Source organism: Cynocephalus volans, chromosome 6 (genome assembly GCF_027409185.1).
Source record: "Cynocephalus volans isolate mCynVol1 chromosome 6, mCynVol1.pri, whole genome shotgun sequence".
NCBI lineage: Eukaryota > Metazoa > Chordata > Mammalia > Dermoptera > Cynocephalidae > Cynocephalus > Cynocephalus volans.
The window spans coordinates 50355457-50499635 of NC_084465.1; the positions used below are offsets into that span (position 1 = coordinate 50355457).

The window sequence follows — 144179 nt, forward strand, 5'->3', positions numbered from 1 at the left end:
CTCACCCACATGTAAGTTTCATGAGGACAGTTACAATGTCTCTCTTAGTCACATTGCATGCCTGGCACTCCAGCATGATGGTTCCTCAATAAATATTTGATTAGTAAATTAAGAAAATAATAAACTAACCTGGGTATTTTAATCCAGTTGGTATCCCAAAATCACAAGCGTAAATACCCATAGAACAAGGATGAGATTTTAGGTGCCATAATAGATGTAAATAATCAATCTTATGGGACTTGAGAAAATTTTGTTGAGAAAATTCAGGGAGTTCCATAGCATTGGAGCTTGTACAGGAAAGATAGGCAGATGTCTTAGGTTTGGTTCCCTGGAGATACAGCCTGAATCAATGATAAAAGTGCTTTCAGATGGAAGGTTCAAACCAAGGGAAGAAGAATGAGTAAAAAACAGAAATGAGGCATGAAAAGATGTGAGTTTAGATTTCAAAAATAACTAGTTGAGTTCTACTACTATTTACAGTGTTTTACAGACTTTTATCTGGAAAGAGCATCACTTCCACCCTAACCATAAGAAAAGCCAAGTAAACTAAAAATTCATAATTCTTCTTTAAATCATCAGAGATCTGAGATCACAGGGAAACCAAGTAGCCTAAAATTTAAAAAATATAGGCCCTCCATGGAGAGATGAGATGTGAGCACTGACTCACTTGTGGCAGAATAGAGGAAGAAAAAAAGACAGGTGCCATAAAGCAGGTAAAAACATTCAGCTAAAATTTTTAATAATGTGGTAAAAGCAAACTGTGGCTAGCATGGAGCCACAGACACAAGGGAGCTCCCACTCGCTCACAGGCTCATCTCCATTAATCTCCACTGGATGCTCACAAGAAAGATTGAGGACAGAGTGGGAGAAAGCAAGTGTGGAGGAAGAGGAGTGGCCACCTCTCCTTTGGGAAATGAATGTTGGGAAATTGTGGAAATTTGGAAAGGAGAAAAGCCCTACCTGGACCCTTGTCTTGTATAAAACAAAAGCTTTAAACTTTTGGTGGAACAGCAGCAAACCCTGTCACCATCCAGCCCCTACCCTAAGCAAAAGGAAACACTAGAGGAATTTTGAAGTTGAAAGTAAGCATAGCAACAACAAGCCCTAAATCCAGCTCAATCCTGACGACAGTGACTTAATTTCCCACATTAATAACCTAGCAGAAGAAGCATTTTCAGGCATAAATACTATTTACTCCAATCTCTACTCTTCCGTACATGATGTATAACATTCAATAAAAACTTATGAGAGCTATAATTTTTAAAAATAAGAAAAAACAAGCCACTGTCAAAGACAAGACAATCAACAGAATTAGACTCAGATGATCCAGATGTTTGAGTGAACAGACAGAAAATTTGAAATAACTTTGATTAATGTGTTAAAAAGTCTGTGGAAAAGGTAGAAAACATGCATGAACAGATGGGGAATTTTAATGGAGATAGAAACCATAGAAAAGTGTGAAATAGAAATGCTAGAAATAAAAAATACTGTAGCAGAGATGATAAATGCCTTTGAAGGTTTCATTAGTAGATTTTACGGAGCTGAAGAAAGAATCAGTGAATTTGAATATAGGTCAATAGAAATTCCCCAATTAAACACAAGGAATAAAGACTGTGGGGATGGTATGGAGTAACCAGAACAAAACATATAAACAAATATACATATATATACTGTGGGACAGCATCATGTGGTCTAGTCATATGGTGGAAATGGAAGTCTAGAAGAGAAGGAAGAGAAAGAGGCAGAAGAATTATTTGAAGGCTAATGGCTAAGAATTTTTTTAAAATAATGAAAGATAACAAATTACAGATCTAAGAACTTCAGAAACAAGCAGGAAAACAGGATAAATTAAAAACAAAACACCCATATGCATCACATTCAAACTTCTGAAAACCAAATAAAGAGAAAATTTTGAAGTTAGACCTAGAAAAAAGGCATATTACATAAAGTGGTGGGTGGGGGGAAGATGAGAATTACAGCAGATTTTTTTGTCCAAAGCTGTTCAAACAAGAAGAGAATAGAGTGACAACTTTAAATGCTCTAAAAAATTCATCATCATCCCAGAAGTCTATACTCAGCTAAAATATCTTTCAGAAATGAAGGTGAAAAGAATATTTTTTTTTTCAGACAAACAAAAGCTGAGAGAATTTGTTACTAGCAGACCTGCACTAAAAGAAATTGTAAAGGAAGTTTTTCAGGCAAAAAATAGAAAAAAAAAGTGATACGGTATTAGGCAAAAATTTGGATCTATACAAAGAAATAAAAATTTCTAGAAATGGTTAAATGAAAGTTAATACAAAAGCTTTACTTTTTAGTATAACCATTCTAAAACACGCTTACTATCTAAATATATACTGTTCAATACATTAGCCACTGGCCATGGGTAGCAATTCAAATTAATTAAAAATTTTTAAATTAAAGCTAAAAATTCACTTCATCATTATAATTACCCACATTTTAAGTGCACAACAGCCACATGTGGCCAGTGGATATTGTATTGGACAAAATAGATATATAACATTTTCATCATTACAGAAAGTTTTATTGGATAGCTTTGGTAGAAAATAAAAATAGTTGCAATATATTTGGGTTTTATATCAAATATTAAAAAGTGAAAGGTATGACAACAAAAGTACAAAAGATGGTAATAACACCTAGGTCAAGGGTTCAAATCCCCATAACTGCCAACCACCAATCCCCCCACCCTAAAAAAAGTACAAAAGTTGGGAGTGAGACATTTGAAAGTACATTGTTATAAGGTTCTTACAGTATTGTTGAATCAGTATAATATATTTGAAGGTAACCAGTGATTAATTAAACATATGTATTACAAATCCTAGGCCAAACACCAAAAATACACCTTTAAACACTGCTATAAATAATAAGCCAATAGCAGAGGCAAAATCAAATTTTTAAAAATGCTCAATTAATCCAAAAGCAGGGAGAAAAAGAGAAAAAAGGAGGGAAATATAGATAAAACAAATAGAAAATTAGCAAGAAGATAGATTTGAATCCATTTATACCAATAGTTAAAATAAATATAAATGATCTGAATGCATTAATTAAAAGACAGAAATTGTTAGATTGGAAAATTAAGCAAGATCTAACTATATAGCACCTACAAGAAACTCAATTTAAAATAAAACACAGGTTAAAAGTAAAAGGATGAGAATGTGGATCATCTGGAATTCTCATACCTTGCTAATAGGAATGCAAATAGTACAATCACTTTGGAAAACAGTTTGGCTATTTCTTATGAAGTTAAACATACATTTACCATATGACCCAGCAATCCTACTCCTAGGTTTTTACTGAAATGAAACAAAATACTATGTACACACACATACACACACAAACTGTTCTTGAATGTGTATAGTGACTTTATTCATAACTGCTAAAAACTTGAAGTAAACAAAATATCTTTAAACTGGTGAATGAATAAACTGTGGTACATCCATGCAATGGGTTTCTACTCATCAATAAAAAAGAATGAACTATGGATGCATGCAATGACATGAGTGAATTTCAAGTGTATTATGCTAAGAGAAAAAAAAACACAAAAGCCTACATAGTAAGTTATTTCATTTGTATGACATTCTGGAAAAGGCAAAATCATAAGGAAAGAAATAATATCAATGTTTGCCAGGTTCTTGGGGGAGGGGAAAGAGGTTAATTACAGACAAGCACAGAGGAATTTTGGGAGTAATGGAAATATTCCATATCTTGATTGTGATCATGATGACATGACAGAAAATACTTATCAAAACTCATAGAGCTGTACACTAAAAAGGGTGAATTTGCATTATGCCTCAATAAATCCGAATTTAAAAAGAAATTTGTATTCATCAGGGTTCTCCAGTGAAACAGAACCAATAGGATATATGCAGAGAGAGAAAGATAAAAGGAAATTTATTATGGGAACCGGCTTATGTGATTACAAAGGCTGAGAATTCCTATGTCTGCCTGCTGGAGAACTAGGAAAGCCAGTGGTGTAATTAAGTCTGAGTCCAAAAGACAGAACAAGGTAAGCCAATGGTGTAACTCTCTGCCAAAAGTCGAAGGCCTAAGAATCTAGGGGACCACTGGTGTAAGTCTCAGGACTCGAAGACCCAAGAATCTAGAGGGGTTTTTTTGTTTGTTTGTTTGTTTGTTTGTTTGTTTTGTGACCAGTAAGGGGATCATAACCCTTGGCTTGGTGTCGCCCGCACCACGCTCAGCCAGCGAGTGCACCAGCCATCCCTATATAGGATCCGAATCCGCGGCCTCGGCGCTCCCAGCACCACTGAGCCCCCAGCACCGCACTCTCCCGGGTGAGACATGGGGTCGGCCCAAGAATCTAGAGTTCTGATGTCCAAGGGCAGGAGAAGATGTATATCTCAGCTCCAGAAGAGAGAACAAATTCACCCTTTCTCTGCCTTTTTTTCTACCTGGGCCCTCAATGGATTGGACAATGTCAACCCACATTGGTGAGGGTGGATCTTCTTTACTCAGTCTACTGACTCAAAAACTAATCTCTTCCAGAAAACACTCTCACAAACACATCCAGAGATAATGTCTTATCAACTATCTGGGTATCCTTTAACCCATTCAAGTTGACATATAAAATGAACCATTACAAAAGATAAGGAATTTCCTTAGCTTGTATTCGTTAGAAAATAGAGCCTAATGCAAATGTGAAAATGTTGATATTTTCAGATAAAAAGTTGAAACAAGTGGCAGCCAGCATTAGGAAAAATAGAAGTGAAGAAAAATATAAAGGAAGCTAAAGGGCCATGTTCCATGATGAGCCATAACTATTTATTGTAGGTGAATCTGCTCATCATGTGGCACTTCCCCAGACTTCTGCAAGAATAAATAGTCTCTCAGAGCAGTCCATGGGGAAAAGAAAGGAGAGGAAATGTCTCTGCCTGTCTCCCTGCAGACTCCTGCTTTCCATTGTTTAAGTTTGCCACCACAGGGAATTAGCTCCCTAGGAAGTTACCTTTTCTCACTTCTGAGTTGTCCCCTTCATTAGCTGCTTAGGATGCCAGATACCATGCCCTGCAGTGTGGCATTTCATCCAATTGTGCAAGTGTCATGAGGACCAGAATCTTCAGATAAGAATGCATTCAGCTTGGCTTCATGGTAATCACAAAAGGGGAGAGCTTGGCACTTTCCCATGCATTTGATTTGGGGCCGTAGAGGTGGAACTGGGAAGGTTCAAATGCAGTCTAATGGTATAAGTAGATAGGAACATAAGCCCCATGATGACCCTTTTGTGTGTGTGTGGGGGGGGGTCTGTTTTATCCACTGCTGTGCCTCAACACTGAGAACACTTGACACAAATGAGGAACTCTATTCATTTGATTGATAATTTATTCAATTTGGATGTGGGTGGAATAGCATAAGAAAGAGTGACTGTAGGAGCAAAGACTTGAAGGTGAAAAAGCACAGCTGTGTATGTATTGGAGACAACAATTCAGGCAAAGATTGATCATTGTTCATTTTCTGTGTTTTCTAAATGGATGTCAGAGGAATAGAATTGGATTAGTATGATAGATCATGACACACTATCATTATTGTATGCTTAGCCCTCTTTTAATTAATTAAATTTGAAGTTTTTATTGAGGTATAATCGGCATGCAATAAACTGCACATATTTAAAGCACAGAATTTGATGTTTGAATTTGATAGGCTTGAAATATGTATGCATCCATGAAACCATCACAACAATTAAGATAATTAATATATCCATGGTATTAGGTTCCCAGGGCTGCTGTTATAAAGTACCACAAACTAGGTGGCTTAAAACAACAGAAATTTATTCTCCAACAGTTCTGGTGACTAAATGTCCAAAATTAGGGTGTCAGCAATTTTGATTCCTTCTGAGGCCTTTGAGGAGAATCTGTTCCAGGCCTCTCTCTTCTGGGGAGGGCCTGCAATCTTTGGCATTCCTTTGCTTGATGCATCACTCCAATCTCTACCTCCATCATCACTTGGTGTTCTCCCTGTGTCTGTGTCTTCACATGGCCCCTTCCTGTAAAGACACTGGTAATATTGCAATAGAGCTCATCCTAATGACCTGATCTTTACTTGGTTAAATTTGCAAACACCCTATTTCCAAATAAGGCCACATTCACAGCTACTGGGAGTTAAAACTTCAACATATTTTTTTGAGGGACACAATTCAACCTATAATATCCATCATTACCCAAATTTCCTCATGCTTTTTTATAATCCCTCCTTTCTGACCCACCCCCCATCATAAGACAACCACTATCTACTTTAACTACAGATTAGTTTACATTTTCTAGAATTTTATAAAAATGTATGTATACAATATATACTATATTTTGAGGTGGGGGATCTGGCTTCTTTCATATAGTATTATTATTTGTGAGATTTATTTATGTAGTTGCATATATCCATTCCTTCTTATAGCTGAAAAGTATTTGATTGTATAAATATACCACAATTTGTTTACCTATTCACTTGTTCATAGAATTTGCATTATTTTCAGTTTTCGGCTATTTCAAATAAAGCCACTGTGAATAATAGTGTTCACAACTTTATATGATCACATGTATTCTTTTCTTGTAGGTAAACATCTAGGAGTGGAATGGCCAGGTCATATAATAAGTATCTGCTTAAGTTTCAAAAAACTGCCATATTGTTTTCCAATGTGGTTGTACCATTTTGCATGCGTAATAACAATGAATGAAAGTTGCAGTTGTTCCCTATGCTTGTCAACACTTGGAATAGTCAGTCTTTTTAATTTTAGGCTTTCTAATAGGTGTGCAGTAGTATCTCATTGTGGTTTTAATATGCATTTTTCCAATTACTAAACATGTTGAACATCGTTTCATGCTTAGTTGTAATCAGTATATCTTTTTTTGGTGAAGTGCCTGTTCCAATCTTTAGTCTAGTTCTTAATTTTCAATTTCTACCCCTCCTCCCCCCCACACAAAAAAGCATGCTAAGATGGGGATTGTGCTGCTGAATCTACAATCAACTTTGGGAAAACTGACAAATTTGAACAAAATCGAATCTTCCAACTCACAAACATGGTAAATCTATTATAAAATATATTCTTTAGTTTCTCTAAGTAACATTTTGTAGTTTTAAGTGTTCAGGTCTTACACATCTTTTGTTAAATATATTCCTAAGTACTGTATTTCAAAATTTCGGGATAATATTGAAATAGTATCATTTTAAATTTAAATTCTCAATTGTTTATTGTTAGTATGTACAAACACACACAGTTGAATTTTTTCCATGTTGATGTTGCATCCTGAAACCTTACAAAGCTCACTTATTAGTTCTGGTAGCTTTTTTGTACAATCCTTCAGATTTTCTACATAAATAATCATTTTGTGTGCAAATAAATCCAGTTTACTCTTCCTTTCCAATATGGGTCCATTTAACTGCTTTTTCTTGCTTTATTGCACTGGTTACAACCTCCAAAACAGAGTGGCACAGAAGTGGTAAGAGCAGACACCTTTGCATAGTTCCTGAATGTAGGAGGAAGGCATTAGTCTTTTATCATTAATTATATTAGCTGTAGTATTTTTCATAGATGTCCTTTATCAGGTCAAGAATTCTCTTCTATTCCTAGCCCTAATTGTTTTTAAATAATTCAGCGAAATCCATGAAACCAGTACCCATGGGTAATTTCATCCAGAGGACTGGCTCAACTGCATATATGGTGATGACTTCTGTATTTCCTTCTCCAGGCTCCTTTCTCTCAAGCTCCAGATCTTATTTTTACTGCACTTATTTATCTAGTGCTACAGATTGATTGAATTGTGTTCCTCAAAGTTCATATATTTAAACTTAATTCCCACTGTTGAGGGTGGAAAATCCTATTATGGTAATTGAAAGGTGGGGTCTTGAAGAGGTGATTAGATTGTAGGACCATGCTGTAGTAAATGGATTTATAATGGTGGTCAGGAGTGTGGTTCTGAGGGCTTTAAACGGATAGCACACGAGAGTCTCTCTCTCTGCTCCACCATTTCTGCCATATGAGACCCCTGTGTCACTGTCGCCACCACCAACACCCTCACCAGATGCGTTCCTTGGACCTTGGACTTCCCAGCCTCTGAAACTAAGCAATAAATTTTGTATTCTTACAAATTACCTAGTTCCACGTATTTTGTTATAAGCAACAGAAACAGACTAATACTTTTGGTTATCTTGCAGACACTTCAAATTTAATAGAACAAACTCACTTTGGTCATTTCTTATCCCATAAAGATAAAACTAAATCAATAAAGCTGCTCCTTGTTTTATTTCATTACCAGCAAAACGTAAAATCCCCTACATCAGAAACCTAAATGCTATTCTCTATGATTCCTCCATTCATCTCTTCTAAGTAGCTACTGAGTTCTATGGAATATACTTCTAAATCTGTCTCAGATTTAGCCCCTTGACAGTATGGTATAATGGAAAGATTAAGGGCTTTGGAGTCAACCAAACCTAATTTCAAGTATATACTAACTGTGAGATTTTGGACAAATTACTTAACCTCAGCTGGTTTTTTCATTTGTGAAACAAGAATGTCCCTATTATAATACTGTTAAAGTTTAAATTAGAGTATCTATCACAGTGTGTGCCACATTATATTTAATAAATCCTGTTATTCCCTCTCACCTATTCTCACTGCTTTTGTTTAGTTCATTATCATTTATTGTTTGGAACACTGCAATAGTCTTTTTAACAAGCCAAACTGATTCCACTCTCCATGGCCAATGGGATATTCCTAAAAGTCCAGTCTCATTATTTGCTTCTCTCCCTAAAACTCTTCATTAGTTCCCTGTGGCCTAAATAAAGTCCAGTCCTCTTAGCATAACATACACTTGTCCCCAGCTTAACCTCCTGCCACTAGACATACTCTTAATAACTACTAGGTAGTCCCTGGTATGGGATTGCCCATTCGTCCCTTTTTGTCTTTATATTCTTTTGCTTAGAATTTCCTTCCTGTCACAGGTGAACTCTTATTCATAAGCCTCAGATTCCAAGTTCCCTCCTCTGTGAAACCATACTAAATCTATCCAGGCAGTAAGGCATTTCATCTTTGTTCAACAATTATTTACCTACTGCTTGTTCTGTATGTGCCAGTCCCTATGGTATATGCTGGAAATGCAGCTGTGAAGAAGATATGGTTTCCTGTCTTCATAAAGCATCTACAGAGGGAGACTAACATTTTGTTTAGACAACCATTTAGTTATAATTTCCTTGAATGCTATATTAAGAATGTATAACCCATTCTTCGGGGAGTGGCAAGGGCCAGCATCCCTTAGGAAGAGACACTGAAAGATTTGATGGATGGTCCCATTGCAACCTTTACAATTCTCTGCTAAAGTACCTAGGCAACTGCATTTGAGTTGGTGCTTTAAAAATATGATTTTGACTAGCCATTAGGTTATAAAAGATCATGATTCTCAACAGATCCTTTTCACCATCACAATTATAATATTCTGGTCCATAATCCATGAGCAGATTGAAGTCCACAATTTAAATTTACGTGTAGCAGATGCTACGTGTATCATCATTTACTCCTAGCAATAATCTAGCTATTATTTCTATTTTATAGATAAGTAAGTTAAGGTTCAAAATGAATGGTTCAACGATTCTTCCAAGGTCTCACTGTTCGGAAGTAGTTGAATCAGTGGTCCCAACCCAGGTGTTTCAAGACCCCAAGCCCTTCCCACACATTCATCTACTTCTATATATTTTCATTTCCACAGTCTTCTAGTGTCTGATTTCTAGTAGGTGTTCCATGAATAAATACACATGAAAGCCTGATGCTGAAAGTAGCATAAATTTTACTCATGTGGCTCTCATCCATACATACTAAAACTTTCTCCCCTTGGGAGGGACACTTCCAAATTTGGTTTCAGACTTGCACAAGGAATAGTAACTTCAAGATATGTATTCAACCCCATTACACTCTCTTTTGCACTGGACGCCACTAATTTCCCACGCCCTAGTAAGGAAAAAAAAAAAAACTAAAACCATCTTTTGAGAATACTGGACATCTCAGTCTGCCTTCACTAAGTCCCTGTAAGGGCCTCAGTTCCCGGCTCACCGTCCAGGGCATTCAAGGTTTCTAAACTTGGGGCCTCCAGGCGGGAAAATTGAAGCCGCGGGTTCGCGGGTTATCTGGAGCCCACAAGCTCTTTCCACCTCTTTTCTGTTCGCCCATTCCCGCGGAGTCCTCTCGGCCACTGGGTGGAAAAGACCGCGGCCCGAGAACCCCACTGCCAAACAGCCTGGGTAAAGTCCCAGAGAACACAAGACAAGCGAGAGAGCCGCAACTCGGACAGGGGGAGACTAGAGCGGAAGCGTCGATCCGCGTACGCGCTGACGTCACGCCGCCGCCGGGCCGGGGCGCGCCGGCTCCTCCCTCAGCTCGGCGGGTGCGGCTTCCGGTGGGAGCGCGGGAAGCCAGGTGGAGGTTAGGCTGCCGCTGTTGATACGGAACTGGTACCCGCAGAATGCCTCACCTGGAAAACATGGTGCTTTGTCGCGAGTCCCAAGTGTCCACCTTGCAGTCCTTGTTTGGAGAGGTATTGTGGTTAAACTGTCTTTCAAATCCTGGAGGCAAACATGTCTGTGATCTTGCGACCTGTTCCCGTTTTTTTGTTGTTGTTTTTCGTGTTTGGATTGAGGAGCAATAGACCATCTTTTACGTTGAGATAGCGGGTGTTGTAGGTCGGCCCCATACCTTCACCTAAGTAACATCTGATTAGTCCCTTTAAAAGGAAACTGCACAGAAAGGACAGGCCTACACTACAGGACGTTGGCCCGGGACGTGTTTTCTTACATACGCCACACATTTGAGTTGATGGTAGCCCAAAGTACACGTAGCTGCTAAAAGTTGCTTATTATTTTACCCCAACTGAACAGGATTTTATATAACAGCTGTGTTTTATTAATAAACAGCAGAGTGTTATTTATTCAAATCTAAGTTCACAAGTTTTAGTGAGGTAGTTGGTGTAAGGCAAGTGTAGAGAGGTGGTTGTTTTCAAGGCCGCTGAGAGCCAAAGCATCGCTTCGCTTTGAAAATTCAGCGGTTTTTCCAGAATTGTGAAAGCCATGAAGAAGTCTAGTGTAGATTTCTCTCCTTGACTAGTAGTTCAGATGATACCCTAGAGAAGAGTTTGTTTTCTCTGGATGAACACAGCGAGGCCTTTTCATAGGCAGGTAGCATTCACCAATTCAAAACACTCTATTTTTTATTATTTTCTGGTGGCCTTTTGCTTCAAAACTCATTAATTAGACTTGGAATTAATCAGACTTGGATCTTATCTGTAAGGAGAGTAAATGAAAGCTTAGGGCCATACTCGCATCCCCTCATCTTCTGGTTTGCTTTTTTAAAGTACTTTTCACCCAACTGGAAATGTTGGATTGACAGTCTGAGGTGGCCTGTGAGGTATTAGTGGAAAAGTACCACCCCCCATCTAAAGGGACACATTAGTTAGGGCAATAAGAATTCAACAACTGCATCTTAACTTTTCTTAGTTATTTTGTTATGCATTCCTTCCCTGGAGTTAATAAACCCAGATCATTCCCACCAAAAGTGCTCCTCCCGAAAAAGAATATTGGCAAAATAGGGATGAGTAGTATTGACTTAGTGGTGAATCACAGAAAGGGTTTTGACCTTTGCTGTTACTGCAAATCATGTTTAACAGTATTAACATTACTTTTCTGCAAGGGGCTGTGCATGTGGGAGACAGAAAGAACTATAACAAAGAACTATAAGAAACTGGTTCATCTTTCTGAGAAGATTCATTTATTTGTTCAACAAATAAATATTTACCGTGCACTCACTTTTTCTGTGTAAGGCACTGTGCCAGATCCTGGCTTATTATAGTTTGTGTTAGGGAGGTTTATAGAGGTGAAAGTTTAAGTAACAGTGCAAGAGTTTGATATACTTCTAGATAACAGTAGAAAAGATGTTATAAGTTGGGATATTATTGCACCAAATAATGGATGCAAACAAGTGTGGAAGGATTCCAGAAAAGGAGAGATTTAGTCTAGTTTGGAAAAAACTCCTGAAGCATGGTCTTGAGCTTCTCCTTAAAGATGGAATACAGTGTTTGGATAGCAGAGATGCTCAGCAACATGCATTTAATTCTTGAGACAGAATTTTTGAGCCAGTTAATTTATAAGATTGTTACATATAAAAGGATTAATGTATTAAAATACTACCTTAGTAAAATTTTATTCTTTTTTTTTTTAGCAGTTGGACTCCTTTTGCCATATGTATCTGCCATTTAGAAAGCTTTTTCTTGTATTGGGCTGGCTGGTTAATTCAGTTGTTTAGAGCAAGGTTGTAACACCAGGGTCAAGAGTTCAGAGTCCCTTACCGGCCAGCCACTAAAAAACAAAGTTCATGGAAAGAAGACTTTTTCCTGTATAAATCTGAGTTCCTGATTTGACTCGTAAATGGAAATGTTTAGCTTAGTGACTAGAATGTAATAAATGTTTGTGACATTTGCTGTGGTAGATGATGATCATAGAGACTAAACTTTCTCATGGAGATTGACTCATCCAATTTTCTTGTAATTATTTTTAAAATGTATGTATCCTCACTAGACTATAAACTCCTCTTAAAGAGTATATTGGCTTTTACATAAATTTGTACTTTTCAGTGCATCATGGTTTTCAGCATTTAGTAGGTGTCCAATAAGTATTCATTGAATGAACGAAACATTTATAGTACTGATTAGACCAATAGTGGGGCTTTTGACAGTTTTTGCTTTTCTCTAGGTTGCTGAGAATATGTATTTTTAAATATATGCTGTACAGATTTTATCAGATGTTTTATTGATAAAACATATTTATTGATGAAACGTATACATTTATGCCAGGATCAATGAGTATGCATAATTCAAAAAGTGTTCTATAAGTTTTCCAAAGATTGAAGACTCCTGAAAATTCCTTCTAACTCTGTGATTATATAGGTTTTGGTTCAAAGTATTAAAATGTATAGCGAGGTTGTAGCCTGCAAGGGGATTAGATTCTTTAAAAAGTATTAAGATACAAATGGAGTATGGGCAAAATTATCTTTGAAAAATCCCTTAAATCTCATAAAGTTGAAAATGCAACAATTTGTATATGTACAATAATACCTGTACAATACCTATACAATGTTAAAAAGTATAAATATATAATATATAGTATATAACAAAGTATGCCAAATATGATTTTATAGAAATTTTAAATTTATAACAGAGTAAGTGCTTAGAGTTGAATTCAGGTAAGTTCAAAGTGTGATGATGGTTTTGCTATATGCTCATAGTTAAAGTAATTTGGACTGAATATTTTACTTTGCCATATAAAACTTTCTCATGAGTTGATAAATGTTTATTTTTTATTTTGTATATGCAGAATGATGTTTGTCTTTTCTCTCCTAGAGACATCATTTTAGTTTTCCATCCATTTTTATTTATGGACACACTGCCAGTGGAAAGACCTATGTAACACAAACTTTGTTGAAAACTTTAGAGGTAAGAATAACCCAAAACTCGATGTTAATTGATTTTTTACTCACAGAAGTGGAAGGGATCTAGAAATGGAGAGGATCTAGGAGATTATTTAGTCTAGTTTACCTTCCTCTGAAGTACTATCTTCTACATAAAACATTTCTGACCAACTTTCATTTGAATACCTTCGGTGACTTTAAACTTCAAAAGGCATTATTAGTTAACTTGAACCTTGATATTAGAAAGTTGTTTTTTTAAGTTGAGCCAAATTTCCCTCTCTCTTTCATTGGCTGATAATATTTGGAGAAAAATACACATAACAATAAATTCTTTTAAAAATATTAAAATCTGGTTTTTTCCATTGTTTATTTTGTAATATTGATATTGATAATTCTGAATCTCTGCAAATACAAAACTGAGCATATCACCTTTACCCTGCTCTTCCCATATTACTTATCTCTGTGAATGATCTCACCATTGACACAGTTGTCCAATATTGCTTTCTTAACTCTTTCCTCATCCTCATTCAGTAAATCAAACCAATAAACACGTTCTAGTTATTCTAAATCCTTAAAAGTCATGACTCCATCTGCCTTTAATCATAGCTGTTACTGCTATCTCAGTTTCATTTACTGATGTTTCTTTCATGTATGTCTGCAAGTCTAATTGCAATCCATTCTTCACCCTGCAGCTAGCCTGATGTATAAGACCTTTCATGAGCTGAATTCAGTTTATCTTTCATAATATAATGGTGAAGAGTTTGAGCTGTAGAGTCTGGCAGACTCCTCTGGATTCACCACTTAGTGCTTTTCCTATCTGAAAAGTAGGGCTAGGAGTGGCAACATTTGGAATTGTTATGAGAATGAAATGTTAATACACGAAAAGTGCTTACTATAGTAATTATTATATAGTAAGCACTCAATAAAGGTTAGCTTCTATTTTTTTATGAGTATTGCCACATCCTCTTTCATATCCTAAGCCAGGGTTGGACAAACTTTAAGAAAAAGGCCAGATAGTAAATATTTGGGGTGTGTGGGCCATAAGGTTTCTGTCTCAACTATTTAGCTTTGCTGTAGTGTGAAAGCAGCTGTGGACAATATCTATCTGAATGGGCATGCCTGTGTTTCACAGCGACTAAATATACAAAAATAGGTGGCCAGCTCAGGCTTTGGTTTGCTAACTCTACTCCTACTCATGCTCTGAGGATGCGTGTTTAGTATGGAACACAGAGCTACTTACAGTTCCTATTCTCTTACTTTCAAACCTTGGCACATGCTGCTCCCTCTACTTGGGATGGCTTTCCTGTACTCAATGGCTCTTCCTCTACTACCTTATTACTTGGCTAATTTTTTTTATTTTGCTGCATTTTCTTCTATTTGTTTCCACTCTGGGAAGCCTTTCCTGACTCCCTAAGCTATGTTAGATGCCCTTCTGTTTTGCAACCTCAGCACCCTGTGCTTAAATCTGTCTTAATATTTAGCCCTCTCAGCTGTGATTTTGTGTTTGTGTTTCCCTGGTTTTAGACTGAATTTCTTGAGATTATCCCCAGCACTAAGCACAATGCGTGGCACGTATCAACTTGGGGATTTAAGCCTTTGATCTCAAAGATCAGCTGTGCATTTTAAAAACACAGATGCCTGGGCTGTATGTCAGAGTTCAGAATCTGACTGTACAAGGTCCTGGCCCAGGCATTTGCATTTGAGAACCCCCCATATGAAGTGTGCAGAAAATATACATTGAATAAAAGCATGAAAACCCAATAAGGAAGTTCCATATTTAAGGGCTATATTCAATTTTTAATACATTATAATTTTTGCTGCTACTTAATCAGTGTAATATATGATGATTATCACTACTTCTGGTACAGGTGCACAAACAGGCACTTAGAATACGCTGCCATTAAAGTTCATGGATAGCACAAATGCAGTGAGCAAGACATTATCATAACAGACATTGTGGACTCTTGTATGTAAAAGAATGGACATTAGCAAATACTGGTGAAACTGCCCCAATAAGTATAATGTGGCCTTAATTACAGTGTTACTCTGAGAAAGAAAAGTCTCTTCATTGGGTGAGGTTTATAGAATATAGTTAACTAAAAATTGTTTTAAGCTCCATTATTTGTGCCGGATGCCACAAGTTATCTTCCTTTGGATAGGGGTCAGTACTGCTTTTGTGATTCCATTTTGAAAACAGACTATATTTGTAAGTCTTTCGTTTTCTTTTTACTTCTGGAGTTAACTCATTTTGATAGTTCTTTAAAGAGCTAGTTCTTATAATCTTCATAAGATTACTCTGGTTTCTAACTCTTAAAATTTCTTTTTTGACCTAGGTTGAATTCATCATTAAGCCGATTATCTTAAAATTACAAATATGAAATTCCCACTAAGAATTCTCTAGAGAAAAATACAAATTCGCTTTGAATCCCTTTAGGATTCAAATGGCAAACTCAAAGAAATGGTTGAAGTGGGTTTAATGAAGGGACTTTTTTTTTTTTTTTTTTTTTACAAAGGTTGGGAAAGTTTTAAGGGAATCAGTAAAGAGTGGTGATGCACCAGGGCCTTTAACCCACTAAACCTGAAGGGGCCATAGAAAGGAACTGTTAACTAGAACCCAGCAAGAGCTGTAGCCTTACAAGAGGGGCTGCCCAGGTAGAGCTGTGGCCATTGAGAAAAGACTGTAGCCAGTGCCAAACTGTGGGCCACCAGTGTGTGGTGGTGGGATCAAGGGAATAACTATCCAACTTTTCTCTCCTACTACTCTCCTTCGGTCTCCTACTGGTTCTTTCCATTGGCTTCTCCAGCCAGAGCCAGAAAGGAAGAATTTGGGTGATGCAGTCTGTAGCCATCAGGCCCCTGGGGCACAGGGCAGGTTGGAGAACAGTGGGGAATACTTTAGAATGGCAAATGGAGACTATCCAGCAGAGCCATTGTGGTGTATGTGTGTTTTCTTTTTTATTTACAATTGTTTGATTTTTGTTTTCAGCTCCCACATGTCTTTGTGAATTGTGTTGAATGCTTTACCTTGAGGCTGCTTTTGGAACAGATTTTAAACAAGTTGAATCATCTTAGTTCTTCAGAGAATGGATGTCCTACTGAAATAACCTGTGAAACATTTAATGACTTTGTTCGCTTGTTTAAACAAGTAACCAAAGCTGAAAATCTCAAGAATCAGACTGTTTATATTGTAAGTAATTTGATTATATTATCTCTTATTTGAAAATCGTTTATTAGATCAATATATTTAAACTCTGTTGTGTATAGTGCTCTGTGCAAGGTGCTTTTGGGATGCAAAAACGTGTTAGATGTATTCCTTATCCAAATGGAGCTTCATTTAGTGGAAGAGTTATGATGCATATTCACATATGACTACATGCAGATAAATAACAACCATGAAATGCAAAGTACTGAATTAGGTGCATCTGGTATAGCTTCATGAGGTGAGAGCATTTGAGATAGACCTAAAATAATGATTAGGGTATTACAGAAAGAAATTGAAGAAGAGGAATTTCACATGGGGGGAATTATATAAGCAAAGACATGCAGATGCCAAGTGGAGGCCAGGGAATGCCATATAGTCTAGTTTTGGTGAGTTATAAAGTATGAGGGGAGAGAAACAAGACTAGAAAGGTAGATTGGGGCCAGATCACAGAGAGTCTTGAGAACTATATTAAAGCACTTTATTTCATTTCTTAGGCAGTGAACGGAGGTAGTGAAGATATTAGAGCAACAAATATGCCTTAGGAAGATTACTCTGAAGGCGTAAAGGTGGATTGAAGGGGGATGAAAGACTGAAGGCTAGAAGAATGGTTTTGAGGGTGTTGTGACTATATATGAGAGGAAATTTGGGCCTTTACTAGAGTTGGGGCACAAGATGCAGAAAGAAAAATGAAAGAGACAGCAAAGTCAAACTTGTCAATTGTGTATGGGGTAGATTTTTGGGGAAAGATGAATTATTTAACTTTAGGTTGGCTAAGTTTGAATTGTAGTTGTTACATCAATATGAAAATGACTGGCAGACAGTTGAAAACATGTAATGTGTTTTACATTAGTGAGTTTTTCATGATACTTTAACCTTTTTTATAGAAACATTATCTCTGGAATTAGAATTCAGTTTTAATATAATGCCTAATAACAGCTAAGTTAATAAATTTACTGAAGGGACCAAATCTTATGCATTCTTGCATCTCCTAAAATGTATGAAACATATACATTTCCTTCTACATTTTAGTTTCATTCATTTGTGTATTAAACAAATATTTATTGAAGATTTCCTATATGCCAGGGACACTATTCTAGGTATTGGAGATAGAACAGGGAACAAAATAGTCTCTGCCCACTTGCAGCTTATGGTCCAGATGAGGAAGGTAGATAATAAGTTAATAATATAGTATGTCAGGTGTGATACATTAATGAAGTAGAGTAACAGAGAATTAGGGGTGGGGTGGGGGCAGTAGTTATTTCCTAAATAGGGAAGACTGGGATAATGATGAGCTACAACCCGAAGGATGTGAGGGACAAGCCATGAGGATATCAGTAAAAAGAGTATTCTAGGCGAAGATATTTACATGAGAGTAATGGAAGCAAAGCAAAGGAAACTGCAGCATGCCTTGTATATTCAAGGAATATCTAAGGGGCTATTGTGGCTGGGGTAGTACAAGTAAGGAGAATGATAGTGTTGGGAATCAATTAAGGATTCAAGGGTAGAAGCATGCAAACTAGTGTTATGGGTTGAATTGTTTTCCCCCAAAATTCAAATGTTGAAGTTCTAACCTCCATTATGGTAGAATGTGACCTATTTGGAACATTGCAGTTCTAATTAGTTAAGATGAGGTCATACTGGAGGAGGATGGGCCCCTGATCCAGTATGCTGGTGTCCTCGTAAAAAGAGGAAATTTAAAGACAGACAGACACAGGGAGAATGCCATGTAAGGATTGGAATTATGCTGCCATAAGCCAAGGAACTACCAGAAGCTAGGAGAGAGGCCTGGAACAGATCCTTACCTAGCACCTTAAGAGGAAGCATGGCCCTGCGAACACTTTGATCTCAGACTTCTACCCTCCAGAACTGTGAGATGTTAAATTTCTGTTGTTTATGCCACCCCGTTTATAGCATTTTGTTATGGCAGCCTGTGATACTGTGATATAATAAGAAATGTGTATTTGGTCTTCTTTCCATTTCCTAGTACACAGTTCCTAAAATCCTTGGAATCTTCAAAGTAAGTTTCTTTTTGTGTACTAATGAGTTGACTGGTGGCCCCTGGATAGCCTCAAGATGGAGGTTGGTTACCAGGGGAACCAACCATGTGATTAGCAGGTTGGAACTCTCAGCTCATACCTGACCTCTGGGGAGAGGAGAGAGACGGGATATTGACTTAATCACTAATAGCAATGTTTTGATCAATCATGTCTACACAATGAAGCCTCCATAACAACCCAAAAAGAAAGGGTTTAGAGAGCTTTCAAGTTGCTAATCACTTGGAGGTGCTGGGAGGAGGTTACAACTGGAGAGGGGATGGAAGCTTGGTGCCTCTCCCCCATTCCTTGCCCTATGCATCTCTTCAGTTTGGTGATTCCTGAGTTGTATCCTTTACAATGAACAGGTAAATGTAAGTAAATGTTTTCCTGAGTTTTATGAGCCATTCTAACAAACTATCAAACCTGACAGGGAGTGGTGGGAACCCACTGTTTATAGCCAGTTAGTCAGAAGGGAGGCCTGGACTTGTGATTGGCATCTGAAGTGAGGGCAGTCTGGTGGGACTGAGCCCTTAACTTGTGGGGTCTGACACTTACTCCAGGTAGATAGTGTCAGAATAAAATTGAATTATAGGATTCCCAGTTTATGCCTGCAGAGAATTGGAGGATTGCTTGGCATGGAAAAAATGCACGCATTTTTGGTCAGAAGTTGTCAGAGTGTAAGGAGAAAGATATTTACACTTTAAAAAAAAAAAATTTCTCAGGCAGCCCTAGGAAACTAACACAACTAGTTATGAGGCATTTGTAATAATCTAAGCAAAACATCATGTTGGCTTGGACCAACATGATGGTAGTAGCAGTGGCGGTGGTAAGAAGTGGTCTGGGTATATTTTGAAAGTAGGGTTGACAGAGTTACCTGATAGATTGAGCATGGAGGAGGAAAAAAAGAAAGAAGTCCAGAATGACTAAGAAGTGTTTGGAGCACTTAAAAGGATGGAGTTGTCATTATCTGAGTGGAGAAGACTGAAGCAGGTGGAGTATTACTGTGGAGAAGGAGTGATCAGAAGTTTGTTTTGGAGCATGTTAGGTCCAAGTAGAGAAGTTGAGTTTGCAGTTGCACATATGAGTCTAGAGTTTGAGGTCCAACGTGGGGAAATTATTTTGAAGTTGCAAGCATATAGCTAGTATATAAGCCTGAGACTGGATTAGGTCACCAAGAGAGTCAGTAAGAAAAGAGGCAAGTCCAATGACTGAATCCTGTCGCATTCCAGTGTTGAGAGGATGAGGAAGAACAAACAAGGAGACTGAGAGGACATCAGTGATGTACAAAGAAATCTTGGAGAGTGCAGTGTCCTAAAAGTCTTGCTAGGCTGCCCCTTTCCTGGTATCCTTGGCTAGAGAGAGAGCAGGTTTTTGTTGGGTCTTTTTTGGTCTGCACCTGCTGGTGTTATGTATTGCTGGCGTCTTCAGCTCCATGTCTGGGATATGTGAGGCAAAAAGACAGCCCAGATGATTCACCCTCTGAGGTGAGTTGCTGTTCTTCTGGTCGTAAGGCCCCTAGCTTGTCTGTCATCTCTCACTTTTCAGAGCCTTGTTTGTTTTATATATAATAATCAGTGTTTTTGTTTTACTTCTCAGGAAAAATAGGAAAAAGTACATCTGCTCCATCTTCTTAGAGGCGGAAGTCTAATTTTTTTTTTTTTAATGCGAGTGCATAATGAAGAATATAATGGCTGCTAGTCCAGTTTGCCACGATTATCTTGATTTATACTAAGGTGACCCTAACATTGCTTTTGTACCATCAGTGCAACTATCATCATGGTGAAAAAGGCAAATAATATTTTAGTATTATGAAAATAGTTTGACCTTCCTAACCCCCTGAAACCACCCCAGGGGACCACAGACCACACTTTAAAAACCAGTGATCCAGGAAATAAGTTGGTCATTCATTGAGGTAGGGTAGGATATAAGATCATTGGTGGAGAGGAATTTAGGGAACTAAGTTCAGTGTATCAGCAGGGGGTCATCTCTGCAGATTTTGAAGTATCCATGTAGGAGTTGTATTAAAGAAGTGGTAGTTCAAAGCCATAACCTGTAAATAATGAGGAATGACCATTCCCAGAATATGTGGATGACTCCAACAAGTAAAATTTCAAAGCTGAGTGTTTTTGGGAAGGAGGAAGAATCAATGTTCTAGAAACAGCCATGAGGAGTAAGTAGGGCCCTACTCATTTTTCAGGACCAATGGATCAAAGTAGGTATTCAATAAGTATTTGTTAGTTGACTAAATGTTAAGGGTGGGAAAGTTTGCAAGTGTCTGGTGTAGAACTCTTTTTAGAATAAATCTGCAGAATATTCAGCCATCTAATATATGAATTGATAAACTTTAGTACTTAGGAAATAATGTAGAAAGATGGCCAAGAATGTTCTCTAGTCAGTCAACTAGTTTACAAATTGAGAGTCTGTTAGAATGCCTTAGTGTAAACTATTAAGAAAAATATTTGGATCAGAAGTAGAATTTTTACTTCTCTGAGTATTAGTTATGTGATAATTGCTTTTGAGAAATGATCATTCATTAGGATACCATAAAATAGTTAATTACAGTGGTTAACTATTACTAAATCAGAAGACTGAACTATTAATTCACTGCTTCAGCTTTGCATTTTGCATTAAAATAGGGATGAAAAATGGACCAATTTATTTGAATTAATCTGTGTTCTGGACTAGAGAGTTATTTAAATGGAGATTGATGGAAAAATTTCATAATGAGAATGCATAGTGGAGAAACTAATTTATATCTTTATAGCAGTCAACAATTTTACCTTTATTTTGCTTAAACTAATTAAGAATAAAATACCGTAACTATGACTGTTCTCATACATTGTTTCAAGCTGTTTATTAATTAATTAATAAAACATATACAAAACAATATGGATTATTTGGGGAAACAATATTATATTCCTGCATTTTAATTTTTTTGTAGTTTAAATGACTAATTTGCAATAAGATTTATTAATAAAGTGTAAATGTTTAGGAGAAAAAAACAGGCTTTTGTGGAGAAAGGATGATTTCATTTGTGGGCAGAAAATGTACAAGATGAACCTAGAACATATTGCCATACTAGAAAGCTAGGAAACTATCAGTTACTACTAGGGTCATTTAAAAAAGACACAGAAGCCAATTTAAAGGGGCTCCCACTGGCCAAAGATAGGACAATTTAACCATCAAAAAGAGTAATTCAATGGATGGAAACACATATTAGATAGGTATCTTAAAATCCATAAATTCATAATGATATTAAAATACATAAAAAACACAAAACCCCAACTCATTGGCTATTTTGGGAGTTTAATTTACTAGGGCACTGCAGTAGGCTGGATGATGGCTCCTGAAGATATCAGGTCCTGGTCTCTGGAACCTGTATGTATTACCTTATTCGGAAAAAGTCTTTGCATGTGTAATTAAGTGAAGGATCTTGAGATGGAATTTACCTGCATTAAGTAGGTGGGCCCAAAATGCAATCACAAGTGTCTGTACAGGAGAGAAGCAGAGGAAGATTTAACTATATCTCACACACAGAAGAGAAGGCCAGGTAGGAGAAGCAACGGGAAGTATAGTCAGTGAGAAATTTGAAGATACTGACCTTATAGATTGGGGTGATTCATCCACAACCTAGGGATGCTGGCAGTCACCAGAAACTGGAAGAGGCAAGGAATGGATTCTTCCCTAGAGCTCCTGGAGGGAGTGTGGCCCTGCTGACACCTTGATTTTGTCTTTGGAACTGACTTCGGACTTCTGGCTTCCAGAATCATGGGAGAATAAATTTTAAGTCTGGTTTAAGCCACCAAGTTTGTGGTAGTGTTACAGCAACCACAGGAAACTAATACAGGCACAAAGTCATTATTCTGAAAATTTAATAAATAAAGGGGAAGAATTAAGCATTTATTTTTCTTGTCCTATGTGAACTCCGTTTCTGGGTAGCCAACTCATGGATGAGGGAAAGTTCTTTTTACAAAAATGTCCACCAATAAATGCAGAAAAATGGATAGATTATGATTTTGAATAAATCCCTAATGAAATAATGGATATAGGCAATGTTGATTAGTTGATACAAATATCATTAGGTGAAAGGCTTCTGGGGAACTTTATAATGAATGGATCAAGTTAACAACACCTGAATCATTCATAACATCAAAAAAAATTTAAAAAGAAACAACCAGGTATTATATGCCTGCTGATGTAAGGCAATAAGAAATATTTAGCACTACATGTGAAGTACTCTTGCCCAAAACTTGAACCCCTGATTCTGATCAAACCTCTAGATCTATGTACTGTTTTACAGAAATATCGGGGCTATAAAAACATACTAAATGCCATTACAGAGATGCAATCAGCCAATCCAGAATATGGGAAATTCTGCATGACAGATGGCCTGGTTTCTTTAACACGTAAATAGCAAGGAAATAAAGAAGGATGGAGGGAACTGTTATAATTTAGAAGAGACTTAGAAGACAAATAAACCAAATGCAGTAAGAGGCAATGTGTGGAACTTTTTGGATCTTTAATGTAAACAAGCTAACTATAAGAAGTCATTTGTGGGACAAGTAGGGAAATTTGAATACTAGTTATTAAATGATATTAAGGAATATTGTTAATTTTTTTAAGTATGATAATGATACTGTGATTATGTTTAGAAAAAAGGAGTCCGCATCTTGGAGAGTTGCATACTAACATATTTACGGATGAAATGTTATAATGTCTGAGATTTGTTTTAAAATAATCCAGCAAGATGGTAGAGGGGAAAAGAAGGGAATGGTATAGAAGAAACAATATTGGCCTTATGTTGATGTTTGTTGGGGTTGGGTGAGGTATATGTGAAGGTTCCTGATACTAGTCTGCCTACTTTTTTGTGTGTTTACAATTTCCATAATAAAAGGTAAAAACAAAAGTTAGACTACATATTTTAGATAGTGCTTTTAAAACCTTGATTTTTTTTTTTTAATGGACTAATGATGACCTCTTGAAACCTTTTAAAAACTTTTTTTATTATGGAAATTTCAAAGTCAAGAGAATAGTGTAATGTACCCCAGTGAACCTGTCACCCAATTTCAATAATTATTAACATGTGGCCAAACATGTGTCACATGTACTATTCATAAATGCTTCACTATATATCTCTAAAAGATAAGGACCTGTTTAAAAAACATAATCCCAATAGCAATATAACACTGAACAAAAATATAATCTTTCTTAACATGATCAGTTATCCAGTTTTTTGTTTGTTTGTTTGTTTGTTTTTTCTTCTTTTTGTGACCGGTAAGGGGATCGCAACCCTTGGCTTGGTGTCGTCTGCACCGTGCTCAGCCAGTGAGTGCACCAGCCATCCCTATATAGGATCCGAAACCGTGGCGGGAGCGCCGCTGCGCTCCCAGCGCCGCACTCTCCCGAGTGAGCCACAGGGCCGGCCCAGTTATCCAGTTTTTTAAACAAGGTTTATCATGTAGTTATAAGGTCCAAGCAAGAAAAGTTTTACCTGATGAAATTCAGAATTTTTTTCTGTCTCTCTTTGGTATGAAAGACCTGTAATTTTGGGTACCTGGTAGACATTTGTTTTTTATTACATGGAATAAGAAATGCACATGGTTGTATTTCTTATATACCTAAGAAAATGTCCTGCAGGAACCCTACACCATCATCTTTTTGATAGTATGCTTTTTAACATAGCAATGACTCATTTTCTGTTGAGACATTTGGGTTGAAACGTGTTATAAGTGGTCTTTTTTAATTTATATGTTTAATCTGTTTGAAATGTCTTTCTACAAATGTAAATAGCATTGTAAAAGTTAATTCAGAAGTTACAATTTTTCTTTATAACATGGAAAGTTCAAATTTTTGGATTTAGCAGTATATTATATAAATGTTTTGTAAAAGGCTTTTTTGTAAATTGATTTTAATGCTGCATTTTTTATTTTAAAGGTTCTAGATAAAGCAGAGTATCTAAGAGATATGGAAGCAAATCTTTTGCCTGGGTTTCTTAGATTACAAGAATTGGTAAGTAACATGACATTGGTTTTCCCATACAACTTAATTAGGTTAGATTAGTTTGTGTTGTCACTGTAAAGTAAGGCAAGTCATAACTAAAGCCAAAATGTTTCATTATTTTAGTTATTATTTTAGTTATACTAAGTTTACATTGTCAGAGCTAGGGCTCAGACCCTCCAAACCCACTGTACAGACTGGGTCACCAGACCCCTCACATGCCAGGCTGGATCACCAGACCCTTCACACGCAGGTCTATGCTAGGTAATTGGGAAAGATTCCAGGAGCTGTTGGTAGATGATATGAGCTTGGTCCTCAGCTTCCTCAGTGGCAGGAGCTTACAGGTCCAGTAGCTTACAGGTCCGGTAGCTTACGGGTCCGGCAGTGGCAGTGGCCTTGCAGAGGGTCCCGGGGGCACTAGCAGCAGCAACCTCCAGCAGCAGTAGTGGCCTCCCCATGCCCCCCCCCCCCCCGGGTCATCCTAGGGATGGGAGGTGCCATGGATCAGAGCCACTCATCCTTATTCTTAAGTCCATAACCCAGGACACCTGGGTGCACAATTACACTAGACGATAACCAAGGAACGACCTGAGCACACGTGCCTGTTTACATCAAATGCTCGGCAAGATTCTGAACATCTGAGGGGCCCTGACCATTTTTCCTATATTTTCCCACCAGTCACATTTTTTCATTTTGCTAATCTGATAGGTGAGAATTGATATCTTAGTATAATTTTAATCTGCATTTCTCTATTATAAGTAAAGTTCAGTGTTTTTTTTAATAGTAAAAGCAATTTGTGACTTTAACATTTATTCTTTAATTATTTTAGCTTTTTATTTGTAAGTATGAAGTGACTGCTTTCTATTAAAAGATTTAATTGTTAGTGTAAATGGTGGGGGCTAGACTTTGAATTCTGTACAAAGATTTTAAAATTTTCTTTTCGTTTCAATAATCTAAAAAAAAAATGGTATGGCTATTCTGGATTATCTGGATTCCTATTTTATGGCAATTCAGTGTTAGAACTCGCCTCTGTATTTCAATTTACAACTGTTTTGGCACCAAACAGTATTAATAGTGTTGTAATTGTTATGATCCAATGAGAAAAAAACAAGGATGGACTTAGTGTGCGTATGTGTTAGGTGAAAGCCAAATAATAATATGGAAAAAACAGGGTTTTGTAGCAGTTTGAATAAAGATAATTGGTGCGAGAATTCAGTCTTCACCAATGCCTGTAAGTGCAGGAAGCTCAACTGAAAGAGCGGTGGCTTTTCCCTGTCAGCATCACATTCATGAGAGGAGCAAAGACTCAGTATGAGCAAAGCAGTACCGTTCATCATATTCAGTTAGTACTAATTTAAATCTTATTGGTTTTGTAGTCTGTATTTAATTTATAAATATATTTTGGTTTTATAATTTTATAAGTGCCTTGAGCATAAATATTTTATACGTACCTGTTTTAAGCTCGTATGTACTAAATATTAAGTAACATTATAATCAAAATTAAGAAAATACTCAGAAGTGCTTAGAGCATGCCCCCGTTTTCAAAGTTAAATATGTTACTCAAAAATGAGAAATTGCTAGAAGTTTAGAGAGGCCTTCCAGGTGCCACTGAAATCATAGCGTGCCTAAAGCCCACTCCTAAAGTTAACTTTTAGTAATAGTGGAGGGAGGGCAGGTGTGAAGAGGACAGGAGAGCTGGTGCAGCTACAGGTGGCCTATCCTGGACCTTACCTCATGTAGTCTAGCTTTTCCCAGTTTCATTAACACTTGGCATTTTCTTTCTGAGACTAGGGACCTGTCTTCTTTGAGTAGATATCTCTTCCTTCCTTCCCTTTTATTTGTTTCATTTGTGTTTATGGGTTTTTTTTTTTTGCATACCCACATTTACTGTTTTCGGTTGCTTTGCTCTGGGACCCTGCATCTGGTGGTATCCAGAGTGCATTCCTATCTTCTTGCTCTTCCAGTGTAGATTACCACTCCCCCCCCTTTTTTTTTCTTATGCACAGTAATGGTGATCACGCATCCCTTCACTGTAGTTAGGCCTCTCACCATTTGTTAGTTTTAATTATAGAAACTGTTTGAAGAAAATTAAAAGATTTATAGTAATCTCAACTCTATCAGAAAAGAGAATTGTTATTTTGACATTCCTGAAAACATCCCTTATTTTTAAAAAAGTATTTCATTTAAGAGAAATACAGCAAAAGCATTTCCCGTTTTTTATGGTAAGTATTTACCTGAATAAAAGGAAACTTAAATTATGATAGATATTGTTGTATACTGGAAGTACTTTCAGATGAGTAGACGAGAGCATTACCAAATTGAAATCTTTTTGGACTGATAAATATCCTCTTTTTAACCTCTCAAATATTTTTAACTGATTTTATAAAATGCTTTTTGATAATCATCTTTTAAAGCAAAAGCAATTCAATGCTTTGTAATCAGCATTGTGGTTAGAATGTACTTATTTACCCCTATAGAAATAAATTCAGAGATTCTTAAAAATCAATGAGTTTACAAGGAAAAAAAAAGCATTTGAAAGTCAAAATCTATTTTCTCTCTTTCATGAAGATGCTACATATTATATAAAATTATTAATTTACTGAACTCATCTGTCTTTGTTAGCCAAACGAATGTTTTTCTAAATAATGAAAATTGGTATGTAAGATTAGCATACACAAGTAAGGAATCAATAAATAGTAAATCACCATAAAAGTGTAGTGCAATTATATGTGAGATTGGGTCCTAACAATACTTTTAGACTAAAACAGCTATCATGTCTTCTTTGTCAGCATACAAGATGTCAAAAAGAATATGGGAAAAATTAAAATTTGGGTGGAAAACACAGATGTACATGCAGATAAATTCTAGCTGGCATGCATAGGGCATTTGTGACCACCCTAGATAGATAATAGACATGTTGAGCTTGTTCTCTTAATGTTCTTTTTTGGTATATTAATTGTAATTTCTAACTGTGCTTCAAAAGATACCTGTTTTACTTAACACTGATGTTTTAGATACTAATACTCATATTGATGTTTTTAAATGTACATTCAGCATCAGTTTTATTCAATAATTTGTATAAAAATAACCTTTAAGGAACCTTACATTTTCCTGGTAATATTATGAGGTTGTATAGTATGGCAAATCTGTTTTTCTTCAGCTCCGTATTTTCTTTTCTCTGGGTTGCTGTAGCCATTTTAATGATGAGAAAGTCTAAGTTTTGTCTTTTTTGTTTATTGATTGAAAGCTTATGATTTTTTTTTTGAAAATTCTCATAAAAGGGTTTTGTCTTCATTATTCAACAAATGTGTTTCTTAATTTTTATAAAATGAGTCCTTGTGTGACTGTCCTAGCATTCATGGGTAACTGAAATGTCGATTTACCTATAAGTTTTTATGGAAATTCCAAGTAATTATGTATGAAATTTGCAAATGGATGAGCTCCTTGATTAGGTTTTTTAAATATGGTTTATTAATATGCAAATAATTTTTTATATATTAGAACTTTTCTGGATTTGAAAGATAATCCTAATGGAGTTACTGTTCTGATTAACATTTTCAAATGCAAAATTACTTTTATTTCTCTTTATTTTACAGACTGACAGAAATGTGACTGTTATCTTTCTCAGTGAAATTCTTTGGGAAAAGTTTCGTTCAAATACTGGATGTTTTGAGCCCTTTGTCTTATATTTTCCTGATTATAGCATAGGTAAATTTTAAAACATTGTTTTGGCAATGATATTTAGTAAAATAGTTTTTATTGTTTGAAAGATTAAGCTAGCATGTTCACATTGGAATAGTACTTTGATATCTTAAACTATTAAGTTTGCTGTCATCTCACATACAATGTTGTTTATATTTCTCCATCTACAGAAGTTTTAGTTTGAGGCTGTAAGAGGTTATTCTCATATAATTACCAAGTTTTTGTGGATAAGCTGTGCTCATATATTTATGCTAATTGAGTATTTTCTTGATTTTTTTAGTCGGTATATTAAGATGTATATATATATTGTGATTATAACATTCATGTGAATAAGAATCAGAATAGATTGGCAAAATATTAAAGTTATATTGAAATCTTTATTTACCACATACTTGGATTAAGTACCACGCGGAATGTATCTTTTGACTTTGTGAATCTCATTTTTCATTATTGTAACTGTTATAGTACCGAACTGCTTGCCCTGTGTTTCTTATGTTCTTGGGGGTTGTACTTAATCTTAAATTTCATACATCCTGATGATTTTTGTCTTTGGAAGAAACAATAGCTTTTTCTGTTGCACACAGTTTTGTAGATAATACTGGGCTGTCACCATACAAAGGTGACACTTCTGATTCAAAGATTTTAACTGTGTAACATAAGATGGTTAGCAGGTAGCAAAAAATATAGCATCCCATGACCTCGACCTCATTAACACTATCCCTGTGAACGAATCAGCTGTAAACATTCATTGTTAAGATCAACACATTTTCTGCCTGTTTTCACAAGAACAACAGTCCACAACACCTCCTGCCTTAGCTAATTAATTGAGATTTTTAAAAAGGAACCCAAAATAGATAGTCCTTATTTTCAATAGCTGATCATCCATGAAAATCACAAAATAAAGAGAAAAGGGTAGGAAGAAAATGGATAAATCAAAAGATTTCATTAAAAAAAACTTTGTGCCTATCTTATCACTGTTCATAGTTAAATGTTTTCGTTACCTATTTTAGGTTTAAGCACTGAAAAAACACTTAGAATCTAAGATGATTCTAAAAAATAGTGGTTTTCTACATATTAGTGAGTTGAATTAAAGTATGTAATTGATTGTAGAATATGATTTTAAAAATTTAGAAGTACTAATATAAAGCAGCATAGATAGAGTTTCAGGACAAAAAGTGATATTCCTAAGTTTAGAGAGTTGTAGATTTTCAAAAAGTATGTAACATGGGGCAAAGTTAAATCTGACTATTAAATTTTAGATCCTTTTACATATCAAAGTGTTGTTTTTTTTTTTAAGCCAGAACACTATAATTAGACCAAAAAACTATTCAAAAAGGAAACATTGATTGATAAGCCAAATTATGGTTAGAGTAACTAACTAAGCATGGAACCAGGGGATGATCTTAGTGGTGAATGTTATCCAATTGTAACAACTTGATACCTACGTCATCTTTAGGAATATGGTATCTGATGTTAAGGACACCTCTCTTCTCAGCAGTTATGGCTAGGGGCCTAATTTGGAAGTTTTGTTTTCTGATTGTTACCACATGCAGACTACTTGTCTTTTGGTAATGCATTCTTTTCTTCAAATAGACTATAGTGCACTTATGAGGTCTTTGGTTTAATAAGTATTTCAATCAGGTTAGGTTAAGTTATGCTCTGATAACAAATAATCTGAAAATTTCAGTGACTTATAATTTCCTATTTCACAGCCTATGTGCTATTGTTGTCCTACATTTTACTTCTTCATTTGTTATAAATCCCATATTATTTATTATAAAACCCATAATATTACTATTTTGGCTTTAAAGAAATGAAAAATCAAGAAAGAAAATGTCTTTTATTGTTTATTCTGCTTGGGATTTGTTGAGCTTCTTCGATCTATGAGTAGTATATAGTTTCATCAACTTTGGGAAAAATTTCAGCCATTATTTCTTCAAATATTTTATCTCCCCTTCCCCCCTCCTTTTTTCCCCTTGGGACTGCATTATATGTTTTTTAGATCACTTGATATGGTCCCCCTCAAAGTCTCTATTTATTTAAATTTAAAATTTTATTTTCCCTGTGTTTTATTTAGGTTAGTTTTTGTTTCTGTGTCTTTAAGTTGACTGACCTACAGGTGTCTACTTTGCACTTAATCTCATCCTGTGGAATTTTTTATTACTGATCTCATTATTCTTTTGTTTTCCTTTATATCCTTGTGAACATATTTATACTAGTTGTTTTAATGTTCTTATCTGTGAATTCTATTTCCTCTTTCCTTTTGGATTTGTTTCTATTGATTAATTTTTCTGCATTTTGGGTATCTATTATGTTTCTTCATGTGTCTAGTAACTTTTGGTTTTTTGTTGTGCATTGGACTTTTTCCTGGTAAACATTTATAATTGCTTCGAGATATATTGACCCTTTTGAGGCTGTTTTTAAGCTTTGTTGGAGAGAGATTCTAGAGTAATCTTTATTCCAGGGATAATTTTAGCTCTTGTTTCTGAAACACAACCCTGTATTCAGCATTATCTCTGCATTCTGACTGGTGGCAACATAAACAATTCATAACCCTGTGGGAATTCCCTTGGGAATTGTTTGACTTACAGCTCTCCGATAATTATTTTTTTCCCGGATATTGTTCTTGTTTGACCTTATGAGGTTGTACCCTATGCATACACAGATTGGTATTCAAGTCCTGAGGGGAACCCCTGTGCAGATTTCTGGAGCTCTTTTTCTGCATAGCTCCCTTTCCTCAGGTTCTCACTCGGCCATAGAAATTCTAGGTGCCTTAGCTGCCTCTACTCCAGCCTCTGTCTCCAACTCAGATTAATGGACTCCTTTTGGAACTCTCCTTACACCACAGTCTTAAAATTACCATTAGTTGGAAAGCCTGTCAGATGGTAAGACTCACCTCATTTGTTTACCTTTTCTCAGGTATCACAGTCCTTTACTGCCTGCTGTGCAATGTCTGAAGACAGTTGTTTTCCATATTCTGTCCAGTTTTCAATTGTTTATTACAGGAAAGTATTTCTGGATCCTCTTACTCCCTCACAACTGGAAGCAGAAGTACTTCTCCAAATTAGGAAAGACTCTTCTTTGTGCATTAGACGGTACTTCGATAGTGAACTTCTAAGACACCAGGAGACCAATCAAAGGGCTACTCTTCCATTTAATTTACCACCTGGTGGTGCACTGTTTTCTGTTAGAGATGGGATTTTTTTCATGAGTATGAATAGTCCTAGTCTATTAAAGCTGGCATGACTTGTTTAATGTAGAATTGTACTCTGAAATTTTGTCTGGAGTCTGTAACCAAGCAGGTGGGCTAGTTTTACAGCAATGCAATGAGAGTTCTGATTCTTTTTTTAAGACTTTTATTAGGGCTAAAATGGGCCAGTGGTAATATCTAATCAACTTATTTACAGGATAGTGAGGGTTACCTTTAAGGAGTATCTAGATACATATGTTCATGGGGCGCTCAGGAGTGTAGTCTGAGCTAGAGACTCAAACATTTTCCAGTATTCTCATCCATAAATTTGTAGACCATCTTTTTTGCCTACAAATGTTTATCTATTTATCCATCCCCTCCCATCTTCCCTTCCTCTTTTCTTCCACCCATGCAGTTATTTGGTGGTTTTTATATATAAATATCTTTGTTTCTATGTTTTAAGGTACCTTTTAGAAATTTTCAGTATATCAAGTATTTTCCCATGCGTAGTTTAAAAAAATTTAGTGACCTTATATTTAAAGTAGCTATTAGATAGTAAAAGTACATAGACTTCATAGTGACGTTTTGCCTTTATGTATTTTTTTTCAGTGGTTTTGATATAAAAATACAGATCCAACAATAGTCTCCCATCAAGTATCCCTTGAGGATAATATTTTCAGCGTGAAAGTAGGCCTTGAAAATGGTTTTTTGTCAACTGCTATGTTTAAAATACCCACTTAATATGGCTATTTCTAAACTTCTGTTTATAAATTTGCATTGATAGTCCGTATGTATTGTTTGATCTTACACCTATGACTAACAAATTATCAAGAACAAATGAGCGGTTAAAATCAAGAGCTGATGTCAAATGGCATGGATAAAAATGCTTATTTAATGGGAACCTTAAACAAAAGGTAATTGATGGGATCAGAGCATCCTAGAAGAGCTTTTACCTGTAATAACTGCAAAAGACTTGAACCTTCTGGAACTAGGTTTAAACTACTACTCATATTCAAAGAACTCTTAACTGAGAAGTCTAAGGAGACCATTGCACCAAGAACTCAGAGGATATTCCAGTAAGGAATGAATGAGTAATGGATTCATGTACTATAACTGGAAATTTTGAATAATAGATGGTTGTTTCTCTTTTTTTAAATTTTGCTTCTACAATACAAAATTTATAGCAGGATAAAATATAAGGTTAACACTCTAAAAGTGATATTGTATGAAGAGTTTGAGACATAATAGAAGAGAAATAAGAGATACCAAAGTTGTAGGAAGAAAACATGTTTTATAAAAAGGGAATGACAAAGTAAGGATTAGGATTGAGTGGTGATTATCATAAAAAAATTTAATGGATTCTTTTCATTTTATAAAAAATGAAGAATGTTTTCCGGTTTGGTAGTAGTTTGTGTACTACCCCTCTTTTTTTTTCTAGCTAACTGACTTAATAGGCAGAAAAATAAACTAGAATCCATATTACTTTCCACTTTTATTGATTTTGCCAGTCAGTCTTAAACAGCATTTAGTAATTCTTTTTTAGAACATTAAATTTGTAATTTTTTTAACTTTATTTTCAAAATTTGTATTCTTAATTGTTTCTACTCAGAACACTTCTGACACCAAATGTGTGCATTTTATTTCTCCACGCAACAGCCAGTTTTCTAATTGTCCAGACACAAAATGGTGTCCTGCAATTCAATTCAATTCTGATGCTAACTATAAGGAGTTACTACAGACCACACAGATTAAGGGTTCCATCCCTCCCACAAGACTGTTTTCACTTTAGACACCAGTTGCAAGTCCCAAGTTACCACCTGTACTTCTGAAAACTGGATATAAATTGGGGATTCCCAAGATCCCTCCTCAGGTTAGATAATTTGCCAGAATGGCTGACAGAACTCAGAAATGCGTTTTACTTAGTATCAGTTTATCATAAAGGATATAAAATGTACAAATGAATAACCAGATGAAGATAGACATAGGGTGAAGTCCAGAAGGGTCCCAAGCACAGGAGCTACTGTCTCCTTGCAGTTGGGGTGTGCCACCCTCCTGGCATCTGGATGCTTTCACCAACCTGGAAGTTCTCTGAACCTCATTATTTAGGGGTTTTTATGGAGGTTCTGTTATATGGGCGTGATTGATTAAATCATTGGCCATTGGTGGTGAAGTCAATCTCCAGCCTTTCTCCTCTCCCTGGAGGTTGGGGGATGGGGCATCTAATCACATAGTTGGTTCCTTTGGCAACCAATCTCCATCCTGAAGCTATCTAAGGGCCCACCAAGAGTCATTCAGGTATGGTTGAAAGGAACTTATGAACAGCAGAAGATGCTCCTCTCACCCCTATCAGTCAGGAAATTAAGCTCTGTGCCAGGAACCAGGGATAAAGACCAAATATAAATTTCTTATATCAAAAAATCACATGTCTTTTTTTTTTACTTTCAATTCATCAATGTAGAATGTAGTTGATTTTCTTATCCCTTTACCAATTCCTCTTTCCTCTCTCCCTTTCCTCCCTCATCCCCCATCAACATCATGTCTGTTCCTTGTCTTAACAAGTTCAGGGAAAGACACAACAATCTCAAAATCACATTTCTATTCTTATCTTGTAACAGTTTTATTATTCCTTAGTTATTGTGTGGCCTGGGTATTTATATATTTTTAAACCTTTGTTATAAAATGCTAGAAGATATGATGAGGGTGCTGTGTTAATCATCGTAAGTTCATTTGTGTCCTGTGAACAGGGAACCTTCAAAAGATCCTGTCCCACGATCATCCTCCAGAATATTCAGCTGATTTCTATGCCGCCTACATTAATATTCTTCTTGGAGTTTTCTACACTGTTTGTCGAGATTTGAAAGAGCTCAGACATCTGGTGAGTGAGCATTTTGCTTTAAATAAGTATCTATATCTTTTAATATTTTTCCATGTAGAAATGATGTGAGATAGACCTGAAGCTGAAAATTTATTCTGGAAGATTGGATATGGCCTTTTGAGGCTAATATAGGATAGGTAGATGTCTGTGGGTCAGTGCACACTTTGACCTGGTCAGAAAACTTTTGTTTATTTTTAGTTATGTCTTTTCACTCTTCTTTACGGGTATGGCATTTTTTTTTTTTTTTTTCCTTTTTTTCTTTTTTCTAATTGCAGAAAATGTAGAACTTCATTAAAATCAAAATGAAGAACAACAGAAAAGAGGCTTAAAAACTTAAGCAATTTTATATTGCTTTGTTAATTTTTTCTAACAGGTTTCTTTCAGGTTTTATGTATATAGTGATTGTGGTCTAGAATCTAGGTGGATTTGAGTATGGTCAGAAGCTTTAATTACAGGTCTTTCATTAGTCACTGACCTTGATCTAGTACTCTTTGTAAAAAAGGTGGGTTTTTAAAAAATTTTTTTAAATATTAGAATAGCTGTTTATTTTCCACAGGCAGTTTGGAGAATGATCATGTTTAATTTTTCTTTGACCTTTTTACTTTAATTATGGTGATGTAAAAGGAAGGAGGCAAGAATGTCTTGTTTTCCTTTTAGAAATCTTCACTTGATACTTAAGATCTTATCTCTATGTAACAGAAAATAGTAATATATTTAAGGCTGGAAAACAGTTATTTTCAATGTAACAGAGTCTTGGCTGGCCGGTTGCTCAGTTGGTTAGAGCACAGCCTTGTAACACCAAGGTCAAGGGTTCAGATCCCCATACAGGCCACCTGCAAAAAATAAATACAACTTTAAAAAAAGCAACAAAGTTTGTTAGAGGGAGTCAGTGTGTGTTTCAATGTGTGTTTGAGACAGAACATAGGAAAAGATGGCCCTTGAAAATTGTGTTCATATTTAATATGTCTATGGAAGTTTTAGATTTCAGGCCTCTTCTGATTGACATGTAGATTTCAAGCATCTTCTCTGTTGGAAAAAAAAGAACAAACCACGTTATTCTAGTTTATGCTCATCATTAACATCCTTCCTGGAGCTGAATGCCTTAAGATCCCTGGTACCCAAGGGAAAAGACAACAGAAGGGACTTACAGAGAGGTGAGAGGGTCAGTGAAAGGCACCTGGGTGAGATGGAGACAGGAACAAATATTACTCCTCTGTCTTCCCTAGGAAATAACTTGCAGTTACCACTCCTTAGCACTTGAATTCTGTGGGAATCTGTACTGGCAGCCATTCCAAAGTAGATTATAAAGTACAAGAAGGAAAAATTATTTAGGGAAAATGTTTGTAGGGAAAGAAATTTAAAGGGAGAAAATGTATGTTTAAGGACTAAGTCCTTTGGGTTTCACTGAGGAATGATTTTAATTAGAGTTGGGGTTATAGTTTTTTTTTCTTTTAATATTCATAAACTTGAATTATGGTTTAAGTCTACTACTAGTAATACTAATAAATATATTTAAGCATTGGAGAAAAAAGTAGCATAATGTTCTTGTTTTTTTTCCATATGTCAAACATAGGAGAATAAAGATATTTATTTTCCTTTTTTCTTCTACTGTTTGTTTCAAAGTTTGTAAGTGGCATACTTAAAAGTTTAATAAATTGTCTGAAAAAGACACAAGACGGGAGCACTACTTTGAATGTTTATTTAGATTTATTTTCTCTGATAATCCTTATGATATTCCTGAAAAACAATACTTACAATTTTGAAAAAGTTAAGTTGAAGAGGTTGTTTTTATACTCATATAATACCTTACAGAATAGTTCATTTGCTAAACTTTAGATAGATTTACATGATTTTTTAAATATGTTACACATTAAATTTATGTATTTCAAACATTTTCTCCCCCAAAATATCAGAGTTTCTTAGAAATTACTAAGAGAAAAATAAATTGCTTAGCTAGAGCTTAGTAGTCTTTTAGACTGCAATGCCAAATTTCTAATGCCTGCTTTTTGTTGTTTGTTTTGTTTTATTTGGCCCTGTGTCTAGTGGCAGTGGCTATTAGCTTAGTGACTAAGAAGAGGGTGCCAAAGTAATTGAAGTATAAATGGTAGAATGAGGAGATGACTTAATATTAAAATAGCTCTGCTGCTTACCAGCTGTTTCATGTTGGGTATGACACTTAACTTTCTGGACTTCAGTTTCCTCATTTCTAATGTTGGATCAAGAATACTTACCTCAGATGATTTTTATGAGTATAAATGAGATGATCTGTATTGAAGTGTTTGTAAACAGTATATATAAAGACATGAGGTGATATTATGGATAACACTAATTCATTTGAGTAAATATTCTCCTTTTAAACTACAAATAATTTCTGATCATTGACTTTTTGTGAATTATTTTAAATAATACAACTGCTTTTTATATAGTTAGGACCTAGCAATTCCAAGAGAATAGAAGTTTTAATCTCATTTTGAGTATGGGACTAGGCAGATGGCTCCATGGATGTTTGAAGAGCAGGAGGAGCAAGTACTGGGCAGCAGGATAGCAAAGGGAGCTGGCACAGAGAAGCTGCTCAAAGTACAGATAGACTTCTGCTACCTCACACATAACTCAGCCATCTCCCATGCAGCTGACCAGCCCAAGGTAATCTCTGACTACTTCAGATGGCATCATGACATTCTCAAATCTCAAATTTTTTAACGGATTTTAATGCCTTTTTTTCTTTTGATGAGGAAGAAATTGTCACAGATCTGAAATGGTTGTAAATCTGACTTCCAGCCATCAGTAGGCTCATAAGGAATATACAATAATGTGTTTCTGCACATACTGGCTATTTTATTTACCATATTGTTGTATGATGGGGAAAAATAGTCCCAGAGAACTGAAATGAATAAGATTGTAAACTTTTGTGAATAAAGAATCATGTAGTCTGGCTCCAGAACATGTGCTCATAAGCACTCTACTACACTCTCTCTTAAATAATACCCAGTCTTTATTGAGTACTTACCGTGTGCTGGGCACTATTCAGAGCCCTTTGCCAATATTAACTCAGTTAATTCTTACAACAACCCTATGAAGGAAGGTAATATTACAAATCCTCATTTTACATATGAAGAAACACAAGTTTTGTCATTAACCAGCTGTGTGATCTTGGGGAATTTACTTACCCTTCTGAATTTGAGTTTTCTCATCTGTTAAGTAGATATGATACCTACCTCAAGGGAATTTTGTGAAGGCAGAAAGAGAGAACACTTGTAAAATGCCTCAGACTTGTTGGGGATCAATTAATTTTAGTTCTCTTACTTCCTCTGCTAAGCAAAAGTTCATGGGCTTAAAGGTATATTAAGATCTTACTATCTTCTGGAACTTTAACCAGAACCCAAGTATGGGATCTACTGGTATCTGCTGCAGCTTTCTGTCATATATTAAACTCATATGTTAAAGAAATGTGAAGTTTGAGGGGTGATTTCACAGAACAGCTGTCATTCTGTTGGTTGCCAGATTTGATTCACCAGATAGCAGGTGAGAGGGTGTCCTTCATCAATCTTTTATATCCTCGTACAGTTTGCTTTATGGATGAGCATGTCTTTTCCACAGAGAGAAGAGCTGTTGTTTGGCCAAGGTGACTTAAGGAAGAAGCAGTCTCTAATTAGGGGAAATAATCTAATTAGATTTGTTTTTCTTTTCTTTTTTCTTAATTTTTTGATTAAAGTATAATATACATATAGAAAAGCATATAGTCCATAAGGGTATATATCTGTGAATTATCACAAAATGAAAACTCATGTGTAGATATAATCGAGGTCAAAAAGTGGAAAATTACCAGCATTCCAGGAGCCTACTTCATGCTTTCTCCCAATCTCTACTACTTTTCTCCCCAGAGGTAATCACTATTCTGACTTCTAACATCAAAGAATAGTTTTGGTTGTTTTTGAACTTTATATAAATGGAAACATGCAATATATATTCTTTTTTATCTATCTGCTGTTGCTCAACATTTTATTTGAGATATTCATTCATATTAAATGTGGCTGTGACATATTCTAAGAAGTCACATGGTCTTCATTAGACATGAAATAAGCACAAAGGAGCATTTAAGCCAGCCTTCTCAGGCCTTTATAGGGTGCCTTTATTCATTGCCTTGAATAGTTAAGAATTCTTTTTGTGTCACAACCATATTCAGTGGTACTGATATGTTAATAGTTTGCTCTAATTATCTTATTAGATGCTATACTTACAAGATAATGAAAGTATTAAATGATTTTAAAAATTCATTTTAAAATTTAGAAGCAATTTGTAATTTACAGAAAAATTACAAGTACAGTGAAAAGATGCGCCCCACCCCACCCCCTTTCCCCAAACCATTTGGGAGTTTAGAAACTAAACTAAACTAAAGTTTCTGAATACTTTAGTGTGGGATTCGTATAAAGACGTGCTCCTACATAACCACAGTAAAGCAACCAAAATTAGAAAATTGATTCATTACTACAGTCTGATCCTTGGACCCTATTCAAAATTTGTCAGTTGTTCCAATAATATCTTTTGGGGCAAAAGAATCTAGTTCAGATTTAGGTATTGTATTTAGTTGTCATGTCTCTTGAATTTTCCCTCATCTGGAATAGTTCCTCAGTCTGACTTTCATGACCTTGAGATCTTTGAAGATTACAGCCAGTTTTATAGAATCTCCTTCAATTTGCATTTTTCTAAAGTTTGCTCATGATTAGATTCATGTAATGCATCTGACAGGAATATCACAGAAATGTTCTCTGTTGTTCTCATTGCTCCTATGAGGAGGCACAGGATTTCAATTTATCCCATTATTGTTGATGTTCACTTTGGTCATTTGATTAAGGTGGTATCGTTTTTCCTTTGTAAATTAATATGTATTTGGTGGGGAAGTACTTTGAAACTTTGTAAATATCTCCTTCATCAGAGTTCAACTCAATTTTTTTCATATAAATCTGGATTCAGGATATCTATTTTAAGATAGGGTGATTATCTCACCTAATCTCATGATCCCTTTGAAAGCAGAGTTTTCTCTGGCTCGTCACAGAAGGAGATTTGAAGCATAATTTAACTCATCTATTGTGAAGTATACATAAAGCAAATGTACTTCACAGGGCCTGGTTTTCCAAAGCCTTGCAGTTTCAAATATTGACCTTGCAAAGGACGGGAAATTTTCCCTAGGCTACAGTCTCTGTTGTAAGATAAAGAATTGTAACACAGCAAGGTTGCTGGCTCAGAGACAGACAGGTTACTGATTGATATGTAAAAATACTGGGAAATTGCTGTAAGAAGAGAATGTTTGCTAAAATCAAGCTTTTGTTAGTGGATTGAATTAAATTGCATTATAGAATGTCACCTTACTGAATGTTACCAGCTTCTATTGTTAAACTTGTTAAACTATACTTAGCAAAAACCCCGCCAGTGTTCTCTTCCTGGAACTTCCTGGTCTGGAGAATAAATGCAGGAAGAGAACCCCAATTCGTGGTTAATTTCCCAAATGGAAGGAATGCCTTTATCTTGAGGGTTCCGGGAGATTAACCCCCTTTCGGGGCTTCTCACTGCTCAGAAGAGATGGGCTTTGAGTAATCTTTGGCGGCTCTGTCACCCAGGGGAAAAGGGGTGACAAATCTGTGGGAGGCAAAGCAACAGTCTATAAAATGGGGATAATAGTAATGCCCACACCATAGGAGCCTTTGGAGGGTTAAATGAGTTGATGCATGTTGAGCATTTAGAATAGTAAGATCTGGTACATAGAAAAGCATTGTTGCTTGTTGAAAATTCCTGTAAATTAATGTTATTGCACATGTTCTCTGTTATGATTCTTATTCTTCCATTGTTGAGAAACTAGAAACTAAAAAGGCAAAACAATTCAGAAATTATGTCTACTTAGCTGTGGAATGTTTTTATATTTATACTTCAGTGTGTGTATTAGTTTTCTATTGCTATGTAAGAAATTACCACAAATGTAGAGGCTTAAAACAACACCCATTTATTAGCTCACAGTTCTGTAGGTCAGAAATCCAGGCACTGTGTTGTTGGCTTCTCCACTCAGGGTATGACAAGGCTGAAATCAAAGTTTTGGCTAAAGTGAATTCTTATCATAAGGCTCTGGGGAAGAATCTGCTTCCAAGCTCTTTTGAATTGCTGACAGAATTCAGTTCCTTTTGGCTGTTGGAAGTAGGTCCTGGGGCCTTTCTGGCTGTCCGCTGAGAGTCTCTCTCAGGCCTCCTAAAGGCAGTGGCATTCTTTGTCCTGTGGCCCTCTCCTTCTACAAGCCAGCAAGGGCATGTAGAATCCTTCTTATATACCAAATCTCTGACTACTTCTGTGACCAGTCAGAGAAAACTTTCTGCTTTTAAAGGGCTCATGAGATTAGATCAGACCCCCCCCCCCCCCAATAATCTCTATTTTAACTCTCCCATAAATAGCATAGTCTTTGGGACCTTCATTGCATCTGCAAAATCCCTTTGTAGCAGTACTTAAATTAGTGTTTGATTGAATGACTGGGAGAAGGCGTGTGTATGCCAGAGGCTGAAGTCTTGGGAGCTGTCTTAGATTTCTGCTTACTACAATATACATGTATCAGATTATATTCTAACAAATAATTTCAAATACAGTAATGAAGCCTTGCTGAAAAAGCCACTGAAGAAAAGTTGGAAAGCTTCTTAATTTGCTTGTCTTGCCTTTTGCAACGTACTCAGTATTTAAAATAGATTTTTTTGCCTCTTAAAGTAATGCAAGGCCTTTTGGTTTTTGTTTTCCAAAATAAGAGAAATATTTTGTTGCACCTGAGTTAGGTCTTGATAAGATGACGTTCTTACTGACCTAGAAATAAATTCCCAGAACATCTTGTAGATCCACAATCATAAATTCAGGCAGTGGAGGTCAGTTGGTTAGAACACAGCCTTATGACACCAAGGTCATGGGTTTGAATCCCCATACTGGTCAGCGGCCAAAAAACAAAAAAAAGAGAATTCAGGCAACAGAATCTCTGTGTCCATAGGCAGATTATACTTTGCTTCTGTTTTTTTCAGCTGCCAAATGGGCATAATGAAAGTGCAGTTGTCTGGAATAAATGAAATAACAGGTGGCCATAATTAGCACTTGATCATTATGCTGCTTCTGTTACTGTTATTAGCCCAAGTATTCATTGAACAAATAGTCATTTCATAATAAAGTTATGCCTCTGTCCTCCCCTCACCCTTTTCATTAATGCAACTAGTTAAGAGTAAACTATACACTTAAAAGTTAAGGAATAATGGGGAGATGGGGGAGATGTACAGTGGTAGCAAAAATTTACAATATAAAAAATCATTCAAAAATTATTTCTACTTGGTTTTGGAATAATTTTTGTGCTTTTATTATCAGTCTTTTTTTCTTTTCTGGGTAGTTGGGAGGACAGTTTAAAACAATAGTGTACTTTAATTTAGATTACAGAGAAGTGAGAATTTGCTTATATTTGAAAATTAATGTAGGAGAAATTTGCACGATATTGGAGAGCATATTTGAATGTTAATAGCCAAAGTTGTGAAAAGTATTTTGTATTTGGAAAGATATTTTGTTTGTAAAATTCCACTTGTTGGAAAGGACTGGGCTTCATAGGTTTACTTAAAGGTAGAGAGATTGTATTTGGACAATTTAATGTATTCATTACAGTCTTATAGTTTTGTATATTCAATAACTTATTGTGGAATCACATGGGGAAAATACCAGTTTTTCTCTTACAATAATTTATTACAGTAAACCTGGAAAATAGTCTCTTAAATTTATCTTTATTGCCTTTTATACTGCTATTTATAAATTATTAAACATTTATTTCAATGTTTTGACCATAAAGAAAAGCACTGAATTTTTATTTAGCCAAGTTATTTACCAGTAACTTTTAACATTATGACACTTTAGTGTTATTTATTAACCAGTGCTTAGATCTGAAAATCTAAAACTAAGCTAAGTTGCCTGAAGTAAAAATTTCTTCTTCTCACCCCTCCCCCTGTACACTTAACATTAACAGAATTTGGAACATTTTTCTGCCTTAAACAGTTGCTTTTTATGAAATAGAATAGGAAAAACTAATTCAAGTATTTGGTTCTCAGTTCTCTGTTATCCTCTTAATTTAAGAATATATAGTTACATTATGTACATCTTTTCTCTGGGCTTCATTATTGAATTATTTCAATGTGAAATACTTGGGACCAAATTAATATTGATAAAGAGCAGCAGTATGTCTTTACCACTTTGTTTGAACTATCTAGAATTCTAGTGTTCATTCATGGAAAGCTACTCAGTAGTTATAATTAGCTCGTTTGTGCCTCTTGGACTTTAGAATACATAGAATTTCTAGAGAGATGGTTAAAACATAGATTCCCAGGTATAATCCTTAGAGAGTCTGATTTAGTATGCCTGGGATGGTGCTGGTAACTTGCCTTGGTGACAATCTCAGGTGGTGCTCCAAGTCCAAATACTTTGAGTCAGTCATCTGCTGAACAGGGTGATGGTTAACTTATGAGAATGTTCAGACCTTGGAAAATAACAGTTATTTCTTTGGGCTTGAGGTTTTTTATTACATGTTTTATGATCCAATGTGACATAATTGAGACCTAAAAGTACCAATTATACTTTGTTATGTTATGTTATATCCAGAGGCTAATATATTAGGTAGGATTTAGCCAATCAAAGCATACTTTATATGTTGTTGTGCTACCATTATTGATATTTTTGCTGTTTTATTGTTGTAGTAATAAGCTTTAACTACATTTTACTTAAGCAATTGTGTTTAAATAAAATTGCCTGAATAGCAATAAAAATTTTACTTAAAAAATAAATTTCTAATTTTGGTAAATCAGTCCTTTTTTTCTTCTTTTTTTCTTTATTTACAGGCAGTACTTAATTTTCCTAAATATTGTGAACCTGTGGTTAAAGGAGAAGGTAACTATATAATTTTGCTTATTAATATTCTTTTGAGAAAAATTTTATAAAATCTAAATTATTGAAATTTTCTCCCCTTTGGGGTAGCAAGTGAACGTGATACTCGCAAACTGTGGAGAAATATTGAACCTCATTTGAAGAAAGCCATGCAGACCGTTTATCTTAGGGAAATATCAAGGTAATTTTCTCTCTATTTAGTATGTGGACTGTTTCTGTATTTTTATTTGTGTTGTTTACTAAAGCGTTCATGTTTTCCTTTACCTTCTTTACATCAGGAAAAAAGTTTTGGAACTTTTACAGATTTGGATCATTTCTTATTTTGGGAAGGACAAATAATTTTTTTTATTTTTTTTTTATTTTATTTTTTTAATTTTATTTTGTCGATATACATTGTAGCTGATTATTGCTCCCCATCACCAAAACCTCCCTCCCTTCTTCCTCCCCCCTCCCCCCCAACAATGTCCTTTCTGTTTGCTTATCGTATCAACTTCAAATAATTGTGGTTGTTATATCTTCTTCCCCCCCCCGGTTTGTGTGCGTGTGTGTGTGTGTGTGTGTGTGTGTGAATTTATATATTAATTTTTAGCTCCCTCCAATAAGTGAGAACATGTGGTATTTCTCTTTCTGTGCCTGACTTGTTTCACTTAATATAATTCTCTCAAGGTCCATCCATGTTGTTGCAAATGGCAGTATTTCATTCGTTTTTATAGCTGAGTAGTATTCCATTGTGTAGATGTACCACATTTTCCGTATCCACTCATCTGATGATGGGCATTTGGGCTGGTTCCAACTCTTGGCTATTGTAAAGAGTGCTGCGATGAACATTGGGGAACAGGTATACCTTCGACTTGATGATTTCCATTCCTCTGGGTATATTCCCAACAGTGGGATGGCTGGGTCGTATGGTAGATCTATTTGCAATTGTTTAAGGAACCTCCATACCATTTTCCATAGAGGCTGCACCATTTTGCAGTCCCACCAACAATGTATGAGAGTTCCTTTTTCTCCGCAGCCTCGCCAGCATTTATCGTTCATAGTCTTTTGGATTTTAGCCATCCTAACTGGGGTTAGATGGTATCTCAATGTGGTTTTGATTTGCATTTCCCGGATGCTGAGTGATGTTGAGCATTTTTTCATATGTCTGTTGGCCATTTGGATATCTTCCTTAGAGAAATGCCTACTTAGCTCTTTTGCCCATTTTTTAATTGGGTTGCTTGTTTTCTTCTTGTAAAGTTGTTTGAGTTCCTTATATATTCTGGATATTAATCCTTTGTCAGATGTATATTTTGCAAATATTTTCTCCCACTCTGTTGGTTGTCTTTTAACTCTGTTAATTGTTTCTTTTGCTGTGCAGTAGCTTTTTAGTTTGATATAATCCCATTTGTTTATTTTTCCTTTGGTTGCCCGTGCTTTTGGGGTCGTATTCATGAAGTCTGTGCCCAGTCCTATTTCCTGAAGTGTTTCTCCTATGTTTTCTTTAAGAAGTTTTATTGTCTCAGGGTGTATATTTAAATCCTTAATCCATTTTGAGTTGATTTTAGTATATGGTGAGAGGTATGGATCTAGTTTCATTCTCCTGCATATCGATATCCAGTTATCCCAGCACCACTTGCTGAAGAGGCAGTCCCTTCCCCAGTGAATAGGCTTGGTGCCTTTGTCAAAGATCAGATGGCAGTAAGTGTGTGGGTTGATTTCTGGATTCTCTATTCTATTCCATTGATCAGTGTGTCTGTTTTTATGCCAGTACCATACTGTTTTGGTTATTATAGCTTTGTAGTATAGCTTAAAGTCAGGTAGTGTTATGCCTCCAGCTTTATTTTTTTTGCTGAGCATTGCTTTGGCTATTCGTGGTCTTTTATTGTTCCATATAAATGTCTGAATAGTTTTTTCCATTTCTGAGAAAAATGTCATTGGAATTTTGATGGGGATTGCATTGAATTTGTATATCACTTTGGGTAGTATGGACATTTTCACTATGTTGATTCTTCCAATCCAAGAGCATGGGATATCTTTCCATCTTCTTGTATCCTCTCTAATTTCTCTCAGCAGTGGTTTGTAGTTCTCATTATAGAGATTTTTCACCTCCTTGGTTAACTCAATTCCTAAGTATTTTATTTTTTTGGTGGCTATTGTAAATGGGCAGGCTTTCTTGATTTCTGCTTCTGCATGTTCACTATTGGAGAAAAGAAATGCTACTGATTTTTGTGTGTTGATTTTGTATCCTGCTACTGTGCTGAAATCATTTATCAATTCCAAGAGTTTTTTTGTAGAGGTTTTAGGCTGTTCGATATATAGGATCATGTCATCTGCAAACAGGGACAGTTTGACTTCATCTTTTCCAATCTGGATGCCCTTTATTTCCTTCTCTTCTCTGATTGCTCTGGCTAGTACTTCCAACGCTATGTTGAATAGGAGTGGTGAGAGTGGGCATCCTTGTCTAGTGCCTGTTCTTAAAGGAAAAGCTTTCAGCTTTTCCCCATTCAGGATGATATTGGCAGTGGCTTTGTCATATATGGCTTTAATTATGTTGAGATACTTTCCCTCTATACCTAACTTATAGAGGGTCTTTGTCATGAATGAGTGCTGAACTTTATCAAATGCTTTTTCAGCATCTATAGAGATGATCATATGGTCCTTATGTTTGAGTTTATTAATATGGTGTATCACATTTATTGATTTGCGTATGTTGAACCAACCTTGCATCCCTGGGATGAATCCCACTTGATCGTGATGAATAATTTTTCGTATGTGTTGCTGTATTCTGTTTGCTAGTATTTTAGTGAGGATTTTTGCATCTATATTCATCAAGGATATCGGCCTGTAGTTTTCCTTTTTGGTTATATCTTTACCTGGTTTTGGTATCAGGATGATGTTTGCTTCATAGAATGAGTTTGGGAGATTTGCGTCCGTTTCAATCTTTTGGAATAGTTTGTAAAGAATCGGTGTCAATTCCTCTTTGAATGTTTGGTAAAATTCTGCTGTGAATCCATCTGGTCCTGGGCTTTTCTTTGTTGGGAGCCTTCTGATAACAGCTTCAATCTCCTTTATTGTTATTGGTCTGTTCAAATTTTCTACGTCTTCACGGTTCAGTTTTGGGAGCTTGTGTGTGTCCAGAAATTTATCCATTTCCTCCAGATTTTCAAATTTGTTGGCGTATAGTTGTTTATAGTAGTCTCGAATGATTCCTTGTATTTCAGATGAATCAGTTGTAATATCGCCTTTTTCATTTCTAATTTTTGTTATTTGAGTCTTCTCTCTTCTTTTTTTTGTTAGCCATGCTAATGGTTTGTCAATTTTATTTATCTTTTCAAAAAACCAACTTTTTGATTCGTTGATCTTTTGAATTGTTTTTTGGTTTTCAATTTCATTCAGTTCTGCTCTGATCTTAATGATTTCTTTCCGTCTGCTAACTTTAGGTTTGGATTGTTCTTGTTTTTCTAGTTCTTTAAGGTGAAGTGTTAGGTTGTTCACTTGCCATCTTTCTATTCTTCTGAAGTGAGCATTTAATGCAATAAATTTTCCCCTCAATACTGCTTTTGCAGTATCCCACAGGTTTTGGTATGATGTATCATTGTTTTCATTAGTTTCAATAAACTTTTTGATTTCCTGCTTGATTTCTTCTTGGACCCATATGTCATTAAGTAGAATGCTGTTTAATTTCCATGTGTTTGTATAGTTTCCAGAGTTTTGTTTGTTATTAATTTCTAGTTTTAATCCATTGTGGTCTGAGAAGATACATGGGATAATTCCAATTTTTTTGAATTTATTGAGACTTGATTTGTGACCTAATATGTGATCTATCCTGGAGAATGATCCATGTGCTGATGAGAAGAATGAATATTCTGAGGTTGTTGGGTGGAATGTTCTGTAGATATCTGCCAATTCCAATTGGTCTAGAGTCTTGTTTAGATCTTGTGTTTCTCTACTGATTCTTTGCCTAGATGATCTGTCTAATATTGACAGTGGAGTGTTCAGGTCCCCTGCTATTATGGTATTAGTGTCTATTTCCTTCTTTAGGTCTAATAGAGTTTGTTTTATAAATCTGGCTGCTCCAACATTGGGTGCGTACATATTTATGATTGTTATGTCTTCTTGATGGATCAGTCCTTTTATCATTAAGTAGTGTCCCTCATTGTCTCTTTCTATGGTTTTTAGTTTAAAGTCTATTTTGTCAGATATAAGAATAGCCACTCCAGCTCGTTTTTCTTTTCTGTTTGCATGGTAAATCTTTTTCCATCCTTTCACTCTTAGTCTGTGTGAATCTTTATGGGTGAGGTGGGTCTCTTGTAGGCAGCATATAGTTGGGTCCTGCTTTTTGATCCAGTCAGCCAGTCTGTGTCTTTTAATTGGGGAATTTAAGCCTTTAACATTAAGAGTTGTTATTGAAAGGTGTTGATTTATTCCTAGCATTTTATTGGTTGATTGGTTGTCTTAGGTGTCTTTTGTTCCTTGCTTTCTGATTTACTGTTTGGTTTCTTTGTTTGTTGGTTCCTTAGGTTGTAGATAGTGTTTTTGTTAGCTTGTTTTCTCTTCATGAATGCCATTTTTATTGTACTAGCGAGTTTAGATTTTTCTTAGGTTTTTATGGCAGTGGTAGTTATTTTTCAGGAACCAAACCCAGTACTCCCTTGAGGATTTCTTGTAAGGGTGGTCGTGTGGTAGTGAACTCCTGCAGTTTTTGTTTGTCTGAGAAATATAATATTTGCCCCTCATTTCGGAAGGATAGCCTTGCAGGGTAGAGTATTCTTGGCTGGCAATCTTTGTCTTTTAGTATTTTGAAAATATCATCCCATTCCTTTCTAGCTTTTAGGGTTTGTGATGAAAAGTCTGATGTTAACCTGATTGGGGCTCCCTTATAGGTGATTTGACGCTTCTCTCTTGCAGCTTTTAGGATTCTCTCTTTGTCTCTGAGTTTTGCCAATTTGACTATGACATGTCTTGGAGAAGGCCTTTTTGGGTTGAATACGTTTGGAGATCGTTGAGCTTCCTGGATCTGAAGATCTGTGATTTTTCCTATACCTGGGAAGTTTTCTGCCACTATTTTGTTGAATATGTTTTCAATGGAATCTCCATTTTCCTCCCCTTCTGGAATACCCATGACTCGGATATTTGAGCGCTTGAGGTTGTCTGATATCTCTCTCAGATTTTCTTCCATGTCCTTGATTCTTTTTTCTTTCTTTTTGTCTGCTTGTGTTATTTCAAACAGCCCATCTTCAAGTTCAGAGGTTCTCTCTTCAACTTCGACAAGCCTTCTGGTTAAACTCTCCGTTGTGTTTTTTATTTCGCTGAATAACTTCTTCAGTTCAGCAAGTTCTGCTACATTTTTTTTCAGGACATTGATTTCCTTGTATATTTCCTCTTTCAGATCCTGTATACTTTTCCTCATTTCATCATGATGTCTAGCTGAGTTTTCTTGTATCTCATTCAGTTTCCTTAGAATTATCACTCGAAATTCCTTGTCAGTTATTTCAAGGGCTTCTTGTTCTATAGGATCTAGAGTATGAGATTTATTAACTTTTGGTGGTGTACTTTCTTGATTTTTTGTATTTCTGGTGTCTTTTTTTTGGTGTTTATTCATTGTGGCAGGGGTTTTCACAGTCCACCGGTTTGAGACTAATGACTAACTAGGATGTTGCTGTGGTTGCCAATTTGGTATGGCTCCCTCCGTGACTGCTCAGTTGGCCTCTAGTGTCTTGTGTGTGTGGTTGCCTCGGGTCTTGGGCTTCTCCGGGGATCCACCTTTCTGGTCAGCTAGGACTCTGCTGGGCTGGTGGATCACGTACCACAGGGTGTGTGATCTCTGTTGAGCTTTCACTTTCTGTACAGGACTTCTCCCCGTTCCGTGTGCTCTGGCCCAGGCTGTTAGATCGTGCAGTGGCGACCCCACTGGGTGTGTGGTTTCTGTCGAGTCTCCGCCTCCCTGGCCGCACGTCTCCCCCCTCTGTGCACACTGTGCTGGGCTGGGGTGTGTCTTCTGCACCCCTCGTCTATCAGCTGGGCCTTCAAGACCCTGCTCAGCACCGCCTCGCCCAGGAAGTCTACCAGGTTTCTGCTAGGCACAGACGACCGGTCTCTCTGGGTGCCTTTGTAGCACTGTGTAGATCTTTCTCGGGTCTTGTTCACCTTTTTATCCCCCCAGTATAAACCGAGTCTAGTGCCCGCCTGCAGCCTGCTCTCCGGCAGGTTCAAGCGGACCTGGGAACTCTCCTACCACACTATTCCCAACCAGAAATTCGTTAGGCTTTTTTCCAAACTGGTGGTCGCAGAGATGGTATCTGCCTCCCAGTAACAGGAAGTTTACCAGGGCCGGAGTCCAGGGTGTGGTGGAGTGACAGTCCGCCCGCCCGTACTTCCTAGCCCTCCCAACACTGGTCGGGACGCCCCACACCCCCAGCCCTGCCAGAGAACTGCGGAGGGAGTGGGAGAGGAGGCCGGCCCGCAGGGTCCGGAAAGCCCCGCGCCAGGCCAAGCAAATGGGCTCAGTGATGGCCGAGCAGGGCGGAGCTGCCCGCACCTGGGAAAATGGAGGCAGCACCGGGGCAGTGAGTGGCCTGGTGGTGCAGGCGGGAGCCGCGTGGGCATCCACCCCCGGAACAGAGCTGTGCCAGGGATCACTCACAGTGCTGTGCCAGGTCGGGCGCTCGCTCTGTCTCTGGTTTGTTGCCTTCCGTGTTCTCGGCGCTGCCGCCTCGGGCTGTTCAGTCGCAGCGCCGCTCGGGCGCTCCCAGGAATCTTCTTTAATGCCGGCCTGAAACCTCGAATCCTGAATAGGGCAGCTGGCCACCTTCAGTGCGGCCCCAGCCTCCGGGATCCTGGCTGCATCCACAGCAGCCCTGGCGCCGTGTTCCCTGTTTCAAGACTCGCTTTTGCAGCTAAGAATCAGTTCTTTTCCTGCTCCACACTTCAAAGCTGTTGCCTGTAAATGAGGCAGCCTCTCCTGCCGGGGGCAAAGTGGCGTTGAGCCCCCACGACCGGCCAGCAGCAGCAGTCCTCCCTTAAGAGATGGCCAGAGGAAGGTCCACAAGTTTCCCGGCTGCCTGAGGCCCAGTGGCCACCTTTTCCACCTCAGCTACTCCGCGCCAGCCGCCGCAGCCGCCGCCATCTTGAAAACTCCCTCAGGACAAATAATTTTTAATCATTACGTTATGCAATTTGAAACAAGTTTTGTTTTTTTTAAAGATGGCCGGTAAGGGGATCTTAACCCTTGACTTGGTGTTGTCAGCACCACGCTCTCCGAAGTGAGCTAACTGGCCATCCCTATATAGGGATCTGAACCCGTGGCCTTGATGTTATCAGCACCACACTCTCCCTAGTGAGCCACGGGCTGGCCCTAAAACAAGTCTTTTTTAAAAATCTGAATCGTTACCAGAAAATCAGTATTAGCTTTGTTTTTTATATTTATACTAGATATTTGAATGGTATAATGAAAATGTTGTTATAAAAGAAATTTATGTCATCATAAGTCTACATTGTCTATTATTAGAATTTCATAATAATGAACCTAACTGCTTAGGAGACACAGTGGCACATAGTATTGTAGGAAGAGCATGGTTTTGATTTCCAGCTCAGCCATTTTCTACCTTATGTGATCCTAGCAAGTTATCTAAAACCTCTAGGCTGTGGCTTCCTCCTCTAACAATTGTTAGAAGATTTAAATAACATGTGAAAATGATTTATGAATAATAAAGCACCTTAAAGAAGTTAGGTTAAGCCTGAATTACAAAGCAATATAGGAAATTTTAAAACATTAATGCTATCAGCTTTTCTAACTTTCCAGTCAATTTGTTATCATTTTTCTCTCGTAAATGCCTTATTCCATAACTTGTTTTCTTTACTAACTTTGCTTTCAATTTAATTGGCTGGTTAGAGTATAATTCAGGTGAAAACTTAATAGATTCTGAATTAACAGAAACATTACAAAGAAACTATTATTCCTCTTCCCTTTTTATTAATAAAAAAAAATCATTTGATGAGTTTTTGGAAGTTACAGGATGGAAAAGCTTGTGATTTTTTCTCCTAAAGGTAGAAACAAGGTGAATCTTGTTAAAATGATTCTTACATAATAATAAAAGGGCTTCTAATTTCCCAAAGCATAATTATAGCCACTTAAATCCAGTTCTTTCCACAAAATCAATAAGAGCAAATAAAACCACTCATAACCCTTGTCTGCTGTATAACTAGGAGTTAGAGATTACTACAGACTTCAATTTATGTGTTGTAAATAGTGAAGTGAACAACTGAAACCAGCAGAGCCTGCTCTGGAGCTCATGCTGAAGTGAAAATAAGCAAAGACTAAAGAAAAGAGGAGAGGACAGTGGAGGCAGAGAACAGGATGACTAGTTGTGTCAACTACTGATTTGCCTGAATTTCATTACTGAATTTCATTACTCAGTAATGAAATTCAAGCAAAAATAATCATCTCAGAAATTAAAGTGAAATGATAATTTAAGGAAGAGTAAATTCAACTGAGAATAGTGTGAGGGTCATTGAGGAGAAGAATGAAAACCACCAAGAGAACAAAACTAAATAAAGAGGTAAAAATTATCAGGTAGGATATGATAAATATGACAGGCAGAGAAGATTCAACATATATACAGTATACAGTAGTCACCCTGTATCCACAGGTGATACATTCCAAGACCCTCAGTAGAGGGGTGAAACTGTAGATAGCACTGTACCTTATGTTTTTTCCTATACCACATACCCACAGTAAAGCTTAATTTACAAATTAGGCATAGTAGTCTTGTGCTTTGGAGCCCTTATTAAGTGAAATAAGGGTTACTTGAACACAAGCACTACAATATAACAACAGTCAGTCTGATAACCAGGTTGGCTGCTAAGTGAAAACGGGCTGGTAGCATGTACTCTGTGAATATGCTGGACAAAGGAATGGTTCACATCTTGGGCAGGACAGAGCCAGATGATGAGAAATTTCATCATAGTTCTCAGCAAGTTGTACAATTTAATACTGGTGAATTGTTTGTTTCTGGAATTTTCCATTTCATATATTCAGGCTGCAGTTGACCGCTGGTAACTGAAACTACAGGTAACTGAAACCACCGAAAGTGAAACTGTGGATAAGAGGCAACTGGTATAACCGGAGTTCCTGAAGACAGAAAAGAAAACAATGGGCTGGAATTAAGATCTAAAACTATAATCCAGGAAAACTTTTCAGAAATAAAAGAAGACCTGACTTTACATACCACAAGGGTTTATCTTCCTGTTTAATCCAGAATGGTCAATTCTGAGACTGTATCAGCCTATTGCACTGTGTATTAGTCAGTTTCTGTTGATTATAACAAAATACACAGAACTGGGTATTTTATGAAGAAAATGAAATTTATTGCTCACAGTTTCTGATGCTAGGAAGCCCAAAATCCAGGGAACAAAGCTGGTGAAGGTCTTGGTGGTGGTGACAGTGATAGCAGGTTATCACATTGTGAAAATGGGGGAGCAAAGAGAACAGAGAGACTAACCTCTTCATTCACTCTCCTTTTAAAGCCCTCCAAACCATTTCCCTGACCACCATTATTAATGTGTTCATTATAGCATGGTCCTACAATCTAATCACCTCTTCAAGGCCCCACCTTTCATTTACTATAATAGGATTTCCCACCCTCAACAGTTATGGTAGGAATTAAGCTTCTAATATGTGGTCTTTGGGGTACACAATTCAATCAACCCACAGCACACTGTAACACATTAACCACAAATTTAGTGGCTTAAAACAACACACATTTATTATGTTACAGTTCTGGATGTCAGAAGTCTAAAATGGGTCCATGGGATTGTGTTTCTTCTAGAGGATCTTGAGGAGAATTTGTTTCTTTACCTTTTCCAAATTCTAGAGGCTGCTTGCATTCCTTGGTTTATGGTGCCTTCCTCCATCTTCAAAGTCAGCAGTATAACATTTTCTCTTCTCTCTGACCTCTTATCTTTCTCTTAGAAGAATCCTTGTGATTACATTGGGCCTATCTGGATAATCCAGTATAATTTCTGATATAATTTGGATATGTTTGTCTCTCCAAAAGCTCATGTTGGAAACTTAATCCCCACCGTGACAGCATTAAGAAGGTGGGAACTACGATTATGGTAATTGAAAGGTGGGGCCTTGGAAAGGCAATTAGATTGTGAGGACCATGCCCTACTGAATAGATTAATCCATTGATAATTTAATGGTTGTCATGGGCATGGTTCTGATAGCTTTAAAAGAAGAGCACATGGGAAGCTCTCTGTCTCTTGCTTCTGCCATTCTTGGTATGTGATACCCTACGTTTCTGTGGAGAGTCACCACCCACCAACAAGGCTCTCACAGATGTGTTCTCTGGACTGTAGACTTCCCAGCCTCCAATACTGTAAGCAATCAATATTGTTTCTTTACACACTCCCCAGTTTCAGGTATTTCTGTTATAAACAACAGAAATGGACTAATACAGTCTCTATCCCAAGATCCTTAACTCAATCACATCTGCTAAGTCCCTTTTACCATGTAAGGAAACAGTCACAGGTTCTAGGGATTTAGATGTTGATGTCTTTGGAGGGGGAAGGTCATTTATTCAGACTGCTACAGAGACTTTCTTATAAAACTTGTAGGCTTTAAAAATAAAAGAAAAATACATCTCTGAGCTTCCAGGCAAAACAATGTCACTTACAAAGGAAAGTGAATCAATAAAGTAAGACAACCAATGGAGCAGCATTTTCAAGAAACTCAAGGAGAAAGAAGCATAAGCCAAAGAATTTTATGCCTAGTCACTTGTCATTCATGTGTCAAGGCTATAGAAAAACAGTTTTAAACAAGGAAGAACTTATGAAACAGTACTCTTAAGACATTTCTGAGGAATCTACGAGTGACAACCATGGTGTAAAAAAGAGATACCTGGAGAAACTTAAGCAAAAGGATTGATGGTGAACATTGAATTTAATTAATTTTAGCCCCAAACTGAAATAAACGTGGAAACAAGGGTAGAAGAATAGTAAGTATATATTATATGTGTTGACAAAGTGGGAATATCACAACTTTAAAAATGGGAAGAAAAGGGAAAGAGAAAGAGGAAAGTAGAATAAACTCATTGATTGCTGTACATGTTAAGAGATGGGAATCAAAGAACACTTCAAGAGGTAAAACTTGAATAAAAAAAATAGCATGCTCAAAGAAGTCTCACACCCATCCCTATCCCTTCCACTGTGTTCCTAACCATCTATATAGTTTTTGGCTTATCCACCATATCTTTTTTCAAAAATATCCGTCCATCCTTATATACATACATATATACATGCATACAAAGGCATCTTCTTCCCTTTGCAATTAATATGTAATCTGTAATATAATTCTTTTATAAATGGTATAGAGCACAAAAATAAGCTTTGCTAATCTGACCTGCCTCCCTGAGTAAGGCATTCTGAAAACCTTTTTCTTTAATGGGAGCTTTATGCCCATTTATTGTTATTGCTAAGGATGTTTGTTTTATTAACTGTCATGATATTTTGCTGAATTTCTCTATATGGTTGTTTTCTTTGTCTTTTTGAAACAAAAATTTGGTATTTAGAAGAGTCTGCATTTTTGTTGAATTGGTTATCTTTATAGTAGACATATAATGCTCTTAGTATTATTTTTCTCACAAAGTGATATAAAGTGAAATTTTTACCAGTGAAACTCTTGGTAGTGTAATAAACAGTGGTATTCTGAGACTGGTGATGCCTACTACTCCATTTGAAAGTGTTTGAATTGTTTTAAGGTAAATGACCCGTTCATTTCTTCCCAACACTGACAACCTCCATTCACCCCGTATAATAAAACTTACTAAATTAAAATATAATAACAATCGCATATATCATATTTCCTAATCAAAACTGAGCAGTTGGAATAAGCAGAATTTTAAAAAGGAGAATAAAACCATCGAAGGCTAGATCCTGACTCAACAAGGTTTTGGGCATATATGTTGATTTTATAGCTATTTTAGAAATAGCTATTATAAGTAGTTTGGACAGACTATGAAAAAGACCCCAGTCACGTTTCCTGGTCCATCTTAAAATTCTAACCTATTCAACCTCTCTTAATAGAGCTACTATGACTCTGAATCACCCTTGGAAACTGATAGTTCATAGTACAAGGGTACTTCAGAAAGTTTGCGGAAAATAGAATTAAAAGATAATACAAATCTTTCCATGAACTTTTGGAAGATCCCTCGTATATATCTACTTAGTTACTGTGTACATGACCTTTTTAATCAGAGATCTCAGTTGAAATGCTGCCTCTATCACTTCAAAGCTTTTCTACTCTAGTCAAATTAGTTAGCCCCTCTGACCTTCAGTTTTGTTATTTTGAAAAAAAAGAAAAAGAAATTACATTTTTTTTCTCATAAATTTATGAGGATTAAATGGGGTGTTTGCTGGTTTTATAGTATACAGTAAATAAGTAAATGTTTGTCTCCCCTCTCCCCTTTGAAGATGGTCAGTTTTACCCTGGTTGGGTCTTAAAGGGTTTTAATAACAACATTAAATGGGCAATTATTATGTAAGAAAATTTTATCAATTTTAATTGTCTAGAAGTCAAGGTTATAACATTGTAACTGATAAAAATTTATTTTTATTTGCTTTTATAAGAAGTATTGAATGTTAAAACATAATCTGTGAAGCACTGTTCAGTTATAAGGTGGAGGAAATGATCTATTTTGAAAGTCAGTTTGCTGTACCAGGTCTGTTTTCCACGTAGGTTGCTAGTGGCCCATTAAAATTTCTCAAAGTGCTGTATGCCTAGAATTTTCAGCCCACCCTGCTGATTTAAAAAAATATCTGTATAACAGTGTGATTTGGGGTATTTAATTGTGCTAATCTGGCATTATTTTTAAATTAGCATTTTAAGAGCCCTGTAAGAGAGTTTTAGAGTTGGAGGGGGTCTTTACAGACCATTGCATCTAACTGCCTTATTTTTTGGTGAGAAGGTTATTAATTTATTCAGTGTCACAGAGCCAAAACCTCTATCTTCCTAGGGCAGTCTTTTTTCATTACACCGTAGTGTATTTCCTTATGAATTTGATTTGTCATATCATAATTCTTAATAGTATTTTGAATTATGAGTACATCATATTCTTAATAGTATTTTGGCTATTTAATGGTTTTAATTGCAAGTAAGGCCAGGATGGGGCAATTAAAATAGCATGAACTCTTCAAGAATCCTACAAGGAAACAGCTCTTAGCTACCCTGTTGACTGGTGGGTGTCCTCAGGCAACTAAACCTTTGGGCCTTGGTTTCTGATGCAATCATACCTAATTTAAGGGACCGGTATAGAGTTCACAAATAGTGTACAGTATAACAATTGTATCTAATATGGTAGCTTGAACACTGGGAGTTTTCCTGAATGGTGGATGGTGGTATTTATTTGTTGATGCTTTTTGATAGATTTACAATTATGATAAGAGTAATAGAGATTGTTTTTAAAAATTAACATCTGTGTATTGCTTTATAAGTTTTTTTATCTTGCTTTATAAGTTTATATTGTTCTAATATACACTAAATAATTTTGTACAAGTACAGCTATGTATATTGCATGTATATATTATTTTTCTTGTTTCCTATTTTGTAATTAAATTAAAAATTTAGTTTTTCTAGGGCTCTGTTTTAAGTACACTATATTGATTTTATATATTTTAAATCTATTTTTGCTCTCCTATTTTCTTTCAGTTCCCAATGGGAAAAGCTACAGAAAGATGACACAGATCCAGGACAACTGAAAGGTATCAAAGGAAGTATTGAGATAGTTAGCAGAGACACTTCTTTAGTTATTAAGATACTTAAATTAACACATTCAGTTAATAAGCGGTGATAAAAGAAAATTTACGTTCCAAGTCAATGGCTGATGGCTAGGGAAAATGGTATGAAATGGTCATGTTGAGATTCTGTTTTGTTTATTTTGGTTTCTAAATGCTTCAGGTGCTTAACAAGTGATTTACAGTTGTGTGTTGTGAGGGAAAGAGATAGATGTTAGAGTTAGAAAAATTTGTAATAATTGATCTGCACTATTTCCTTGAAACAAGCTCAGTATCTTTAACTATAAAATGAAAAGAGTATCTAGCTTGAAGTTATTGCAAAGATTCAAAGTGATGCTTAAGTAAAACACCAAGCACAGTCTCTGACACAGAGTATTGAGTAAATATCAGAATCCTTCCCTTCCCTTAAGAGTCAGTGCTGCTTAGCTGACTCCATTGTTTTATTTATCTGTATATTAATTATTTCCTATGTGCAAAGCATTGTAGGGATTAAAAAATATATATATTAGATGTGGTTCCTTCAGTGAACAGTATAACTTTGTAGATATAATTTATATATAATTAATATAAGGCATAATGTTACATGGGACATAAGTGAAATACACAGAGTAGGAATTCATAGTACAGATAAATTTTTCCATTTTGGTGTGGTAGGGAAGTGTCAGGGAAGGTTTAATAGGGCATGGCCTTGAAGGGCAGAATGGGTAAGATTTAGACTTAAGAATGGGAGGAGCTAAGCAAAAATAATAGAACGAGCAAAACATATTATTAATAATGTTTATCACCACCCCACCATCATTGTCATTATGACACTATAAGTTCAGGGAGTAGGTTATTTTGACTAGAGAACACTATGGAAGTCAAAAGATAAGTGAGAAGAGATACTTATAACCTAGTGTTACCATAGTAAATACCTAAAAATATTTTGTTGTGTAGGTCTCTCAGCATATACTCATATGGAACTTCCATACTACTCTAAGTTTATTCTAATTGCTGCATACCTCGCTTCATACAATCCAGCAAGAACTGACAAGAGGTTCTTCCTTAAGGTAATAGTAACATACTTCTTTTTGAAGATCCCAGGAATCTTTTGAAATTTCCTAACACCTATAAATTTCTAACGAGCAGAGATTAGAATAAGAAATTGCTAAATATGTATTTAGGACTCATTCTCTAAAGGCTTTTAAAGTAAGATCACAACCTGAAATTTGAGAAAAGGTAGGTAGTTTCATAGAAGAGAAGAAATAGGGTATACCTTTGGTAGTTGTTTTAGATTTTAAAAATACATGAAGTTTTGTTTCAAATATGGAAGCTGGAAATAATTTTAAGGGTGGTAACTCTTTCACTGTGCTAAAGTTCTTACTGCAGTGAATTATCTGGAACTCTCAGGAGCCTCTTCTGCATGTACATTAGTTAGAGAAATGCTATTTTAGAATTGTTTTCCTTTTTTTTTCCTTACGCCCTATGTTCTTATCCCATTGGCCTATTCAATTCCTTAGAGCCTTCCAATCTCTTTCCTACCTTAAGGTCTTTGTTCATGTTCCATCTTTCTGCAAAGCTCCTTCCCCTACCTTTCATCCTTCAGGATTCAGGTTAAATGTTGCCTTTTCAGAGTACTGCTCCCTGTACAACTTCTCTCACGTAGGTCCTCTCTTTTGTTTCCTATTTCACATTCTGTTTGTTTTTTTTAGACTTACCAACAATTTATAATTATTTTTTGTCATCTCCTGCTACTCTTTAATTTCATGTGGGCAAAGACCGCCTCTATTTTCTTCCCCCTTATTGAATCCTAAGTGCCTATAACTAAATGCTCCCAGTCAGTGTTTATTTTGTGAATTATCAACCTCTTTTAAGGGATGAATAAAAACCCATTTATCTTTGGAAGTTCTGTTGGACGCTGTTTGTGGACCTTCTATCTTTTAAATCTTTTGACCTCTGGGACACTTTCTTGAGGAATCCTATCTATGAAGAGCTAAAAACCCATCAGTTCCTCAGTCCCAAGGGCTAAGGGTATTTTTCTTTCCAGTTTTTTTTTTTTCCTGCCTCTATTTAAAATATACTTTAAAGCCTCTTTACATGCAAAAGTAATTTTGCATTCAATCCAAATCTGAGTCAAATCAGCCTAAAGTATTTTGAAATCTTATATATACAAGGTGATAAGAATAAAATTTTAAAAACCTAGGATACGTAAATTAGTATTATGTGCCACATTTTAAACAAATTATATTTTCTGGTTTTGTGGATTACTATCTTCTTTTCATCTTAAAAATTATTTTTAATTGCAGCATCATGGGAAAATTAAGAAAACCAACTTCCTAAAGAAGCATGAAAAGGTATTTACATTTTAATTTCTCTAATAGGAGAAACTTATGAATTTAGAATAATGTACAAGATGGATGAATGTATAAATTATATTAGTCATTTGGGTATAAGAACTTATTTGTGTTGATATGGTGCTGTTATAATATTGTAATCATATTTTGTTATGCTGAATACAGTGACTGAACGCACATTCAGGTGAGCTGGTGCTGGAGATAAAACTGAGGTGACAAAATTTTTTAGTGACTTAGTAGATGAAAAAGATCACCCTAGATTCTTTAGTTAAATACACCTGATTGAAAACAGGTATTTTGCTCTTTTCCACTTTGAAACACCCACAGAAATGACACTGAAGAAATAAAAAAAGGTAAACTCATAAGGACTAAGCAGGTAAGAGACCCCCAAAATTTGGAATTGCATAGTAAATAGATATTCAGGTGACTAAGCAAATCAGAGGAAGCTAAAACCTAAGCCTGAAACCAAGTTGGTTTGGCCTGAGGTATCTGGAATAGCTTAGGAATTAGAAGCACTAAGTATTTTTGAAAGTTGGGGTGGGAGGGAGTTGAAATTGGTGAAAGAAACATTAAACTGTTCAGATCATTTGTTCCACTTTGTACATCCAAACTGCTGCTGTTTCTCTTGGCAGAGGAGAAGAATTTTGAACCATAGACTTTGCACCATAGAAACTGTTAGTTTTCTTTCTTATGCTCATTCTTAAAAGCAGTTTTGCTTGTATATACTTTGAAATTGATAGTGTTTTCTTGGGACTTTGAAAACGTTATTTTACTTTCTTCTGACTTTCATTGTTGCTGCTAAAAAGTCTACTTAGTCTGTCGTTCCTTTATTTGGTATCTGTGTAGTATTCTCTAGCTGCTTTTAAGTTCTCTTCTGCTTTTCCTTTGATATTTTCACAGCTTCATTGTAATGTATCTGGGATTGAATTTCTTTTATTTGGAATTAATTATGCTTTCGTAATTTGAATAATAATGCCTTTATTCGTTCAATTCTGATAAATTCTCAGTCATTAACTTTTCAAATTTGCCTCGTTCTCATTCTGTCTAATATATCTTCCTGAGACACTGATTAGACATATTTTAGACCTTCTTACTGTATCCTTTTTGTCTCTTAAGTCTTTCACATTCTATATTTCCTTTGGTCTCTGTGTGCTATATACTGGATAATTCCTTGAGTTCTGTCTTCTGATTTTCTCTTCAGCTTTGTCTATTGTTATTTACATCAACTTTGTAATTTCAGAATCTTATCTGTGATTTTTAGAAGTTCTGCTACATGTTGACTATCTTTTATCCAAAATGCTTAGAATCAGAAGTGTTTTGGATTTCGGATTTTCCTTTTTTTTTAGATTTTGGAATATTTGCAGAACTTAAAGTGATTGAACATCCCTAATCTGAAAATCCACAATTCAAAATGCTCCTTTGAGCTTCATGTTGGCACTCAAAAAGTTTTAGATTTTGGAACATTTTGGATTTCAGATTTTCGGATTAGGGATACTCAACCTGTAATTCATTTCAAGTCTGTCTGTTCACATGTATTTTTCTTTAGTATAAAATATAACCGTTTTCTGTTCTATATCTTATATTCCAGTATCAGATGTCCTTCTCATTCTGATTCCACATTTTCTCTTTTTTTTTTTTTTTTAATTTTATTTTGTCAATATACATTGTGGCTGATTATTGCTCCCCATCACCAAAACCTCCCTCCCTCCTCCTTCCCCCCCCACCCAACAATGTCCTTTCTGTTTGCTTGTCGTATCAACTTCAAGTAATTGTGGTTGTTATATCTTCTTCTCCCCAACCCTGGTTTTTTTTTTTTTTTTTTTGTGTGTGTGTGTGTGTGTGTGTGTGTGTGTGTGTGTGTGTGAATTTATATATTAATTTTTAGCTCCCACCAATAAGTGAGAACATGTGGTATTTCTCTTTCTGTGCCTGACTTGTTTCACTTAATATAATTCTCTCAAAGTCCATCCATGTTGTTGCAAATGGCAGTATTTCATTCATTTTTATAGATGAGTAGTATTCCGTTGTGTAGATGTACCACATTTTCCGTATCCACTCATCTGATGATGGACATTTGGGCTGGTTCCAACTCTTGGCTATTGTAAAGAGTGCTGCGATGAACATTGGCGAACAGGTATACCTTCGACTTGATGATTTCCATTCCTCTGGGTATATTCCCAACAGTGGGATAGCTGGGTCGTATGGTAGATCTATCTGCAATTGTTTGAGGAACCTCCATACCATTTTCCATAGAGGCTGCACCATTTTGCAGTCCCACCAACAATGTATGAGAGTTCCTTTTTCTCCGCAGCCTCGCCAGCATTTATCGTTCATAGTCTTTTGGATTTTAGCCATCCTAACTGGGGTTAGACGGTATCTCAGTGTGGTTTTGATTTACATTTCCCGGATGCTGAGTGATGTTGAGCATTTTTTCATATGTCTGTTGGCCATTAGTATATCTTCCTTAGAGAAATGCCTACTTAGCTCTTTTGCCCATTTTTTAATTGGGTTGCTTGTTTTCTTCTTGTAAAGTTGTTTGAGTTCCTTATATATTCTGGATATTAATCCTTTGTCAGATGTATATTTTGCAAATATTTTCTCCCACTCTGTTGGTTGTCTTTTAACTCTGTTAATTGTTTCTTTTGCTGTGCAGAAGCTTTTTAGTTTGATATAATCCCATTTGTTTATTTTTCCTTTGGTTGCCCGTGCTTTTGGGGTTGTATTCATGAAGTCTGTGTCCACTCCTATTTCCTGAAGTGTTTCTCCTATGTTTTTTTTAAGAAGTTTTATTGTTTCAGGGTATATATTTAAATCCTTAATCCATCTTGAGTTGATTTTAGTATACGGTGAGAGGTATGGATCTAGTTTCATTCTCCTGCATATGGATATCCAGTTATCCCAGCACCATTTGCTGAAGAGGCAGTCCCTTCCCCAGTGAACAGGCTTGGTGCCTTTGTCAAAGATCAGATGGAAGTAAGTGTGTGGGCTGATTTCTGGATTCTCTATTCTATTCCATTGGTCAGTGTGTCTGTTTTTATGCCAGTACCATACTGTTTTGGTTATTATAGCTTTGTAGTATAGCTTAAAGTCAGGTAGTGTTATGCCTCCAGCTTTATTGTTTTTGCTCAGCATTGCTTTGGCTATGCGTGGTCTTTTATTGTTCCATATAAATGTCTGAATAGTTTTTTCCATTTCTGAGAAAAATGTCTTTGGAATTTTGATGGGGATTGCATTGAATTTATATATCACTTTGGGTAGTATGGACATTTTCACTATGTTGATTCTTCCAATCCAAGAGCATGGGATATCTTTCCATCTTCTTGTATCCTCTCTAATTTCTCTCAGCAGTGGTTTGTAGTTCTCATTATAGAGATTTTTCACCTCCTTGGTTAACTCAATTCCTAAGTATTTTATTTTTTTGGTGGCTATTGTAAATGGGCAGGCTTTCTTGATTTCTCCTTCTGCATGTTCACTATTGGAGAAAAGAAATGCTACTGATTTTTGTGTGTTGATTTTGTATCCTGCTACTGTGCTGAAATCATTTATCAATTCCAAGAGGTTTTTTGTAGAGGTTTTAGGCTGTTCAATATATAGGATCATGTCTTCTGCAAACAGGAACAGTTTGACTTCATCTTTCCCAATCTGGATGCCCTTTATTTCCTTCTCTTCTCTGATTGCTCTGACTAGTACTTCCAACACTATGTTGAATAGGAGTGGTGAGAGTGGGCATCCTTGTCTAGTTCCTGTTCTAAAAGGAAACGCTTTCAGCTTTTCCCCATTCAGGATGATATTGGCAGTGGGTTTGGCATATATGGCTTTAATTATGTTGAGATAGTTTCCCTCTATACCTAACTTACAGAGGGTCTTTGTCATGAATGAGTGCTGAACTTTATCAAATGCTTTTTCAGCATCTATAGAGATGATCATATGGTCCTTATGTTTGAGTTTATTAATATGGTGTATCACATTTATTGATTTGCATATGTTGAACCAAACTTGCATCCCTGGGATGAATCCCACTTGATCGTGGTGAATAATTTTACGTATGTGTTGCTGTATTCTGTTTGCTAGTATTTTAGTGAGGACTTTTGCATCTATATTCATCAAGGATATTGGCCTGTAGTTTTCTTTTTTGGTTATATCTTTACCTGGTTTTGGTATCAGGATGATGTTTGCTTCATAGAATGAGTTTGGGAGATTTTGCGTCTGTTTCAATCTTTTGGAATAGTTTGTAAAGAATCGGTGTCAATTCCTCTCTGAATGTTTGGTAAAATTCTGCTGTGAATCCATCTGGTCCTGGGCTTTTCTTTGTTGGGAGCCTTCTGATAACAGCTTCAATCTCCTTTATTGTTATTGGTCTGTTCAAATTTTCTACGTCTTCACGGTTCAGTTTTGGGAGCTTGTGTGTGTCCAGAAATTTATCCATTTCCTCCAGATTTTCAAATTTGTTGGCGTATAGTTGTTTATAGTAGTCTCGAATGATTCCTTGTATTTCAGATGAATCAGTTGTAATATCACCTTTTTCATTTCTAATTTTTGTTATTTGAGTCTTCTCTCTTCTTTTTTTTGTTAGCCATGCTAATGGTTTGTCAATTTTATTTATCTTTTCAAAAAACCAACTTTTTGATTCGTTGATCTTTTGAATTGTTTTTTGGGTTTCAATTTCATTCAGTTCTGCTCTGATCTTAATGATTTCTTTACATCTGCTAACTTTAGGTTTGGATTGTTCTTGTTTTTCTAGTTCTTTAAGGTGAAGTGTTAGGTTGTTCACTTGCCATCTTTCCATTCTTCTGAAGTGAGCATTTAATGCAATAAATTTTCCCCTTAATTCTGCTTTTGCGGTATCCCACAGGTTTTGGTATGATGTATCATTGTTTTCATTAGTTTCAATAAATTTTTTGATTTCCTGCTTGATTCCTTCTTGGACCCATATGTCATTAAGTAGAATGCTGTTTAATTTCCATGTGTTTGTATAGTTTCCAGAGTTTCGTTTGTTATTAATTTCTAGTTTTAATCCATTGTGGTCTGAGAAGATACATGGGATAATTCCAGTTTTTTTGAATTTATTGAGACTTGATTTGTGACCTAATATGTGATCTATCCTGGAGAATGATCCATGTGCTGATGAGAAGAGTGAATATTCTCAGGTTGTTGGATGGAATGTTCTGTAGATATCTGCCAATTCCAATTGGTCTAGAGTCTTGTTTAGATCTTGTGTTTCTGTACTGATTCTTTGCCTAGATGATCTGTCTAATATTGACAGTGGGGGGTGTTCAGGTCCCCTGCTATTATGGTATTAGTGTCTATTTCCTTCTTTAGGTCTAATAGAGTTTGTTTTATAAATCTGGCTGCTCCAACGTTGGGTGCGTACATATTTATGATTTTTACGTCTTCTTGATGGATCAGTCCTTTTATCTTTAAGTAGTGTCCCTCATTGTCTCTTTTTATGGTTTTTAGTTTAAAGTCTATTTTGTCAGATATAAGAATAGCTACTCCAGCTCGTTTTTCTTTTCTGTTTGCATGGTAAATCTTTTTCCATCCTTTCACTCTTAGTCTATATGAATCTTTATGGGTGAGGTGGGTCTCTTGTAGGAAGCATATAGTTGGGTCCTCCTTTTTGACCCAGTCAGCCAGTCTGTGTCTTTTGATTGGGGAATTTAAGCCTTTTACATTAAGAGTTGTTATTGAAAGGTGTTGATTTATTCCTAGCATTTTATTGGTTGTTTGGTTGTCTTAGGTGTCTTTTGTTCCTTGCTTTCTGATTTACTGTTTGTTTTCTTTGTTTGTTGGTTCCTTAGGTTGTAGATAGCGTTTTTGTTTGCTTGTTTTCTCTTCATGAATGCCATTTTTATTATACTAGTGGGTTTTGATTTTTCTTAGGTTTTTATGGCAGTGGTAGTTATTTTTCAGGAAGCAAACCCAGTACTCCCTTGAGGATTTCTTGTAAGGGTGGTCGTGTGGTAGTGAACTCCCGCAGTTTTTGTTTTTCTGAGAGATATACTATTAGCCCTTCATTTCGGAAAGATAGCCTTGCAGGGTAGAGTATTCTTGGCTGGCAATCTTTGTCTTTTAGTATTTTGAAAATATCATCCCATTCCTTTCTAGCTTTTAGGGTTTGTGATGTAAAGTCTGATGTTTGCCTGATTGGGGCTCCCTTACAGGTGATTTGACGCTTCTCTCTTGCAGCTTTTAAGATTCTCTCTTTGTCTCTGAGTTTTGCCAATTTGACTGTAACATGTCTTGGAGAAGGCCTTTTTGGGTTGAATACGTTTGGAGATCGTTGAGCTTCCTGGATCTGAAGATCTGTGACTTTTCCTATACCTGGGAAGTTTTCTGCCACTATTTTGTTGAATATGTTTTCAATGGAATCTCCATTTTCCTCCCCTTCTGGAATACCCATGACTCGGATATTTGAGCGCTTAAGGTTGTCTGATATCTCTCTCAGATTTTCTTCAATGTCCTTGATTCTTTTTTCTTTCTTTTTGTCTGCTTGTGTTATTTCAAACAGCCCATCTTCAAGTTCAGAGGTTCTCTCTTCAACTTCGACAAGCCTTCTGGTTATACTCTCCGTTGTGTTTTTTATTTCGCTGAATAACTTCTTCAGTTCAGCAAGTTCTGCTACATTTTTTTTCAGGACATTGATTTCCTTGTACATTTCTTCTTTCAGATTCTGTATACTTTTCCTCATTTCATCATGATGTCTGGTTGAGTTTTCTTGTATCTCATTCAGTTTCCTTAGAATTATCACTCGAAATTCCTTGTCAGTCATTTCAAGGGCTCTTGTTCTATAGGATCTAGAGTTTGAGATTTATTAACTTTTGGTGGTGTACTTTCTTGATTTTTTGTATTTCTGGTATCTTTTTTTTGATGTTTATTCATTGTGGCAGGAGGTTTCACAGTCCACCGGTTTGAGACTATTGACTAACTAAGATGTTGCTGTGGTTGCCAATTTCGTATGGCTCCCTCCGTGACTGCTCAGTTGGCCTCTAGTGCCTTGTGTGTATGGTTGCCTCGGTTCTAGGGCCTCTCCAGGGAACCACCTTTCTGGTCAGCTAGGACTCTGCTGGGCTGGTGGATCACGTACCACAGGGTGTGTGATCTCTGTTGGGCTTTCACTTCCCGTGCAGGACTTCTCCCTGTTTCGTGTGCTCTGGCCCAGGCTGTTGGATCATGCAGTGGCGACCCCACAGGGTGTGTGGTTTCTGTCGAGTCTCCACCTCCCTGGCCGCACGTCTCCCCACTCTGTGCGCACTGTGCTGGGCTGGGGCGTGTCTTCTGCAACCCTCGTCTATCAGCTGGGCCTTCAAGACCCTGCTCGGCACCGCCTCGGCCAGGAAGTCTACCAGGTTTCTGCTAGGCACAGACAACCGGTCGCTCTGGGTGCCTTTGTAGCACTGTGTAGATCTTTCTCGGGACTTGTTCCCCCCCTGGCATGGACCGAGTCTAGCGCCCGCCTGCAGCCAGCTCTCCGGCAGGTTCAAGCGGACTTGGGAACTCTACTACCACACTATTCCCAAACAGAAATTGGTTAGGCGTTTTTCCGAACTGGTGGCCGCAGAGATGGTATCTGCCTCCCAGTAACAGAAAGTTTACCAGGGGCCGGAGTCCAGGGTGTGGTGGGGTGACAGTCGGCCCCGCCCGTACTTCCTTGCCCTCCCAACACTGGCCTGGGGCACCCCACGCCACCAGCCCCGCCAGAGAACCGCGGAGGGAGTGGGAGGGGAGGCCGGCCCGCAGGCCCTGGGAATCCCCACGCCAGGGCAAGCAAGTGGGAAGGCTCAGTGAGGAGCCAAGCCGAGCCGGGCCGGAGCTGCCAGCACCTGGGAAAATGGAGGCAGCCCCGGGGCAGTTGGTGACACGGTGATGCAGGCAGAAGCCAGGTGGGTGTCAGCCCTCCGAGCAGGGCTGGTCCAGGGGTCACTCACAGGGCTGTGCCAGGTCTGGTGCTCACTCTCTGCCTCTGGTTTGTCGCCTTCCCCGTTCTCGGCCACTGCCGCCTCGGGCTGTTCAGTCGGTCCCATGGCGTGGCTCGGGCGCTCCCAGGAATCTTCTTTAATGCCGGCCTGAAACCTTGAATCCTGAATAGGGCAGCTGGCCGCCTTCAGCGCGGCCCCGGCCTCCGGGATCCTGTCTGCATCCACAGCAGCCCTGACACCGTGTTCCCTGTTTAGAGACTCGCTTTTGCAGCTAAGAAACAGTTCTTTTCCTGCTCCATACTTTAAAGCTGTTGCCTGTGAATGAGGCAGCCTCTCCTGCCGAGGGCAAAGTGGTGGTCAGCCTCCACGACCGGCCTCCAGCAGCGGTCCTCCCTTAAGAGATGGCAAGAGGAAGGTCCACAAGTTTCCCGGCTGCCTGAGGCCCAGTCGCCGCCTTTTCCACCTCAGCTACTCCGCGCCAACCGCCGCAGCCACCGCCATCTTGAAACCAGTCCACATTTTCTTTTTTTACTGATTCATGCTCATGATGCCTTGTTTCCTGAACATTTTTTGATTTTTTAATTGTTATCCAAACTTAATCTTTGGAATCTTTGAGGCCCAAGTTCCTTTACATTTTACTACTGAAGTATAGGTGCATATGAGCAGCCATAACCTGGAATCATTTGAAATTCAATTCTCAGCCTGGTTTTCAGACAATAAAGATATTGCAATTTTGGCCCCCACATCAGCATTAGCTCTAGTGTTTATTCAAAAATTCTGAGAAGGGTTTTTTCCTTCCTTAGCACAGCGCCAAAGTTTGGCAGGGAAGTGCCCTTACCGAATCCATTCGTCCATAAAAAGGTGAATAAATAATGTCTTGTTTTCAGAACATTTGTCTAGAAAAGAAAAACACATAAGCAGGTATATCATGATGAAGATAATAAAAGCTGTTGAGCACTTATGAGCCAAACATTGTTATGCTTTGCATATGATCACAATGACCTAATGCAATATGGTTACAATCGTTATTCTCATATTCTAGACGAGGAAACTGAGTATTAAAGAGAAATTAAGTAACTTTCCCAAGGTTACGTAATTAGTTTGTGGATCCAATTCCAAGACTGCCAGATCCCAAAGCCTATGATGATGTTTACCACTATTCTTGAAATCATACAATAGGTAAATGATTAATGTGTAGAATTTTTTAAGAATCATACAAACCAATAACAAAAAGACAAAAATCCGATAGAAAAATGGGTAAATGATGCAAAAAGAAATGTGAATGTATAATAAACATGACATGATTATCAGTCTCATTCATTAATGAGAAAAATGCAAATTATGATAAGGGCTATTTCTTACTCCTGGATTGACAAAACTAAAAAAGCCTGATGATTCCAAGTGCCAGTGATAATGTAAAAGAATAAGAGACTGCCTATTCTGTAAGTTGACAATATCTAATAAAGTTAATATGTGAATGCACTTTCTATTGGTCAGGATAGGTTGGGCTATGCTGCAGTAAAAAACAAACCCCAAGAGAAACATTGTGGCCTCTGAAGTTGCCACCAAAGAAAAAGAGACAAAAGGATCCAGTGGTTTGAAAGGCCAGGTTTACATCACTGCTAGTCATATTCCATTGGCCGGACCTCGGTTACATGACCTTCATCTAACTGCTGGAGAGACTGAGAAATGGAGTCTTCCTAAGTGTCCAAGCAAAAGAAGCAAAGTTGGCAAACACATAGCATTGTCTCTGCCCTATACTTTAACCCAGCATTCCCACCTAGAGAAATTCACTCATGTGCACAAGAGAAATGTCCAAGATTATCAGTAGTAGTATTTACAGTAGTATTTGTAATAGCAGTGAATTTGAGTGGATAGTGATATAGTCATAAAATGGAATTCTGTGCGGTAGTTTAAAAATGGTCTAGTGCTACATGTACCTATATGGATAAATCTCAAAAACAATGTTGAATTGAAAGAAAAAAGCAATTTGGTAGAAAAATATGTCCAAAATGATATTATTTATATAAAATTTTAAAACATGCAAACAATGTTGTATTTTGTTTATGGATACTTATGCAATAGTAGTATAAAAACTGTCATGAGAATAGTAAAAACATCAAATTCTAATAGTGGTTCCTTCTAAGGAAGGAAAGGGAGAATGGGGTGGGAGAGCATTCCAGGGGGTTTCAACTTATCTGCAATGTGATCTGATGTTTTATTTCTTTGCACATATTACATAATATTAGGATTTGATAAAATTGGGTGGTGAGTATTTATTATATTCACCTCTAGACTTTCCAAAATGTTTGAAGTATTTAATGAGAAAAGCATGCAAAATTTAAGATCTAGAAAATGATTTCCAAACTATCCTTTAGATATAAATAGCTGAGGTAAATACTTCATTTTGTAATTTTGAGGAGATATTTTTCTTTACAGTCATTCTTCTTTTAAATAAATAGTTGTTCTCATGCATGGAAATATAGATTTCCATTTTATTTGCCATTACTAATGTAGGCTACTTAAGTTCTTACATTACTATTAAAATTATCTGCTAATGGAATGGAACTTGAGTGCTGCAACTTTTTAATGACATGTAATTGTGCCAGATGAGTTTGTATACGAGTATGAACATTTTATAATCTCTAAAATTTTTAATAAATTTTTTATTGTTTCAGGCTGAAAGCTTATTCATATATTAAAAAATATTTGATTACTTTTCTAAGCTAAGCTAGTAGTTACTGTAATTGATATTTTTAGAACTGTTAATTTTGAACAAATAAATATTCCAGGCAGTGGTACAAAAAGAAATAGTGAGAAATACGTAGAAAGTTCTAGTCTAGTAGTTAGGAACCTGGTTTTGGTTATCTGTTGTCTTGACAAATGACTTGGCTGATTCGCTTAATATCTGTTTACAACAGCAAAATAGGGGTGATGTTTTGGACTTGGCTGGATGACTGTGAGTTCTTTAATATTTGTTGATACTATGTCAGAAAATCTTGAGGAATATGTTAAAAGGAATCATGATCATATCAGGTGTTTTAACTTAGAGACTGCAGGTTAGATTTGGTAGCATCTTTAGGGGGACTATATAAACTATAAATATATTATTATTGGGAATTTATAGTACAAGAAGTGAGTGCTCTGATACAAGAAGAAAAATCCATGTTCTTTTTTCTTATAGACAAGTAATCATCTCCTCGGACCAAAACCATTTCCATTAGACAGATTATTAGCAATATTATATAGTATCGTGGACAGCAGAGTTGCTCCAACAGCAAATATCTTTTCCCAGGTAAGCTTAATTATAGATTGTTATCTGTCGTCTTTGTGGAACTCTTCAGGTAGTATAGTTCATAGAGTTCCAGGCATTTAGGTTTTTGGTTATTATATGTTATTATTTTAACTATATAATGAACTATGTTCTTGGTAAGTAATTTAAAATTTCAAATGTAGAATCTTATGGGCAATCATTAAATTTGCAGGCATTTACAAGTGTAACCTGATGGCAAAAACAGTTTAATGTTTCTGACTCTTTTTCTCTTTTTCAATAAAGGAATTTTTAAAATTAAATGATTATAATTATCTTGGTGATTAAATTGATGAATTATACTAAAGAAGTATAATTTAATGAAAGCAACATTAAACATATGTATTCGTAAGGAAATAATCTACTGTATTGGTCCATTTTCTGTTGCTTATAATAGAATAACTGAAACTGGGTAATTTATAAAGAAATGAAATTTATTTCTTACAGTTTTGAAGGTTGGGAAGTCCATGGTCCAGGGGACTTAATTTGGTGAGATCCTTCTTCTGAGTGGGAACTCTGTAGAGGGTACTGTGGCAATGCAGGGTATCACATGGCAAGGGAATGGCAAGAGTGAGAGGTAACCTTCTCACTTGCTCTCCTTACAGAGCCATCAGAACCACACCCATGACAACCCATTAAACCATCAACCCATTCACAAGAGTACAGTCCTCACAATCCAATTCATTTCTTAAAGACCCACCTTCCACCACCATATTGGGGGTTAAGTTCCAACATGAGCTTGGGGGAACATTTAAACCACAGCATTCCGCTGCATCCCTTGACAGCTTGGTGTCCACTCTTATCTCCTTAAACCATACTTAATCTTCAAGTGGGACAATAACAACATAATAGTTCCACCTAACATGATGTAGCTGTTCTGTGTTCAACTGAAAAAATGTTAATCCCTGTTCTAGAAGAGGAGATAAAGTCCTTAGGTGATGTTTACTCTTCTCCTGATATCCCATGACTTAAATACAAATACTATCATGTAAAGTTAATAATATTTAAGTACTAATATAAAGTCAAAAGTCTTATGTTACATAAGAATAAGAGAAACAAAAAAAGATAATTGCTTAATATGTGTACGGTGTGTGTGTGTGTGTATATATATGTTTATATAGAGAGAGATGTATTCTTGATAAAATATCCTTATTCCTCATATATGTACTTTGCAGGTTGACATTTTGCTTTTTTTCTTTAGTGATCTATTTTCCAGAATTTCCCAGAATTTCACTAGATGGCAGCAGAAGCATAAAAATAGAAATTATGACTTTTTATAAAAGTAATTAAACTGTTTTTTGTTAATTAAAAGTATAGTTACTGAAGATTTCTTAAGCAGTCTAGAAAACAATACTTAACACGTGGTATAAATAAATAGAGCAAAATGATGTTACTAGTATTTATTAAAAAGCAAAGTCATATTAGATGTTGCAGTGAGCATTTTGCTTTATGTATATATTTTTAGGCTGGGAAATATGTAAATAATAAAATTCACATTTTAATTAATTTACTGAATAAATCTGGTCCCAGGATGTATGTCAGACTTTGTAATCTAATGTGTGGTGGTAACCAACTTAATTTAATGAAGACTTTGAGTAACAAAAATAGATATAATCTCAATCTTGTCAACATTAAATTTTGGTAATTTTTGTGTGTCAGCATTTATAGAAAATTATATCCACATTTGTTGTGTTCTTGAAGAAAAGTAGTCCAGTCAGTTATTAGGCTATGCAAATAGATAGCTAGATAGGTGGATAGATCCCTAATGCTGGTAATTTTAAAAATTTAATTCAGTTTTAATCTGTGTTATAGGGTTTTTTTTTTCCATGTATATGTATATTTAAATGCTTTATCTGAAATTAAAGTACTTTTTAATCAAACTTTACATTTTCGTAATAGCTTTCTATATGCAATATATGAGTTTTTTGTTTTGCTTTTGCTATTGCAATAACTGAAATAGACAGCAGGTATTATCTTTATTGTAAACAATTGGGCTTTACAGTAGGTCAGAGAGATTAAATGACTTTTACAATATGATTCAGGGAATACGTCTTTGAGTTAGACAGTGCTTCTGAACAAAGCAGGAACGTGTTCGCATCACATGTGATTGCACTTCTCAGGTGCCCAAAAATTACCTTTGTGGGGCACACAGAAATAATAAGTGTTTTCCTTTAGGGAGCTTATAATTTATTCTGAGGGATAAAATATATACATAAAAATCATGTCACAAGGCTGTAAATGAATGTTAAATAATGCTGCTGAGAAGTTAAGAGCAGAAAGAGATCACTTCTGGAATTGGGCAGGATGAAAGAAAGACTTCACAGATGATAAATGGAACTTGGCTATGAAGAATGAGTAGGATTTTTTTGTTCTTTAAATGTTTCTAATTTACATAAGTGATACCTGTTTATTGTACAAATATAAGAAAATGGGTAAATAAAAAGGAAATAATAAATTAAAATCACCTGACATGATATTTCCAATGGATAGAGTTTAGTTAGATTAGAGATTCAGGAATAGAAGACAATACAATCAAAGGTGTGGAATTAGGAAGAAGCAAGACACATTTGTGAACTGTCACACCAGTTTGGTTGGAAGTGGATGGGATTATACTTTAGTAGTGGAAGAAGTCATTGTAGCTGTGATTATAGTAGGAGTGTTGGTATTAGTAGTAATTGAAATACTACTACCACAACCACACATCACACCTTATTGTTGGTACCTTACATATTGTACCTTACATTGGTAGAGCATTTTGCTTTCTTAGAAATAAAATGATTTCTTTCTGCAGCAGTTTTATCCTCTGGGGAAAAAATTAAGCAATTAAAAACAATAGGTTTTTGATTTAGAGGTTTACTAGCAGCTTTGACTACGATGAACAATGTCACCAGTCTTTATGGTTTTAGCAATGCCAGTAATATAATTAAGAAACAACTTGGCCCAAAATATATCTTTTTCTGTTAATGAAGTTAAATTTTTTTTCAACCTTAACAGTTGTGGTTGCTGATCTTTTTATTCTTTTATCTCTTTTCATTAACAGTAATCAAAATGAAAATTTTGTATTTTAAAACATTGCTATAAATGAATTTTCTTCTGTTCATTTAACAACAGGTCATTTAGGAACCTGATCTTAGTCATCATTCCCACTTGGAATACAAAGGGTTGGGGTGGACGTAGGGATATATGCAACTAGTCCTAAGGAGTTGACCTTCACTTTTGCTTGGTCAATAAAGTATCCAAGAAAATCTAATAACAAATAATATTCATATACTGTGTTAAAGAGCAAAACAGGGCAGGAATCACATCCAAAAGTAGGGTATTTCTCCCACATGCCTTAAACAAGGGGAAAGTTCGTGGAAAGATTCATACTATCTTTTGATTCTATTTTTCCACCAACTTTTTGAAGTACCCTTGTATTTTTTTGTTCTCATTGACTCCGAGTGATGTTTTCTATTTTTCTTTTTTCTTCTTTTATTCATCTATGCAAACTATACTCATGCCATAGGAATGGCAAGTTGTATTTAATCTACACACACTTAATTTTTTCAGTGAATAACAAAACTGACCACATTTGTATTTAAGTACTTATTTGATATGAACACCAGATGGCAATATTGTTGCATTCTAGCTATAAGATGAACTATGAAAATGTATCTTTTACTTGTTAATCAAATAGTCCCCTTTTATTAGTGAGGGTATGTTGCAAGACCCCAAGTGGACGCATGAAACCACAGATGATAGTACCAAACTCTTTACATACTGGGCACAAATTTCTTTTTCCTTCACAATTTTATGGATAGAAGATTTGTGCTTACTGTCGATCTTAGCAACCTCAGCATACAATTTTTTTTCTTTCCCTAAGCTGAGAACTTTCATCTTTTCACTTAAAGAAAGCACTTTGACTTCTCTTTAGCATATCCACATTGTCAGCACCACTACTCTTGTGCTTTGGGGCCATTATGAAGTAAAATAAGAGATACTTGAACACAAGCAATGCAATACCATAACAGTCGATCTGATAACCTACAGGCATCTAAGTGAATAACAGGTGTGTGTAGTGGATACACTGGACAAAGAGATGATTCAAGTACTGGGTGGGATGGAGCGGGCCAGCACAAGATTTCATCACACTATTCAATATGGTGTACGATTTAAAACTTATTAATTGTTTATTTCTGGGATTTTCCATTTAATATTTTCTGACCATGTTTTACCGTGAGTAGCTGAAACCACAGAAAGCAAAACTGTGCATAAAAGGGGGCTGCTCTATTGTCTTTGATATTTAAAGTTGTTTGTTCATTTAACATATTGGTATATTGGAATAAAAATAAAATAGAAGATATTTAATAATATGTGTGTATAGACTTTCATGAAAATGAAAATAAAATTGGAAAGAATTGTATTCCATGAATATTTTCCACCTGGAACTAAATTGCTTTTTATTGGTTGTAATGTGGTTATATGAGATGATAATGTATTATTTTTTATTCATTTAATGTACATGCAACTGTTTTAAGGATTTATTTTAAATTAATGTTATTTTTATAGCTTGATTTACCATTTACATAATTGTTTAAAATTTTTTCACATGTAATAAATTGATCATATCTGATATGTACATTCAGAATTCTCTTGAAGCAAAGTTTTTCCTATTGCATTTCATTTAAATCTGTTTAAATCTTTTCTGAGTGGATATTATAAAAATAGCTTAAGGGATTTTTAAAGTTTATTAAAATTCCAATTGAGAACAATAATCAAATTTATAATAGTATTAGTAATATTGTAGTTGGTAACCCTCTGAATTTCTTTACTGAATTTTAGATAAAATTCTACTTATTAGTTCTTTAGTCTTATAAGAAAATAGTAGCACATTTAACATTTTAAATTTATGTTAATGCTCAGATTTATTGAACTTAAATAGTTTTAAATATTTTCTTACACTTTTAAACTTATTTCAGTCTTATCCAAGTTTTAGCTTTAGTACAACTTTGCAGTCATTATCATGCCTCATTTTAAAAATTTCTATTCAAATAAGATAAATATAGCCCTTCTGTATATGCCTGAACATTATGAGTGACAAGGCATTAATTCTGGTGTTTTATTCTTTCCTCCTTTTCTTTCTCTTCTTATCATGGAGAGAATGGATAAACTATTCCATTTATATGTAGTAAATGGGTAAAGTTTGTAAGTATTACCTTCAAAATTTTAATTTGATCAGATATGGTTTTGAAGATTATTTTCATCTTTAAAAGAAATACTATTGTCTTCTTTACCAGAAGCATATTAAAGCCAGGTTATGCTTTTTTATCTTATCTTTTCTTATTCATCCTTGCCCTTGCCTCCTTCCATAATGTTGTCGTTAGGCAAAGGAAGTAGGAGAAGGAATACAGTTCTTTAAGACTGTTAGATATATCACTTATTTTAAAATATTAAGCCATATATTTTTATTTTTTCCCAGAGAATAAAATTGCTGAGGAGTTTATTTCTAAAATCACTGATAAAGGTTTCTAAAGTGACTTTTAAAAGGAAAATTATGTTTATAAAAATAGGGACATTCAATTACATATAAATACTTGTATCACATATTATCATTGTTATTTGATCAGTTAGCATTTTGAAAGATAATTTATGAAGGTAATTCACGATAATTCTGCCATTTAAGAGATTTAAAATAATATAGTTATGTTACCACTGTACTATAAAAAACAATGTATTCTGAATTACTATCAAGAAACACCTGAAAGAAAAGGAGCATAGTTCTTTTAAAAAATAGTTCTATGGAAGCAGGAATGGGTAAGGGACACAAAAATCCACTATGTTGTATATTGAGAAGTTAAAATTGAAAATAAATAAATAAAATAGTTCTATGTACCTTATTGACAAGTTGGACTTTTAGTAATTAATATTTAATTTCTGAGTGGCTTCATATTTAGTTACACATAATTTAGTAAGAAAAAATTAAATTAAAATGTCCTTATAAATTTATTTTCATTTATAAGAGCACAAATCAAAAGTATGTTGGAGCATAGTTTAATGTACATGTATATTTTTTCAAAAACATACATTTCTATTTCTACTTTCTGTTTTTGAACTCACATCATGATACTATGTATTGGGATATATTTGGACTTATTTGTCACATCAGTTTAATCTTTTAGTCATGAATCAACTTAATCTTTTCTCACAGAGGTTGCGTTAATTGTAGTAGCATTTAGATAACCTTAAGCTTTCTAGTCATTTAGGTGTTGGTTTATAAGCTATATAGAATATATTTAAACTAATTATTTTATTTTTTCCAAATGAATTTGTCATCAGAAAGCAGAAGGATAATTTAGTTATTTTATCTGTGAGAGTTTTTTGAAGCAAATACTTCATCTCTAATTCACCATGGCTGTAGGAAGATGTTTTTGCTATATTTGTTAGGGTAGCTAACCGTTTATTCAAGCAAAAACAGAGTTTGGTGTTTTTCTTCAAATACACATGGGTAGTAGATTTGTATAGCTTTCAGTTTTTTAAAGTTAAGGGATGTTGTTAGCATTTATTTAATTCTAAAATGTTTGAAAATAAAATATTTTAATCTAATTCAAGCTTCAGAATTAAAGTTAGTATTTATCTTTTTTCCCTAGTTGGAGTTAAATTTTTCTTTTTCTTCTTAAAATTTCGTGTAAGTGCCTACTGTGTTCCAGGTACTGTGTTGGATAAACAGAATACAAACATGAAGAAAATGTGTCAGTGGCTTCCATAGCCCTTTGCTTGTCCTGGTGCAGTTACCAGATTCTAGCTTGTCTTTGAGTTAATGGTGTGTGTATGAGTATTACTGGGAGGCCATATATATGTGGAAGGAACTAATACTTATATATTTAAAATGGATACTGATACTTACATACTTAAAATGAATAAATAAAAATAAGACTTTTTTCTTCAGTAGTCCCTGATAATTGATAATTTAGATATCTAAGTGTCTTCTACTAAGTGATAACATATCTTTGTTGAATGTTTCTTTCTGACATACCTTGAATTTAGTGTTCAGAGTGATGATTATTTGATATATGTATCATAATTAAATTTTGTTAATACCCAATTAAATTTAGTTGCGTTATTGGTATCAAACCATCTCAGTTAAGAATTGGAACTTAAGTTATGAACAAGTGAGCAGTGTATTGCACACGGCCTATTATAAACTGAGAGTGGCTTTTCTTAAAAAGTTACATGGCTATATTCCAAATACTTTACAATGTAAAATTATAATAATTATGTCACTCTTCTTTTGTATACAGTATTTCAGAATGCTTTTATAGATTTTTAACCAAAAGCACTTCAACCAAATAAATTGATTTTATGAAGACTTGTGATTATAAAACCTCTTTACCTTAAAATTTAATTTGCATAGTGTATAATATTATGGTTGTTTGATTCATATTTCTACAAAAAGTAATTACATTTATTAAATGCTAGTCATATAACATTAGAAATCATAGTTGATGAAAATCCTATCTACTGCATGTATTGATTAAACCTTGTAAACATAAAATGTAACATCCTAAAATCTAGTTATAAGATACTCATATAAAGTGATTTGAGTTTGAGCATTATCATTATAGATTAAGTAAACTTAGTGACTATAAAGGACATTTTTCCTTAAAAAAATTCCATAGAGACTGGAGTATTAGAAATGTGAAGAGCTGTTCCTTTGCAATTTCTCTGTGCTTCATTTGTCTTGTATCAGCATTCCAGTGTCTCTATAATAACCATCTGAAATACATGATGCTATTAAGGTAAATTATGTAAATCACAGAAAATATCACAAATGCCCACATTTTCTAATATTCTTACTGTTTTTTTCTTAACCACGACCGAGATTGTGAGGCATTCCATACCAAAGATGGTAAAAGAGCCTTACTTAATGCATACTTTGCTGATGAATAGGTCAGCAGGGATGCTGTTGAAAGAGGCAGGCTCTTCTCGAGCAAGCTAAGAGCATCACCACCATGATGCTCAGTCTCCACTGGTGCAGTAAATGAGATTCTCAAATCCCTCCTACCCCTGGTGTGGATATATTACTGTTCTGCCATCAGACCACTCTGCAGTAGGTGTCTTTTTCAGGAGATTTTTTAAAAATTGTTTTTGGAATGCTTTATGTTTGAAAAGAGTAAAGTTGATCTATGATTTTCACTAGCTGCACTATTATTATAAGGAATACTAATATTAATCATTACCAAGGGTAATACAAAGCATGGTATATTTTACGCTACTGCCCAGAGGTCAAGGTGGTTTTTCTTTTTCTCATTTGTAAAAGAACAGTGTTTTCCCCTACTCATTCTTCTCTTCCCTAAATCTGGTGTTAAGTTTCTTCAGTGTAAACCCTTTCCTTTGCAAATGTGTGAGTCCTGTAGTAGGCATTTTTACTGAACTCTGGAAAAATGGAACCATTGCTTAAGGGTGACATGTAAAATACTGCCTAAGGATAAAAAAATTGCTTAAATTATGCTCTCTGCTTTTGTATAAAATAATACATTGGTACTTTTTTTTGTAGGCAATATTTTATAACTACCTTTCTCAAAGCCTAGTAGTGCTCTCAATAAATATACCAAATGTATATCCTTTATTCACATTTTTTGAGAAAATATATTCAATACCAATAAATTTTTTCTGGCTTGGCACATTTTTTTGCTGAAAGCAACAAAAAAGTTTGTATGGATATGTGCTTGCAAATGCATATTTAAGAGACTCCATACTGTATAGTGACTATATAGGCAAATCCATACGTTAGAGCTTTATAACTAGATTGTTTTAATGAGAAAAGGAGTGTTTTTTAAATAAGAACACGTTAGGAGATAAATGGCTTGAAAAAATCTCCATTATGGAAATATGTACTACATTTTAAAATACTTCTATAAAATGATGATTAAAAGAAATGGTGAGGCTTAAGGGGGTTTCCGACAAGGAATTGTCTTGATTTCTTGTCAGCACAAAACTAATCAGAGTTCTTTAGAAGAGACCTGCCCAACTATAGACATACTACAATAGTTAGTGCTGCAGAAATGTCGTTGTCCTTTCTCCTAGATGAAAAATTAGGGCTCTTATCTGCTCCCCTGGCTTCAGATGCTGTGTGTTCATTGATGGCTTTTGAATTTTGTATTTCTAGCCCTTATTCTCTTGTTCTCTGCCCAAATTGCCAACTGTTCCTGAATATTTCTTATAAATCACAGGTATACAACAAACCAAACTATTCCCTAATCCTTTCCCCAGGTTTTCAGACTTACATAGATTTCAAAACTGGTCATTTATTCATTCATCCTTTACAAAGCACATACTATGTGGCATACACATTGTTAGTTGCTAAAAAGGAAAGATAGTATGCAGTTTCTAGTTTTTAGTTTAGCTAAATAAAGAAATTATCTCTGAACCCTCTCTTTTTCTTCTCTGCATTTAGTTGGGTAACAAGTCTGGTATGTTTTTTTCTCCTAAAAATAAGTGTCGGATGAACATATTTCTTTATTTCTACTTGCACTGCCATTACCTTAAATCCATAGCCTCATTATTTCTTGGACTAATATACCAGCTTCCTATCTAGTCTCCCTGTCACCAGACACTTTCCAGTTCATCTTCTGTACAGTTATCAGCCTAAGTTTTAAAAAAATAAATTTGATCTTATTTTTCTGCTTACACTTTTTTAATGAGTTACAGAACCACATCAACATTTCGTAGCATTTCTTGTAAGACCCTTCACAGTCTTGCCCCAGTTTCTGCCACTTCCTCCATTCGCTTTATACACCAGTTAACAATAAGCTGTTTCCTCTCTGAAAGCACATGAATTTTTCATGTTTTTGTATTGTGACATGTACTATTTTCCTTGCTACCATTGAGCTCTTATTTTATGCTTCATGGTCCATCCCCCAAATGCCATCTCTCACTGAATCTACACTTGGCCTCCCTCCTTATTAGTTCATTCTCTTCTCTATAATCTGATAATTGTGTTTACACGTACCACTAATATAGCACTTATATTGTGTCATTACCATATTATTGTATGTTTTTCTCCTGCTACCCTTAATTCTTTGATGGGAGAGACCTTGTTCATTTTTATATCTCTTGCTCAGTGCCATGAACATGGTATTCACTCATTCAATGAATGACCTCCCATTCTCTGAACATGCAGTTATGGTCTCTGGTTACTAAAGTTTTGCAGTTATTTATGTGCTAAAAATTCCAGAGATTAGAGATGCTATCTTTAGTTCCTCTAAACATACATGCTGCCTTTTGTTTATCTGAGTATTATTTGAAGATTAATGATCCACCTTTTTTTTAAAAAATAAAATTTTGTGGTGTGGGTTTAAGTTGAACTACTTTAACAATCTTTGCCTATGTCTTCCATGTGCTGCACTCACCACCTCTGTATTGTGTGTGTGAAAATGTAGGTTGAACTCTTGATATATGCTGTGAACCATTATCACATCTCCTGAAATCAGATCAGATGTGCTTGTTGGGTTGTGTGGAACTCATGCACAACATTTCACGTTAAGTTCCTTTACTTAAATAATTTAATATGTTTCAAATTGTAAAGCTCCTCCAGGACAAGCAGGAGAGTGTATTTCATAAATCAATGACATATATACCAACCTATGAAGTATGGAAATAATGAGCATGTTAAAAATTAATTACAGTTGTAATTGATTTCCTTTTGTTGGCAGAAATAACAGTTTATTAGCCCAGGAACAGGTTCACACTGTTTTTACATCGAGCATTTCCAGCTGAAGCTTGTTAGTGACTGCCTCTCCGATTAAAGGGAAAAAAATCCTCACTGTGGTACATGAACTCCCATTGTTAAGACATAAATAATCAGCTCATCCCCTACATGGATGAGAACAAAGAACATAATAGTACACAGAGCAAATAATAACTAAGCAAATATTGCACAACCCCGTTTAAGATATAAATCTTAAAATATTGTACATATAAGAAGGTTCCCATTTTTTATTTTTCTTTGTGAATGCCTCAGTCATAACATAGCAGCTAGTTCAAGGGAAAATATATACATATACTTTGTTTGGTTTTTTAATCAGATAGATTGATTATTTTAAACTAAGGTAAAATGCTGCTAATGTATAAAAGCTAGGGAAATACTATTCTCTGATAGTAAGATGCTTCAGATTTTTAGGGATTTTGTTTGATTATTCTTAAATCCAGGGCAAAAAACAGAATTTTTGTTTTGAAGAAAAACATCAGTGAAAACATATGGCTAAAAACTTAGAGGTAAAATCATTTACAGTTTAAAAAACAAAACAAAATTGTGTTTTGGATTTTCTCGCATGAATTATCTAAATCCTGACTCTGGAAAAGAAAATCCACTCCCTAGGCTATTTTTTTATTTCTTTGAATTTCATCCATTTGACTTGAAGCTTGACAAAATAGACAAGAAAAGTAGTTGTGGAAAACACTATATACTCCCCAAGAATCTGAATATTATTGGCAAAAGAATATATCTACATAGGATATAGAAAGCCTGAAAGGGAGTAATAATTTCTTTACAAATTTTAAGTTTACTTAGATAATTAAAATGGCTTTTGTCGAAAATGATTCTAGTATTTCAGGAAAGACCTTTTCATTACCTTTGCTTTTTAAAGATTTTAATGTTTATCCTCACTTTTAGTTTATTCAGCCATAATTTTGTATGATTTTTAGTCATGAATTTTTTTGTAAATTATCTTTAATCCCCAAATGTATAAGAAACCTTACTTTGGGAATACCATTTTTCACTGTTTAATAATTTCAGATTTTAAAAAATCATGCTTTTCCCCCCAACCTTAAGTTATCTTTTAAAAATTAAACTTTAAAAGAGTAATTTTATGTCTAATATAACATGCAATCTGATCTATGAAAAGTTATGTCATTAGGTTAAATATGTTCCACATTAATATTTCATTTTGTGACATCAAACCCAACACATCTATTAATTTTATCCACAGGATTGTTAATTGTTACTTCTCAAGACTATTCTATATCCCTGGGGCAGGACATTTGCCTATATGGAGATACTTCTTTGACTTTATTGCTACAATTTCATTTAAGGCTTTTTCTCTGTTTTATCTACAGTGCCTGCTTTCCTGGGTTTCTAACCTCCAGCCTGCTCATAGTGCCCCCTTTCAGTGGGGAATGCTTCCATAGTTGTCATTTTACTAACTTTTCCTTCCTCCGTAAAGCTTTCCCTAATATATTCCAACAAAGTTTTCTCTTCCCTAGCCTCTGCAGCTCCGTTTGGGATAGTATAAGGAATACGGGCTTTGGATTCAGATGGTATTCAAATCCAGTACTCTTCTTACCACTATTAGCTCAGTGACCTTGAGCGATTGCTAATCTCTCTGAGGTTGTTTCCTCATCTGGAAAAAAGGTTTATTTATAGTGCCTAATCATGGGGGGTTGTTGTGAGGATTGAAGAAATTAAAGTGCTTAGGACAATATATGCTATAGAGCTTGAACACAATAAATTCCAATCCCTGTACCACTAATTACCCATGGTCACTAATATTATTAGTTCCCATAGCTCTCCTTTTTTCCTCCCTCTCTTAGTTTTCTGCATATCCTCTGCTAGATCCTGATGGAAGGAATGAATACCAATTTACATATGTGTCATTCTCAGGAATGTTGCAAGAAGAAAAGATAAAAGCACACAGGAGTCTTTATTCACTTTAGTAATAGTCTTGGCAAACCACTTTCAAATATTAACATTCATCATTTTTGGCTAAACATTTTTAATATGTTAAGTAATCTTAAAATTAAGTGCGTGATTTAAAATTTGTTGTTACAACTCTAAAGTGTTTTCTAGTAAACTTGTAGCATGGCATATGTGTTATGTTCTTTTTCATTGGGACTTTTGGATTAAATAATTTTGAAACATTTATTTGGGGTGACTGACTAGGAACTGATAATGCCAATCATCCTTTTATGATGTCTGCTTTCTCATCCATTAAATGAAGCAGTGATCTCCAAGGTTTCCAGTCCTCCAAGCCTAGCTCAGAATTTTATTTTGCAATTTTTTTCTTGCATTGGAGAATTTTACTTTTTAATAAATTTGAAGTGCAAGTTGGCTTTTCTAGTTCCAAAACAAACAAAAACAGAACTTTCACCTTTTTAAAAAATAGATATAAAAAGTAAGAATTCAGGAAAATAGAACACTTAGGTTGGGATTTATATAACAGTTTTGCTGTAATCCTTCTACGCTGTAGAGGAAGTAATATGTTTTACTAACCTAAGGTTTATGGCAACTTTGTGAACATCTCCGTGGGCTCACAGAATGAAACCAGTAGTTACAAATCCTACTTGTGGCTGAACCACAAGTCCTAACTAATCATCCACCTTTAAGTAGGAAACATCTGTAATCTATAAATGTTTTAAAATCCACCCCAGCAGCATATCAATATTGAAATAATTGAAATAATTAACATTCTCTAATTTTCCCACTTTAAGCCATATTTTATCAAGTGGCTTATTTTTTAAATCCTTATAAATAAGGGTGAAAATGTTTTTTATTTTTATGAAAACATAGATTTTGTAGCTTCATAGGTACTTAAGCATTTTGAGATAAAATTGTCTTGAACAGCTTAGAAGGTTTTTCTCAAAGCCCTCTATATTTTGAGTACTTTGTCAGTGTTTTTATTTTGTTGAACTTTTTTTGAGATAATTATAGACTCACATGCAGTTGTAAAAAATAATAGGGGCTCTTTCTTCCTGTAGGCCTTTACTAGTTTCTCCCAGTGGTACCGTCTTGCAAAACTATAGTAAAATATCACAGTCGGGAAATTGATATTAATGCAATCTGTTGATCTTATTCACATTTCCCCACTTTTATATGTATTTGCTTTTTTGTATGTCTCTGCATATTTGGTTATGTGGAATTTAATCCTGTGTGTAGGTTTGTGTGTCCACCACCACAGTCAGGATACAGACTAGTTCCATCATCACAAGGATCACCCTTGTTGCCCATTGATAACCACATGTCCCTCCTCTCTTCCAATCCCTGGCTAATCTTCATTTCTGTAATATTGTAATTTCAAGAATTTCCATAAGTAGAATCATATAACATTTAACATTTGGGAATTTTTTTTTTTAATTCGGCATAATTAATTCCTCTGATATTGATCCAAATTTATACGTGTATCAATAGTTAATTCTTTTTATTGCTAAGTAGTATTCCATGGTGTGGATGTATCAGAGTTTTGTTTACCCATTCACCATTAAAGGACATCTGGGTTCTTTCCAGTTTTTTGGCTATTACAAATAAAGCTGCTGTGAACATTGATGTATAGTTTTTTGTGTGAACATGCAGATCTCTGGGATAAATGCCTAAGTGTGCAATTGCTGGGTAATATGGGTAGCCAAGGGATAATGGGGTTTTGGGGAGAGAGTATTTCTGAAAGCCAAGATAAGACAAATGCTAAATCTCTTCTAGTTTGGAAACAGGCGGAAATCCATGATGAGATTAGGCTTGAAATTTTAATGAATGGGAAGATATGTTGAAAAGAGTTAGTCTCTTCTGACAAAGTATATTAACTTCAGCCCTTTCTGTTTTTCTATAAGGGATTCATTTGCTAAAATAGGTTAATAATAGTCATTTGAAAATCACACAAACTCCCTTTATTATTAAAGGCAGGTCTCCTTGGTACTTTTCTTTTAATGTAGAAGAAAACATCAATTACCTTTACCTTGCCACTAGCATTTCCTTATGTTTCATATAACTTCTACTTTCCTGTTATTCAAATACTCTCACATACTTAATTAGATTCTTTAATCCAATTTGTATTCTAAATTACTCTTCTTCCACAGTTTTTTCATAGAACCCCAAATTTGTCTTTAACCTGGTCAAGTTAGAATTTCAAGAATATTTTCGGATACCTTACAGTTTTATTACTTTTACCAAATACCCAACGGCAAAAAGTTGGAACAGATAGTCCCTTGAAGTCACATTCAGGTCAACCAAGATTCCACGGATAAATTAATCATGTAAATTGTGTAAAGTATCAGTATCACTTCAAGATAAAGCAGCCAAAAGAGACTTCCAAATGTTAATAAGATTGATTGCTCAATGTGTGTATGTTGGGGGGGGGGGCTGATTTAGGAAAAACTAATACACAAAAAATCTAAACCTAAAGAAAGCTAATGGGTAAGGAGACTGATGTCTTAGTGCTAGAGGCATACTCTTAAGTTTATTCTCTTGTACACTTCCTTAATGACTGTTTTACAGATCATCTTGATTCTTTTAACGCACTCTTTTCCAGGCAAGAGTATAATGCAACATATTAGAAGTGAACTCTCTTAGCTGAAATCCCAGTTTAGGCATGTTTTTCAAAAGTTTTGGAGTTGGAGTTAGGAGACCTAAGACCTAGTCAGGTGAATTTCTGGCACCTTGCAGTCATTATCACTTAGCCAGGTAACTGAACATCTCAGATTCCACCTTAGTTAATCATTTGAATCTAGCCATCTCTAACACAAGGGTCAGCAAACTTTTTCAGTAGAGGTTCACATAATAAGTATTTTAGACTTTGCAGGCCAAGAAGCAAAATAGAGGATATTATGTGGGTACATGTATAGGTAAGAGAGAACACTCTTGTTATACCCCACCTCATTTGTCTGGAGTGAGTCACCCGAGATGGTGGGCATGCTTTGTTCTCAGTTGCCATTAGCTGAAGGCTTTCTCAGGACAAATGGGGAAGGGACCTGAAAGGCAGGATAGGTACCGTAGTCTGTTTTACTGTCTGTCACAATGATATCCAGGTCCCTGTGCACCTTTTTTCTTCCCAGAGAGCCCAAATGCCTCAGCAAATTTCAAAGGATTGCTGGTATGCAAACCACCTTCTGTGTTTCCTCCAAGAACAAAACAAAACTAGGAAAACTTCGTAAGTTGGAAACTAAGAAAGACTTCTAAAAATATCTTGGGGAGCCAAAGAAGAAATCAATGGAAATTAGAATTAAAATGGAATCTGTAACTACTTCCAAGGTAGTAAGGTAAAACAAAGGAATGAGAAAATATAATTCAACTCAATAAAAGACAAAAAAGGAGGAGAAAGACATAAGAAAAGGAGGAACAAACAGAAGAATTTGACATGGTAGAAATAAAATTTTAGAAAATTATTAGATACCGTAAAAGCAAACGGAGTATATGGTCCAACTGAAAGGTAAATGTGAGACTCACTATGAAAACAAAATCCCACTGTATGTGGTCTACATGAGAACTGTCTAAAGTTAAGAAAACATAAGACTTGAAAGCAAAGTCATGAAAAGTAACAGGAAAAAGGCATAGCACTTAAAAGAATGCTGATATAGCTATATTAGTATTAGAAAAAATACACTGTAAGGCAAAGACATTACTGGAGGAGAAAAGGATCATTATATAATAATGAAAAGGTTTAATTTCTCAGCAAAACAATAATTTTATGCTTGTATGCACTTAACAATGTAGCTTCAAAAATACAAAGCAAAAGCTAACAATTACAAGACGGAAAAGACAGACTCCCTGTTATAATGGGAGATTCTTAATACCTGTCAGTTTTGGTAGATGAAGTAGATTTTAAAAAGGTATATATATAAGATTTCAACAACACAAATAATAAGATAATATATGATCTAATAAACATATAGAACAGAGCACACATACATACTCTTCAACACACACAATCTGTACAATCAACTATATTAAAAAAGAACAGAAAATTTATAAAAAAGACGTTTCAAGACATAACCTGTTTAGTGATATTGAATTTGTCTTTTGAATACAGAGCTTCATATTTTGCTGTATTAATATAAACTTTCTATTTGAAATAATGCTTCATATTTACTAAATTATTCTCTATATAAAATACTGTGGTATCTACCATCTGTTCACCCTTTAATTTGTTAACAAAGTAATGACAGCTGACTGAACACTGAATGACAGTTTTCCCTTTGAAATTGTAGTGGGAAATGTAGTAGAGTCCATGTAAGCATAGTAGGATGAGCATGGATTCTCAGTTTGAATTCTTGCTAAGCTGCTTTCTAGCTTTGAGATTTGGGAAAAGTTACTTAACATCTTTAAGGCTCATCTAAAAAATCGGTATAATAATGTCCACCTTGTAGGGTCACGAGGAATAAATGAGATAATGTGTATAGCGTACTTAGTACCAAGCAAATCACTACTGCTGTTATTGTTTTTATTATTCATAGAATGTTTACTTATCATCTGTATAGTATTAGTCCCAAATTAAGTGGACATCTTAATTCCTAAGACATATGATTAGGTATTGCAGATATTACAGGTTGAACATCCCAGACCCAAAAATCTGAAACCCAGAATGCTCCAAAATCTGAAACTTCTTGAACACTGATGTGATTACTCAAAGGAAGTGATCATTGTGATATTTCAGATTTCAGATTTTCAGATTTGGGATGCTTACCAATAAGTATCATGCAGATATTCCAAAATCTAAAAAAATTCAAAATCCAAAACACTCTGGTTCCAAGCATTTCAGATAAGAGATACTCAACCTGTGTAACTTAAAAACTCTTTTCCCTTATATTGCCATAGAGTAGTTAGATGTTACCAAGTCTCCCAGTCTTTTCTTCTTGCCATTGCTGGCCTATAGGACATAAAAATAAGAAACTGGGAGAAGGCAATGGAGTGCTTAAAGAATTTCAGTTCTTAAGTCAGCTTTCTTCAGAGCACATAATACTTTGGTTGTCCTTATGAATGTGAATTTATTTTGTACTTTGGTTTTGATCTATCAAAATACACTTTTGCTTTTGCCAGTATTAATCTTTCTGGTATTTTCCTGAGACTGCTTGATCAGTGATAAGTTTTAAACCAAGACTAAGTCCAGGTCTGAGGAATACCTTTCTTATCTCTCATCCAACCAGCTACCCAACTCTGAAAAAGGCCTAAATTCACATTTTAATTGCTTGATTCCCAAGGGAGTATGGATTTGCTATTCTGAGGTATTTAATAGAAACTCCATAAAATACTTATGTAGAGAAGGAATGTGCTTTATTTGTAGTTTTTAAAGGTTTAGCAGTCATGTGGCTGAGTCATTAGTGAAACAAAGCTGTCTCTAGTGGAATCAGTAAGGACTGTTTGATTCAATTGTTAAACCAGGAATCTTTAGCAAATATTCCTGGTTATTAAACTAGGACTTTGAACATATGTACAAATATATGCGTACACATTTCAAAGTTGTCATATTCTTTGCAGATACTTGCATGGATTCAATTATATATCTTTATCAAAGTACTATAAAATGTTTTAGAAACAAGGACATTACATAATCTTATTAAAACAGTTTCTCATAAAAATGTTTTTTCATTTTTAGATTACCTCTCTAGTCACCCTTCAGCTGTTAGCTCTGGTCGGCCATGATGATCAGCTTGATGGACCAAAATACAAATGCATGGTTTCTCTGGACTTCATCAGAGCGATTGCAAGGTAATAATAGAATAATCATTAGTGCAAAATGTCTCAAATTATGTAAGTCATTTACTAAATATGAAAATGAATGTTCTTCCTAATGTAATGTCATTAGTCACTTAAATGAGAAAAGATCATTTAAGTGCCAAGAGTGAATAAGCTCCACTGTAGAATGAACCCTCTCATCAAATTTACAAATGACATAAAATTGTGAGAAATCGCTAATAGCAAAAATCAAGATTCCGAAAGACCTTAACAGATTGGAATAATGAATGGTTTCATAGTAGCAAGGTGGTATTTAAGAAATGGTTGGCTACAGAAAACAAGATGGGAGAGACCTGGCTTAAGTCCTAAGTATTTCAGCTGACTACAAGGCTTTAAAAATCCTGACTTAGGTAATGCTGATAGAAATATAGTGTCTAGTTCAAGGGATATAATTGTTTTACTGTTGTGTTGCTGTAGGCAGATCAAATCTAGTGTGCTGTGTTTAGAGTTTTAGGGCAGGCATTGACAAATGGTACATACTGAAGGGACTCAAGGAGACTTGTAGAACAAGGAACCATGTCACATCCCTAATGGAAGGACAGGGTGTGAGAGAAAAGCCTTAGGGAGGACATGTTCACTGTCTCAAGTATTTCAAGGGCTGTCATGTGCGAAATGGATGAAACTAATTCTGAGTAATCCAGAGGATTAGAAGTTCTAGGGAGGCAAGTAGGATTGTCAGAATGAAAGTTGTCTAAAAATATAGTGAGTTTCCTCAGAAAGAGGTGTACTTACTTTTATGGAAAATGTTCAAGCCACTTATGTGAATAAATGACTCCATCTCATGGTTGCATCTGGATAACAATCTGATAGGACTGTAGTAGAAGAGGTAATTAATGTGTTTGTAGATTGATTAGATTGAACAAGACAGTCTGTAAGATAGACTGTATTAAAAGTTCTGTGATACAATGTTGCAGATATTTGCCACATTTTGATGGCATATAGACTCTAAAACATGAAGGTTTTAGTGTTTCGTTATGATAAAACCAGGCAAACTTTTATGCAGGGAAAATTGAACAGAAACTTTTTTTTGAATGTATTCAGTATGATCAAGAATCAATAACTTTATTTTTCTAAACAATAATACTGGAGCTTCCATATCTAAGAACCTTTATCCAAGGCATAACTTTGGAATGATGCTTATTTATCTCAGGGATTTTGTTATAACTCTGAATGTGTTGGATTGTACCCCAACATAACCATGTACAGGACAGAGGTTTGTGGTTCCTAATGCAGTGAATATACATGAACCAAACTGAATTTGGTGTTACTTACTTCATAGCATAGCAGTGATGTTAAACCCATCCAAAGGTGTGCACTTCCATTTACCACCTCAGAAGGAAGCAGGAACCGTGATCTGGAATTTTGCTATAGACCTTGGGTACTCTAACTTACTTTCTTATTTTTATTTTCTCTACTCTTCCCTACTTTTCATGGACAATATCCAAAAAATAAGTATCCCCTTCTTCCCACATCTGCCCTCTTTCACTCCCTCATCTCCATGACATTTTGTACTTCTTTTCTTCTGACTTAACCTCTCCTTCTTTCTCTCCCTCTCATCCTTCCATCTTCTAATATTCTTCTTCACTGCCTTAATCTAAGTCTGCCCTGGGGATACTGCATCCCCAGGTACTGTGTTAACTCTAGTGGTAGCTGTTTATTTTCTCAAACCCATTCCCTCAGGAATGGAGGTCATTTCAGTGTCATCCTTCCTTCCCGTTGCCACTTCCAGACTGTTACCGCCCTCAACTTCTTGTAAAACTGTGGGCCTCTTTGAGACTCATGCAGTCTGGCTGTTTCCCTGTTCTTCTTAATGACTGATGGTGTTCTCCCAACCATTCCACCTCATGTGCTGAGCATGTGGTTCTCAGACCTTTTTCCGCCAGGTTCTTAACTCTATTCAAACCATAGATTTAACATCCGTGTTCACTGTTTAGCCTTCAATCTGTTTCACAGAACAAAAGCTACCTACGTTGGTGACCATCTTCTCTTTCTTTTCTTTTTCAGTAGGATGGATTCCCTCTTCCTCTCTAAGATGGATTCTTCCACCTGTGCTCTGAATTCCTTCTCCTCCATTTCCCCAGAACCTTTGTCAATCTCAGACTATTTGTCTTCTCAGTGACACCTAACACTGTTGACCACTCTCTCTTAAAACTCTCTTCTCTTAGAGCCCATGATTCCACAGACTTCTCATGTTTGTGTTTATGCTTTGGCTGTTTTCACTAAGGCTCACTTACCAGCTTATCCTTTTTACTTGATCTTTATTTATTTATTTTTTATTTTTATTTATTTTTTTTAATTTTATTTTGTCGATATACATTGTAGCTGATTATTGCTCCCCATCACCAAAACCTCCCTCCCTTCTCCCTCCCCCCCTCCCCACCAACAATGTCCTTTCTGTTTGCTTGTCGTATCAACTTCATTACTTGGTCTTTAAATATAGCTGCTCCTTGAGGCATGGACCTAGGCTCTTTTCTCATATTATACTTTTTTCCTAGGCAATTTTAGCTACACCCATGACTTCACCAACTACCTATATATTAATAACTCCCCTATTTTGAAAGACCAGACCTTTTTTATAATATTCTTGACCTTTATTGGATGTTTCCCAGCTATATCAGTACATTTCCAAAATTGAACTCAGGAATTCTAACCTCCACTTCCACCCACCAACAAAAAAGGAAAGATGCAGCTTCCCTCCAGTGTTCCCTATGCCAGTGATTAGCACCGTAGTCTGCCATGTTGCACAGGCCTGAAACTTGGGAATCATTCTTGACATTTCTTTCCTCCACACTCCCAGTGTTCAAACATTAGTTTGAGCTCCTATTGAGCTTACCGTGTTCCTCCTATATAACTCAAGTTCATTCACTTTTTATCATTTGAACTGTTACCACTCTAGACCAAGCCTACCATCATCTTTCTCAGATGGCTTCCTAATTGATCTTTTATCTATCTACTCTTATACTTTTATAATTTATTGTTCACATGATAGCCAGAATAATCTTTTATAAATAATCTTACAAAATTTATTGTTACCCTCCTACTTAAAACTCTCTAGTAGTTTCCTGTAAATCTTGGGATTAAAAACGGAATCTTTGAATAGCATCTGGGGGCCACATGATCTGGCCCCTGCTTTCGTACCCAGCCACCTCTGACCCACATGCCTTTTCTCCTCAGTGTTTGTGCTTTAGCTACTCTGACTTTTTTCAGTTTTTCATGTTCACCATACTGCTTCCCATCCTTATATATGAGCATTTTCTAACTCCTCCTTTCCTTTAGCTAGCTAATTGCTACATAACCTTTAGATTTCAGTTTACGTGTCGGTTCCTCAAACCTTCTTAAACATACCTGGCGACCACTGTCACCCCCACCCCACCCCACACAAAATTAGGAAGGTCCCTAAATGTCTAAGGGAGTCAATCAATAATTTATTTGTACATTCTTTTGAAAAAACGCTGTGCAGTTATTGAAAATCATTTTTGAAGAGTAAAAACACAGGAAAATACTCATTATATGAGCTTAAGTAGATGAAGCAGTTATAAAGTTGTATATATAAGAGAACTAGGAAAACCTACAAGAAGAGAGTAATGGTCAAAACTCAATTGCGACCAAACTTCAGGCAGGCTCCTCTGATGTAATGATAAAGCAGTGATTTGTAAATTTATCAGGAACACTTTCAGTTGTCTGATGGTGTAGAAGTCAAATTATAGTGCACTTAAAGAGTATTTATGAGAAAGTAGATGCAGCAAATAGAGGTAATGCTTTTCATTCATTTCACATTTATTGTATTGCACATTATAAACAAAACACTGTGCTAGGCTTTGGGGAAATACAGCAACAAGTATAGTATAGCTATATTCTATCCTCATGAGCCTATACGAAGGTACTTCAAAAAGTTCATGGCAAGATTCAAATTATCTTTTAATTCTATTTTTCCACAAACTTTTTGAAGGACTCTTGTATTCTAGGATTTTTTGCCATAAAGAGGGAGAAAGAGGATTATACCTACTAAAGGGGTTGTAGGGTTGAAAGGGGGCTATTTTTTTTTTAAAGAGTATATTTAAATGCTGATAGTTGGTTAGAGCATGGTGATGTGGCACCAAGGTCAAGGGTTCAGATCCCCGAACTGGCCAGTCGCTGTTCCCCCATCCCCCCAAAATGCTGGTAGGAAATAACTATAGAGAGAGATAGAGAAATAACTATAGAGAGATAGAGAAGGAGAGTTAATGATACAAAAGAGGGAGGGATGAATTTAAAGCACAAATCCTTGAAAGGTTATATAAGTATTAGATTTAGAATGTGAGTTGAAAGAGCCCTGGATGAGAGAGGGGAATTCTCTTGTAACAAGAGAAACAGATGGATTCAGATGGAACTGTTTGGAAGTTTGGTTGAATTGACAGAGTTCTGCTTTTATGCCTTCTGTTTTCTCTGTGAAGGAAGAGGCAGAATTGAGAGTAAGGGCAGAAGTAGTAGCAGTTTGAGAGAAATATGGAATATTTGAAATAGCTGCTGTGGAGAATGAAAGGAAGTGCTTTCAAAGAAAGCAACTTGTTGGGAGTGTTGAGGTTCTTGACCTTGAATTTACAGTGGTACAAATCTGTGAGGCTTGTGATCTTCTCCAACAGCATTTCAAAATATTCTAGATACTAGGACAGCAAAAAATTGTAGCTGAAATCATATAGTAAGGGAGTTTTGCCAGGAGGGTTCAGTGGCTGCTAGCAAGTAAGCACTTGAAGTGACGAACCATGGAATCTAAGCTAGGAAGGGCAGGAAGGACATAAAGCCAGTTGGGGGCCAACAGTTCAGTGCCTAGCACAAAGATATTCGGTAAGTATTTGTAGTTCAGGAAAAGTGAAGGGGTTTGTGAACTAATTGTCCCAAGGTGTTCCAGATAGCTTAAAAGGAGCATACTGGGGACCAGAGAGTAGAATGTCTGAATTTATGTGTTTAGAGGTAGAGCATTTCCAAGTGTGATCATGAAAGTGGAAAAAAAAGGTCATTAGAGGTGAGAAAGAGATGAGACGTGTGCAGCAAAATCATAAGGCTGACGCAGGTCTCGGGATGGAAAAGAAGACCAAACAGGATCCTAAATTAATGACTAAGAGATGGTGACGGAGGGGATCAAGGGTGGTGAATGGAATGGTCTGAGTCTCCAAAGAGCAGAACTTTTTACACAGGGACACCAACCCCACCTGACAGAACTGTCTGGGGATACAGTAGAGAGCCAAACCTTCTTCATAGGAAGGAGTTGAAGAGAATACAGTGTCCTTCAAAGGGAGCCAAGTTTTAGTTAAGCCCAGAAGGGAAAAAGGCCATTCATTGGCGAGATAGAGGACACAGAGAATTGTATTGACCAAGGAACAGTGGACAGGTTTGGACAGAGAAGCAGTGGGAAGCTGGTTTCAGAAAGGGAACAGAATATGGAGGGTAGAGTATGGGAGAAGACAGAGGACTAAGAAGCTTATTAAATATTGTCCTGGATTGTTCTTAATGTGAATGGGAGTTAGAAGTTTACAGTTGTTTTTTCTCCATAGTCAGTGAGCAGACTGTACAAGATACTCAGAGACATATGGTTCCAAGTTGTCAGAAGAACCAAAGAAAGAAAGAATATGAACTCAAACTGATCACAAAAGTAAAAGGAAGTAAAACAGTACCCTATGAGAAAGATGTATTCAGTGTAGAGTACAAGAAATAACAAAATGAAATACAAGGATAAAGGCAAAATTAAGTCCTTAAATATATGCCATATAATTAACTTGTGTTAAAGTGTTCTAAATTCTGATTTCAGTATTACTCCCAGGAAAATTGCCACCAGCACTGTTTCTGTTTATCCTCTTTCTGTCTAGTTGCTTATTTTAGAAAATAATTCATTTGTGTTATGTGGTAGGGAGAATCTCCTAGTATATAAAAGTTATCCAAAATCTTAAAATTGTATTCATATGAATCTCATGTGTATCTGAAGCAATGAAAAGCCAGAGAAAGTTCATGCAAACTACATAAATCTCTTTGTAAGTTAAAACTTTCTTTAAGTGTATTGTTTGTTTCCAAGTCCTTTAAAGTACAATGTTATCTTTGGAATGTGTGACATAATTTTTGATGTTGCCCTTATGGTTATTCTATCAAATTCTGCTGTAGTCTTAGAAGAATATATGTGGGGATCAATTGGCAAGCCTTCTGTTGATATATTGGGGGTGGGAGAATGATAGAGAGGTAGTCCTACATCTTCAGCAGTAAATGTTTCTTAAAGGAATGATCTTACATATTCAATTTTTAATCAATGTAGTGGGGTTTTTTTTTAAGTCTAAAAATTTTACTGTACAAGTATGATTTGATTTGCTTGAGTACTTTTCAGTGACAAAGCAGAGAAATGGAATGCAGTGATGCTTTTATAAATGAATACATTTAAATTGCTTAGTGTTTTTAAATTAATCCATTTATTCTATTAATGAAGATTTTATTGCAGAAACTATGGTATAGTAACACAAATAGATTACTGAAAAAATAAAGGAGTACTACCAAAACACATCACAATATTTTCTTGATTTATGCTCTCTTCTAGTACTAGTCCATTAGACAAACATTTTTCCATAGATATCGTTGCAATTCTCTGTTCTTCTTTTCTCCCTTAATATTGTAGGTATTTCTTCATATTTATCATTTTGTATGGCTATGTAATAGTCCATCAAATAATGCCTTGTAATATTTGGGATCCCCTAGTGTTGGAATTAAAGTTATTTTATCTTAGCTTCTTCTAAACTTTTTGTTTTCACACAAGGCCAGAAAAAGAAAACACACACACACACAATAAAACAACATTAAGTCAATTTTACCTTGTTACCTTAGATTTATAACCTTAAGACCCAAAGTCATTGTGGGAAGATGTGCCTGGAGAGATGTACAAATCTACTTCTCTTTTTGTCAGTGGTTAAAAGTAACCTACTATATCTGTTTCCTTTCTAAGATCCTCCAGAAAAGATCTTTTCAGCCAGTATCATGATTTCTTTAATCATTTGTTAGAGGTACCCTGTTGCTGATAAATTTGTCGGGGTTGGGGTAGGGAATGTCTAGAGTTGAACCAAAAAAACAAAAAAAAAAACATTAAAATAAAAGAACTTTATGATTTAATAACCATATGTGTCTTTTGCATGAAATAAGTTGTTTTTTTTTAAGGTAACTATTTTTAGTTATTTTATCACTGCTAATGATAACAGGATTGTTTTGGCAGTGTCTTTATACAATTTGGAATGCTTTAGTATTCTTCAGAGGCACTATTGAAATGAAAGAAGGTATTCTTCAGTCCAACATTAGGTACCAGAATAGCCATATATCTCATTTGAGCTATTTTTAAATGTGTTTTCATAAGCAGTATCTATAGTTCTCCATTCCAAAATTTTAAACATTTTTGATATGCCAGTCATTTGCTTAGAAACTTCTTTAGAAAGTGTATTACAAAATGATAGACAAAAACATTAATTGATGATGGTTTAATAAATAAGAGCATGCAATTACTGAATCTTTAAAAGGCTGTTCCCGCATGGATGATTATTTTTGCAGAATTGAATAGTTAAGGCTTTAATTTTATACTTATTGCTAGATCATTATATCTAATTATTTTGACCATTTATTCAAATAATAAATCTCCAAGTCTGAATATTTATAGTGAAGAATGAATTTGGCGAAAGAAAAATAATTATATGTCTCTTTCTCTCTGCTCTTTTATTCTGCCTGCCATCAGAGTACAAAAATATACATTCCCATCGTCTATTTGTTGTATCATATTCTTGGATCATACAGATTTAGTTACAATAAACACACAGGTCAACCAGTGTTAAAATACTGAAAAGAATGAAAACTATAAATGAGGACAGATGAGCTATGCATTATGTAAGGATAAAAACAGGTGTTTTGGAAGACAAACAATGTTCAGAAGCAAAGAAGATTTAAATACTTTTGCATCTCTAATTACTTTATTCTGGTTATTAGACAAAAAGCAAATAGCCTTCAAATGAAATCTAAACTTTCTGTAGTATAATTGAAATACGGAATGTTGAATAGCTCTAACTTTGTTTCCTTTTCTTAGAAAAGCAAGCTTCGTGCATGGCAAAAACAAAAAAACAACTTTTTAAAGTAACTGTGGGGCTAGTGACATTTTAAAAAAATAATGTCAATCCTATTATAGTGCATATAATAGCACTATCGGATTGTTTAGCATTAGTTGTGAATTATTTTGCATGTGTTTCCCAGAATCATACAAAGCTGAGCAGTCTAGGGGTGAAGATGCTAACATATTATCTGTTTTTGTTTATAGGACGGTGAACTTTGACATAATAAAATACTTGTATGATTTCTTGTGAAAACAAGCTTCAAAGCCATATGGACACTGTGACAATGACTAAGCCAAGCTGTGTTCATCCAACTACTTAGCTGGCCAGAGAGAGGAGTTCTTTGGCTCTATTGGATTTGTCCAAACAGGTGCTGGCCCAGCATGGAATCTGATGAAAATATTCTGATTGGTCTGGTTGGATGTGAGCAGAAGACTATTTACCAGAGACCCTGGAGTATTTGGAAGCAACGTGTTAATTATAAACAGCAGGGTTTGAGCACAATCTGTTCTACTCTTAATGATGTTATCTTAACACTGAAATTGCCTGAAACCCATTTACTTAGGACTACATTTTGCTCTGTGAACTATCCCCTGCGCTTTGAATGTGCCAGCAACCCTTGTTTATATGCCCAGTCTTTTCACTTCCTCTCCACAGGAGCCTCTACAGTTGCTTGCCAAAGCAGATTTTCCTAAGGCCACTGTTTGAAAAGATCACAGTTGCAAAATATAATAAATACAAGTTCTTTTTAAAAGCCAAGCTTGTATATGCTTACCTTTTCATTTCACCCTAATTTTCTCAAAAAGCAAGGTGGTTTGATCAGATGTAGACCAACTAACTTTCCGTCTCTAAGCCTACTTGTTAACTACGTTGTGCTTACATAAGGCTTATCTGGTCCCTTTCTTGCAATTAACCACCCAATCTAGCTTTTTATCAACATGATGGTTTTCTTTTCTTTTTTTTTTTTCTTTCCCAATTACTGGCCTGTAAGAGTTCCACAATAAAATTTTTTCCTGTTATATCAGTTGTGAACCTTGGTTTTGATTTTCTTGTCTGTTCATATTTTTGAAGAAGTTTTCTGTCAGCACGTGAATGCTTGCAAAGTGTTTTGAGCATATTTTAAAATGCTTAATTACAGGGCCTAGTTTAAATTTCAGTGGCAGGTTATTCCTTTTAAAAAAAGAAATCAAACACAGAAAATGATGAGGATTTGGAGAAGCCAGGACCAAGGAAAAGCCATGTGTACTGTGGATTCAAGCTTAGGTTTCCTGCATGTAGAAATCCATATGTCATTATGATAGAAAGCAGTTTGGGGAATTGATTCAAGGAAGAGCAACACCACCAGGGATAGTTTTTAGCCCTTCATATTTTGTTATGCAGATGCATGTCTAATGTGCAGCCTGTCGTGGATAGATGCACCAGTGTGCATTTTGAGGGAAGAACTCTGGGATATCAGAGGAGGAAAGATTATCAAATAGGAAACTGGGGAGAAGGACCATGGCTCCTCCTCACTGCTGGTCACCTGTCTCCTGCCCAGCACATGTCCTATCCACCTCCCACACCATGTTACTAGCCCCAGGTATGGCTTCCCTACACAATACCTTGCAACTAATTTTCCCTGCCCCTGAGTGGGCCATCGGAACTTTCCTGTTTTGTAATTTACTTTCTAATGGCTTACTAATGGCTCACTAATTTGATTAATTTATTTAAATGATGACTAACAGAGCTTAATATGGGTATTAGCATTTTAACAAGGGTCATCTGCAAATAGAATTCTGTAATTGGAAGATATAAATCTCCAATTAGAGGAGGGAATCTAATGATGAGAATTATGCTGGCTAGCAGGCCAGATATTTCTAAGAGAGGAAGGACTTAAATTACACTCAGCATCTACTCTACATAGGACTGAAAGTGATTTAGGTGGTAGAAGAAGAAAGTTACTAAGCTCTAGATTTTTAGATTATGCATACGTAAATGATGCTTCATTCTACAAATATCTTCTTTCAATTACCATGAGCTTCTCCCTCTTCCCTCGTACTTTCAAGTCATTTTCAATCCCTGGACCAGTCTTCACTGATGAAGCAATTCCTATTCAACAACTCTGGAAGAGATCCTGATCTCATCTCTTTAAGCCTTACAGCCACAGAGGGATCAAGTCTAGATATCAGGGCAGTAGTTAAGACTTTGAGCTCTGGAGTCAAATACCAGCTATACCACTACGGGCTGTGAGGCCTTAGGCAAGTAATTTATCTTCTCTGTGCTTCTGTTCTTACCTGTACAGTGGAGAATAAAATTTACATCATAGAGTTGTATATAGTATTAAGTAAATTGATATATCTAAGGGAATCGTTCTCAACTGGGGGCAATTTTGCCTACCAGGGAATATTTAGCAATTTCTGGAGATATATTTGGTTGTTACAACTTGTTGTGGGGTAGGGGAAGGTAGAGGCCAGGAATGCTGCTAAATATACTAAAATACACTTCCCATAACAGGATTATTTGGTCCAAACCCTGTGGAACTGAGGTTGAGAAACCCTGATCTAAGTAAGGTAACTGGCACAGAGTAAGTGTTCAATGATTGTTAGCTATTGTTACAATCATAAAATATTTATTTGTGGCCAGAAGTGAGGGAACGTGGCAACATTCTAACTGCAAAGAGAAGGGGCACGTCTTTTTTTTTACTATACTCTTACCTAACCATACCTAGAAAAAATATCTCTTTTTAAAAATTTTGGAGTTACTCAAACAGGCATAGTACCTTGGCTTTTTTGTCTTTAGAACTGAACGGTTATCTACTGTGTTCTAATCCATATGCATATTTTTATTACTTATTTTTCAGGATCTTGTGGGATAGTCAAAAGTGTAGATCAAATCAGAGAGCAGATGATTGAGGATTTACATTTTTGTCCTCAAGTTGTGACGGCTGAACAATTAGTGGTATACCTTCAGTGGATTTAGTTAGCCAACAACTGATTGATGTAATTAAGATAGTCTGGAGCATGGAAAACTCAGACAGTAAGAAGCCTACTCAGTCCCTCCACTTTGCTTGTACTGTGCAAAGAAAAGTAAAGTAATGGACCAAGTCCAGGAATAATGCATCCTTTATCACATTGACTACTCAGTAAGTCTCAAAAATAATAAATGGAATACAGAAACTGCCCCATGTGTGCAATCAGAGCTGTAATATTGTCCTACATTGCTACTTGATGCCTCACACTATCCTGTTTTGTAATTGTTTGCATTTTATGCCTTTAGCCATAAGCAGAGACTTGGATTAGAGGTAATTAGAACATAGGTTGATATTATTCAGTTTCATCTCCTACATTTTGAAAGCTTCATCTACTATAAAGAGTGACTGCTTATCATATATGAATAGTTTGGATAATTTTGCATGTAATTTCAGTCTGCTGACACAATTTGCTTTCAAAACTGCCTAGTAGAGCTCAAAGAAATCTTTCCTACAAGATATCAACATTTCACTCAAATTTGCCATTAGATGCTCTGAATACACAGTTAGTGTTCATTTTCCAGCAGTGACACACATTCATGAGACACAGTATGAGAAGTAGAAATTTGGTAGAGCAGAGAAAATTATAATCAATTCATTCATTTAACTGCATGTTGATGCACAGTAATGATGGGAATTTTAAAAAGCATTCAACTGTTTGAGTAAATAGCAGTAGCTTTGGCATGATGGAAAGAGCCTGGGTTTTTAAAGCATTAAAGATTTGCTTGGGGGCTGGCAGATTAGCTCAGTTGGTTAGAGTGCGCTGTTACAACACCAAGGTCAAGGCTTCGGGTCCCTTTACCGGCCAGCCACCAAAAAAAAAAAAAAAAAAAGATTTGCTTGGGTTTTGGATAAAGCATAACCCATTTCATTGATCTTTCAAGGAGCTGAGGGTCTGATTTAATGGGAGTTTCCATAAAAGGATTCAATATTCGTTTAACAATTACTAACTACCAGCCATATTCCAGGCATTGTATTAGGTGCAGGGGATACAGCAGTGGACAAATATCTGGACTGGGCTATTAGTGTTGGTAGAGCCATTCCCTGAAATAGGAAATCCAGTGGGAGGAGAAGATCTTGCATTTAGTTTTGGACATGTTGCCTTTGAGGTGCTTGTGAGAAATCCAAGTGGAAATGTGAAGTAGGTGTTGGATCTAGGTTGGAGATCGGAGTTGCTGCAAGTATAAATGTGGGTGTCATCAGGATAGAGGTGGTTATTTAGTGATTTAGAGGTCTTAGTCCTTAAAGTAGTATCCATGACATGGTGAAGGAGAAACGATCTCAAAGTGAGTTAAAGATAATACAGAGAAGGTGGTCGTTACCATTACTCTTCAAGAACTGTAAGTTAATTGTATTTTTTCAAATAACGATTCTCCACTATTCATGTGACTCCCATTCCTTTCATCGTATAAATTGGCGGTGAGACATGGCTCAGAGGTCACGTGGCATCATTTTTGCAGCATTCTGTTTGTTGAGGCGTGATAAACTCCCTCCTATCTTTAAAAGGAACGGAATTAGACGCATTTCTCGATGAAAGAGTCAAAGAATTTGCAGACATGCTTTAAATCACCACACAACATAATAGGCTGAAAATATTTTTATGGGATGCAGATAGAATACATTTTATGTCATCTCAAAAGTTCAATTGGTATGGCAGAGCCTGCTGGTTGCCTATCCTCTACATCCACACCACCCTCAAGTATCTTTTCTTTCTGCTTCCAAAGCTCATGAACCCTGGCAGTTAGTACATTGGAAGCAATTACAGTAGGAGATGGGATCAGAGAGGTAATGAGGGCCGGGTCATGTGTGGCCTTGCAGGGCACTGAAGGGCCTTGATTCTTATTCTGTGTGAAGAGCACTGGAGAGTTTTGAGCACAGGAGTCACATGATCTGGCTTAGTTTTTTAAAAGGATCACTGAATGCTATATTGAGAATAGGCTGTAGGGAGCAGAGCAGGGGAAGCTGGAAGATCAATTAGAAGTCTGTTAAAGTAACGCAAGTGAGAAATAATGGTGGCTCAGATAAGGGTGTTGGCAGTGGAAGTGGTGAGAAGTTATCAGATTCTGGATATAAGTTGAAAGAAACTTCTACAGGACTTGCTGATTAATTGGATGTCAGTTGTGAAAGAAAGTCAATCAAGGATGACTGCAGAGTTTTAGACTTGGTCATCTGGAAGGGTGTGGTTGACCCTATCTGAAATGAGGAAGACTGGAGGAGCAATTTGAGGGAAGGGAGCTAGGGTCAGGGGTTCAGGTAAGGGCATAGTTCGTAAGTTGATTTCTATTAGGTATCTGCTATGGTTTGAATGTGTTTCTCGCCAAAATTCACATGTTAAAACTTAATTGCCAGTGTGGTTATATTAAGAGGTTACTGTTCACCCTTCTTTCCCCCTTGCATCTCTTGTGACATGTGAAGACACAGCATTCGTTTCTTTAGCTTTTTTGTCCTTTTGCTCTTCCATCCTCCTTTCCACCATGTGAGAACACAGCGTTCCTCCCCTCAGGAGGAATCCACCTCCTAAAGGCCCCACCTCTTAAGAGTATCATATTGGCAATTAAGATGCAGCAACAAGGTGCCATCTTGGAAGCAGAGAGCAGCCTTTACCAGACACCAAATGTGCTGATGCCTTTGTCTTAGACTTCCCAGGCTCCAGACTGTGAGAAATTAACTTCTGTTATATATAAATTCACCAGTCTCACCTGTCTTGTTATAGCAGCACAAATGGACTAAGACAGTATCTAAGAGGAGATGTCAAGGAGGCAGTTAGATAGACAAGTCTTTAGTACAGGGTAGAAGCCCAGGCTGAGGATACAAACTCGGGAGTTGTCAGTACCTAGATGGAAATATATGAAGGGAAGGTGTATGTAAATGGTCAGCTTCTCTGGGTTAGAAAACTCCACCTGTTCACCGGAAAGGGCTGAGCTTCTGCACAGAAGCAATCAGCCCGTCTAGAAGGTGGACACCCTCCGTGGGGAGTTGCTCCTAAACTCTAAGAAACCTTTTATTAGTCTTTTCTATGGAAAGGTGGGATTCATGATACTATTGGAATTTCTTTTTCTTAATACTTAAATTTCAAATACTAAACTACTAAATTTTAATACCAAAATTTCAAATGGCCCTCGCAGTATTAAGAAAAAGGGAAATGGCAGGAGGAATGGGTGAGTCACAAATTTAGATATATCAATTTGTACCATGTCCAGACCAGACAAAAAAACTTCTAAATATTACATTCACAAATTAAAAACACTAATTAAATTCCAAAAGACCATTGTTTGAAAGCTGTTCTTATTACTAAATATTTAAGTGCTTTCCATTTCTGAAGTATTAAAAAAAAATGCTGTATTTCTCCACTGAATATAAAGTTTCCTCTAAATAAATCCAAGTATGGAATATTTCATTATTAGTACCTAACTCTTTTTTTCCTGGAAATATTTGTCTATCTTTTGTTGTTTGTTGTTATGTTTTGTTTTTTCTTTCTGTTTGCCCTAATCATGGTAAATCCACCATTGAATCACACTCAGTAGAATAGATGCTTCAAGTTGGCTCCAGATGTTCGATTGATTTGCACTGATTCTCTTAGTGCCCATTGTGGCCAGTGGCACTCAGGAGGCAGAACAGAGTGAAAGTGACAGGCCTATGTCATGACTCATACAATAAAAAAACAAGTAGCTAGAAATCTAAGAAATGATAGATGACTTGAAGCAAAGAAAGACAGGACATGACCATATGCTTACCTGGGTCAGATGCTGGGTGTTACACAAGCTGGTAAGAAGAATTTAGCTAAAAAGCATTTGGTAGATCTGGATAATTACCAAATATTTAGAAATTAGACAATATACTTCTAAATAACCCATTGGTCAAAGAGATTGCCTCAAGGAAATTTTAAAAATACTTTGTATTAAATGAAAATGAAAATACAACATATTAAAGTTTGCAAGAAGCTGCTAAAGCAATGCTTAGTAGGGAATTTCTAGCATTAAACATATGTATTAAGAAAAAAAAAGTCTGAACTCAATAACCTAAATTTCTACCTTAAGAAATTAGAGAAAGAAGAGCAAATTAAATCCAAATAAGTAGAAGGAAGAAAAAAATTTTAGTAGAAATTAATGAAATTAGAACAAAAACAGGAGAGAACACAATAAAACCAAAAGCCAATTCTTCAAAACTATCAATAAAATTAGAGAGTTAATCTAGGAAGCAATAACAGAAAGATAACTGGAAACCCCAAATTGTTTGGACATTAATCAAAACCTAAATGATCTATAGGTCAAAAAGAAATCACAGTGGAAATTAGAAAATATTTTAACCTAACCATAAGTAAATATAAAACTCAAGAGATTTGGCTAAAGTAGCACATAGAAAAACATGTATACTTTTGAATGAATGGAATTAAAAAGAAGATTTTAAATCAGTGATCTAAACTTTCATCTCAAGAAGCTAGGAGGAAAACAGTAAATTAAGCCAAGTAAGTAGAAAGACAAAGAATAGAGATAATAAAATATAAAACAAGTGAGAAATAGAAAAAAATCTAAGACTAATGAAGAAAAAAGAGAAGAAACAAATTAATGTCAGAAATGAAAATGGGGATAGCACTATGGACTCTGTGCATATTAAAGAGATAAAAGCATACCGTGAACTGCTCAATGCCAATAAATTTGGCAACTTAGATGAGCTGAACAAACTCCTTAAAAATCACTTTCCAGAACTGGCACAATTACTCCAATATCTGTCAAAGAAATCAATTTAATAAATAATCCTTCCAACAAAGTACATTCCAAAGATGGCTTCACTAACATATTCTACTAAACACTTAAGAAAGAAATAACACCAACTTTACACAATAAGGTAAGAAAAAGAAATTATAGGCATAAAGATTAGAAATGAAGAGTAAAGTTGTCTTTATGGTGTATGCAGAAAATCCAAAAGAATATACAAACAAAATGTTAGAACCAATATTATGTTTCCATATAGTAGCAAATACAATTAGAAAATGAAATAAAAATGTCATTTACAGATGCATAAAAATGAATATGGGTATCAAAAGATGTATAATACCTCCATGCTGGAAAAAAAAAAAAAATCACAAAACATCCCTGAGAGATAATTTAAAAGACCTAAGTAAATGTTCATGGATTGGAAAACTCACTGTTGTTAAGATGTCAATTATCCCCAAAATGACTTACCTTGTCAATGCCATCCTATTCAAAATCCCAATAGGCTTTTTGTGGAAATTGACAAGCTGATTTGAAAATGTGTATGGAAAGTAAAGGATCTAGAATTGATAAAACAATTTTGAAAAAGAAAAACAAAGCTGGAATACTGACATTGGGTAATTCTAAAGCTTACTGTATAAAGCTACAGTAATCAAGATGGTGTAGTACTGATGTAAGGACAGACCTATAGGTTAATGGAATGAAACAGAGTCCACTAATCTACACACACACAGCCACCAGACTGATGACAGAGGCAATAATGCATTTCACTGGGGAAAGAATGATCTTTCAAGAAAGAACTGGAGCAAATCTTGACTTCTCTGTCACACCACATACAAAAATTAATTCTAGATGTATCATAGACCTAAATTAGAAGGTAAAACAATAAAGATTCTAGGGGAAGAAACCAGAGAAAGTTTATTTACCATAAAGGAAAAGAGTGATAACTTGGACAAAATTAAATTTAGGTATGCCTGTTTATGAAAGTTATCATTAAGGATGTGAAAAAGCAAGCCATAGACTGGTAGATGATTTTTGCATTATGTGTATCTGACAAAGAACAAGTAGCTAGAACATATAACACCTATAATTAATAATAAAAAATCAAACAGCCTAATTTTTAAAATGGCCAAGAACTTTAAGAGACACTGCATACGATTGAATTTCTAAATGGATAATTAGCATATGAAAAGATTCCCAACATTATTATTCATCAAGGAAAGGCAAATCAAGACCACAATGAGATAACACTACACACTCTCCAGAACAGTAAAAATTGGAATACCAAATGGAGTAAGGACACGGAGTAGCTGCAACTCCCGAACATTGCTGATGGGAATGTGATAAAAGTACTTTAGGAAACTGTTCGGCAGTTTCCTATAAAGATAAGCATTTTGCCTATTTCCAATCCAGCACTTCCAGTCCTGGTTATGCTTAAAAGTTAAGGGTGTGTTTGCCCACCAAAAGATGTGTACAAGCATGTTCATAGTGGCTTTATTCATAATAGTCAAAACTGAAAACAACCAAATATTGATAATAGAATGAATTTTAAATATATGATGTGTTCTTATTATAAAAAACTGATACAACAACATTGATAAATCTCGTAGACATTATGTGAGTGAAATGAGCCCGAAACAGGAAAAACAAATCCATGGTCATCCTAATTGTAGTTACCTCAAAGTGTGGGTGGTGGTGGTGGTGGCATTACTGACTGGATGATAAGAGCTTCCTGGAGTGATAGAAATATTCTTTATCTTGATCTGGGCAGTGGTTACACCAGCGTGTATGAAAATTCATTTGAGCTGCACACTTCAGATTTATGCAATGTATGCACTCCACTATATGTGTTTTTTATACCTCAAAAACAAGCAAAAAACCCCTCAAACCTAGCAATGATTCTGTGTTTTTGACCATGTGTAACCTCCCCTGAGACATGAGTATTACTGGCTCAGTGGTAAATTCTCTTTTTAAAAACTTTTTTAAGGTAAAACAAAGAAAAGGCAAAGAGAGGGGGAATGAATACCCTAGATTTAAATTTCTCACCTAAAAAAAAAAAAAAAAAAATCCTTATACATTTTCAAAAGCCCTGTAAAGGAAGGTACTACTCTTCCTTTTTATGAACAAGGAAATGAGCTTGGTGGGGTTGAGGCATTTCCAAGGCCCATCTAAGTGAGATGCAGAGCCAGTATTCAAACCTGAGCCACACTTCACCCCATTATATCGTGGCTACAATTTTGGTAAGGCTAGGTTAATCAGTGTATTTTCAGTAATCTGAAACAACATACATCATAAGTTGAATCCTTGGGGAAGCCTGGGAATCCTAGTTAGTGGGAATGTAGACACCACAAACATAAATTCAGGGTCTCTTAGTTTACCTTTGCCAAATGCACAGTCAGCATATTTGCATTATACAGTATTTCAAGGAGCCCCAAATGTTTGTGGTAAGGAGCTGGTTTGTTTCCCATTTGAGGCCTTATCCTTAATTAGCAGAGAGAGTACCATCAAGGAAGTGCATGCATGGGGAAGACATGGGCAGTCCTGCCAGGTTTGAGCCAGGCCTACATCTTCTTCCCCATTGGAAATGCTCTTGGGACATGGTAAGGGGCTGCAGCTGGAGCTTGTAACCCCACAGTCAATCTCAGCTGGTTTTCAGCCTTCAGTAAGTCATGAGTAGCCGGTGAGGAACCCCGTGGGGTTCTGTTGCCATGGGAATCTAACTGTTGTAAATGCTGACAGTGAGAGGAAGAAAATGCGTTGAGCATAACATACTGCTTTAAAACTCTGCCTTCTGAGGCTGAGACAATGTAATGGGCTTATTAAAAACACAGCAAGCGTTTTAAAATTATTCCTGGAATATCATAGCCTTATGTATAGAGTCACAAACTTAATGAACGAGAATGGTTAGATGTCTATATTCAAATAAAATCAGCTGAAAAAAAGCCTTTCCCAAACTATTTCTTGTAAATTAATACATCTAAAACTATGTGGATTAAAATATTAAGCCCATAAAAGGACAATTCAGCAGCAACACACTGAATGGTGAGAGAGTGCTCTGAGGAGACAGGTTTAGGTTAGGACTTATGTGGGAAATAGGTCTGTAAATAAATGTGCTTCACCAAATAAGCAGTGCATTAATGACACTTGATAATTATTCTGGTTGCACATCAGTGTCAGCGGTAGTAAAATTAAATTATAAATGGATAAAAGAGAAGAGAAGAAATAAGTATCAACGTTGACTACATATCAGAATGTACATATCAGAATTTGTTTTTACAAGCAAATAACCACCAACATGAGCATTAAAAAACAAAAAAATAAATGATGGCACCTATCACAGAAAGAGTACTTCTCCACCTGACAGAGTCACTTACTTAAAGGATCATCCAGCTGTGTCCTTGATGAATTCAGGGATGTCACTTATAGACAGTATCTTTATAATCATGTTCTACTGAATATTTATTGGTTAAATGAAAGAAGCCCCAGGAAAGTCTAAAGCCAAACTGTGTGCTGGGCGAGGGAGAACAGGTAATGGTCCTCACCATCATACAGTAGCAGGGTAGATGTCTAAGAAGGTTACGCTTGGGGCTGGGAAGTGGAGTTTTGTATGGAGGATATATAATTATTCCAGTTGATTCTATTCCTTCAGGATTTTCCTCTACCTGTTCTCACATCAGATGAAGAGGTGACAATATTTATGGCTCGTTGTTTGATGAAGGATTTTTGAAATCAGAATGCTTACATACAGTTGTTTATAACCACAAAGCCTAAACAAGTTGTAGAATTAAAGCAAGCAATTTCAGTAGAAAGTAACAATTTTGGAAAAGTGGTAATCTCTCCATCCTTGTTAGGTGACAAGACCAGAAAACTATTTATTTTATCAAATGATTTAGGGCCTCATGATTTATTATTTTATGTTGTTCAAGATTGTTCTACCTGTGTTTGTTTTGTCCCTCCAACAGTCAGTTGTCTTTAAGATGATAAGTATCTCTAGAGAAATTCTGAGCTACAGGTAGATTTGGGAGTTATCAAATTATGGGTGGTAACTGAAGCCCTCATCATGGATGAAATTCTGCAGAAAGCAATAAGGAAAAGAAAGGAAGGTCAAGGTAGACACGAGAGAAGTTTGGATCATGGATATCAAAGAAGAGAGTTTCAACTGGAAAGAGTATAAACTCTATCAAATCATAAAGATTAATCAAGTAGATAAGGACAAAAACATATCTATTGGACTTGACAACTCGCTTAAATGACTTTAGTAAGAGCATCCCACTGGAGTTTAAGTTGGGTAGAAGGCAGATTGCAATGACTAGAAAGAAGGGTAGATCCCAAGTAAGAGAATAGACCGTAAAGTTGGTTTCATATTTCAGAATCTTGGCTCTCAGAGAAAGTAATTGTTGTGGGTTGAACTGTGTTCCCCCAAAAGTCATACACTGAAATCCTAACCTCCAGTACCTTAGAATGTGACCTTACTTGAAAATAGAGCCATTACAGATATAATTAAAGATGAGGCCATTAAGGTGGGCCCTACTCCAATATGACTATCGTCCTTAGAAAAAGAGGAAATTTGGACACAGACATGCATTCAAGAAGAACATCATGAAGATATCTGCAAGCCTAGGGGAGAGGCCTGGAGCAGTTCCCTTCTAAGAACTCTCAGAAGGAACCAATTCTGCCAGCACCTTGATTTCAGACTTTTAGTCTCTGGAACTGTAAGACAATAAATTTCTGTTGTTTAAGGGACCCAGTTTATGGTATGTCATTATGGAAGCCCAGGGAAACAAACACAGTAGTGTAAAGCTATATAGAAAAACTCAGGGTTAAGGAACACTAATCTCTTCAAAGTGGGGGAAAATTGAATGCATTTTTTATGCTTAGGAGAGCAAGTAGAGGACAGAGAAAGCATAATAGGTGGGGCAAGAAACTGAAGGAGATAGGCTTTAGCAAGGTGTTTTTCAAACTCTTAGTAACATACAGTAAGAACTGTATTTTACAGCATGACTCAGTAAGCACATGCATACACATAATTTAAAGAAAGTTTCACTTACCCTTTCTACTTATGATAATAAAAACATAAAATTAATACCAAGTATTATTTATTACTGTCTAAATTCTATTTCAGAAAACAACCGAAGTACAAAATCAAAACGAAAGATGAAAGGCTCTCTCTGCTTCCACCATGTTCCAGTGTGAGACTCCTGAGTAACTGTTGCCACCACCAGATGGACTTCGGACTTCCCAGCCTCAGAAACTAAATACTGCTATGAGGTACAAAACCAGAGCCTCGGGCCGGGCCATGTGAGGGAGGAGGATCAACTGCCTGGTGAGCTTCATATAAAAGTGTCCTTTTGGGGTGGCAGCGGCAGCAATGGAGGAGCCATCGGCAGTGGTGGCAGCGGCATAAGCGGCACTGGCTTATGAAAAATCAAGAAAGTACACCACCCAAAGATAATAAATCTCAAGCTCTAGATCCTATAGAACAAGAAGCCCTTGAAATGACTGACAAGGAATTTTGAGTGATAATTCTAAGGAAACTGAATGAGATACAAGAAAACTCAGCTAGACATCATGATGAAAGGAGGAAAAGTATACAGGACCTGAAAGAGGAAATGTACAAGGAAATCAATGTCCTGAAAAAAATGTAGCAGAACTTGCTGAACTGAAGAAGTTATTCAGTGAAATAAAAAACACAACGGAGAGTTTAACCAGCAGGCTTGTCGAAGTTGAAGAGAGAACCTCTGAACTTGAAGATGGGCTGTTTGAAATAACACAAGCAGACAAAAAAAAAAAAAAAAGAAAAAGAAAAAAGAATCAAAGGAATTGAAGAAAATCTGAGAGATATCAGACAACCTTAAGCGCTCAAATATCCAAGTCATGGGTATTCCAGAAGGGAAGGAAAAAGAAGATTGCATTGAAAACATATTCAACAAAATAGTGACAGAAAACTTCCCAGGTATAGGAAAAATCACAGATTTTCAGATCCAGGAAGCTCAATGATCTCCAAACGTATTCAAGCCAAAAAGGTCTTCTCCAAGACATGTTATAGTCAAATTGGCAAAATTCAAAGACAAAGAGAGAATCTTAAAAGCTGCAAGGGAGGAGCATCAAATCACCTATAAGGGAGCCCCAATCAGGCAAACATCAGACTTTTCACCACAAACCCTAAAAGCCAGAAAGGAATGGGATGATATATTCAAACTACTAAAAGACAGAGATTGTCAGCCAAGAATACTCTACCCTGCAAGGCTATCCTTCCAAAATGAAGGGCAAATAGTATATTTCTCAGACAAACAAAAACTGCGGGAGTACACCACCACACGCCCACCCTTACAAGAAATTCTCAAGGGAGTACTGGATTTGGTTCCTGAAAAATAACTACCACGGCCAAAAATCCCAAGAAAAATCAAAACCCACTAGTATAATAAGAATGGCATTCATGAAGAGAAAACAAACAAACAAAAAGGCTATCTACAACCTAAGGAACCAACAAACACAGAAAACAAACACTAAATCAGAAAGCAAGGAATAAAAGACACCTAAGACAACCAAACAACAATCAATAAAATGCTAGGAATAAATCAACACTTTTCAATAACAACTCTTAATGTAAAAGGCTTAAATTCCCCAATGAAAAGACACAGACTGGCTGACTGGATTAAAAAGGAGGACCCAACTATATGCTGCCTTCAAGAGACCCACCTCACCCATAAAGACTCAAATAGACTAAGAGTGAAGGGATGGAAAAAGATTTACCATGCAAACAGAAAAGAAAAACGAGCTGGAGTAGCTATTCTTATATCTGACAAAATAGACTTTAAACTAAAAACCATAAAAAGAGACAATGAGGGACACTACTTAATGATAAAAGGGCTGATCCATCAAGAAGACATAACAATCATAAATATGTACGCACCCAAAGTTGGAGCAGCCAGATTTATAAAACAAACTCTATTAGACCTAAAGAAGGAAATAGACACTAATACCATAATAGCAGGGGACCTGAACACCCCACTGTCAATATTAGACAGATCATCTAAGCAAAGAATCAGCAGAGAAACACAAGATCTAAACAAGACTCTAGACCAATTGGAATTGGCAGATATCTACAGAATATTTTATCCAACAACCTCAGAATATTCATTCTTCTCATCAGCACATGGATCATTCTCCAGGATAGATCACATATTAGGTCACAAAGCAAGTCTCAACAAATTCAAAAAAATAGGAATTATCCTATGTATCTTCTCAGACCATAATGGATTAAAACTAGAAATAAATAACAAATGAAATTCTGGAAACTATACAAACACATGGAAATTAAACAGCATTCTACTTAATGACATATGGGTCCAAGAAGAAATCAAGCCGGAAATCAAAAAATTTATTGAAACTAATGAAAACAATGATACATCATACCAAAACCTGTGGGATACTGCAAAAGCAGTATTGAGGGGGAAATTTATTGCATTAAATGCTCACCTCAGAAGAATGGAAAGATGGCAAGTGAACAACCTAACACTTCACCTTAAAGAACTAGAAAAACAAGAACAATCCAAACCTAAAGTTAGCAGATGGAAAGAAATCATTAAGATCAGAGCAGAACTGAATGAAATTGAAACCTAGAAAAACAATACAAAAGATCAATGAATCACAAAGTTGGTTTTTTGAAAAGATAAATAAAATTGACAAACCATTAGCATGGCTAACAAAAAAAAAGAAGAGAGAAGATTCAAATAACAAAAATTAGAAATGAAAAAGGTGATATTACAACTGATTCATGTGAAATACAAGGAATCATTCGAGACTACTATAAACAACTATATGCCAACAAGTTTAAAAATCTGGAGGAAATGGATAAATTTCTGGACACATACAATCTCCCAAAACTGAGCTATGAAGATGTAGAAAATCTGAACAGACCAATAACAATAAAGAAGATTGACGCTGTTATCAGAAAACTCCCAGCAAAAAAAAGCCCAGGACCAGATGGATTCACAGCAGAATTTTACCAAACATTCAAAGAGGAATTGACACCGATTCTTTACAAACTATTCCAAAAGATTGAAACAGACACAAATCTTCCAAACTCATTCTATGAAGCAAACATCATCCTGATACCAAAACCAGGTAAAGATATAACCAAAAAAGAAAACTACAGGCCGATATCCTTGATGAATATAGATGCAAAAATCCTCACTAAAATACTAGCAAACAGAATACAGCAACACATACGTAAAATTATTCACCACGATCAAGTGGGATTCATCCCAGGGATGCAAGGTTGGTTCAACATATGCAAATCAATAAATGTGATACACCATATTAATAAAGTCAAACACAAGGACCATATGATCATCTCTATAGATGCTGAAAAAGCATTTGATAAAGTTCAGCACTCATTCATGACTAAGACCCTCTATAAGTTAGGTATGGAGGGAAAGTATCTCAACATAATTAAAGCCATATATGCCAAACCTGCTGCCAATATCATCCTGAATGGGGAAAAGCTGAAAGCTTTTCCTTTAAGAACAGGAACTAGACAAGGATGCCCACTCTCACCACTCCTATTCAACATAGTGTTGGAAGTATTAGTCAGAGCAATCAGAGAAGAGAAGGAAATAAAGAGCATTCACATTGGAAAAGATGAAGTCAAACTGTCCCTGTTTGCAGATGACATGATGCTATATATCGAACAGCCTAAAACCTCTACAAAAAAACTCTTGGAATTGATAAATGATTTCAGCACAGTAGCAGGATACAAAATCAACACACAAAAATCAGTAGCATTTCTTATCTCCAATAGTGAACATGCAGAATGAGAAATCAAGAAAGCCTGCCCATTTACAATAGCCACCAAAAAAATAAAATACTTAGGAATTGAGTTAACCAAGGAGGTGAAAAATCTCTATAATGAGAACTACAAACCACTGAAATTAGAGAGGATACAAGAAGATGGAAAGATATCTCATGCTCTTGGATTGGAAGAAACAACATAGTGAAAATGTCCATACTACCCAAAGTGATATATAAATTCAATGCAATCACCATCAAAATTCCAATGACATTTTTCTCAGAAATGGAAAAAACTATCCAGACATTTATATGGAATAACAAAAGACCACGCATAGCCAAAGCGACACTGAGCAAAAAAAAATAAAGCTGGAGGCATAATACTACCTGACTTTAAACTATACTACAAAGCTATAATAACCAAAACAATATGGTACTGGCATAAAAACAGACACACTGATCAATGGAATAGAATAGAGAATCCAGAAATCAACCCATACACCTACAGCCATCTGGTCTTTGACAAAGGCACCAAGCCTATACAGTGGGGAAGAGACTGCCTCTTTAGCAAATGGTGCTGGGATAACTGGATATCCATATGCAGGAGAATGAAACTAGACCCATACCTTTCACCATACACGAAACTCAACTTAAAATGGATTAAAGAATTAAATATACACCCTGAAACAATAAAACTTCTTAAAGAAAACATAGGAGAGACACTTCAGGAGATAGGACTGGACACAGACTTCATGAATATGACCCCAAAAGCACGGGCAACCAAAGGAAAAATAAACAAATGGGATTATATCAAACTAAAGAGCTTCTGCACAGCAAAAGAAACTATTAACAGACTTAAAAGACAACCAACCGAGTGGGAGAAAATATTTGCAAAATATACATCTGACGAAGGATTAATATCCAGGATATACGAGGAACTCAAACAACTTTACAAGAAGAAAACAAGCAACCCAATTAAAAAATGGGCAAAAGAGCTAAGTACGCATTTCTCTAAGGAAGATGTACAAATGGCCAACAGACTTATGAAAAAATGCTCAACATCACTCAGCATCTGGGAAATGCAAATCAAAACTATACTGAGATACCATCTAACCCCAGTTAGGATGGCTAAAATCCAAAAGACTCTGAACGATAAATGCTGGCGAGGCTGCGGAGAAAAAGGAACTCTCATACATTGTTGGTGGGACTGCAAAATGGTGCAGCCTCTATGGAAAATGGTATGGAGGTTCCTCAAACAACTGCAGATAGATCTACCATATGACCCAGCTATCCCACTGCTGGGAATATACCCAGAGGAATGGAAATCATCAAGTCGAAGTTATACCTGTTCCCCAATGTTCTTTGCAGCACTCTTTATAATAGCGAAGAGTTGGAACCAGCCCAAATGTCCATCATCGGATGAGTGGATATGGAAAGTGTGGTACATCTACACAATGGAATACTACTCAGCTATAAAAATGAATGAAATACTGCCATTTGCAACAACATGGATGGACCTTGAGAGAATTATATTAAGTGAAACAAGTCAGGCACAGAAAGAGAAATACCACATGTTCTCACTTATTGGTGGGAACTAAAAATTAACATATAATTTCACACACACACACACACACACACACACACACAAAACCGGGGGGCGGGGGGAAGAAGACATAACAACTACAATTCCTTGAAGTTGATATGACAAGCAAACAGAAAGGACATTGTTGAGTGGGAGGGGGGAGAGGGAGGACGAAGGGGTTTCGGTAAAGGGCCACAATAATCAACCACATTGTATATCGACAAAATAAAATAATAAATAAATAAATAAATAAATAACAAAAGATAAAAATGCTGGTTGTAACCAAGTAATTTTGTTGACAATGTTTGAAAAAGAGAGTCCCAGACGACAGGTAGGAATTAGCCTTGGGCAGAAGAGGGTACCCTGTCTTCCACTGGAGCAGAAGGTATCTGGGAAGGGTGCCTGGGGATGCGGCTAGGTTTACATGAAGTGAACAGCTGAGCATTCTCAGCAGCTGGGCATGTTCTCTGGGCGAGGAGAGTAGGCCATCTGCTGGAATGTGAGCGGAGAAGATGCAGGGAGACAGGCTAGAGGAGAAGGGCAAAGATTTGTAGCAGTTGCTGTAGGGAATGACAAAGGGAGCAAAATTTAAAAAGAAAAAAGATACAAGGCTACAAGTATGCATCCTGGTTCCTCAGAAGCTGTTGGCCAGAGAACTGCCATCTTCTGGGAAGAATCAGACCAGCCTCGTGACTGCCCTTGCTCCTTCTCTTGACCTTTCCTGTTTTCACCAGTCACCAGTCCTTGCTTCCTAGAACTCTTGGCTTGACCCTGCTTGCTCTAGGCTGTACCAAGCATAAATCTGGAATTATATCTTATTTTCCTTTTGTGCCTTCCATATACCTTAAAAGTTGCTAGACCTCAAAAATATATGTAGCTTGATTGATTTATCTTCCCCTAGGACCTTGTTACTCACAGCGTGGTTTCTCACAGCACGAGCATCACTTGGGAGCTTGTGACAAGTGGAAAACTCAGGGCCCATTCCAAACCTCTTGAATTAAAATCTGCATTTTAACAAGATACACACCTGATTCATGTGCGCATTAAAATTTAAAAAGCACTGTCTTAGAACAGTGATTCTCAACCTTGACTACATATCAGAATTATCTAGAGAGTTAAAAGAAAATGATGTCCAGACTGAATTAGAAGCTCTTGGGGCAGGGCTCAGGACTTGGAGTTCTGTGTAGCCAGGGCTGAACACCTGTGCTCTAGAACTTTGTTGCATAGATCTTGTGTATCACAGTCCATTTAGTTATAAGGAACCTTAGAGGACATTTATCCCAACCATCTTTTCAATGGGTGAATCTACACTTGGTCTGCAGGTCTGCACAGGGGTTGACTAGACATGGCCTGACCCCCTCAGTCATAGTCACCTACTTCCCTATATAACCCATTTCCTCTCTGGCCAGACCTGTTAGAGGGTCATATCTTCTGTTGAAACAAAGTTTTCCTCCCTGTAAACTTCACCTGCTGATTCTTGTTCTATCCAAGTGGGAATATATAAAACAAAAATAATCTCTGTGTAACTAGGATATATTATTTTTGGAAATGCTCCTGACATATTTTCCCTTCCTTCCTTGGGAGGAGAAAGACAGATGATGCCCAGAAATTGGAATATTATAATGTAGAGGAAGTTTTGAGTTCCTCTCCAATTATAAAAAAAAATAGAAAGTCTTTGATTTTGTGCATGGGTGGGGTTGGTGAAAGGAGGGTAAGAATTGGTGCCACGGTGCTGGATGGTAGTCGAGATGGAGAAAGACAGAGAGAGGAATTAAAAGGCAAGAAATCTAAGGTGGATTTCTTGGCTCTCTCTCATCCCCTCAATTTCATGAGGGAACTCCGAGAGGGGTGGGGTGGGGGGGTATGAGTTAGAAACAACCAGAGAGGTTTGGAGAAATCCCGGAGTGGAGAGGGCAACTTCTTTTTCTTTTATTTTGCCAAAACACAGCTTTTTGTTTTGAAGAATTTCCAAGGACACAGCTAAGTGGTCAACCCCTTTGAAACAAGGCTGATCTGTCTATAGGTATATTAGAAATGATAAGAAAACTATCTAAGGGAGTGGGCCCAAGCACAGGCTTGCAGAATGTGGTCTCATCCCCAGGCAGTGTGGAGAGAGCAGATGAGAGGTCCACGTCTCCAAGCAGACGCAGCAACCTGTGGCGTATGGTGGGCTCATGGAGATAGCTGTGGAGCTTAGGGACCTCAAGACTGGGGACACAACATGTGCCAGACTTCACCAGACATGGATGCCTGGGGACCAAAGATAGGGCTATCTTCAGAGGACAAGGAGGACCAGAAAGGACATCAGACCTCCCTTCCTGGAAGCCAGATCTACATGTGAGTTCTCCCATGCCCACATTTGCTGGCTCCTGGCAGAAGGGCAAAGGGAAGGAGATCATACAGATTTGACTGAGATTCAATACTGCAACTGTTTTTCTGTCCCCACCCTTCAGCCCAAGTGAAGCTTTCCAGCAGGGCAAGTAGTATTCCTATTATCTGGTAAAGAAGCTGACCTCACAGCTGGGTGTGGTGGAACTGGGTTTGTAACCCCAGACACCCAAAGCTCACGGCCATAATATTTCCCCTCTGGATTGATGACCCAGGCAGTGGCGTGGACACCAGGGACTAAAGTCGTTCAGATAACAGTGTCCTAGGCTGGAAGGCAAGCTGATGGATGGCCACTGCTCTATGGTATATCCCTGAACTTCCTCCTACGTTTCCCCAAAAGCAGTAGAGCCAGGGACATAAGGCATGGATTTGGGGAGTCAAATTGTCTATGTTCAAAGCCGAACTCAACTGCCTACCATCTATGAGTAAAGTCAGCTTTCTTACCCATTTCCCCATCTATTAAAAAGGAATAATAATAGTAGCCACCTCAAAGGGCTGTTTGGAGATTGATTAGAACCGTACATGGCAATAGTAAATAAGGAATGTTAGTTATTTTTATTATCTAAGAACAAGAGGTTCAGATCGTTCTGAGGTTATAAGTGATGATAAAAATAGTGTGTGGTAGCCTCAGTGCAAGGGAAGTTGATGCAGGGCAATGGTTTTTAACTGTGGCTGAATAGTAGAATCACCTGGGGAATTCTAAAAACAAACCCAAGCCCAGGCTACACGTCAGAGGCAATGATATTTTAAAGCTTTCCAGATAATTCCAATGTATTGCCGTGAATGAGAAACCCTGATGTGTGGGCTGGGAACCAGGCACCTGAGTGAGGGACTCAGCTGGTGCACCTTCCGCAGCTGCCCAAGGCCCTGGGTCTGCATAGCTCCTTCCTTCCATGCAGTGTACATGCCGGTGGCTTCACTCACTCCATATAGGGGTAAAGCACCCACTGTGAGCTGGGTGCCATGCTGGGCAGGAGATGCTGCAGTGGATAGGACTCTGACGCTGTGCCCACAAGGTGTATGTGCCAGCAGGGGAGGGGGCTCCTGCACAGGCAGTTACGGTGAACCGTGAAGGGGCTCAGGGAGTTCTGGGAGCATGTTGAGTCTGTGAGAGCTGCCGTGACCCGCAGGCAAGCAGGGGGGCCCGGCTCCTCTGCAGGAAGCTGCCTGTTCCCTGGCACCTCCATGGACTGCCCTAGGGAGATTCCACCACTGCCCAGACCCAGGGCACATAGTATAGAAACATTCCAGGATTTATCGGTGTGTTAAATAAAAACTATTTATTCTCAAGTATAGGATTTTCTTAAACGGTGCCTTCCTCCCTTGAGCAAAGCCCTGACCCCTGTGATGATAGGGTGGGAAGTGGTCTCTGCCAATGTGGAGACAATCAAAATGACACAAAACATACCTTGTTGCCCAAAGGGCAATGAGGGAGTTTAGAGTAGTGTTCCTGGAGACTGCTCTGGGGCTCATGTGGCCTGGAATCAGGGGCCTCTGGCAGCAGAAGAGTGAAGATAGGATGTATTCGTTTCCTACCACTGCTCTAACAAATTACCACAAAGTGAGTGACTTAGAACAACACAAGTCTGTTGTGTTACAGTTCTGGAGATAAGAAGTCTGTAATGGGATTCACTAGGCTAAAAACGCCAGCAACCCTGAGTTCCTTCCAAAGGCTTTCGGGGAGAATCTGTTCCCTTGCCTTTTCCAGCTTCTAGAAGCCACCTGCATTCCTACTTTGGCATCTTCCTTCATCTTCAATGCCAGCAGGATCTTCAGGTCTCTGACTCTGACCTCCTCTTCTGTCATCATACCTCCTCTGCCTCTCCTGCTCTTCTTTGCCTTATAGGAACCCTTGTGATTACATTGGGCCTACCCAGACAATGCAAGGTAACCTCCCCATCTCAAGATCCTTAACTTAATTGTATCTCCAAAGTCCTTTTTGCCATGCAAGGCAACATATTCACAGGTGTCAGGGAATAGGATGTGGACGTCTTTGGGGACTGTTGTTATGCCTACCACACGAGGACTCTCTTCCTTGTTAAGGAGGAAAGTAACTAGATTCCAATACACCAATATTCATCAGGCATCTACCTTGGCCAGGCACTGTGCAGGGGATACACAGATGAGTGAGACCCTGTCCTGGCCTACATGAGCTTCATCTAATGAAGGAGATGGAACCAGATGCACATACCCATGCTGTGTCATGGCCGAGCAAATGCTGAGGGATGCAGGACTGGGGAAGGTCACATGCTCCAGGGGATCAGGGAAGGCCTCGTTGAACACAGTTGGTCTAAGTGCTGAGACAGAGGCACAGAGGGCAGAGGAGTGGGAAGGCATTCCATCCAAATGGGCAAAGTAGAGACAGCTTCACTGTGTGGGACAGTGTAAGAAGGAGATGGTGACACGTGGCCTAGGCACTGAAGAACTGGTAAGATTTTAAGGAAAAATGGCAAGTAAAGCCTGGAGGAGGCGAGGAATGTGTTCCTCTTCAGGAAGAGAGAGGGATGCATCTGTTGGCGGGGGAACCTCACCTATCTGGGATTCCACCACCGTGTTCACAGCTCCTGTAGCAAGATAACTTTGTCCCCTGGTTTTGATCCTACTTATAGTTTCTTAAAGACTTCCTTCACTCTGCCCCAGGTTAAGCTGTTCTTTTGGATCATTCCTGCTTCCTCTCTTGGTTCCTTTAACTCTCTTTTAATTTTTCTTATTCTTCTCCCATCTCAGTCCTCATTGTGCTACCACTTTGTCTTCTAAAGCTCAAGCTCCTGGGACACTTTAGTCCCTCAGGTAATTCTGCTTATAGGTGAGATGCACTTCTGAATGCAGATGTTGTTTTCTGGGCCACTGCCCCAGCCCACTGTTAGTCCCATACTGGTAAGAGGCACTGGGTGTCAGTGTGTGACAGGGCTCATTCACAGCTGTAACCAGGCCTTAGGAATTAGGGAAGATCCCATTATTTATTACTCAGTTAGCCCTTAAGTAAGTGTTGGTGCAGTGCTCCAAGACCAACGTCTCAAGGAGTTCGTTTTTCAAATGTGAATAAGTCAGCAGAATCAAAAAGAAATGATCATGAAAGCAAAAGGGGTGGGGGCAACTACAGGAGAAAAAACTGGTTGTTAGGAATTTGCATTTATAGTCTGTAGCTGCGCTGCCCAGCAGGGCTGCCACTAGCCACATGAGGCTACTAAACAGAAATTAAATTAAATTTAAAATTCAGGTACTCAGTTTTACTAAGCACATTTGAAGTTCTTAACAGCAACCTGTAGCTATTGGCTACCTTACTGGACAGGGTAGATATAGAACATTTTCATCATCACATAAAGTTCTACGGGACAGCATTGGTCTGTAGTGATGCTCTAAACTCCCCAACACCTTCTCATAGAACCCAAAGTCTCTGTCATGGTCATGACCAGTCACAATGGTTGTCCGAGGAGAGAGTACTGCTTGCTTGGGACTTATGGAAGTATGTGGAGGTGCTACTGGCATTTCATGGGTGGGAACCAGGAATGCCAGCTGTTGACCAGCGCTGACAGCAGTCTCGCACAATACAAAGTCGTCCTGTGTCCAGCAGGTCTTTCTTTTTTTTTTCACTTTTAAGTTTATTTATTTATTAATAGTATTATTTTTTTACATTCTATGATGTTGTTGTGGAGCAGTTGGGGGAACGGGGGAAGGAAATAGGGTGGGAGAAGGAGGAAGAAGGAGGGGTGGGTTTGATGCCTGTGGCAGCCCCTCCTTCCTGCAGGGGAGAGCAGGGGCTTCTAGTGGTGGCTTGGTCATCCAGCAGGTCTTTTTAAAGTCCTCCTGAAATCTATTAATTATAACCCAAGCCTAGAGCCTAACTCCATCTTACACATAAACACAAACTAATTTTTATGGGGTTTTACTACACACCTAATTATCCAAGCAGGTAGCTATCATATACCTGTACTTTGTCTTGTTCAAAACTCTTCAAGGGCTCATCCCCATTTTGGAAAATCTCAACACTGACAGCAAAATTACACTGAATTGCCTGTGCGCCTGTAACAGTCCATTGTCACATTCGGTTCACGCATCCTACTAATTCATTACATTTTGTAACATGCCTGGGAAATACTTATTATAGGCCTTCTATTTCCTCCTGGAATTAGGGCATTATATTTAATTTTTAAAACTATGAGTGAAGGTTTATATTATCTACAGACTTTATTACAAGAGAGTAAAAGGGCCATTAGAAAATATTTGATATATAAAGGGGGCCTTGGTTTCATAGAATCAAGGCCCTCATGAGGCTCTTGGCAGGCTCCATCCCTTCCCCTCCTGCCGTCTTCCACCTGCTCCCTCAGCTCCACTGCACTGGCCTCTGGCTCTTTCTCGAAGTCAGCAAACAGGCTCCTGTGCTCTCCCCTGGCCTGGAACCCTCTTTTCCTGGTGGCCTCATTCCTTCCCTTCACTTAGGTCTCAGCTCCAACATCAGAGAGGCCTTCTCTGATCCCCATCTGCAATGGCACCCCCACTTCACTCTCTAGCCTAAGTGTTTTCTTTCCCCCAGTCCTTCTCTAATGATTTGCTTATAGTCTGTCTCCCCAACTCACTCTATGGCAGCAGGGACTCTGTCTTGTGCACCATTATACCCAGCACAGACTTGGAGCTCAATAAATCACCCTTGAAGGAAGGAAAGAATCTTGAATTTGTCAGGCAAAGAACTCAGGGCTTTAAGAACACTTGTAGCTTGGGTAGGTATATTAGGATTTTTTTTTTTCCTAAAGGTAGGAAACCATTTTCTAGAAATTCAAAATCCATTAAAAACTTACAACTTCTACTATTTTCAACTTTCTTTTTGTTAGACTAAACAACCCAATTTTTTGAGTTGCTTGTTCTCCTTGGAATTTATCTCCAATGATGCTGCAAAGAAAGCCTTGGGTTTTGATATGTTGTATCCCAGTAACAGTTTGACAGTTTCCTTACTGCTTATAACCTGCAGTTCCCTACAGAGGCCTCCTCTCCACTGCAGTCTCTGCCAAGAGGTTGTCACAGCATTAATTAAACGGGAAGAATAAAGGCATTGCATGTCATTTTCTATATTGGATGCCTTCGTGTTATGGATGTATCTCCATGGAGAATCCCGTAAATAAACTGAAAACAAATGGCTGGTAACATTACAAAAGCTCAGTCAGGATATGTTAAGAGGAGAAATCGCAGCACACTAAGATGTGAACTCTGTGGCATGTATCATATTTTTAAAGTGTCTAGAGAACATATGATTTTACTACCTTTTTTATTTTCCAAGTTATATTTCAACTTTCTCCCCCAAAACATTAAATAGCCACATCTTTTTTACAGATACAATCCTTATTATTACTGTATCCAGACAATAGACTCAACTGCTATGAAATAAGAGAAATACATTGTCCATTTCATTCATACATATTGATAAAATTTTACATTTATTTTTAGATGTTTTCAGGTATCATACACACAAACTGTATTATGCATGTTACATTTTAAGAAATATGTTTTAAATAACAGTGAGCCTAAGAAAATATAAAATAAGCTAAAAACAGTGGCCTTGCTATTTCCCAAGAGAAGAATAAGTGACTTGGGAAAGGTAAGGCTTTCTCCCCACATTCCAAAGTTCAACTCACTGGGCTTCCGTGAAACTGGGACCATCAAGGATTCCATAGGAAGCCTGCAGAGGCCTTCTCCAAACTGTGGACAGCACAGTGAGCAAATTGCACGGGCCAGCCCTGTCGTGCTGCCGAGTCTGGACTAGCAGTCCTCAGGGTGTGTTTCTCCAGCTGTCCTTCCTTGCCCACCATGCCATAAGAACAGCAAGGAAAAAGTAAGGGTTCCAGATTTTTATAGTGGTTTGACAGAATAGTTATATTTCTATTGAACTTAATAATAATAGATTGTATTTTATTATTAATTTAATTATTTTCTGTACGTCTATTTTTAAGTTTTATTTTTCTGTAATTGGTATTGTAATGTATAAAAGTCTTGGTCCACTGCAGATTGGATTTTTTTTTTAAACATTCTTTACCACTGATAATTTTAGAAGCATTGGTTGAAGTTGAATTGAACTATGTGAATAAATTCATTGCCAAAGTGTGCACTCTTAGCAGACCTGAATTTAGAGCATGGAAGTACAGGCTGTCCTCAGTTTGTGTATCAGATGCATCCTGAAATGTCTGAGGTATCAGGTTGGAGGTCAGATTATTTCTAGTTTATTTCCCAATCCTGGTTATGTGATTAATTCATTCATTTAATAAATATATACTTTTACATGTCCCAGGTGCTTAGACTAGTGAATAAAATAGCAAAAATGGAGTTTACATTCCAGTGGGAAGAGACAAAGAATAAACAACAAACGTAATAAACAAGTAAATTACACAAATATAGAGCAGTAAGCCAATGACAGAAATGCAAAAGTTAGGAATACCAAAGTGCCAGAGTCTGTGCGTGTGATAGTTTAGAACACGGTGGGAACGGTAAGCCTCACTGAGAAGGTGACATTTGAATAAGAGTTGGGAGATCATAGGGGTTAGTCATGTGGCTTTGTGGAGGAAGAGTGGTCCAGGCTGAGAGAAAAACTAGTGCAAAGGCCCTGAGGTAGCGTAACTGGGGGATGAGGGTCAGGGAGCAGCAAGGAGGCCTGTGTAGTAGAGCAGAGTGGTCAGGGGAAGGTGAGAGGCGATGGGCTCAGAGAGGGAATTGGAGCCCAGATCTCATATGGCCTTGTAGGCCATTGTAAAGACTGTAGCTTTTACTGAGTGAAATAGGAAACCATAGAGCATAGGGCCTTGAGTATGGGTGTGATATTCTTTAAAAGGATCACAAGGACTGCTGTGTTTCGAATAGAATTTAATGGGGGACCCGTTAGGAGGCTATTCCAAGCGAGAGATGATGATGGTGTGGTCTAGGGTGGTACAGGAGGGGTGGTGAGAAGTGGGTAGAGTCTAGTTATATTTTCAAGGTAGAGTTAACAGGATTTCCACACACATAGGATGTAGCATATAATAGAAAAAGGGGAACCATCATTTTGTTCTCAAATCTTATTTTCTATCAATGACAACTTCAGAGATATGCTCCTCAGAGAAACTTTTCTATCATGTAGAAACGCTACACTGAGGACACCAGAATTCAAGTGCTGGTTTGTGGTCTCCTTTGGAATAGGGCCTGTGTCTTTTCCCATCTCCCACTCCAGCATAAGGCACGACTTCAGGTACAAAACAGCTCTAAATAAACATTTTATAGCATAAAAAGGGAACTATACTCTCATTTACACACAAGATACATGCATGTAATTCTTTCATACGTCCTTTGAGACACGTATCAGCAAACAACTCCAGCACCCTATCATCACGTACCATCTATTGCATAAATATCCATATCAATTTCTCTATGATACTGATTCTTATTCTATGGTGTTTGCCTCCAAATGGGACTTGGATATTTGAGCTGCCATATTGGTTAAGTTATTTATTGGAATTCCCAGCTCAAAGAAACACAAGGAGATGCTCCTTCACGAGCTTCCAGGTAACATAAATCAAGCCTTTCTTGTATTTAATGATAGGCACCTTTGATCCCTCTATCGTTCAGGGTCTAGATCCTGGTGACAATCACTGACACCAGAAGATCTTCACACAGATACTACCTGTTGAAGATGGGACCAGTAGGCTTTCGATTTGGCACTCTGTAAGATCTGTTCATCGGGCATGCAAACCAGAGAGCGTGGCTTTTATTTCAGCCATGCTCCTTCTGAAATCCAGCCTCCAAAAGGAGGGCCCTCACATAGGCAAGCTCCTGCATTTTGCACCAGAGGATCTCTTGTTTTAAAACAGAGTCCTACTCAGAAGCTAGAAAGACACAATTCACAGGGAACTGTGCCAAGCACAGTACCAACTCCTTACCACGCATGACCTTACCGAGTCCAGCCCTTCCACCTCAAACAACCGACTGGTGAATAGGCTCAAGTTTAAGCAACTTGCCTAAGGTCACCCAGCTAGTTGACGCAACCAGGATTTAAGCTCAGATTGTTCAATCCAAAACTCTTGGATGTTCACCATCTCACTACTCTGCCTCTTAATATAATCTAACACTTGCCAAATGATAGTCACATTCTGTGCCCTGAAACTCCAACATCCACCTGTAAAAAATCCCATGAAAAGGAGGACCAGGGCTATCTCTTCCAGTTTCTATAGTTTACCAACCCTGGGCATTCATCTCGTCTGGATTGAACTTCAGCCAGTTCATTTTCAGCCAAGTCTCCAATTTAGGCAGCCAGTGGGTAAGATACAAACATCACCCTGTCGGAATCAGATGAAAAAGAAATACAGGCTGGGGATCTTGGCACAATGATGAAGCAGGAGGTCCAGGTCCCTTGCTGGTGTTTTAAACGGTCTCCTATTGACACTGAGCAGAGAGCATCCCTCTGGCAGGAGACACGAGAGCAGCATCTTTTCAGTGGACGAGCAATCACCACAAACCACCTTTTGGGTTTTCAGAGAGAAAGATGGATTTGCTGGAACCAAGACAAACCAAAACTACATTCACTCCACCTCAACACCCAAAATTGAATAGTGCTTGGCGATGGTACAGGAGCACAATAGATATTAAATCAGCCAAACTCAATTTGATTGACCACAGGATTCAAAGTGGGACACCAGAAGGAATTGAATGAACTGGTTTCACTCATCCTCTTTGTTCATCCACCCCCACGTCTATCCTTCCTTATATCTGTCCTTTGCACCTGCTCAGCCTTCAGCCTCCAGGAGTGCTGTGGCCACTAAGCCTAAGAAAAGCCAAGTGAGAAGGTGAGTAGGCAGAATGTGTGGGCAGCACAGGCAAAGAGGCTCAGGCCTCCTGTCTCTGCTCACCCTGGAAGCAGGGGCCAGTCAGGAGAGAAGGATCCAGAGCAGTTGTTGGGGGAGAGCCCGCAGATTCTGATGGGAGGGAGACCAAGAAAGAGGGGAGAGTTGAGAGGAAGGGGAAGTAGAGGAGAACGGGAGAGGAAAAACTAAAAAGGGGAGGCACGATGGAAATGAACAAAAAGGGAAGGGACAAAAGGGAGGATCCCAGCAACAGCCCAGGAAGACCCTCCAGGATAATTTGGTCCAACCAGCTCTACACCTTCCTATCCTTTTCTCAAGTCCTTGGAGAATTCGAATATTTACAATAGATATCAGGGTAGAGTCTAGGGAGTCTTTTCAACTATCAACTGAGCCACTGTGAGACTGAGTGCCATCTCCTTGGAGCCCCGCTGTCATCCTTCACAGAGCCACTAATATTTACCCAACCCCGTCTATTTAAATGTCTATCTTCTCCCTGGACAGAAAGATCATGACATGTGGAGACAGTATTTAAATGTCTGTCTTCTCCCTGGACGGAAAGATCATGACATGTGGAGACTGTCTCTAATAGCTCTTCGTAGTCCCTGCCCTTAATATGATTCTGGTCTTATGGTAGGTACTTGATAGATAATAAGTAGAAAACCTAAGCACCATACACAACAAATCATTGGGCAAACAAAGAAAAATATATCCTGAGTTACTGCATGTATAGAAAGTTCCAAACAGGCAAACAGAGAGGAGTCAGAATTGCTTTTGAGGAGGGGTAAAAAGTGGGAGGTGGCATGATGGGGCCTCTGAGGAGTGATTGACTTCAGTGGTCCTTTCTTTGTGGGTTTTGTGTGTGTGTGTGTGTGTGTGTGTGTGTGTGTGTGTGTGTGTGTGTGTGAAAATTATGCAGCTGTACACTTACGATTTGTGCACTTTTCTGTATGTATATTATGTATGCTTCAATAGAAAGTTTACAAAAAGAAAAAAAATCAAATAATTAGCTACTTCAGAGAGAGAACCTATCAAAAGAGATTGAGGGGGATGAGAGAATCTAATTATACAAGGAGCTGCTTCTTTCTTTTTTCTTTTGCTGAGTGTGAATTAAAATATCTTGCAAATTATATGACAAGCCTCACCAGCACTTTCTAAACATAATTACTCAGTAGCATATCTTATTTCATTGCTGATCAATCAGTGATCCTTAACAGGTCAACATATCTATATGTATGTACAAATTACAATCTGATTAAGGAAATCTATGGTGCCATGTTCCATATTACTGACTCCCAGCAATGTTGCTGCAGTGGAGATGAACAAAAAGACTTTTCCACATCAGTAAGTGTTCAGGATGTCAGATGCTGAAAAGTGAATTGTGCCTCTGATTAATTGACTTTAATAATAATAATTTTATTTATATAGAGACCTTGCCAAGGCATTCAGGGAGCTGTAAAGCAACCCATAATCCATGATTAAAGCATTATGCAAGCAATATATAACAAGCCTCCCTCCCAAAGTAAAACAAAGGAAAGAGATGGATAGGCTGAGATATGAAGATGCAGGAGAGAGAATGAGCTGTAGATTCAGTGTGGAGATGGTGATAAATGCTTCATTAGGGAAAGAGAGGAGTTTCCTGGGATTGGCAAAGGAGTGTAATTTAACAGAGTTGCACTGAAATAGTGGTCTACGGGGAGGCAGTCCTAGCCCTGCGGAGATGTGTGCACTTCCTCCTCTCCATGCCTGATGGCAGGAACACAGATAATAATCAAATCTTCCTGCCAGCTATATCCTATCTATGAGTGGGATTTTTCATAATGATCCAAACAGCAGAAGTCAAGGAAATGCTTATAAATTATTCCTCACTTCTTGACATTGGCAAAAGATCTAGGTAATTTTTTTTTTTTTATCAGCTCTTAGTGAAGTCCTGGAAAATATAAACATCTATTTGAAAGTGACTATGAAGGTGCCCCAAGTGTGAAGCTTCTGAGAACAACAACAGGAACTGAGAATTAGGTACAATTAGTTGGCGCTTCCTTCCTCTGCAAGCCCCTCTCCATCCACACCTGCACTCCTTGCCCAAACCCCAGCACCGTACCTACCTGCTGGCCATCTGCCCAGCCAGCCAAATGACCCTTCTCCTCGTCAGGGCTTCTTGGTTAGTCTTCTTAGTTTTTGTATTTCTTTTCTGTGGCTTGCAACCAATGCATGAACATTATTTAAAATGTGGAAAGCAGAGAAAGATATAAAGAAATAGAAAAAAGATTATCCCTACTCCAACTGCTTTTTAGATTTTCTAAAATATTGCATTAATATGTGTGTGACATATGTGTGTGACATATGTGTATGACATATGTGTATGTGTGTACATATATATGTGTGTGTGTGTCTGTGTGTGTGTGAAAAATGTCTCCATGGATATACACTAAAGTGCTGTCTGCAGTCATTTCTAGGTGACAGAATAATGATTGATTTTCCCTTTTATCTTTATACCCTTATATAATATGGGGAAAAATGTATACAGATGATATCTATCAGTTAAAATCACGGAAAACACAATAAAACAAAAAATGCCAAACAGGATTTTTTCTATATGAGCTTTGTCCACCAGGTATTCAGTGTTATCCAGGCAATTATTTTTAGACGGAATGATGTAATAAAATACGGCTTCCAAACAGATGATGTGACAGAAGTTGAAACAACATGTTTTGAACAGGAAGCTGATGATACGGTTCTACTTCACTCTAGGTTACAAGTTTAATTCTTATTTAGTTTAGGCACTTGAGTAACAAGTAAAGAAAGATTCATTGCAGGAGAAGTAAAAGTACTTAACTAAATCCACAAGTGATTAGATGGACGATTAAAAGTGGCACAACCTCACTAACAGAAAGGCCAAGACTAATAAAGGGAATTTTCCTCTAGCCAGAGCAGGGGCAGGGAATTCCTTTATTTCCTTTTTATTGTTCAATTAATTTTACCTAATCCCTGGGTAAATCAAATAAAGGCTTAATCGTATGCAGGTTAGTTACTGTGAATAATAATATCTTCCCGATAGAACCCACATTGACTGTAAGGAAATAAACATTTTTTAAAAACCTTCTTTTGTGTTATTCTTGTCTAGGATGACTACGTAATCATGTGCCTTTGTTTGCTGAAAGCTGAAAAGATGTTCTGGCAGGAGAGGAAGGGGAGCCAGAGTTTACTGGGAATCCTTGGGCAATGAGTGATTGATTAGTGGGTGAGGAGTCAAGTGAGAGCGAGCGCCCAGGATTGAATACAAGAGTTTCCATTATTCAGAGAGTGCTAGAGAAAGATGGGGAGAGACAGCATGGAAGGCTGCCATGAGTCCAAGAGAAAAGCAACTTTCTGGGAAAGAAAGCAGACATTAGGGCAGAGAAGGCAACCATATTCTACCCACTGAGCAAAAAAATTGACATTAGGAAGGACAGGGGGTAAAACAAATCTAGAGAGAGGGAGATTATAAAATGTTAACACTATATGTGTATTGCTTTTGTGGGACTATTTCTCCTCCAATATTTGCCCTTCTCTTGATTTCTAATTACAAAATCACTAATTTTATACATTGTTGTGTTCAAGATGAGAATTTTTTAAAAACTGGTGACTCATGCTACAGGATTGCTGTCTTATCTCTTCGCATGTTTTTGTTTACCTACAGTAAGTGGCACCTGAGACTATTGCAGAAGAAAGAAAACAGGAAAGAATACAAGGCTTAGAGGTCACTCAAAGTAGGGTAGCAGCTGAGTCAAAGCTAGGGTTATCAGGTGACAAATTGAGACCCCACGCTTGCATTACTCTGATGTGGTAAGACTGTCTTTCTCTAAACAGTGTTTATCAAGCTGCAAGTTAGGACCCATTATTGAATTGTGAAATCAGTTGGGTAGATTACCCAGCACTTTTACAAAACAAAAGAAATAGAATAGAGAATAGAAATAGAATAGAAAACGAAAGAAATAGAATAGAAAATATTGTGTGTAGTAAGGGTAAGTATTGTTTTATAAAACTTTTGTTGTTACATACACACATATACATACACATACATACAACTGTGTGTGTACTGAATTGCAAGTAAAATGTATTTTTTTATGTGGGTAAGAATCAAGAAAAGTTTCAGAGCTACTATCATAGAGTTTACTCCTTAATAATACCAAATTACATATTTTAAATATGGAAGCCTTAAAAAAAATCCCAATTCTTTAGAAAAGTATACTTTATTGTAATAATTTTCCACAAGGATTTTGTGGCAGGGAGAGCCCAGGTTTGAGTTGTTTCAAACCAGACTAAACAAGGATATTCTCAGAAAGTGTACCTAACTGGAAGATAAAATCTTTCAGTACCACTAGTGAGGGTGAATGTACCTGTGGGGGATTGGGGGGGAGGGGTATTTGACTTAACATGTTATCTTCTTTAATAGACCAAAAACAATAAATCTGCATATGGTGAGCTTTTGGTAATTTAGGGTAGTACATGGGAGGCTAGTAGATCAAAGAATTCAAAATAGTAGATAAGAGAAAAATCATCTGTATTTGTTTTAGAAAATGCTACTTGATTTTTCTTAGATTTACATCACTATTTACATTTCATATACGATTTTATTAAAATGAGTTCTTTTCTCTGAACATAGATCAAATGTACAACACCAAGACTATAGCGAATAAAGTTGTATTGTACTACAAAAAAAATTTTTTTTAAAAGAAATGATTTCCTAATCCAAGTTCGTAAAGATTCTTTGACATTTGAGGAAAGTGAGTAACTCAGAAGAAAACCAAGAAATTGAAAGTTGCCACTGTGGAATTAAAATTTGCCTCCTGTAATCCACAAAGTGGCTATTTTATAAGAGATTTTGCAGATGGCAAAGTTCAAATTTATGACATATATATTTGAGTATTATTTCCTTTATTACATAGTATTTGCCATAGATAAAATGTAACTCATCTACTCAATCTCGAATCCTATTAAAGATAAATGTGTCTTAGAAGTACCAAAACATTTTTATTAGGAAATGTTGTACCTATAGAGTCAGTGGATAAGTGGACAGCATCATATCTTGACATACATGACCACAGCCATCTGAATTGATCCATACACTGACCAGCCAGGTCCCCGCCACTTTTTTAGGATGTAACCCAAGAGCTTGATGTGTAGAAATGGGTAAGCAGTGACTTCTGTGTAAGAAAATTGATTTAAAGTAATAATGTATTTCAACTTAATTTAAGATGCTATTTAAAACCCAAACAAGAAATTGAAAAAGAAAAAATGAGAAGCACTCAATGATGGGGAAGTGGAGGTAAGTGATGAGGAGGTACTGAGGAGGAGTAAGAGCAGTGAGGGGGGAATTATTTGCAAGGGTTAGGCATGCAAACTCATATGGGGAAGTATTTTTAAATGTTTTCCTCTGACAGTTTCTGAAATTCTAGGCAATCAGACTTCTATAAAGGAGCATTTTGAGAGCTTACACCAACATATTGAAGTGTGGTTGTTGCTTTTTGAATTTTCATTCACTGAAAGTTCATCTTTCAATCTGTTCCTCACTTTCTTAGTTCTTGGAGCTATGTAGTACTCTTTAATAATTAGCAATCAGATTTCTTCAAAAGGAAAAAAAAAATCTCTTGCACATTATCTTTTTTAAAAGAAGTTGCTGATTAAAGAGCATTGGTTCTTGGTAAGAGTGCTGTGCTGTAGATTACTTGGCAGCACACATCTTTATTCATGAACACCCTTTGAAATTCAGTTTTGCATGTATTTAATGTAATTTTTCTTCAAAATGAATGAAGTTATTAAAAATGATAATAAATACCCCACATTAAGTCCTTTGGAACGATTAAAATAGTTAAAAGTGATTGTCCTTGAAAAACCTCTTTGCTTAGAAAAGTTTATTGGCTATCACCTAGAAGTTATTCAATGAGTTAAAAATATATTAAATAGAATCCCTATGTGTATTAGTCTGTTTTTTGCTACTATAACAATACGTGAGACTGGGTAATTTATAAAGAAAAGAGGTTTATTTGGCTTATGATTCTGGGACAGCTGCATCTGGTGCAGGCCTCAGGCTTCTTCTACACATGGCAGAAGGTGGCAGGCAAACTGCAGGTACAAGCAGATCACATGGTAAGAGTAAGCAATATACAGAGAGAGATGCCAGGGTCCTTTTAAACAACCAGCTCTCCTGGGAACTAATAAAGCCGAGAACTTGTTCACTGTTCCCACCTTCCAGGAAGAGCATTAATCCATTCATGAGGGATATGCCCCATGACTCAAACAGCTCCCAACACTGCCACATTGGGGATCAGATTTCCACATGAGTTTTGGGGGACAATGCATCCAGACTCTATCACTATGTTTAGCAGAAATTGACAAGACAATCTTAAAATTTATATGGAAATACAGGGGACCTAGAATATACATCAAAATCTTGAAAAAGAAGAGCAAAGTTGGAGGATAAACACTTCCCAATTTCATAATTTATTGAAAAGCTACAGTAATCAAGACTAGCATAAAAATGGCATAAGGGTAGACATATAGATCAATGGAATAGAACTGAAATCTAGAAATAAACTCATGCAGACATGATCAACCAATTTCAGCAAAGACATCAAAAGAATTCAATGGGGAAAGAATAATCTTTTCAACAAATGGTGCTGGGATAACTGTGTATTCATAGGCAAAAGAATAAAGTCAGACCCCTACTTCACACCATATACCAAAACGAGCTCAAAATTGATCATAGGCCTAAATGAAAGAGCTAAAATTGTAAAACTCTTAGAAGAAAACATAGGAGTAAATCTTTGTGACCTTGAAATAGGCAATCGTTTCTTAGATATGACACCAAAAGAACAAATAAAAACAACAAAAAGATAGATTTACTGAAGGTCATCAAAATTAAAAATGTCTGTGTTTCAAAGGATAGCATCAGTAAAGTGAAAATACAGCTCACAGAAGGGGTGAAAATATTTGCAAACCATGTATCTGATAAGGGTTTGATATCCAGAATATATAAAGAATTCTTACAACTAAACAATAGAAAGGCAACCTAGCTTTAAAATGAGTAAAGGATTTGAGTAGACGTTTCTCCAAAGGTGTATAAATGGTCAATAACTACATGAAAAGATTCTCAGCTTCATTAGTCACTAAGGAAATGTATGTCAAAACCACAATGAAATACCACTTCATACACATTAGGATGGCCATGATCAAAAAGATGGACAATAATACATGTTAGTGAAGATGTAGAGAAATTGGAACTCGCATACATTGCTGGTGGGAGTGTAAAATGATGTGGCCAGTTTGGAAAACCTTTTGATAGTTCCTCAAATGTTAAACATAGAGTTACCATATGTTCCAGCAATTTCACTCCTAGATAAGCATATTTGAGAGAGTTGAAAACTTATGTCCATGCAAAAATTTGTACATTTATGTCCATAGAAGCATTATTCATAATAGCCCAAAGTGGATTCAACCCAAATATCTATCAACTGACAAATGTATAAACAAGTTGTGATATATCCATAAATTGGAATATTATTCAGCCATGAAAAGAAATGTAATGCTAATGCATTCTACCACATGGATAAATATGGAAACCATGTGATAAGCAAAAGAAGCCAGACATAAATGTCACATATTATATGATTTCATTTATATGAAATGTTCAGAATAGGCAAGTGTGCAGAGACAGAAAGTACGTTAGTGGTTGGCAGAAGTGGGAGTGGGGTGGGAAGACGGAATGAGGAGTGACTGCTAATGGGTAAAGATTTCCCCAGGGTGATAAAAATACTCTGGAATTAGATAGGGGTGATGGTGTATACTAATAATACCAAACTGTACACCTTGCAAGGGTGACCTTTACGGTATTGCATTGTATCTCAATAAGAAACAAACAAAAAAAAGCCTTTGGGAGACAACTGAGGAAATTTAGGTGTAGTCTAAATGTTAGATGATAGGGAATAAAACTAATTTTCTTAGGGTGAAAATGATAGTAGGGTTATAAAAAAAGAATGTCATTTTTAAATGATGCATTCTGAAATAATTGGGGATAATAAAGTTTATGATGTTTGCAACTTATTTTCAAGTAGTTCAACAAAAAAGAAATATTTTTATACGTGTATAAATAAAGTTAGCAAAATATTAACAATGGTTAATTTAGGTGGCGGGCATCTTGGTGTCCAGTGTTCTCTTCTCTCAACTTTATTGTATTTGAAAATTTTCAAAAAATTTGGGAAAAAAGAAAAATATTAATCTCCTAAAATTTCATTATTTTTCTCATAATCAATACCTTTTTATCCCCCTTATGGTTTGGTTGTGAGAACGAATTTATAGAATGCTATACAGATGTTAATGGTTACTATTTTCTTTTTCTTTTCTTTTCTTTCTTTCTTTCTTTTTTTTTTTTTTTGACCAGTAAGGGGATCGCAACCCTTGGCTTGGTGTGGTCTGTTCCACATTCAGCCGGTGAGCGCACTGGCCATCCCTATATAGGATCCGAACCCGTGGCCTCAGTGCTACCAGCACCGCTCTCTACTGAATGAGCCACGGGGTTGGCCCAATGGTTACTATTTTAAAACTCTGCATTTTTAGAGCTTAGAGTGTCTATGACCAATGAATTGTGACAAATGCAAAACCATTATTTCAAGATAAATCAAATTTATGCCCTCATTTTTATCAATTAAGACATGTTTTAATTTCCTTTCTGAATTCTTTTTAGAAAAATTTCACAGAAAAGAAAAATGAACTGGAGTAGCTATTCTTATATCTGACAAAATAGACTTTAAACTAAAAACCATAAAAAGAGACAATGAGGGACACTACTTAATGATAAAAGGACTGATCCATCAAGAAGACATAACAATCATAAATATGTACGCACCCAATGTTGGAGCAGCCAGATTTATAAAACAAACTCTATTAGACGGAGAAGGAAATAGACACGAATACCATAATAGCAGGGGACCTGAACACCCCACTGTCAATATTAGACAGATCATCTAAGCAAAGAATCAGTAGAGAAACACAAGATCTAAACAAGACTCTAGACCAATTGGAATTGGCAGATATCTACAGAACATTCCATCCAACAACCTCAGAATATTCATTCTTCTCATCAGCGCATGGATCATTCTCCAGGATAGATCACATATTAGGTCACAAATCAAGTCTCAATAAATTTTAAAAAATTGGAATTATCCCATGTATCTTCTCAGACCACAATGGATTAAAACTAGAAATTAATAACAAACGAAACTCTGGAAACTATACAAACACATGGAAATTAAACAGCATTCTACTTAATGACATATGGGTCCAAGAAGAAATCAAGCAGGAAATCAAAAAATTTATTGAAACTAATGAAAACAATGATACATCATACCAAAACCTGTGGGATACTGCAAAAGCAGTATTGAGGGGGAAATTTATTGCATTAAACGCTCACTTCAGAAGAATGGAAAGATGGCAAGTGAACAACCTAACACTTCACCTTAAAGAACTAGAAAAACAAGAACAATCCAAACCTAAAGTTAGCAGACGGAAAGAAATCATTAAGATCAGAGCAGAACAGAATGAAATTGAAAACCAAAAAACAATTCAAAAGATCAATGAATAAAAAGTTGGTTTTTTGAAAAGATAAATAAAATTGACAAACCATTAGCATGGCTAACAAAAAAAAGAAGAGAGAAGACTCAAATAACAAAAATTAGAAATGAAAAAGGCGATATTACAACTGATTCATCTGAAATACAAGGAATCATTCGAGACTACTATAAACAACTATACGCCAACAAATTTGAAAATCTGGAGGAAATGGATAAATTTCTGGACACATACAATCTCCCAAAACTGAACCGTGAAGACGTAGAAAATTTGAACAGACCAATAACAATAAAGGAGATTGAAGCTGTTATCAGAAGGATTCCAACAAAGAAAAGCCCAGGACCAGATGGATTCACAGCAGAATTTTACCAAACATTCAAAGAGGAATTGACACCGATTCTTTACAAACTATTCCAAAAGATTGAAACAGACACAAATCTTCCAAACTCATTCTATGAAGCAAACATCATCCTGATACCAAAACCAGGTAAAGATATAACCAAAAAAGAAAACTACAGGCCGATATCCTTGATGAATATAGATGCAAAAATCCTCACTAAATTACTAGCAAACAGAATACAGCAACACATACGTAAAATTATTCATCACGATCAAGTGGGATTCATCCCAGGGATGCAAGGTTGGTTCAACATACACAAATCAATAAATGTGATACACCATATTAATAAACTCAAACACAAGGACCATATGATCATCTCTATAGATGCTGAAAAAGCATTTGATAAAGTTCAGCACTCATTCATGACAAAGACCCTCTATAAGTTAGGTATAGAGGGAAAGTATCTCAACATAATTAAAGCCATATATGCCAAACCCACTGTCAATATCATCCTGAATGGGGAAAAGCTGAAAGCTTTTCCTTTAAGAACAGGAACTAGACAAGGATGCCCACTCTCACCACTCTTATTCAACATAGTGTTGGAAGTACTAACCAGAGCAATCAGAGAAGAGAAGGAAATAAAGGGCATCCAGATTGGAAAAGATGAAGTCAAACTGTCCCTGTTTGCAGATGACATGATGCTATATATCGAACAGCCTAAAACCTCTACAAAAAAACTGTTGGAATTGTTAAATGATTTCAGCACAGTAGCAGGATACAAAATCAACACACAAAAATCAGTAGCATTTCTTTTCTCCAATAGTGAACATGCAGAACGAGAAATCAAGAAAGCCTGCCCATTTACAATAGCCACCAAAAAAATAAAATACTTAGGAATTGAGTTAACCAAGGAGGTGAAAAATCTCTATAATGAGAACTACAAACCACTGCTGAGAGAAATGAGAGAGGATACAAGAAGATGGAAAGATATCCCATGCTCTTGGATTGGAAGAATCAACATAGTGAAAATGTCCATACTACCCAAAGTGATATACAAATTCAATGCAATCCCCATCAAAATTCCAAAGACATTTTTCTCAGAAATGGAAAAAACTATCCAGACATTTATATGGAACAATAAAAGACCACGCATAGCCAAAGCAATCCTGAGCAAAAAAAATAAAGCTGGAGGCATAACACTACCTGACTTTAAGCTATACTACAAAGCTATAATAACCAAAACAGTATGGTACTGGCATAAAAACAGACACACTGACCAATGGAATAGAATAGAGAATCCAGAAATCAACCCACACACTTACTGTCAGCTGATCTTTGACAAAGGCACCAAGCCTATTCAGTGGCGAAGGGACTGCCTCTTCAGCAAATGGTGCTGGGATAACTGGATATCCATATGCAGGAGAATGAAACTAGATCCATAACTCTCACCATATACTAAAATCAACTCAAAATGGATTAAGGATTTAAATATACACCCTGAAACAATAAAACTTCTTAAAGAAAACATAGGAGAAACACTTCAGGAAATAGGACTGGGCACAGACTTCATGAATACGACCCCAAAAAGCACGGGCAACCAAAGGAAAAATAAACAAATGGGATTATATCAAACTAAAAAGCTTCTGCACAGCAAAAGAAACAATTAAAAGAGTTAAAAGACAACCAACAGAGTGGGAGAAAATATTTGCAATATATATATCTGACAAAGGATTAATATCCAGAATATATAAGGAACTCAAACAACTGTACAAGAAGAAAACAAACAACCCGATTTAAAAATGGGCAAAAGAGCTAAGTAGGCATTTCTCTAAGGAAGATATACAAATGGCCAACAGACATATGAAAAAATGCTCAACATCACTCAGCATCCGGGAAATGCAAATCAAAACCACACTGAGATACCATCTAACCCCAGTTAGGATGGCTAAAATCCAAAAGACTATGAACAATAAATGCTGGCGAGGCTGCGGAGAAAAAGGAACTCACATACATTGTCGGTGGGACTGCAAAATGGTGCAGCCTCTATGGAAAATGGTATGGAGGTTCCTCAAACAATTGCAGATAGATCTACCATATGACCCACCTATCCCACTGTTGGGTATATACCCAGAGGAATGGAAATCATCAAGTCGAAGGTATACCTGTTCCCCAATGTTCATCGCAGCACTCTTTACAATAGCCAAGCGTCGGAACCAGCCCAAATGCCCATCATCGGATGAGTGGATACGGAAAATGTGGTACATCTACACAATGGAATACTACTCAGCTATAAAAACGAATGAAATACTGCCATTTGCAACAACATGGATGGACCTTGAGAGAATTATATTAAGTGAAACAAGTCAGGCACAGAAAGAGAAATACCACATGTTCTCACTTATTGGTGGGAGCTAAAAATTAATATATAAATTCACACACACACACACACACACACACACACAAACCCGGGGGGGGGGGGAAGAAGATATAACAACCACAATTATTTGAAGTTGATGCGACAAGCAAACAGAAAGGACATTGTTGGCGGGAGGGGGGAGGGAGAAGGGAGGGAGGTTTTGGTGATGGGGAGCAATAATCAGCCACAATGTATATCGACAAAATAAAATTAAAAAAAAAAAAAACATACGCGAATCAATAAATGTGATACACCATATTAATAAACTCAAACACAAGGACCATATGATCATCTCTATAGATGCTGAAAAAGCATTTGATAAAGTTCAGCACTCATTCTTGACAAAGACTCTCTATAAGTTAGGTATAGAGGGAAAGTATCTCAACATAATTAAAGCCATATATGCCAAACCCACTGTCAATATCATCCTGAATGGGGAAAAGCTGAAAGCTTTTCCTTTAAGAACAGGAACTAGACAAGGATGCCCACTCTCAGCACTCCTATTTAACATAGTGTTGGAAGTACTAGCCAGAGCAATCAGAGAAGAGAAGGAAATAAAGGGCATTCAGATTGGAAAAGATGAAGTCAAAAATCAGTAGCATTTCTTTTCTCCAATATTGAACATGCAGAATGAGAAATCAAGAAAGCCTGCCCATTTACAATAGCCACCAAAAAAATAAAATACTTAGGAATTGAGTTAACCAAGGAGTTGAAAAATCTCTATAATGAGAACTACAAACCACTGCTGAGAGAAATTAGAGAGGATACAAGAAGATGTAGATATCCCATGGTCTTGGATTGGAAGAATCAACATAGTGAAAATGTCCATACTACCCAAAGTGATATACAAATTCAATGCAATCCCCATCAAAATTCCAAAGACATTTTTCTCAGAAATGGAAAAAACTATCCAGACATTTATATGGAACAATAAAAGACCACGCATAGCCAAAGCAATGCTGAGCAAAAAAATAAAGCTGGAGGCATAACACTACCTGACTTTAAGCTATACTACAAAGCTATAATAACCAAAACAGTATGGTACTGGCATAAAAACAGACACACTGACCAATGGAATAGAATAGAGAATCCAGAAATCAACCCACACACTTACCTCCATCTGATCTTTGACAAAGGCACCAAGCCTGTTCACTGGGGAAGGGACTGCCTCTTCAGCAAATGGTGCTGGGATAACTGGATATCCATATGCAGGAGAATGAAACTAGATCCATACCTCTCACCGTATACTAAAATCAACTCTAAATGGATTAAGGATTGAAATATACACCCTGAAACAATAAAACTTCTTAAAGAAAACATAGGAGAAACACTTCAGGAAATAGGACTGGACACAGACTTCATGAATATGACCCCAAAAGCACAGGCAACCAAAGGAAAAATAAACAAATGGGATTATATCAAACTAAAAGGCTTCTGCACAGCAAAAGAAACAATTAACAGAGTTAAAAGACAACCAACAGAGTGGGAGAAAATATTTGCAAAATATACATCTGACAAAGGATTAATATCCAGAATATATAAGGAACTCAAACAACTTTACAAGAAGAAAACAAGCAACCCAATTAAAAAATGGGCAAAAGAGCTAAGTAGGCATTTCTCTAAGGAAGATATACAAATGGCCAACAGACATATGAAAAAATGCTCAACATCACTCAGCATCCGGGAAATGCAAATCAAAACCACATTGAGATACCATCTAACCCGTTAGGATGGCTAAAATCCAAAAGACCCTGAACGATAAATGCTGGCGAGGTTGCGGAGAAAAAGGAATTCTCATACATTGTTGGTGGGACTGCAAAATGGTGCAGCCTCTATGGAAAATGGTATGGGGGTTCCTCAAACAATTGCAGATAGAGCTACCATATGACCCAGCTATCCCACTGTTGGTAATATACCCAGAGGAATGGAAATCATCAAGTCGAAGGTATACCTGTTCCCCAATGTTCATCGCAGCACTCTTTACAATAGCCAAGAGTTGGAACCAGCCCAAATGTCCATCATGAGATGAGTGGATACGGAAAATGTGGTACATCTACACAATGGAATACTACTCAGCTATACAAACGAATGAAATACTGCCATTTGTAACAACATGGATGGACCTTCAGAGAATTATATTAAGTGAAACAAGTCAGGCACAGAAAGAGTAATACCACTTGTTCTCACTTATTGGTGGGAACTAAAAATTAATATATAAATTCACACACACACACACACACACACACACAAAAAAAAAAACGGGGCGGGGGGAAGAAGATATAAGAACCACAATTACTTGAAGTTGATACGACAAGCAAACAGAAAGGGCATTGTTGGGGGGGAGGGGAGGAGGGAGAAGGGAGGGAGGTTTTGGTGATGGGGAGCAATAATCAGCTACAATGTATATCGACAAAATGAAATTTAAAAGAAAAATTTCACAGAAGACCGCACTTAACTAAAGCAATCTTGAACATAAAGAACAAAATTGGAGGCATCACTCGTCCTAATTTCAAAATATACTATTGAGCTATAGTAACCAAAACAGCATAAAAGTAGACAAATAGACCAATGGAACAGAATAGAGAGCCCAGAAATAAACCCACACACTTAAAGCTACCTGATTTTCAATAAAGGTGCTAAGAACATTCATTGGGGGGAAAGAACAGTCTTTTCAATAAATGGTGCTGGGAAAACTGTACATCTATATGCAGAAGATTGAAACTAGACCTCTATCTTTCACCATACACAAAAATCAACTCAAAATGGATTAAAGACCTATATTTAAGACCCCAAACTATGAAACTACTAGAAGAAAACATAGAGGATATGCTACATGAAAGGGAGTGGGCAGCGTGTTTTTGAGCTAGACTACAAAGGCAACAGGCAACTAAAGGAAAAATACACAAATAGGACTACATCAAACTAAAAAGCTTCTACACAGCAAGGGACATTATAAACAAAGTGAAGAGACAACCTACAGGATGGGTGAAAGCGTTTGCAAACTCCACATCAGACATGGGGCTGATATCCAGAATATGTAAGGAACTCAAACAACTCAACAGCAAAAACAAAAAACCCAATAACCCCATTAAAAAATGGGCAAAGGACCTGAACAGACATTTCTCAAAAGGGGACACACAAATGGCCAACAAGCACACAAACAAAATGTTCAAAATCAGTAATCATTAGGGAAATGCAAATTAAAACCACAGTGAAATATCACCTCACTCCAATTACAATGGCTGTTATCAAAAAGACAAAAAATAACAAATGCTGGTGAGGATGAGGAGAAAAGGGAACCCTTCTACATTGTTCTTGGGAGTGTAAATTGGTACAGCCATTGTGGAAAACAGTGTCGAGATTTCCTCAGAGAACTAAAAATAGATCTACTTTATGACCCAGTTATCCCACTACTGTGCATACACCCAAGGGAAATGATATCAATATATCAAAAAGGCATCTGCACTCCCATGTTCAGCACTATTCATAATAGTCAAGAGATGCAATTAATCTAAATGCCCATCAGCAAATGAATGGATAAAAAACACTTTGGTATATATACACAATGGAATACTATTCAGCTCTAGAAAGAAATGGTATCCAATCATTTGCAGCAACATGGATAGAACTGGAAACCATCATGTTAAGTGAAGTAAGTCAGGCACAGAAAGACAAATACTGCATGATAGCACTCATGTGTGAAACATAAATTTTTTTTAAAAAAAGTTGTCCTCATAGAAGTAGAGAGTAGAATAATGGTTACCAGAGGCCAGGAGAGGAGGTGGGGAGAGGAGGAACAGAAGTGGTAGACAAACTGGTACAAAACTGTGCTGTCTACCCTAAGTGAATTGTTGTGCTGTATATGCATGTATTGAAACAACACACTGTACCCCACAAATATGTACAAGTAAATGTTAAAATAAAATTTAAAAAGAAAAATTTCAGGGCCACTTAGAGTTACGTGATGAATAGTTAGCACCTATTATTTTGATGTGTAACTTTGTTTTCCAAACTGCTGGGGAAAAATGCATCAGGGCAGTCTTTAGAGAGTAAAAACAGAAACATCAGACTTAGCTAGAAACACTCATCGTGGGATTCTTTAGAGGAATAGCACATAAGAATTAGACATCTTGTAAATAGGACTGACGAGCTTACTGAACAAGACCTAGTGACAATAGAGAGAGCCTGAGTGAAATATTGTGTAGACAAAGCTCCTTAATAGCTGATGAAGAGGCTGTCTTGGTGCTCAGGCCCTGGAGATTGGTTTTCCTGAACCTTGTCATCCTGCCAGGCCATCTACCCCTGACAACCTCCTTCTGGCCCATCCAGTCCCAAAGCTTTCTCCTGGAGTGGGGAGCTTTGGGTCTCTGTGGACACCATTATTGGTATAATAAAGAAAAGTTTACAACAAAGGATTTTACCCCTTTCAAGAGGTAGGAAGGGCCTTACATACCTTGTAGCATCCTGTCGGCATCTTTAATACCTGAATACACAGACATACATCCATTCCCTGCTTCTCCCACTCACCCATTCGCTGGCTGGTGTTACATGTAAGTGCCACGAGAGTAAGAGTCCCATTTATGTGCTCACTGTTCTATATCACCTGACACATAGCAGGTGCTCAATTAACATTAACAGAAAAAAGGGAATTTGGGGTGCCGAGTATGTATTATACCCTATGTCAGGTATAGGGAGTACTAGGATAAATAAGACTTTCAAACTCTTGAGGAAAACAGCCATAAACAAATCCCTATAATATAGCAAGTTCAATGGATGGGATGTGAATTGGGGTATGAATGAGAGCACAGTGGAAGGTAGACTTAGGAAAACTTTCCATAGCCACAATCCATAGCCATATTAGTACTTTCAGCGGCAGCAGGAATGGCTTGTTTTGTTGAAGAATTGCTTCTTCTCTAACGGTTAGGGTGGTTGAGGCCCATATAACCAATGCCTACCCTTATGTGCAAATGTTGGGTAGCTATGAAAGTCCTGGAAATGGCCTCTCCTCCACTCATTTGTGTCTGACATTAGCTTCTGGTGGGCTCAGATTTCTTCAGCAAGAAGTGTTCTCTGACCAATTCTGCTCAAATTCAACTTTCATTTATATACTCTGCCCTTTTTTGCTAATTTGCACTAACAAACAAAATTTGTGCTTTGTATTGTTATTCTTTTCTGTATCTATATGATTTTTCTTACTGGATTATCAAAGTATGAGGACAATTAGTTC

At 36.6% G+C, this 144179-nt stretch overlaps 1 protein-coding gene across 1 annotated transcript; it reads left to right on the forward strand.

Annotated features, from left to right (window-relative positions):
• Positions 1-10407: 10407 nt before the first annotated feature.
• ORC5 (origin recognition complex subunit 5) lies at positions 10408-98290 on the forward strand. The gene is made up of 14 exons (XM_063100124.1): positions 10408-10547; positions 13401-13493; positions 16455-16655; positions 24641-24715; positions 28300-28411; positions 34340-34470; positions 43353-43401; positions 43489-43579; positions 57083-57135; positions 58105-58217; positions 59454-59501; positions 70602-70712; positions 89060-89172; positions 97505-98290. Exons 1-14 carry the CDS (start codon positions 10476-10478, stop codon positions 97548-97550), a joined length of 1308 nt encoding a protein of 435 aa, XP_062956194.1. The 5' UTR covers positions 10408-10475; the 3' UTR covers positions 97551-98290.
• Positions 98291-144179: the final 45889 nt, after the last annotated feature.

Bases quoted from the DNA above. Each gene is read 5' to 3' on its own strand.
- ORC5 (XM_063100124.1), top strand. From the start codon at position 10,476: ATGCCTCACCTGGAAAACATGGTGCTTTGTCGCGAGTCCCAAGTGTCC. The intron at 43,580-57,082 runs GTAATTTTCTCT...ATTTTCTTTCAG, and splicing joins TATCTTAGGGAAATATCAAG to TTCCCAATGGGAAAAGCTAC. The intron at 58,218-59,453 runs GTAATAGTAACA...TTTTAATTGCAG, and splicing joins ACAAGAGGTTCTTCCTTAAG to CATCATGGGAAAATTAAGAA.